Source organism: Phacochoerus africanus, chromosome 13 (assembly GCF_016906955.1).
Source record: "Phacochoerus africanus isolate WHEZ1 chromosome 13, ROS_Pafr_v1, whole genome shotgun sequence".
NCBI lineage: Eukaryota > Metazoa > Chordata > Mammalia > Artiodactyla > Suidae > Phacochoerus > Phacochoerus africanus.
In genome coordinates this window covers 15,655,968-15,766,115 of record NC_062556.1, presented here as the reverse complement: position 1 = coordinate 15,766,115, position 110,148 = coordinate 15,655,968, and the positions used below count along the sequence as shown (strand labels likewise).

General features: G+C 44.0%; 2 protein-coding genes and 1 long non-coding RNA gene across 8 annotated transcripts; all 3 read left to right on the top strand.

Annotated features, from left to right (window-relative positions):
• The first annotated feature begins 734 nt into the window (after positions 1-734).
• Positions 735-34,633, top strand: VPS36 (vacuolar protein sorting 36 homolog). The gene is made up of 14 exons (XM_047755908.1): positions 735-911; positions 9,469-9,537; positions 11,662-11,732; positions 14,966-15,080; positions 15,958-16,047; positions 16,804-16,890; positions 23,922-23,954; positions 24,075-24,152; positions 24,763-24,897; positions 26,988-27,053; positions 29,268-29,332; positions 29,911-29,995; positions 31,114-31,190; positions 31,276-34,633. Exons 1-14 carry the CDS (start codon positions 816-818, stop codon positions 31,367-31,369), a joined length of 1,161 nt encoding a protein of 386 aa, XP_047611864.1. The 5' UTR covers positions 735-815; the 3' UTR covers positions 31,370-34,633.
• A 3,320-nt stretch (positions 34,634-37,953) lies between these two features.
• On the top strand, positions 37,954-67,224 carry THSD1 (thrombospondin type 1 domain containing 1). 6 transcript variants are annotated; one of them, XM_047756215.1, is made up of 5 exons: positions 37,954-38,517; positions 41,058-41,195; positions 46,178-47,143; positions 59,106-59,264; positions 65,575-67,224. In XM_047756215.1, exons 2-5 carry the CDS (start codon positions 41,138-41,140, stop codon positions 66,969-66,971), a joined length of 2,580 nt encoding a protein of 859 aa, XP_047612171.1. In that variant the 5' UTR covers positions 37,954-38,517; positions 41,058-41,137; the 3' UTR covers positions 66,972-67,224. The 6 variants fall into 6 exon arrangements, with proteins under 6 accessions (XP_047612171.1, XP_047612168.1, XP_047612170.1 ...); XM_047756212.1 differs by having other exon boundaries at positions 41,046-41,195; XM_047756214.1 differs by having other exon boundaries at positions 38,089-38,206.
• A 21,198-nt stretch (positions 67,225-88,422) lies between these two features.
• On the top strand, positions 88,423-101,646 carry LOC125113428 (uncharacterized). Its single transcript, XR_007131449.1, has 4 exons — positions 88,423-88,457; positions 94,278-94,430; positions 96,600-96,784; positions 101,325-101,646. It is a non-coding gene; the product is annotated as an uncharacterized LOC125113428 (long non-coding RNA).
• The last annotated feature ends 8,502 nt before the right edge of the window (positions 101,647-110,148 follow it).

Genomic DNA, 110,148 nt, shown 5'->3' with positions numbered 1-110,148 from the left:
GTAGCAGGGTCTCTTTAAAGCAGTAATTCTACTTTGGGAAGACACTTTAAGAAAATAATCCTAAAGGGGAAAATGCATTTCAGTTGCAGAAGTACAAATATAGGTGCTTCATTTATAATGTAAACTATCTAAAGAAATGAAAGGAACAGCAGCAAGAGGCCCAGTAGATGGGAGTGGCACTCAGGGACCAGTTTGTGGGGACCAACCCACAGGTAAATTTTAAGACATCTACACACTGAATATTATCTGGAGTAAATTCATGAGGTCTATGTTAATGCAAGTGTTTAAATAAAGATGATTTTAATGGGAAAAAAGAGGAGAGCACAAAATAAGTACTTATATACTGACTGAAGCTATGTGAAAAGAATTCAGGTCATAAATATTCATTAGGGAAAAAAAGTCATCATTTACAGCTTTGAATGAACATGACAGCATGCTGGGCACTGAGAAGGAAATGGCACAAATATGCAGGAATAATGCACAATAAGGAGGTCCAGGCTGCAATCTGGGCTCCCTCAAAGTCCTTTGTAAACTCTGGGTTTGTGCCCCATCTGGACAAAGGATGGGGTGGAAGTTCTCCCCGGGCCATTGGCGGGTGTACCACCAGAGGGCGCGCCAAGCTTGTCTCCAGGTCTCCGGGCGCCCTCCCGCCCCCCGGCGGCGCGCGCTCCCCAGGGCGGCCGGGCTGGACCGCTCCCTCCCTGCCGGCCTCCTCCCCGCCTGCCGCCAGAGGGCGCCGCAGGCTGCCCGGCGCTCGGCTGGCCGCCCCGGAGCGCCAGCGCGGGAGTGAGGCGGGGGCCGGCCAGGCGGCGGCCATGGACCGCTTCGTGTGGACCAGCGGCCTCCTGGAGATCAACGAGACCCTGGTGATCCAGCAGCGCGGGGTGCGCATCTACGACGGCGAGGAGAAGGTAGGGAGGCGGCCCGGGCTAGCTCCCCAGCCCCCGGCTCGACTCTCGGCGCCGCCCCCGCCCGCCGGAGCCCGTCCGGCGCTCGGCTCCCGCCCGACTTTGGAACGGCTCCCGGGGACGCGGTGGGTGGCGGCCGCTCCGGCCCGGGAGAGACTCTTTCGGGCCGCTCGGAGGGCGCGGGCCGAGCGCGGCGCGGTCTGGGAACCCGGATTCAGCGCCCCGATCGCGGCGGACGGGCGGCGGGCAGGCCGGTTCCGCCCTCGTCGGGAGGCCCCGGGTCCTGCGCTCGCGAACCGGGCGTGGCTTCGGCGCTGGAACCTGGGGGCGCCCGGGGGACTCCCGGCTGTCGCGGCCGGAGCGGCTGGGGGACGGCTTTGGAAGGACCTCGAAAGGAGGTGTCAGCCTCTCCTTGGGACGCCTCGGCCAAAGGCTCTGCGGGTTTTCTGGGGGGGAGGGGGTGACCTAAGAAAAGGGTTTTGATGATTTGCTTTGTAGAGCGATGTAGTAGGCCATGCCTGGTCACCCGAGCTTAAACCTTAGGAGATCTGTTTGCAAACTGAGAGGGAAAAATACTGTGTAAGACATTCCATGGAGACTTCTCTCAAACTGCAAACTATCATCCTGTTCTGGGGAAATGTATAAGCTGGAATTAGGAAAAAAAATTTAAAAACCCGTTTCCTCCCCAGCGTTTTTAGTTTGCACAAGTTTTCCCTTGCACCCTCTACTTCCTTGCAGTTTCGTTAGAGGAACTTCCTGTTGTACTTTTGCATAGGTTCCTGGACTCAGCTTTTCCTGATCATGCTTTGCAGAAGCTGGAGGCCTCCTGCCTTGAAGGTAGCAGAGGGCCTGGGTCACAACCTTCCTTCGGAGGCACGGCTGACGGGACCGAGGGCCCAGGTTCTCTGCCTCTTGGAGGGCATTGTTTCATGTTTCCATTTTGGAGTCAAAGTCTTTTCCTTAAATCATTTCGTTGGCCTCAACTCTGTTTACTGCTTCAGTCCTTTCATTAATTTGATCTTGTATTGGGCTCGCATCTTTTGGTTGGAGCAACAAGCTAAAGGTTTTTGGGTTTTCAAACCGAGGTTACACCTTTGGAACTCTTGTAAATGGGAAACAAATCAACCCCCCTCCCCCACCCTGGCCCTCGGGGAGCTGGAGGTTGCCCCCACCCGCCCAACTGTAATTCTGGACATTGGCAGGTTGGTCTTCAGAGACTCCCCAAGCCTCTCCCTGCTGGCAATTCAGGCTTTTGCAGAGCCACAGGCTCTGCCCTTTTCTGGAATTCCAGTATGCAAATTAGAACACCTTGGCTGGCACAGAATTTAACTGTGGTATCTTCAAAACCAATAAAAAACCAAAATCATTTGTACCTTTGTATGAAAAACCATTGTTGAACCAGCACATTCTATTTTTTCTTTTACATTTTTTTTTTGCTTCTTGTTTTAGCAGACAAGTAGATATACGTATCAGAGGATTAAGAAAATGTCATGGGGAAAACAGTTGATCTAGTTAAGAATTTTTTTTTATAACCATTTTTTAAACTTGAAGTATAGGTAGTTTACAACGTTGTGTTAGTTTCAGGTGTACAGCAAAGTGATTCAGTTATACATACACATGTGTAAAGATAGATGTGTATTCTTTTTCAGATTCTTTTCCATTATAGGTTATTATAAGATATCGAATATAGTTCCCTGTGCTATATTGTAGGACCTGGTTGTCAGTCAGAAATTCCTAACTGTTCCGGAAGCTGGGGCTGGTGAGGGAGGGCCTAGGTGTCTTGAAATCAGGCAGGCTGCCCAGCACTGTGGTCCCCGGGCTGGATCTGCTCAGTCATCTGCAGAGCTGCTCCCAGTGGGACTGAGGGCCAGACTGATTCCCGTGGAAAGTCTTGTGTCCTGGCTTCCTCCCTCTGCTGGAGGGCAGCCAGACCTCACGTGGTCTGAGGACTCTCTCTCGGAAGCTGAGCTGGTTCCCTTTCAGCATCTTTCATTGGCTCCCTTCTCTAACTTCTCAACTTTGCACCCAGTACGTTCCCCAGGCCCGTGTGCACAGGGCTGTCTAAGAGGCCATTGGATGCTGCCTGCTCACCCTTGTATCTTTCTGGCTCATCCTGGGTGTGAAATACATTAAAAGAGAACAAAACCAGAGTATGTACTCTGTGCCAGGAGCTTACGTAATTTATCCCCTCCATGGCATTTGAGGTGAGTATTTTCCTGAATGAGAAAAGAATTCTCTGAGAAGACATGACTTGCCTAAAAGCCGCTGAGTTAGTTATCAGGACAGCCTGGAGTTAACTACTGATCAGACTCCCAAAGCCTGTGCTTTATTCCCATGCTGCAGCGCTTCAAAAATACAGCAGTCACCAGTGCCAGGTCCTTTATGTGTGTTCTACATACGCTTATGTAATAGTGTAGCCGCCAAGGATGAGAACACTGAAACGCCCAGTAGGGGGTTGAGAACACTGCGACCTGTCCAAGGTCACACGATTAGTAATGGGTGGAGCGAGACTGGACCCGGCTTTTCCCACCACCCGAGTGCCTCTTGCTTGTTTATACAGGCACGGTTTTCACGGGCCCCTCTTATAACCAGATAATGTGTTGTTTTCCTAAGCGGTGTAGACAGGTCATTTGTTTCAATTCCCAGTAGCCTCGGCTAATTTAAAAGCTAATTTGAGAAGGTTAGTAGTGTGTAATGTGGCAGGTTGGTAGCTTACACTAGAAGATTTAGAAAACATGTATTTTTCTTTCAGCTGGCTATTTATTTTACTTTTAGGAATTTGCCCTTGGGAAGCATTCAGAGATACATAAAAATATCATGAATGCGGCGGTGCATCACAGCAGGTTTATACAGATGACTGGTTATTATGTCCTATAGGGAAAAACCGGGAGCTGTCCGAGTGTCCACCGTCGGGATTGCTTGACTAAATCTGCCATGCCCTGATCCGCGTGAGGAACAGGCTGCGAAATGAAATGAGCAAGTTATAAAACTGTAAATATCGTGGCCTCATTTGAAAGAATTATAGACTCACACCCTGGCTGGTCTGATGAGGAATGATTTCGTTTTCTTTCTTAAAACATGGTTTCCAGATTTTCAACTTTTATATGACTTTTATAACAGAAAAATGTGAAAGAAAAACAAGAAGGAGTAAACTCCTTTGGCGGAATCCTAAGTCGTGTGAACGACTAACTTTGAAGGCGTTGCCGTCGCTCTGAGAGCTCGAGGCGGACCAGCCTGAGCTTGTCGGGAGGTTTAGCTCGCAATCCTTTGGACGCCCTGAAGGGGCTATTACAGCACGTCTTCACCGAGAGCAGCCGTTTTTCGGGTGCACATAGTTCAGGGACCCGGTAATGGGCCGTCGTCTGGCTTCAGCTTTCCACTCCCATCCTCGTGTTTGGCTTTCCCACGGGTACCGCGCAGCGTCCTCCTCAGCGCTGTTACGCCACTAAGTTACGTCATTACGTTACGTCGCCTGCTCCTGAGGTGATAACATTCGCTTCTGGGAAGGGGGACTCCTACTCACTGGCAGAAGAGGTGTTTAAAACAGTTTGAACTCACTTGTTTGGTTTTGCACATACAGCATTAAGCAACACATGTGAAGGCAGACAGAATTAAGTGCCGGGAGTGAGGATGTGTTGCTTCTGATGCGGAGGAGCGCGTGGAAAGCCGGTCTTTTCTCTGAGGAGCTGAGGTGCTTGCTGAGCTAGCGCCTCACAGGGTGTATTCAGCTGCGTGGTTCTGCATGTCTCTCCCCATGAAGGCTTATTAGCTGTGTTATGTAAGACCTACTAATATTAAGATATTAATACTATAGTCCTATGTTACTCTTAGAAAGTAACTTTCTTTTCTTTCTTTTTTTTTAAATAACAATATGCTTTATTAAAATACAGGATCTCATACTAGTGAGGGAAATATGAGACAGGTACACACATACCCAGCTAGTGACCATCCACATTCAACTGGCTCTTCTAGAAAGCGGGATCTGCCTTGATACGAGTCAAAAGCCATAGAAGAGTTTAAACATTTCATGCTGGGAGCTCACTACTGGGAATGCACTTTAAGAACCAAACAAACTCAAAACACGAAATTAACAAAAATGCTCATTACATTTTTTTGCATGTTCTTATTTTATTTTATTTTTTAGTTGTATAATGATCATAACAATCTAATTTCACAGGATTTCCATCCCACAGCCCAAGCACAACTTTTAAAAATTCATGTTGGTAGTTGTGGCTCAGCAGGTTAAGAACCCGACCAGTCTCCATGCAGACATGGGTTCCATCCAGGCCTCCATCACTGCGTTAAGGATCTCATGCTGTGGCCAAGGAAGGTCACGCACAGATGCGGCTCGGATCTGGCATTGCTGTGGCTGTGGCCTGGGCCACAGCTGCAGCTCCTAGACACAGCTGCAGCTCCTATGACCCGAAGACTGGGAACCTCCAGATGTTGCGGGTGGGGCCCTAAAGAGAAAAAAAATTCACTTTAAAAAGTGTGTTGGAGTTTCCGCTGTGGCTCAGTGGGAGCTGTGGTGTCTTGGGAGCTCTGGGTTGCAGATTGGATCCCCAGCCCTGCACAGTGGGTTAGGGATCTGGGGTTACCGCAGCTGCAGCTTAGGTTGTGACAGCAGCTTGGATCTGATCCCTGCCCTGGGAACTACATCTATCTTGGGGCAGCCCAAAATGGGGGGGGGGGGAAAGTGTTTTGTCGTATATTATATCTAGACTTTTTTTTTTTTTTTTTCTTTTTAGGCTGCACCCATGGCATATGGAGGTTCCCAGGCTAGGGGTCAAGTCAGAGCTGTAGCCACTGACCTACATCACAGCTCACAACAACGCTGGATCCTTAACCCACTGAGCGAGGCCAGGGATCGAACCTGCAACCTCACAGATACTAGTCGGATTGGTTTCTGCTGCACCACAAGGGGAACTCTGATACCAGGACTTTCTTGACAGAAAAATTCCTTTATGTGTTTGAGTTAACAAAAAATAGTTTACAGAAGTTTCTGAGTTACATGAAGTTATATATGCTTGTAGCAAATTTACCTTTTCTTTATTAGACAAATAATAAAGTTGTTAAATATAGGTAAACCAAAAGAAGAAACTTGAAATAATCAATAATCCTGCTACCTATAAACAGTTAATTAGGACATATTGTATATGTGTGTGTAATCAAGCTGTGTATACTATTTTGAAACCTTTTCCCTGTATTAATGTCATGAATGTATTGTAATAGGACAAACAAGGGCCTACTCTCTAGCACAGGAAACTACTTTCAATGTCCTGTGATAAACCACAATGGTAAAGAATATGAAAAAGAGGAGTTCCCGTCATGGCTCAGTGGTTAACGAATCTGACTAGGAACCATGAGGTTGCGGGTTCGATCCCTGGCCTTGCTCAGTGGGTTAAGGATCTGGCATTGCTGTGGCTCTGGTGTAGGCCAGACAGCTACGGCTTCAATTAGACCCATGGCCTGGGAACCTCCATATGCCTCAGCAGCGGCCCAAGAAATGCAAAAAGACCAAACAAACAAACAAACAAACAGAATATGAAAAAGAATGTATGTATCTATCTGAATCGCTTGCTGTATATCAGAAACTAACACAACATTATAAATCAACTATACTTCAATAAAAAAGTGAGGGGTTTGTAATATAAGTCTCAACTGCCTACATAATTACATTTTTGATGATTTTTACTTAGAAATGGTATATAATAACATTCTAATTGGTTGTTTACTTGACAGTTTTTTTAAACCACACTATTTTAAACTCAAAAGGATTATTATTTGTAACAAATTGGATCCTCGCTTAAATGCCTTCCTTTGAGTTTGTGTTGTGCAGTGGCCCTGTGAATGGGAACAACCTTGTAACTTTTGAAATAACTAATTACTCCTCAAAGGATACAAGCAAGTCCTACCTTATGATAAATTCTACTTTCTGGTAATTAGTTAATAAAGTTTCCAATATATTTCTTGCTTTTAACAGAAATGAAAGGGTTTGATTTATTAATCTTTTGGGTTCCAACGCTGAAATGACCTTGTTTATATAATTTTCCATGCATAATAACAAATTAAGGGGATTAAAGATTTGATCCTACAGATCTAGTTGGCATTTTTTGTGGTTGTATTATAGTTTTATTCATTTATTTTTTTTTTTAATGGCTGCACCCGTGGTATATGGAAGTTCCTGGGCCAGGGATCAAATCTGAGCCACAGCCGCGACTTATGCCACAGCCACAGCAACTCGGGATCCTTAACCCACTGTGCTACAGCAGAAACTCGATTGTATTCTACTTAAAAAACTTTTTTTACATTTACGTTTTGAGTAGGTGACACAATCTTATGATAAAACTTCAAAAACCCACACAAAGTTAAAAGTTTCCCATGCTAGTCTCCTTGTCACCCAGCGCTGCCAAGAAGCCACCAGTGCGTCATTCTAGAGAGCCATGTGTATGTCACACACAGGTATTGCCATAAAAGATATTGTTTTTTTCTTTTTAAAGTATGACTTCCTAATATACTAGTCATACAAAGTTCTGAAACTTGCTTTTATCATTCACTTTGTGAGGTGAATTTACCATATTTCATTAACCGAAAATGCACAATTCCCCCCCACCCCATATTTTAACTCCAGAATCAGGATGCGTCTTATAATCCATGGCATCTTAGACTTTATCAAATACAATAAACACAGTCTTTTTAATGACTGAGTAGACATTCCTTGTGTGGCTGTGTATTTCCCTTTTGATGGACATTTAAATTGTTTCCTATCTTTCGCTTTTAAAAAACAACGATGAGGAGTTCCTGTTGTGGCTTAGCGGAAATGAACCTGACTAGTATCCGTGACAATGCGGATTTGATCCCTGGCCTTGCTCAGTGGGTTAAGGATCCTGAGCTGCCATGAGCTGTAGTGTAGGTCGCAGACGGGGCTTGGATCCAGCATTGCTGTGGCTGTGGTGTAGGCCGGCAACTGTGGCCCCAGTTTGACTCCTAGCCTGGGAACTTCCATAGGCCACACCTGCAGCCCTTAAATAAAATAAAATAACAACAATGAATAATCTGGTAGCATATCGTTGTGCACATGTGTGAATTCATCTGTGGGATAAATTCCTAGAAGTGCATTTATTGGATCAAAGGATTTGTGTATTTATATTTTTTATAGATGATAACACATTGCCCTTTATTGCACTTGTCCGTCCATCCATGTGCGCAAATGCTTATTTCTTCAACACGTCACCAGCACAGTTAGCAAACTTTTGGACCTCTGCCAATCTCATGGATAAAAGGGGTATCTTGACATTCTCTTAATTTGCCTTTTTCTTATTATATATGCGGTTGGGCATCAATTAATGTGTTTGAGTCATTCGTATTCCTTTTCTGTGAACTTTCTATTAACAGTCTTTGCTCATTTCTCTAATGGAATGTGGGCTATTTTCTTATTGATTTGTAAGGGTATTATGTCTATTAAGGACTTTAACCCTTTGTCTCTGATGTGGGTTAGAATTATTTTTCCCAGTCTGCCATCTTTGCCTTTGGTGGTTTTTGCCGTGAAGAATTTGTGTGCTTGCCTGTGTGTGGAGTTGAATTGGTCAGTCTTTTCCTCTAATGATGATGGGGTTAATATTTTTTCTTAGAAAGACTTTCTCCACTCTGAAGTGATTTTAAAAATTCTCTTATGATTTTTTTCCTAGTGCTTTTATAAAATCTTAACTCAGATATTTGATCTATCCAGAATTTATTCTGTCACACTGCTAGGTATAAATCCTACCTTTTTTTTTTTTTTTTCCTACCGGGCATCCCTGATGTCTCAGTGCCATTGATTGAATCTCCATTCAGAGTTAATTTGCATGTGTTGTGTCTTTTTCTGGATTTTCTTGTTACTTAAAAATCATTAGAAAAATTTTTACAAGTGTTATTCACAAATTCAATCTCACAGTAAAAATTCACTCAATAATGATGTATATAGTTTTGAAAAAGGGTCCTTTGCTTCTTTCTTCCATTCCCTCATCGTTTTTCTGAGATAACCATTGTTAACAGAGCAATGAGTATCCCATTTAGACCTTTTTCTACTACTTATATGTGTACGTATATGTGTGTACACACATCTGTCTATCTCTCTGTAGGTAAATCTCGTATGTAGTTTGGGGGATATAGTGTTAATCTCTATCTTTCTACCTGATTATATTATAAGCAATACGCTGTCCGTTGCTTTCTTCCCTACTAACCTGTCGCCATGTCGTAGAATTAGATAACACATGTGGCTCTACTCAAGATTCTTTCTAACCTCTGCATGGATTCCCTAGTATGAATGTATCACACTTGACTTAACCACTCTGCTATTAGTTATCTGCGTATTTAGGTATTTAGGTTGTTCGCAGTTTTTTCCTCATTTTAGCAAGGCTTACAAAGTGTGTAGCATTGCTTCTCTTTAACTTGTGATAAAGCTAATTCTAAAATGTTTATTTATGAGATTGACTTACTGTCGTGCAATTCTGGGGGAAGAAAACCTGGACCACCTTGAGTGAAATGTTACTAATATTTTGTGATGATCTTGTTTTTCTAGATTAAATTTGATGCCGGGACCCTCCTTCTTAGTACACACCGACTGATTTGGAGAGATCAGAAAAATCATGTGAGATACAGTACTTTTGCATTTGTTCTAGGTTTTAAATCACAGAAGTTGGTTTTTCCCCTTTGTGGTAAAACTGTAAATAGATGCAACACATTTTTATTTCCGGATGTCAGAAGAGTCTGTCCCATGTGGTTTCTCCGAATGCGGAGCAGAGAGAGGAGTTAGGATCCGGTCCTCATTCAGCCCCAGAGCAGTCAGCAGCGACTCTGCAGAGAATCTTGGTGACTCCTGGTTTTTAAACACTAATCAGATCCCACCCCACACCCGAATGACCCGGTCAATTGTCAGGGGTCCTTAAACTAACACGTCCTTAAAGCACCTGGTTCTCCCTGACAATTGTCGAGAGTCAGGAGGCGAGGTCTGCCGAGAAGTGCGTGCTTTTACCTAGACATTGAGAGGAACTGCCGTACATGGCTCAGCAAGAGGAGGAATCCCCCATGTTTTCATTTCGAGGAAGAAAGAACAAGTTATGTATGTAGACCTGGTATCTTTATTCCAATGATCTTTATCTTAAAAGTAAGGGAGTATATCAATTTTAGTGTTGCCAGCAAAGTAAGCAGTCTCTTCTGTTATTTTCATAATTGCTGACCCTACGTGAAATTTTCATTCCATGGATAAACTGTATACTGTACTGAGGCTCTTTGCCGCTAGAACCAAATTGTGCCCCCTTCTGGAGTTCCCATCGTGGCTCAGTGGTTAACAAATCCGACTAGGAACCATGAGGTTGCAGGTTCGATCCCTGGCCTTAGTCAGCAGGTTAAGGATCCGATGTTGCTGTGAGCTGTGGTGTAGGACGCAGATGTGCCTCGGATCTCGAGTTGCTGTGTCTCTGGCGTAAGCCGGTGGCTACAGCTCCACTTAGACCCCTAGCCTGGGAACCTCCATATGCCGCTGGCGCGGCCCTAAAAGGACAAAATAAAATAAAATAACAAATTGTGCCCCCTTCATGGTGCTCTTGTCCTTGTTGATAATGCATGCCTTAGAACTGTTAATATTGTCTAATTCTTTTAAAAGAAATACACTTTCAAGAAAGGAATCTTTTTTTGGAGGGATAGGTAGCCTTAAACCATAGCTTACGAATTCAATTAATTTTAGTATAATTTTTTTATTATCATATAAAGAGGCTCATTTAGACATCCTTAGACCTATTAAATGCCAACAATTTGTAATAATTTGAAAATTATATGTACCAATAAAGGGAAGCCACATTAGTATTTTCTGTTAAAAATTAGTAGGTGAGTGAAGTATGGAAAATTACAAAGGGACAAAATCAGGTGTAAAACGCACTCCTTAAGGTTGTTTTGACTTGCTTGTTCTATTTTGTTTTCCATATAAGAATATATTATATGTACAAAATTTTCATATAAATACTTTTTACAGGATGTACCTCCTATAAAAATAGGTAGTTATAGGAGTTCCCATTGTGGCTCAGTGGTTAACGATCCGACCAAGAACCATGAGGTTGCGGGTTCGATCCCTGGCCTTGTTCAGTGGGTTGGGGATCTCGGATGCCACATTGCTGTGGCTGTGGTGTAGGCCAGCAGCTACAGCTCTGATTCAACCCCTACCCTAGGAACCTCCATATGCCGCGGGAGCGGCCCAAGAAATGGCAAAAAGACAAAACAACAACAACAACAAAAAAACAGGTAGTTATAGCTGTTTTTAAACTTATTCCATGCAGAAAAATCCTACCACTATCTTGTTTTCATTCAGTTTTCCCTAAATTTATTTAAGAAATAGAATAACATTGTCATTTAAAAAAATTTTTAATTTTTTTTTTAGGGCCTCATCCACGGCATGTGAAAGTTCCTGGGCCAGGGGTCAAATTGGGGCTGTAGCTGCCGGCCTTCCCCAAAGCCATGGCAATGCAGGACCTGAGCTGTGTCTGTGACCTCCATCACAGCTCATGGCAATGCTGGATCCTTAACCCACTGATTGAGGCCAGGGATTGAACCCACATCCTCATGGGTTCATTCCTGCTGAGGCACAACAGGAACTCCCATGTTATTTTTTATTGTTTTAATTATTAGGTACCTTAAAGGTACGTGGCACTCTGGGAAAATCTATGAAACAAGGATTTCTAATGCGTTTTATGGACCACGTTTTCTCCTGATTCCCTCCCAGGAGTGCTGCATGGCCATTCCTCTTTCCCAAATCGTGTTCATTGAAGAACAGGCAGCTGGAATTGGGAAAAGGTAAGGTCTGTATATCACAGTCTTTATTCACTGCAGCATGTCCAGTCAGGCTGTCACCATTAACTTGGGTGATGCATTGCTCGGTCGGTCATTGCCACGACTGCTAACGTGGGAGTGAGTCTAACGACTGTGTTTGGGGCTTTGGGAATGACGGTCATTGGTCAGAGCTCCCCTGGGAAGGTGTTATCCTGGGGGAGGAGAGACATGGGTGAGGGAGATTAAGAGACACAGACTTTCAGTTATGAAATGAATGAACCATGGGCATGAAGGGTACCGTGTGGGCAATACAGTCACTAAGCGTATCATAGCTCTGTGGGGTGACATCACTAGACCTCTCGTGGGGATCATTTTGAAATAGACAGACGTATCGAATCACTCTGTTGTGTAAGAGAAATAGTGTTCGTGGGTCAATTATACTTCAAAACTCATGGAAAAAGAAATCAGATTTTGTGGTTGTCAGGGGCAGGGTGTCGGGGGAGGGGGACTTGGATGCGGGAGTCGGACGGCACAGACTTCCACCAAGAATGTGATGTACCCGTGATGAGTATAATTAACACGGCTGTATGTTACGCATGAAAGGTGTCGAGAGTACCCATCACAAGGAAAAAAATTTTCTGTTTCTTTCATTTTGTATTAGGTGTTCACTAAACTTCCTGTGGTAGTCATTTCTTGATGAATATAAGTCAAGTCATTATGCTCTGGGCCTCAAACTCATGCAGTGCTGTGTGTCGATTATATCAAAAACTGGAGAAAAAATACGTATGTTAAAAAAAGGAAGGTGTTATCCTCCTTCCAACTCATTGATTAAATGGAAGTCATCCTTTTTCTTTTCTTTTTCCTTTTATTTTTAATGGCTGCACTCGTGGTACATGGAAGTTCCCAGGCTAGGGACTGAATCTGAGCCACAGCTGGGACCCACACCTCAGCTGCAGTGCTGTGGGATCCCTCAACCCACTGCGCCCGGCTGTGGGTAGAGCCTGAGCCTCCCCAGTGACCTGAGCCACTGCACTTGGATTTTTTTGTTTGTTTTTTTGGTCTTTTTAGGTCTGCATCCTTGGCACATGGAAGTTCCCGGGCTGGGGGTCGAATCAGAGCAGTAGCTGCCAGTCTACACCACAGCCACAGCAATGCAGGATCCCAGCCGAGTCTGGGACGTACACCACAGCTCATGGCAACACCGGATCAATAAACCAATGTGCAAGGTCAGGGATCGAACCCGCCTCCTCATGGATACTAGTCGGGTTCATTACTGCGAAGCCATGATGGGAGCTCTGCAGTTGGATTCTTAACCCAGTATGCCACAGTGGGAACTCCTGAATGAGTGTATTTTAAACTTGGTAAAATATGGCAGTTGAATCATCCAAGAAGTGAATATATGAAAAATGACCATGGATTTTTTTTCTGCTGACTTTGGGATTTTTAAACTTCATTTTGTATCATCGTTTAGCCTTTCGTTGGGTTTCCTTTGACAAAGTCTGATAGGCAGGGCTCGGGTGTTTGCATTTTAAAGATTGTATAATGCTTTTGCTCAGTCCCCTGGTCCTAGGTATTTTGTTGTTCTGACAGTTCAGTTCAAACAGTCCTGTGATCCTGCCTTTATTCCAGTCTTATTTGCTCACCTCACTTAAAGGTGTTCGTCACAAAGGAATAGATGAAGAGTTCATGCAAGTCTGGCCCCAGTTCACCAAAGCATTGTTACATCAAGGAGGCCCCACACATGGTGTTTCAATTTTAGAGTGACATGCAGGCAAGCCAGTGGGCCCAGACAAAGTAACATCGAGTCATCGATGCATCTATACCGTGGTCATAAAGAAAAAGCTCTAATATAGGCATGCATGATGCGTTGAATATTTTGGTTTTGCTCATATTTATAGAAGATTATTTATTGAGCTGGTAGGGAAAAAAGAGACATAAAACTGAGCAAATATAGTGGTGTTTTAATAGCGGAGAAGAGAACAGAAGCCATAAAGCTCATGGTAGTTTGTGTTCCTAGAGCAGCAGCCTTTTGAGAATTGTTTTTGGTATTGGCTATCTCTCTGGAGCATGTTGTTGACTGAACGGCATTTTCCAAAAATGACACTCTAGATTGTTAGTTTTGGATGGAGTTTTAATAAAGTGTCAGCTGGCCAGTTTTACACAGCTGAGTTTTCACATTTTGTTTTCAAATGAATAAGGTAGTATGCTTTGGCAGAAGTCATAGGCCCCCTGGTAACCTTTGGGGATGATTCTGTAGATGGAAAATCCTAATCATAAACCAGTATCACAAACCTCCTTCAATTTCGCAAATTTATTTTGAACTTATCCCCTAAAACCACATTTTTATTTACTCTGAGTTAGTAAGTTGATTTTTTTTGAGGGGTTCACAGCTTATAAATTGTAAGTAGATAGAGTTCCTGTCATGGCTCAGCAGTAACGAACTCAACTAGGATCCATGGGGATGTGGGTTCGATTGTGGCCTTGCTCAGTGGATTAAGGATCCAGTGAGCTGTGAGCTGTGGTGTAGGCTGGCAACTGCGGCTCCGGCTTGACCCCTAGCCTGGGAACCTCCATATGCCACAGGTACGGCCCTAAAAAAAGACAATAATAAATTTTAAGTAGAGATATTGTTGAAAGGTTCATTAATACTGAATTGATCCAGACTTTAAAAGGATTCCGTTCAGGATATTCTTTGTTTCTACATGAACTTTATTTTTTTTTATTTATGTTTTAAATTTTTTTCCCTTTTTTTTTTAGGGCCACACCTGCAGCATGTGGAGGTTCCCAGGCTAGGAGTCGAATGAGAGCTTCAGCTGCCAGCCTACACCACAGCCACAGCAATGCAGGATCTGAGCCACGTCTGTGACCTGCACCACAGCTCACGGCAATGCTGGATCCTTAACCTACTGAGTGGGGCCAGGGATCGAACTTGCATCCTCATGGATATGAGTTGGGTTCGTTATTGTGAAGCCATGATGGGAACTGCTCTACATGAACTTTAAAAGTTAGCTGAAATATATTGAAAGTTATAAAGGTGGAATTAATGATTTTTAGGAGTTCCGGCTGTGGCACAGTGGGCTAAAGGATCTGGTGTTGTCTTTGTGGCCGCTGGAGTTGCAGTCTCCAGCCTGGTGCAGTGGGTTAAGGATCTAGTCAGTGTTTCTGCAGATGCAGCTCAGAATTGATCCCATGGGTAAAGAAAAAAAAAAAGTGATCTTACAAAGGCAATTAAATACATCACGTTTGCCCTTTCTTAGTGCCAAAATAGTGGTTCATCTGCACCCAGCTCCTTCTAACAAAGAACCTGGCCCATTCCAGAGCAGTAAGAACTCCTACATCAAGCTCTCCTTCAAAGAACATGGCCAGATTGAGGTGAGTTTCTTTATGAATACTATCCGATTAGAAACGTGCTTGTATGTATTTTGGTTGTTGTTTGTCAGTAGGATGTAAGGCAATATTGTTCAGCATACCAGGCTTCAGCATATTTTTTCAATAACATTTTTATGCTATCTTGAGCATTATCGGTGGAGAATATGAAGTCTGCGTTTCAGTGATCACAGGAAAAAGCAGAGCCTGGAAATAGGCTGAAGTCATGGCACTAGACTCCCAGTAAAATGCTCAGTGGTCCGGTTTGGTTAAAGGGACAGGATGAGTGTGTATCGCCCCTTGGAGATCATGCATTTCTTGTTCTTTTTCTCTATAGCACCTGACCCAGTGTTCTTTGCACAGGAGGCACTAAGCACATTTAAGTGACTAACTGAAGTTAATCTCAGTTACAGTTAACTAACTGTAGTTAAAAAATGCAGTTGATTTTTTAAGAGCATAGGCATGTTTTGGCCCTAATATCTGGCCTTACATTTTTAACCTGACAAATTATTCTCGGCTTCCTTCATGGATAATGGCTGTGTGTTTTTCTTGGCACTGTGTCTGTTTTGCTATAGATTGAAAACAATCCGCATATGCAGAATTGTTTAAAGTTAAGTCCATTTATTTCATTGTCACTCATGTCTTTGTTGAGAATAGTTCACTTTATATAGGTCAGTTCCTTTTTTTTTTTTTTCTCCTTTGTGCTTTCTGAAGTTGATCCAAGAAAAGAACTTCCTTTGATTTCCTTTGATGTGTCTGAGAATTCTAGGCTTGTTGCAAATGACTGAACAGACCTTTCAACTAAAGAAGTGTTAAGTAGTGATTTGTACAAAGATGGCACAGCCTGACTGACTCATCTAAAGTGTGTGTGTGTGCGTAACAGTTTTACAGGCGTTTATCAGAGGAAATGACACAGAGAAGATGGGAGAATATGCCGGTTTCCCAGTCATTACAATCAAATCGGGGACCTCAGGTATTTTTTTCAGCTGTTTCCCTAATCTAGTATTTTTAGCTCTGTACTTGCAGCTTCATTAAGGGAAAAGAGTTCTGTGATTATTGAACTTATCAGGAAAAAAAATGATATTCTAATTAAAAACTTATTTTCACAGAACCTAATTTAGTGCTCTATAGACATTAGTCACTTAGTAATAATACAGGACTACTTATCAGGGTAATTTGGGGGCGATAGAAGTTAGTGTCCACTTTCTATACTCTATTATTTAAAATACTAATATATTAATTAATATCTTAATCTCTCTGCATCTGAGAGAACAGACAGTAACTCTGGGTGACATTTTCCAGGCCAATCTGAAGAACCGCCAACTACGGACAGACACTCAAATGTGTAAAAGTAGCTTGTATAATAATGGTCAGGAACCAAAATTTTAACTACAGCACTTGTGCACACTTGAGACCCTGATTAAATATCTGATACATACATAAGCACTCGCCGAAGAACCAAAATGAAGAGGAAGTCTAATTCATGTCGAAAATACAGAGTAAACTATGCCATCTGTTGTTATGTTCCTTCTTTCTTTGTAATGATTTGACGGTCATTGTGATGGCAAGACACTGACAACTGTTTTGAAAGGAAACTAGATGCGATTGTGTGCTGTTTTCCGTGGTTCTTTGTGGGTCCTCTCCCGCCACTGAAAACACAATGTGGTGGGTTACAAAAGATCGTGTCCTTCCTATTTTGCACATTTAATTTTCTGCTTTTGTTTTTCAGCCAGGAAGAATAAGGGCTGTAGGAATTGTAGGTATTGAAAGGAAACTGGAAGAAAAAAGAAAAGAAACCGACAAAAACATTTCTGAGGTAACTGCTCAAGTTCCCATCAGCTGCTTTTTCAGTCATCTTGTTGATTCTCCTGGATTCAGCTGAGACAGACTCCTTTCTGTGAACTGGGATGTGTTTCGTTTGCCTAAAGCCACGCAGTCTCTTACGCTGTTTAACAGGCCATTTCAGGTTGGCATGATTTAGCCCAAACGTGTTTTTTAAGAAAACTTTTCCAAAAAGGAACCAAAAAGAAACACAGATTTGTCTTCTGTGATGTTTGAAAACCTCATGGTTTATTGTGCGTAAGTTTTAAAGTCTAGATGGAGTTCCTGGGAGGATACTCCTGAGGAATTCAGGGTGCTCTGTGTAAGTAGCTGTTGGTGGATGTTTGGGTAACTTCGCTGATAGACAGTGCTGTTCTGGGACCCTTGCCTCTGGCCGGACACCACACGATTTTATGCTGCCGTCCACTCAAGGGCCAGCCAGTAAGAATGGCTCAACCCAGCTTTTCTCTTCCCGGAGAGCCACCCTGAAGCACGTGTGTTGCCGTTTTCCTGAAACTCATCAGATCTGAGGAAATTCAAGTGAAGGGGAAAGAACTCTAGTGAAGAAAGTTTAGCATTAGATTTTGGCAATTCATTAGCCCATCTAAACATATCGTTGGTTTATATGGTCTTGGACTTTGATGAAATGATTCTGTGAAGTAATTTTTTAGTTTTCGTAATAGTTTGAAAGTAAAATTCCTTAATTAGTGCTGTTCATAGAATTTCAGAGATGTATCTCAGTCAAATGAAGTCTTAACTGGAAATAATTACTGATTACCTGTATTAGTCAAGGTTCTCCAGAGAGACAGAACCCATAACAGATTTCGATTTCGATACGTAGGAATAGATGTGCTTATACCTATATAGCTCTATAGATAGAGGTATCTGTGTATCTATGTTTTCCTATCTTTTATATATGCAGTGAGATTTATTATAAAGAATTGGCTCACGTGATTGTGGGGACCTGCCAGCTGGTGCCCCAGGAAAGCTGGTGATAGAAATGTTGGCCAGAGTCTGAAGGGCTGAGAACGGGGAGTGGTCGTGATACTGAGTCCTGGTCCAAGGTCAGGGTGATTCTGATGTCTCAGCTTAGCAGTCAGGCAGAGAAAGAGCCAGTTCTCCTTTCTGCCAGCTTTTTTGTTCTGTCAGACCCTCAGCAGGCTGGAAGATGCCCTCCCAGGTTCAGGAGAGCCACCTGCTTAACTCAGTCTGTAGATTCAAATGCTCACCTCACGTGGAAACTCCCTCGCACACACACAGAGTAATACTTGATCAGATGCCTGGGCACCCCACCATCTAGGCAGGTTGGCACATGAAATCGATCACTGTAGCCCTAATCTGGGCCTACTCATTGACTGTGGATTCTCGTTCAGGGACCAGGGCATTTGACCTGTTGAGAGCTGTGGTCTGGGTTTTGCCGATGGCTTTTTGAACTTGTGTGTGTTCATCAGCTCTTTGTATTTCCTGCACGTTAGCAGTGGATCCAGAGGCCTGATCAGACTTGTGTGTGATCCCTTGGTGAGACCGGAGGTGACACCGTGTTCCTTCATCACACTCTTTTTATGGGGTTAGCAGCTGTCAGTATTCAGTGCATAGACCTTTGGTTCATTGGTGGTTGCAGATGGTGATATTCTGTGATTTATTTGTAATTTATTAGTCGGAATACTTTTTAAAGATTTGCTTCCCTGCATTACTGTTTGCTACTCAGTGATGCACTTCATAGAAGGAAGGCAGCCTAAGTGCCCTTTCTTTTATCATCTGGATGATCAGTTGGTCCCTATCCTCCTCCCAAGGCAACTACTTAGTTTTTTTTTCACATATTATTATGAATTTATACATTTTAACATGTTTGATGGTTTCAACCAATTGCAATTATTATTCCTATTTAAAGCGCAAATTGTCCCATCTTTGGCCAGTGGGAGCCTCTTTAGGTTGGCTGCCGAGTGGTCTTTATGTGACCTGATGGACTTTGCTTCCTTACTGTCAAATGTGACAAAAATTCCAGGACTGTCTTGCATATTTCTGCTCTGGATCTGGAATCAACCAGTTATCTGAGAAACTTTGGTTTCTCTTAGTGGGAAATGGTGTTTCAGAAGCACAGTCTGCCTGCTAGGAATTTGCAGCCCTGTTGGGTAGATCTTTATTTCTAGGCCTTTTCAGTGGAAAGAGCAAAGATTTTTTTCTTTTTTCTTTTTTTTTTTTTAAATAAAGGTGCCTCATGAGGTCATACTGATGCTTCCTCTTCAATTTCAGGACCACCCTAGCGAATAATTACTGAGACAATTAGAATGATTTTTGTGTGTATGTTCTCCCCTTTCTTCCCACGGGTAAAATGTAAGTGTGCCATGTCTACACTGAGGGTTCAGCCTCCACACCTCTCTCCCCTCACAAGTGACTGTGTGGGTACCACCACCGGTCCTTAGTCCGTCTCCCTCTGGTCATTTGGGTTGTCCGGAGCGCATCCTCTAGGAGATTTTTCACAAAGTGCTCATGGGAACCACATTCCCTGAGTTCTGGCTTCTTCGTATTCCTTCTACATGGAGGTCAGTTTTTTCTGGATTTGTAACCCTTGGCTCGCATTTTCCTTCCTGAAGTGACTTCTGTATGTGACTTTCATTTTTTTTTGTCTGACATGAAGTGTTGCTGCCAAAAAGTGATGATAACCTAATTTTTCCCTTCTTTAAAGTCACTTGCTGCTTTTCCTAGTTGCCCAGAGGACTTTTTTTTTTAAATAAAACTTTGTAAAATTTTAGTAGAATGTCTAGTCTGTCTATTGGTCATTCTGGATTGTTAGTCTCAGGTACACAATATGCTTTCAATATTTGGTTTCAGAAATGTTTTCTTTTAATTTCAGGGAAGTTTTTCTACAATTTTCAATAATTCCTTTTTTTTTCTTCTTCTGAGACTCCTACTGACTGTGTGTTGCAGCTTTACTGCCGTCTTCACCCTTTCTTTTTTCCCAGACCCTTTTTATCTTTTTCATTTCTTTTTTACTTTAGAAAAACTTCCCCCCTTTCACCTGCTGTTTCCCTGAGGATTTTATCTGTGGTGTTTATTCCTCTTGCGTTCTGTCTGGTACAGTCCTTATTTCAAAAACCTTAAAATATTCATTCTTGAGTCTTGTCACCTCATTTCTGATTTATATTGTCCTTTCATAGCTTGTGTCCTTTTATTAACATCTATTAGCTCATTCTGAAAGAAAAGGTAAACTTTTGATCTGATCTCTGTGTGTATCTTTCTAGCATGCTTTCAGTGGCTGTAGAGTTTTTCTGCACCTGATTTTCTTTTTCCTTAAATAATAGCCTTGTGTGGGATTTGGCTTTGATTAGCTCTTGCTAATTTTTTGGGTGACCTTAGTTTTCCTGAACTTTTACGGGAAGGAAGACATAGTTCAGGGAGGCTTTTCTTACTGCTCAGAGCGCTCCCTTCCGTGTGTCCACGTGGCGTTGCAGGAGGGGGCAGCCCGCTCCTGGGATTCCCTGCTGCATCCCCTGTTTTTAGCTGGACCTTCTCCCCTGCAACTGTTATCCCTCTTTTGCTCGGTTTTTGGTTCCTCTCTCAGGAGTTTGTCCCCAGTGTGGGTCCCTGTGTGGGAAGGTGAGCCTGGAAGGTCACTTTCATGCGTTTCCAGGTGGCTTCAGCCCTTCCCGAGGAGCTCTTGCACCCGCCCACTCCTGAAGAGGGCAGAGCCCTCCCCGTTTGAGTCTCTGTCCTCTAGGCAGCCCGTCTGCTTTGCAGTGAGTCCTGTTGGCTCCTTGGGGTCTTATTCTCAGATCCTTCAGATGCCCTGTGCTTCCCTTTTCTTTCTCCTGCCTTGATGCCGATGTCATGCAGGTCATGTGGCTCTTGGGGGTTTGTCCCCGCTTTCTTGTCTCTTGGGTGTTTTTGTGGATATCTTGTCACTTAGTTTTGTAGTATGTGCTGCCTGTGGAGTTTTGGTTTTGAGGTCTACTTGCCTGTTTGTTTTGTTTTTTTTTTTTTTAATTTAAAAAAAAATGTATGGCCTATTTTTTGAACTTGTATGGCCGCACAACCTGTGGCATATGAATGTTCCTGGGCCCAGCGATTGAATCCTATGCCACAGCTGTGGCAATGCCAGGTCCTTTAGCCCATCATGCCAGGCCAGAGATTGACCTGAGCTGCTGCAGTCAGAATCTTAACCCACTGTGCCATGGTAGGAACTCCTCATTGCCCCGTTTTAATGTTGGGATTTAGAGAGATTCAGAAACTATGCTACCACAGCCACCATCTTCCTAGAATCTCCTATTCCCATAAAATTCCAGCGTCTTAGCATTAGTAGGGTTCGTACTATCCAGAGAGGGAAGCATCTCAGGGCTAGTGAGTAGCTTTGGAACTAGAACTCTGAGAACTCAGGCCTCCTGGTTAGTAGCGAGTGTGGTCTGCCACATCATGGCCCCTCTCTGCCACCCAGAAGGTGCTCTCACTGTCCTTTTCCAGGGGCTTTTGTAGTCATCCTTTTGTGTGACACTTTTGGAGCTGGCCTGGAGCAGTGAGCTAATTTTGTATTATAAGTATCCCTTTTTCTGAATGCAACCATAGGAACTTGGTGTTCAAAATAATGTTTTTCTTAATTTAGGAAAAGTTATTGTGTTGTAGTGTACTTTTCGTGGAGTTGCAGAGCTCAGTGGATTCTGCACAAACACGGGGCTCTCGTGCAGGTCACTGACTTACTCTGCTCTCTGCTCAGTGCAAGCCCCACATCAGATGTTTTAGGCTTGTCCTGGCGTGCCGGCAGACAGGCAGGCTGGCTTCCTCCCCAGTGTGAGAAATGCCGTGTGAGGAGGAAAGAGTGGCTGCAACAGGAACACAAACCTAGCCCCTAACTTCTAATGGGGTCGGGGGGCCTCGTTAGTAGAAGTAATGGAAGTCAAGGCTTGCAAGTCAAGTGGGCGCCCGCAGATGACCTGTAGGGATAAGAGGACCCAGGTAGAGGGAACAGAATATGCAAAATTCAGAATAAAGGATATCAAAACAGAAAATTCAGGTATGTATTAATAGTTCCCAAGGCTGACCACCAAAGTAATGACTGAAAATCGGTAAGGAAAAAATGCTGTAAAATGGCTTGAGAGTACCCCGTGGTTTTAAAACAGATGCCTTTTTTTCAAACTTGGAGTGAAAGTTCAACTTTGGACCAGTTAGAGGAATAGAAAGTTCTATAAACTGGCAGATAAAATAACACGATGGGCATGTGCATCTATTTTGTATTTGTACATATATTCCTTTAGCTTTTTTGTAGGTGGTTTTTCCACCCATTTTTTTTGGATAGTTGGCTAATACCAAATTTTAGAATAACACTAGATGTGAGGAGGCTTTTGTTTATGCTTTATAATTACTTAAAATATTTTGTAGGTAATTCTTCCAAGGCACTCAAATGTTTGTATTTATTTTTGTATGGACTCTAAGCGATAAGGGCTAGTTTATGTATTCTGTGTAGGCTCACTATTACCTTTAGCAAATTTTTTCTGTGAAACTATAATACAGTACATCAAATGACTTACCACATACACATTTTAAACTCTTGCTTTTACACATAGGTATTAGTAGTTCGTCTGTGCAAACTAAACATCTAAGTATGTAAAGTGTTGGCGTTTTAACTTTGAAAACAAGGGTGGCGTGTGATTTGCCCTCCATTTAAATGTTGGAATTGCCTTAGTTTCAGAGCTGGTGCCCCGAGTTTCCCACAAAAGGCTTCCTGCATCTGCTGGCTGTTGCTGATAAGAATCCAGCGTTTAAGCCTTTTGTTTATCTGAGGAAATTCCTGTTAGGTGTGTGCACATTTGTTCCCCTTTGTTTGCAGGAGCAGCCTGGTGAGTCGGCCGTAAGAATTGTGCACAGCATTCTATTCTTTTAGCAAAATCCTTTTGCAGATGGGGGATACTTCCCTGCATGTAATTCCAATGGGCACCAGCCCGTCAGAACCTGCTGACCACTGTTCTATGTGGATTGAAAGAGTTTTCAATTAGGGACAGGTTGCTTAATCGGTTTTACAAAATAACATCTGTGCACATCAGTTGGAGGATGTTCTAACACTGGAAGTATATTTTTAGTGATTTGAAACAAATGTATTATAAATAGGTGTGATTATGTTTGAAGAGGACTTTGAAGTAGGTACTTACTGTAGTGAATTCAGCTGTTGATGGGTTTGGTTGAGATATGTTTTGGTGGCATTCACATTGCTTTACTTTTGTGATATCCACTCTATTCAAAGCTACAAGTGGAATCTGTTTAATATTCAGAGGCTGAGGGTGCCAGTTCAAGCTAAATCACACTTGCTATTAAAGCTAAAATTGTTGGACCCAAAGAACTATTTCCACAGCTGCCTGTTGCCATTTCCAGCCAGGAAAGCCTCACAGAGCCTTTGAGTCTTGACCCCCTACCTGGAAATGGTTTTGGGGGAAACCAATGACACGTTTTATTACTCGTGTCAAAAAAACAGTAAATAATATTTTCTGAACTATTACTCATGTCACCTTTTGTTTGTTTATTTAGTTTTTTTGGCTTTTTAGGGCCAAACCCGCGGCATATGGAGGTTCCTAGGCTAGGGGTACAGTCGGAACTGTAGCCACCGGTCCACGCCACAGCCACAGCAGCGCAGGATCCAAGCCACATCTGCGACCTACACCACAGCTCATGGCAACGCCGGATCCTTAACGCACTGAGCGAGGCCAGGGATTGAATCCGAAACCTCATGGTTCCTAGTTGGATTCATTTCCACTGCGCCACGACGGGAACGCCACCTTTTGTTTGTTTAATCAATAACTATTTCACTTTGAAAAATGAAAAGGTTTTGTTTGCAATTTGTTTTGGCAAATTTATGGTTTAGCTAAACTGAATTCTTACAATAAGGTAGGTTAATTCCTTGCATAAATATTTATATAAATAAATTGGTGTTCTAAAGAAAATTTCATAAATTTTTATCATAGGGAAGGAAATAGAGTGTTTCATTGCTTTCAAACATTTTAATTCTTTAGACAGATTCTAACAAAAATTTATTTCTCATTTCAGGCCTTTGAAGACCTGAGCAAGCTAATGGTCAAGGTATATGTCATTTGTACCTATTAAATTCCTTCCAATTATGATACGCTTTTGAAACTATATTTTGTTAGCAGACACTTGGGGACACTATTTCTTTTCAGTCTTTCACTGTTCTCTTGACAGGCTAAGGAAATGGTAGAGCTGTCAAAATCAATTGCTAATAAGATTAAAGACAAGCAAGGCGACATCACAGAAGATGAGGTAAATAAGTTGCTTTTTGAAAGCATTAGAAACTAGATTACACAAATCATGCAGTGATGTTTTCCTGGTTTACCAGCTTGCTTCCTTAATGTCGTGTTTGATTTCCTTGAGGACTTGAGGACGCATGAAAGTGCTCAAGAAAAAGTCAACTGGGAAAACTTTGTTAGTTCTAGCAAATTACAGGATATTTCAGTACCTTTTTTGGAGGGTAGAAAACAGAGATATTAAAAGATGTCAGAAGTGGTTGTTTTCGACATCTCCAAAGTTTGATATGTTTCATTGAATTTGTCTACAATCTGGTCACAGCCCTTTTCCTAAGTTGGCGGTTATATCCCTTGGCTGGCATTAAACAGAGCCTAGTTATTTTCTAAGTCTCCTCTGCCGCCACACTTGTGGGGTAGATGGAATATGAGGTACTGAGACAGGAGAAGGAAGAATAATAATCAGATTTATACAGAGAAGAACGAGAAACCCACTCTTCTGTAGTTCACAGCATAGAAACGCAGAAGGAGAGCTGGCTAGAACGGAATGTGTGAAGGAAGGATTTCAGATGTTTGGGTGGAGAAACTCATTCTGCAAAGTCATTTTGTGCCTTTTCTCCTCATTACAGACCATCAGGTTTAAATCCTATTTGCTGAGCATGGGAATAGCTAACCCAGTTACCAGGGAAACCTACGGCTCGGGCACCCAGTACCACATGCAGCTGGCCAAACAGCTGGCTGGAATATTGCAGGCGCCTTTAGAGGTAAAAACACAACCTAAATGGTTTTATATTCTGTTAAGTTATTTCCATGTCATTAGAAATCTTAACAAGAGTGTAACTCCCTTCATGATGTGGTCACTGTTCAATCAACATGTTATTTTTTCCTTTTGGTAACATTTAACCAGTTCAGTGTACTTACTAATGGATTCTTTGCCAATTATCTTCTAAATTTTTAATTTCCATTTCAGATTTCTACATCTATTTGATAGGAAGTCTTTCTTATCTCTTATTTTCAAAAGGAAATAATATGTTCTGTATATATTTAGAGATTTTCATATATCTAGTCTTAATATATAGTGCACTATTCATACTTTGATAATACAGATTCCTCTTCTAGTCTAACATTATTCAGGTGATCAAAGCTTTATTAAAGCACTTGCATGAAGAGATATTTAAAACACATGACAAGATAGTGCAATGAATCCCAGAGTGCCCAGCATTCGGCTTCATCTGTAAGCCAACCTCCCCTCACATATACTTTTAAGCAAATCCCAGACATCAGTCACATTGCTTTACCTATATATATTTCAGTATGTAATTATAGTGATAAAGACGCCTTTAAATGTAAGTATCATTCCATTTCACACCTAAAAAGTTAAAAGTAGTTTTTTTCTTTTTTGGCCGCCCCATCGTATATGACGTTTCTGGGCCAAGGATCAGATCTGAGCAGCTGTAGCAACACCAGATCCTTTAACCCACTGTGCCAGGCTGGGGATTGAACCTGGATCCTGGCATTGCAGAGATGCTGCTGCCTATCCCATTGCACTACAGGGGAAACTCCAAAAATAATTTTCTCTTTTTTTTTTTTTTGTCTTTTTGCCATTTCTTGGGCCGCTCCTGCGGCATATGGAGGTTCCCAGGCTAGGGGTCGAATCGGAGCTGTAGCTGCCGGCCTACGCCAAAGCCACAGCAACGCGGGATCCAAGCCGCGTCTGTGACCTATACCGCAGCTCACGGCAACGCCGGATCCTTAACCCACTGAGCAAGGGCAGGGACCGAACCCGAAACCTCATGGTTCCTAGTCGGCTTCGTTAACCACTGCGCCACGACGGGAACTCCCAATAATTTCTTAATATTACCAAATACCTGCTTAGTGTTCACACTTTTTCTTACAGTTGGTTTGTTCAAACCAGGATACATGGCAATTGTTTGATTTCTTAAAGTTTTTTGTTTTTTAAATTGTATGGGTTTTCCCTTTTCCCATCTGTTTTTTTCCACCGTACAATTTATTGAAGAAACTAGTAGTTTATCTTACAGTGTCTCAGAGTCTGAATTTTGTTAACTTGTAGGTTGCCATGCTTCCCTGACCTGTGTATTTCCTGTAAACTGGCAGTTATAGCTACAGGTTCTTTTTTTTTTAGGGCTGCACCTGTGGCATATGGAAGTTCCCAGGCTAGGGGGTCAAATAAGAGTTGTAGCTGCCGGTCTATACTACAGCCACAGCAACGCCAGATCCAAGCCGCATCTGCAACCTACACCACAGCTCACAGAAACGCTGGATCCTTAACCCACTGAGGGAGTCCAGGGATCAAACCTGCATCCTTGTGGATACTAGTCAGGTTTGTTACTGCTGAGCCACAACAGGAACTTCCAAGAATTTCTTTTTTTTTTTTTTTTTTCTAACAAGAATATTTCGTAGAGGGTGTTAGGCATTTCCATTAGGAGGTACATAATATCTGATTTATTTTTGGTGACGTTATCAGCCATTGAGAGTCATCTAGGTCTGTTTCTTCATTAGGGGTTGCAAATGGTGACATTCTTATTTAATTCTCTAATTTCATTTAGTAGCTGGATTAACAGACCTCTTAGATGTGCTTTTTGAAACATGACATACAACCCCACTTTTCATTTAAGTAAATATTTAAACAGTAATCATGACATTAAAGTCCAGGTATGGAATTTGAAGTGCCTTCGTGGTGTCTGAATAGGGTTCTCCTGTGTGTAAATACAGTTTTCAGAACCTTTTAAAGAAGTTTTATGCTTTCTGATTTCTGCTTATGATTTCTGATTTCTGTTAAGAAATGCTAGCTGGTGCTAAAAATAATGCTTCTTTTTATTTCACATTTTAACAGGAACGAGGGGGAATAATGTCCCTCACGGAGGTGTACTGTTTAGTAAACCGAGCTCGAGGAATGGAAGTAAGAATAGAATATTTAGATATTCTTTTACCTAAATATAGACTTTCTTGATATAATACCACTTCCCCTACAATGAATACAATTTGAGGAAGGGTTATGAATATCAAAACTATGTTAAGCAGCAGAGGGGTACAGTGAAAAGAATGCTACCTTGGGATCTAGGAGGTGGCTTCTCTTCCTGGTTTTGCTGAGTGACCTTGAGTCACTGCCTTAACCTCTCTGGGACTTAGGTTTTTACCTTTAAAATAAGGATTTGGGAGTTCCCGTCGTGGTGCAGTGGAAGTGAATCCAACTAGGAAGCATGAGGTTGCAGGTTTGATCCCTGGCCTTGCTCCGTGGGTTAAGGATCCGGCGTTGCCGTGAGCTGTGGTGTGGGTCTCAGACACGGCTTGGATCTGGCGTTGCTGTGGCTGTGGTGTGGCTACAGCTCTGATTGGACCCCTAGCCTAGGAACTTCCATGTGCCATGGGTGCGGGCCTGAAAAGACAAATAATAATAATAATAATAAGGATTTGGGAGTTGCTGTTGTAGCTCACCGGAAACAAATCTGAGTAGTATCCATGAGAACACAGGTTTGATCCCTGGCCTCGCTCAGTGGGTTAAGGATCTGGCATTGCTGTGGCTGTGGTGTAGGTGGGCAGCTGTAGCTCCAATTGGACCCCTAGCCTGGGAACCTCCACATGCCGTGGGTGTGGCCCTAAAAAGACAAAATAAATAAATAAAATAAGGGTTTGGACTGAATGGTACCTTAAAGCTCTAGTATGCTGTGTTTGTATTATGGCGGGTAAGGCTGGGCCCGATGCTGTCTCTGAAAGCACACTGTTCTGAGTGAACCACCCTGGGCACAGATTGCCTGCAGGCAACACAGAGGGGAAGCTGCCCGGCTCCTCTGGCTCCCAGTCAGCAGCTGTACTTCACCTCTCTCGGCCCCTTCACACCCAGATGTTCTTGGCCTCCGAGGCTCTTGTCCCTACACTCTTTGTGCCCTTGAAGTAGGACACGGTTTTGTGGTGTCAGCAGTTACCTCCATGCAAACAGCTGACAGGTACCTCCCCAGTGCTCATCCCAGTCCCCTGAGTTAAGCCTCTGCTGTGTGTTTTTATTTGAACGGTCACCCTAACTACCCCCAGGGGGTACTCACTCCCCCGCAGGCGTTATCCCTCTGATGACTCAGGAGGCAGCCACCTCCACATCCCCTTTGGGGGCAATTAGGGCCTGAGGGAACTGAGGCTTAGAAAGACTAAATACTTTGACCACAGCCGCACCTGGAGATGGGGTTTGCCCGGGATTGGGACCCCAGCGGGGCTGGTTCCGCAGCCCTTCTGTGTGACTCACACCTGAGTTGGTCCCCACCACACTGGGCTGACTCTTCGAGGCCGCATGGTCCAGAAGGGCAGCTGCTAGCTGGCTACGTGTGACAGCTGTGAACTTGAAATGTAGTTAGTCCAAGTTGAGGTGTGCTGTAAGTATAAATTACACACTGGATTCAGTACTGAGTGAAGAAATGTTAACTAGTTCATTAATAACTTTTTATATCAATTATATGTGGACTTTTCAGATCTATAGGGTTGAGTAAATATGTGTTAAAATTAATTTCACCTGTTTTTTGTTTTAAATGTGGCTACTAGACGTTTTTTGGGCTTTTCATTTGTTTGTTTTAGGGCTGCACCTACAGCATATGGAAATTCCCAGGCTAGGGGTCGAATCAGAGCTGCAGTGGCAGGCCTATGCCACAGCCACACCAGATCCGCTAAATCCAACGCCGGATCCTTAACCCACTGAGAGGCCAGGTATGGAACCCACATTCTTATAATAGTCAGGTTCTTAAAGCTGAGCCACGATGGGAACTCCTAGAAGATTTTAAATTATATACATGACTTGCATTATATTTCTGTGGATAGCATTGCTTTAATGAATAAAAGCCTTTGGAGTTCCCCTTGTGGCTCAGTGGGATACCAGTCAGATTCGTTTCTGCTGCTCCAGGATGGGAACTCCCCAAAATTTTTTACAAAATAAAATGAATAAATAAATAAATAAATAAAAGCAGCCTTTGCCTCTTTGTTAATCCCTTTCACCTTGTAGTGATTAAACCACCTAAAATCCTTGATCTATGGTAATTTTAAAATTTCCTCTTCTATTTTAGTGGTCATTATAATTGTATAATGTCGTTCTATTAATTGGCAGTGTAAACTGGATTTTCTTTCCCCCCATTAGTTGCTCTCCCCAGAAGATTTAGTGAATGCCTGCAAGATGCTGGAAGCACTGAAATTACCTCTCAGGTAAAAGAACCTCTGCACAAAGTCTGCTAACTGTAGCCATGATTCTGTCCTGAGGAGAGAGGAAAGCCCTGCCAGGCCTGCCAGCCTGCGTGGGAGAATGCCAGCATGTCGCCCCTCTTGAAATTCTATTACACATGGGTAGAATTCCCCTGGCATTGCCGCCCCCTGTGTCGGCGGCCTCCATCCTCGGCGGGGCAGTGAGGGGAGGGCGTGGGCTCCTCCCATGAGGCCACTTGGCCAGGCCACCTGCCCTTAGGCTTTGTCTTAGTCTCTGGAGACATGGCAGTACCAGTGTTCAGCTGTGAATTATAACCTCTTTATCCTCAGGTTAAAAAAAAAAAAGTAGCCAAGCATATTTTATTTAGCTCGTGGATGGTAGTTCAGGACTTCACTAACTGTTAATTCACGAGCTTGTTGGCTCTGCCCTAGCTACCCATGGTCATTGTAGTTTCAGTGTTGTTTCATGTTACTAGTGCCCTCATCGCTGGGCATCAAGGAGAATAAAGAATATCAGTGCCTCCTCAGGGGCCCGAGATCCCAGATAGTCATGGCTTTGTTCTCCCATCTGTGATTTTTAGGCTCCGGGTCTTTGACAGCGGCGTCATGGTCATTGAACTTCAGTCCCACAAGGAGGAGGAAATGGTGGCCTCAGCCTTGGAGACGGTACGGGAGCCCCGGCTTCCTCCGGTCCTTGGATCCGGCCACATGAAGACCTGGATGCTTAGCAACTCGAGAAACAGGATTTCCTTTTGCATTTAGCTTTACTAAAAAGCGACATGCACAGACCCAACTGTAAACGGTTTATCATTAACAATGAATAACTATTAATCACAATTATACTTTGAAAGCCCTTTGAAATGTGCCGACTCTCAAAACATCTTGTAAGGAAGGGAGTCCGGTGCACTGATATTTTTTGTTTGCTTTCTGTTTGAAATGCAAGTCTTGAGAACAAGTTTTTAACTTTGTAAATCAGAATGTTGCTGGTGATTCAGCCTTTTCTGTCCGTAAATACCCACCTAAGCTTCATTATAAAACTTCACACAGTGTTTTGTGAAATAATTGCTTCAAAATCATGGAAATCAGCTGTAGCCCAGATGGATTTTACGGGTCAAACTGCTGATCAAACTCATAAGGATCCTTGAAGTATTACCACCTCCTAGCCTCTGCGATGAGTGTGTATAATTTGAATAAATCACATGTATACTTCTTATTTTAAACTAGATGAAAGCCCCAAGGCTACAGATATTTCTACCACATAGTTAAAGCTAATCCCATGGGAATTCACAGCAGGTTAAGGATCTGACTGCAGTGGCTCGGGTCACTGTGGAGGTGCAGGTTCAGTTCCCGGCCCTGGCCTTGCTGCAGCTGCGGCTCAGATTCAATCTCTGGCCTAGGAACTTCCATAAGCTGCAGGTGTAGCCGTAAAAATAAATAAAATAAGATTAAAAAATAAAGTAAAACCAATCCTGTGTATAAGGGTCCTGGAGCATGTACTTTGCACTCAATTAGAATTTGTTATATGCTCCTTTTTGGACTATAGAATGGTTCTTTTTAGGAGTTAGTACAGTGCCTTTATTACATTATATAGGGATTCAAGATGTTTTAGCCTCTACTGTATTTGTTCTGGGTCCTTAAACATTAGGGAAGAAGATTTAGTTCTACTCTTTGGATTTTCATAGAAAATTCAGGAAATCATTTCCCGAGTATACTGGTAGATATTTTCCCCAGGTTAGTACCTGGCCTACAGGATCACATTTTTTTCCCTGCTGTGTTTCCGTTAGGTTTCAGAAAAGGGATCCCTGACATCAGAAGAGTTTGCCAAGCTCGTGGGCATGTCTGTCCTCCTGGCTAAAGAGAGGTAAGCGAGGCCTTTGTTCTTCACTCCAGCTGGCGTTTGTGTTTCTGAATGGGCGGGTGACGGTGGTTTTTCCCTTGCTTCCTAGGTTGCTTCTTGCCGAGAAGATGGGCCACCTTTGTCGAGACGATTCAGTGGAAGGCTTGCGGTTTTACCCAAATTTGTTTATGACACAGAGCTAAGAGTTCTGTGTTGGAAATCCTTGTCATCCGTATACTTGCATTATGTGGAGGTTGTATGACCTTGCGCTAAGGGTAAACCCTGATAAACTGAGAGTTACTGGAAGTTCACAGTATACGATAAAGCCCTTTGAATCTCTCCCTAAATATTATGATCCAGGAAGCTTCTTTAGGATAAATATAGGAAAATACAGGAAAATGAATGCCACTATGAATTCAAAATCTCACTACAGTTGTATAGAAACCCTCAGAATTGAACTTGAAAAAAAAAAGAATTCAACTTGAAATACGGTGGATTTTAACTTGATCTTCAAGTCCAACCATTTTTTAAAGAAGAGTATTTATTTCATTCATGGGGGTTGCATGTTTGGGCAGGTTGGATCATTATTTTGGTGTTGCTAAAATTCACTGAATTATAAATGAAGTTTTTCTCTGCATTTAATGCGCCCATTTGCGGGGGCGGGGGGTGGTGTCATGAAGCAATTTACACCTACAGCGTAGTTTAAGAACCTGAAACATTGGAGCAAAATACCCAACTGTAGGATGTCATATGAGGCTCCTCCAAGGGCTTTTAGAAGCAGCCATAGGCAGGCCTTCAACAACCAAATAAAGCACCTTTAAAAAGGAGAGAATTGTATTTGACTTACATACACATAACCTGACTAGTTTCTTTCTTTTTTTTTTAAAGCAATGATTTCATGGTTGGCATTTAAAGAATGCAACCATGTCATTTGATTTAAAAACTGCTGTGGCTTTTGAAAGTGAATTAAAGAGCTGTACAGACATGCCCAGAGATATGGTTGCAGATTTGGGAAGTGGACTGGTCCGGATTTCCCGAGGATTGCAGGGGGGAGAGGCCGGGAGAACCTTCAAGCAGCTTTACCAGAACCTTGGTGCTCTTACACCTCAAAGCCCAGGACAGGAAAGTAGACTGCGGTCTTCCTTTCCTTCCTTCAGAAGGCGCTTCAAGGCTGAACTTTTAAAAATCTTTCTCTCATATTCCAGCAATATTTCTTTCCTTGACCCCACACAGTAGCGGCTGTGTGGAGGAGCTCACTGGAGAGTGGTACTGAGAGAGCAACCCGGCTCATCTGGAGCTGGGATGGCGGAGTTTTGCGGACCTCCTGACTCTGTTCCTGCCACGCAGCGACCAGCACGCTGGCATCACCTCCAACTCAGGGACCCCACAGCGGTGGGAGGAGAGCCCCTTTCTCAGACTGAATTGGCACTGGGAGGTAGTCATGGGTTTCGGCCAAGCCTCTAGAAGCGATGGCATCTGTCCCGAGAGCCATTCAGACCCGGAGGACAGGAGACCGGGGCGCAGACTCTGGGACCCCTGAGGCGTCCTCATTAAGAGGCGGAGGGCCACCTCCGGGCCACCGCAAATGCCCTTTGGGGAAGCTCCAGGGACCCTCAGCTGCAGACCCGGGGAACCCATCCAAGTGCGGCCAGAGGCGGTCCCTCATCCCTGCCCCATCCCGCTTCACCTCCTCCAGCGTCATGGGCGTGGTGTGGCCGAGGCGTCCTGCCTCTGCCTTCATTTTCCAAACCTGTCACCGGTTCCCCGGCGTGACAGATCCCCTCATTCCCCCATCGCACAGCCTCAGGTTTGTTCTGGGGGTGATTCAGGGTCTGGCTGCCCGTGTCTTTCGGGCCATTGTGTGTGGTTGGTTGTGTATCACTCTCTGGGGGATGCGCTCTCTCTCACACTGCTCTGGCACACTTGGATGTGTGCATGTGTACACACACAGACACACACCCCTCATCTGACTAAGGTTTTTAAAAATTATAAAAATAATCTGTTTCACCAGTTGGACTGCGTTGCAGCTGAAATTGTTTTGAGCTACTGGGTCTAGCTCTAGTGGTTTGGATCTATGATAGCAAACTCTCATAATTCAGCATATTTATTTACACTGGTGTGACAACACATTAACAAAAACAGAGCCGTCTGAACTGTGTGAAGTGAACTAAAGTGGAAGAAAAGCGATGTGGGTAAATTTTGCAAATGTCACATTACTTAAAAAAGGAGTATGACTGATTTTATTGTTTTAAACTGGGCATTCTTCACTGTTTCCAGACCTCTGTATGTATAACTTTATCCATTTTGTTTTGTTTTTGCCAAATTAGGTGTCATTTTGGTCTTTTGTTGGTAGAGGTTATATTTAAATACAACCAATCAGGCCCTGAGTGCAAAAAAAGGTTTTGTCTTGGTGCTTATTGCCGTTACAATTATTATTTTTGCTTTTCTAACGTTGCTCGTAGGAGCATAAATCTGTTTGTAGCTTTATGGAAATGGAATATTTTCAGTCACATACTGTCAGATTTTTTACATTGCACAAGTGAAGAATGTTTTCAGGGTTAAATGACTGGTATTAATGTATATAAAGGTATTGCAAAATTTAAAAAATGATTTTTCTTAACTTGGTGTTCTTTTTAAATGCTCTTTTAAAAATATATGGAAATGATAAAACTTTTAGTCAGAAGCAGCCAGTATGTTAAGATTTTTTCTTTTAGATTTTATAATTGAGTTGATGAGAAATATTTATCACCTCAAACTCTTACTATTTTAGTTGTTTTTTAAGAATGGGAAATGGCTCACAAACTGTTTTCTTGTTTTGGGGCTTTTGTTTTTTAAATTCATGATGTGAATTCCACCGTGGACTGACCGTGTGTATTTATGTGAATGTTCTATCTCTTGTTCCCCATGCCCAGACTAAACCCATCCGATGTGGATTTATCTTGTCATCATTCTCATGCTCAAATATTTAAAATGTTCTCCTTTGCCCAACAACCCCAGAGTTTCCATTTGGTACAGTAGAGTGTTACATCTTCCAAGGCAGTTAGGTTTTAAAGGCTGTGACTAAGGCTGGAATCGAGCATGCTCAAAACGATCCTTGAAAATCTCTTAAATTGCCAATAAAGTTCTCTATGTGATCTTACGATTAGAATGCCTGCAGAGTGATACATGGGTGTGAATATTTTATGAATACAGTAAATGAAATATATAAAGAAACTACATATCAACAGTGGATTTTTTTTAGCACCAATAATTAACTATTTAAATGTGTGTCTTTTTTTTTTTTGGCTGATAGGTATGGTTGAATTTATGTAAATTTATTGCTAATCCCATCCCTTGTGATAGATCTTAAGTGTAAACTCCACAAGGGTAGAGATTTTTATCTGCTTTGTTCGTGGATGTGTCCGATTAGCCTAGAACGAGGCCTGGCACAGAGTAAGCATTAAATAAATGTCTACCGAATGGATGAATTCCAATGTGTATGCCTATTTATTGATTTATCGATTCATTTATTTTTGGCTGTGCCCTCAGGATGTGGAAGTTCCCAGGCCAGGGACAGCAGTGACAACGCCAAGTCCTTAACCACTAGGCTACAAGGGACCTCCTACATATGCCTATTTATAATTTGGCTTCACTTCACCCTGCTTTACCTCCCATTCAATTCAGGAATGTTTTTTGAATACCTACTGATTTTGTGTGAGGAACTGTGGGCCGCTCGGGGTTGTGAATAAGATCCAGCCCCTGCCTTTAAGAGTGTGGCCTCATCGGGAAGCAGACCTGTGAGCAACGGTAATAGAAGATGGGCTGAAGCATGTGCCGCGGGAAGGGCCCCAGGTCCCGTGCCTGGAGGACAGAGGAAGGAGCCTTGAGGTCTGACGGAGGAGGGTCGGGGAAGGCCTCACGGGAGAGGAAGAGCTGGTCCACTAACAAGGCTCACACAAGGACCAAGAGACGGTTCATAGGTGGAAGGCACTGGGCCAGGGAACAACAGGAGGTCTGCCCCTTCCTGCTTCCAGGCCGCGTTGTCCCTGTCTGCACTCCCCTTTGTTATTTCTTCCCATTCACCCACCCCCACCTCCAATAACCAAAACCATACTTTCTTCAGTCCCAACTGCTCTAGAAAAATCTGTTTCCAGTACCCAACGCTGATATTTCTAATCTCCATTAAGAGTTGTTATTGTCTCTCCCATATACGTAATGATCTTTTGTCTTGGTCTCTAATTGTTACCTTGATGCCTTAAGAAAATGGAGACATTGGGTTTAAGTTCAAGGACTGTCACATAACACTTCTTTTGAATTCCCACTGGCCTAGGTCAGTGATTGGACGTGGTCTGTTCGAAGTCAAGTATTAACTCAATTGAGTGGTTTTTGAATTATAATGTGTCACGAGTTGACTCTGAAACCTCAATCTTCCCCAAAGGCTCCTGACGAAGACCTGTCAGGACTCAGCCTGTTTGAGATACACTGTCTTATTCAAATTCCATACCAGGAGCCCTTATCCATGATGTGGGACGCCCTCCAGAAACGTCAGGTTAACAGGCATGTAAGATCTTGGTATCACACTGTGAAAACTGGGTCATTCGTGTTCTTCCTTGTGTCCTGATAATCTTGAGTCTGTTAAAGCTTGTCTCTCAGAGACTATTAGCGGGGAGAAGAAAGTCTCTCCATCTGTACAGAGGCTTTATTGAGACAGTAAATACACTCGACACAGTTTGCACAAGGTCCTTAGACCCGTTGCTGACTTAGACCTCCAGCTCTCTGCTCAGCCAGCTTGTTAGAGTTCACCTCAGCCAAGGCCATACCAGTTGTTCTTTTGAAAGCTTTGTTTTTTCTTCAATCTGTGTTGCCTTCTTTTAGAAACTATCTTAATTGTCCAATAAACAGTAATATAGTTTGGCAAGTATTCTAATTAAGGCAAAAATGACCAAGCACACGGATCCAGCCACTTACACCTGGATTTAGGCAGCATGGGTTTCTAGACGGAGTGTGTCTGCAAGATCACTACTGGACAAGTTGTTTTCTACATGTTTCACTCAATCACCACAGAACCTCAATATAACACTTATTTATTACAAGCCTTGTATCGTGGAGGATAGGTGGGCTTAAGCATTCCCAAGGTTAGAGAGGCAGGGCTGGAATGAATTACAGCTTTAACTCCAGAGCCCACTCTTCACTGAGCTTGCACTTTCAAAACCAAAAATGGCTGGGCCTAGGGCATGTAGTTTTAAAAGGAGTTCTCAACTTGAGTTGACGGAATAGATGTTGGACTAGACAATTCGGACAGCGAAACTCTGCCCACTAAAAGTTGTCATTTGCCATCTGCCTCTACAAGGAATAAGTCACCAGTCACTTCAGTCACTGACCTGCAACACGCCTGAAAGGAGTTCAGGGTGAAGATCAGGCCTGAGGCCCTCTCTGCTCTGGGAAAAACCCGCAGAACGGACCTTCAGATAGATATTTTCGGGTGAAGATTTTCTTTTTTCTTTTTCCACACTTCCACACCTGTGGCATGTGGAAATTCCTGGGCCAGGAATCAAATCCAAGCCGCAGCTGCGACCTACACCACAGCTGCTGCAACTCTGGATCCTTCCCTACTGCACTGAAGTGGGAACTCCAGATTTTCTGAGCCCAATTTTTTTGGCATCTTAGATCTAGAAAAGCACGGCAATCATTAACAGAGACATCTATCTGCTCCTTGTGACTAGCAGCAACCTTCTCTTGATAGCAGCAAGCCTCTGCCAAAATGTGTGTTTGGATGCACGTATCCCCCTGCACCAAAATTACGTATATACAGACCTACTCCTACCCTCCCCCCCACCTCTTCAGAGAAGTTCCTGGGCTATAGTTCTCATTTTGCTCCAGAGAAAACCCCACAGCTCTCACATTGTACATTTTTTTTTTAGCTAACACGTTAAAGCCTGTTTTGAAACTGGATGGATTTAATCAGTACTCCTAGCATTAATTATTTGATAAGACAGATGCTTTGCTGGTTTGGTACCTCTGATAACCTGATAGCTCTGATAATCAAATAATTGTGTTACCTTTTAAAAGACTGAGTGACAGATTTGAGGATGTGCAAATGGCGTATTGAGTTTTTTTTTTTTTTAATGCGGTAAATTTTACAGTGAAATGCAGTCTTTGAGTTGCATGTTTTGACAAATGCCTAATACAGCCACGTAATTCACACCCCAACCAATCGAAGGTATCTGTCATCCCCCAAAGTTTTCTGGTGCCTCTTTCCAATCACCAGCTCCCCGGGGGCCACGTCGGGGCACCGATTTCTGTTAGCACGCATTAGTATGTTAATGGTAAGCTGCATTGCACTTTACAGCCTATTCAAAAACAAGCCCGGCTGTTAAGGTGGAACTCTATCCTCTGGAATTCTTTTAAAAGCACAAATTTAACACTTCCGGATTAGAGTTTTTACAATGCTATTTTTAATTGAATAACCACTTCTGGCTCCTGAGAAAGAAGAAAGCAAGATATACACCTTACCTGAACTGTTCTCTTTTGAATCTCTTCAATGGCGTTTGGGAAACCAAATTTTGGGGGCAACCAAGTTGGCAGCCCACCAGTTACGCCACCTCAGTGACTGACTTGGGGGTCCCCCAGAAGCCTGTGACAAGGGGGCGGAGGAGAGAGAAGTGATTGGATAGGAAATGTGGGGAGCTCGCCCTTAAATCCGGCTCCCGCCGGCCGGCCCTGGATGTGTGTGCTTGGGGGCCCGCACTCCCTCCCCGCAGGCCCTGGCCGGCCGCGCGTTTCCTGCCTGGTTTCCTGATCAGCAGCGGGCCAGCCGGGCGCGGGCAGGAAAGGATGCGCTGCCCAGACCGGGCGGGGCGGCTCTCGCGGGCTCGCCAAGGCCCCCGCCCGCCGGGTGCCGCCCTTCCCGCGCCGTCGGGGGCGGACCCGGGCGGGGCTGCGGGAGCCGAGCTCGGCGGCGGGGGTGCAGTCCCGGAACGCGGGATGCTGGGCGCGCAGCCTCGCCGTCCGCCTCGCCACTCGCCCGCCGGCCCGCGCCGCTGCGCTCGCCCGTTTCAGAGGTAAGAGAAGCCTTCCAGAGGCGACCCGCGGGCTCCCTGCCGCTGGGTCCCCGGCGGCCCCGGGACCCTGCCGCCTCGTCCTCCCCGCCACCGAAAAGCACAGGTGGACGGTGGCACGTCCCTCGCCCTTGGTGATCAGCTCCCAGGACGCGCGTTGAAAAGTGTCTCCGCATCTCGGAATCCGGGACTTCACCTTGAACCCGGAGCTTCCGGGGCGCAGGTGTGGCCGAGGGACTGAGTAGACGGGTGTTGAGTCGCATAGTTGGGAACCTTGAAGAACAGCGTCTGGGATACTCAGCGTTTCAGAACAGGTTTGCTTCTTTCCATAAAGAAATCCTTTCTGGGATACAAACACTGTGAGATGTATGCATTTCGAAAGGGGTCCTCATTTTAAGAGAACTTGGGGCGGAGGACACCGGCCGCGCTGGATTGCCGAGCATGAACTTGACGTACTGGCCTTGGCAAAGCTGAGGAGACGCGGGGAGAGCGCAGCTGAGTAGTTGTGGGGAAGCTGCATCCAGCCCATGGGACCAGGCGCAGCCGACTTGGCCGAATGTTTGTGTAAAGCCAACCTCTTTACACCAATTTGGAATTAGGAATAGCGTCCTCAGAAACGTTATTAGAGCGTGAGCGTGTTTCTCAGAAGGGAAAAGATCACTTTGCTCCTTTTTGTTTTTCCTTTTATTCTTTCATGAAGCATTGGCCCCACGGACTTTAGCGTGTTTCTATGTATTTATTTATTTATGCAGTTCTGAAGACACTATAGGGGATACAGATTTCAGCAAAAATAGCTGAGTTTGGCGTGATGCTATTAACTATTGAGAATATTCACAGCTTCTCCCTACTCTCTGATACATTTAGAATTGTCTTTAAACGTTTATGTATGTGAATGCTATATAGATATTTTGGAAAATGTGTATAAAATATACCTAAGTTCTTACTTTCTCAAAACGGTTCTTAAGCCAAACATGGTAAGTAGCCAGTCCTGGTATTGGAAGCAAAATGTTGGAAGGAAATAAGCAAGCAAGGTTAAAAAAAAAAAAATTTAAAGAAGCATGCTATCTTCTTCTTTTTTAATGTAGTGCTTTTTTACTCAGCATTCCATTGTAGCCTGGTGGGGTCTGTTAACACCTTCAAAGTATTGGTTGAGCTAGTTAAAAAAAAAAAAAATCACTTATTTTCAAAAGCTTGAGAACATTAAAAAAAAAAGTCCGTGCTATGGAAACCATACTATGATTTATAAAATAAGCCATCCTATTTCCATGCAGCTATAACTATAGATTATCACGCTATTCTGTCCTGTTGGTCATTTTCATAAGAAGGAAGATGCGTTACACTCACAAAATCAGTTGTGATTAAGAACTTTGAAAAATGGTTGTCATGGGAAAGTACGCAATTTGAGAGAAACCTGTTCAACTTTTGGCGGCAAGAGATTGCTTGCTTCTTTGGTTACTAAGTATCAGTGACTTGAAGGAAGCATTTTAATTGCCCTCAGCGCCCACGCTTGCCTGGGAGATGCGATGATGCTCACCTGCTGTCTTTGGCCACGTTTCCCAGTTCATGTTCAAGGAGAGGATTGGGTGCAATCTGTGTCTCATTCCAGCCAAACTGAATTTCCTTTTTTCGTTGGGGAGGGTGGGAGCGCTAATCATCTGCATGATTACACTTCATAGCTCTGCTTCTCTTCGAGGAAGTACAGAATTTCCTTTGTTCAGCCAACTCCAACAGAGAGAAAGCTAATACAGACACACCACTTTCCTTCCCATTGGATTTTTGAATATTTAATCAGTCCTCTTAATTCCCTTTGTTTCTGTCTTATTCTGAAGGGAACTGGCATATGTATATTTGAAATATAATATACTTACTAAAAATAGATTAACCATGGATAATGGGGAAATGTAAACATTAAGTATCTATGTGTCTATGTAACCAATATATATATTTGGTTACGTTTAGTTCTCCAGTTTCCTAGACTCCAGTACGACAAAAATTATCTCTTAAATGCCCTGCATCTTTTGCTATTGTCTAATAGTCTGTTTATATCAAAGTATCTTCCTGTAAATCGTTCTGAACCACAGGCCATCAAGGCCTTTCCTGCCCTCGTAGGTGGTCTGGAAAGACTGCTGCATGAAGTCATCCATCTCCTGATGCACGCCGGCAGCAGCAGTAGCAAGTTTTGGAAGGCTGACAGAAGATGCTAACTGTTGTTTATCTGTTTTCTCTGTAGAATGTCCTAACCAAGGGAAGTCAGGCCTCCATGGAATTCATGTTTAATTGCAATACTTTGGGTACCTTTTTTTTTTTTTGGTAAAACGTTTGATAGTGTTGATATAGTCCCTAGGCATTAAGAAATGAAGCAGTCCAGATAACATGACAGTTGTGCAAAAAAGACAGTGTTAATAAACCCACTTGTGGAAGCAAGGCAGGTCTACACAGCATGATGAAAAAATGAAAGGTTGGCAACATTTTAGTAAATTGATCAACATGAAATGCCAAGCATGTAAATACGTGAGGATGGCATATCCAGATTGGCTATGAGCATTGATGAAATTAAACAAACAACCAACTCTGCACTTAAGGATTTGCTATGAAGATAAAAGACTTAGTGCTTTGCAGAGATAATCTTCCTGTTGGACAGACCTGAATGTTCTCAGCAGTTGAGCTAGAATGGAACAAAAGGGACATGAACAATTACAGATCACTTCCCTGGGGGAGCATTAATGGCCTTGCTATTTTCTTCTCAGTATTAACTAGTCACTTGGACCTCTTAGAATGGTTTTGCCATTTCAGGATTACTATTTAAGAAATCACATTGAACAGAGGCAACATTTTTTTGAAGTTCTAATTTCAGGTGTTTTTGGAAAAAAATCCACAATTTGGATGTGAGAAAGGACATGAGGAGACCAAAGACCTGGGATTTTGCTGATCAGAATGAAACAAACGTTGAAAGACTTTTCCAATCTACTGTTGGTGGTGCTCTGTGACTACGGTGAGTGTTGCGAATGTACTTAATGCTGTGGGTACCAGTGAAGAAACATAGCTGCGAGGTTTATAAATGCCTGGAGGTTCATGACCCTCAAGAGAAGGAGGCAGGGCAGGGCTATGGTGCAGTGCCTTTTAAACTGTGACTGTTGCAATACTGGGTTCTCTTAAGGTTCTGCATTATTATCATTATTTTTTTGTCTTTTGTCTATTTAGGGCTGCACCCACAGCCTATGGAGATTCCCAGGCTAGGGGGCGAATCGGAGCTACAGCTGTCAACCTACACCACAGCCACAGCCACGCTGGATCCGAGCCACGTCTGCAACCTACACCACAGCTCACAGCAACGCCAGATCCTTAACCCACTGAGCCAGGCCAGGGATTGAACCTACAACCTCATGGTTCCTAATTGGTTTCATTTCTGCTGCAGGAACTCTTGGTTCTGTGTTATTAATTCAAATTTCATTTAAAATATGTTTTTAAGTCTTAAAAAAAAAACCCTCAATTTCATTTTACAAATTGGAGAAAAGCATGTTGCCCTGAGTTCTCTTTGCCTGATTTCCTAGTGTTTTAATATTATGCATTTAAACCTCACACACAAGCAATGTTTTCTGTATTGGGGGTCTACATGAAATTTCACTTGACAAGAGTTTTGCTGCTGGAATAGCTTTAGAATAAATCTGAATTTCAGTCCTTACCAGTTGTGTACCTTAGGCTAGTTTCTAAATCTCTTTCAATAATACTGACTTCACAAGGTTGTTAAGATAAACTCGTCTGAGCACAGAGTAGGTACTTAATGTTAGTTTTTTTCATTCACTTTGACTCAACTAAAATTTTATTTCTCAGAGAGCTTTATGCAACTATTGAACCAATAGATTCTACCATATGATACAGTACGCACTGGTTTTCTTTTGATGATTTAAGTATTTCATAGACATGTAAGCATTTGATAGTAAAAGGGGGGACGTTGTTTTCAAATTGATGAAGAAATGACCATCCAAGAGACCGAGAATCCTGGTATCAGTTAAATGGACCAGAGTGTGTACTGTTCATTTTATCCGGTGAATCTCCTTCCTCCGTCTTTTATTTTTTTAAGAAGGTTATTTAAGCAAGAAGACATTTGATTGGCAGAAAACCAATCTGGGATTTATTTCTTTTAAAGTCTTTTATCCCTACCTAAAAACAGATTGCTCTCCATATAACAGCCTTATTCAAAAAATTATAAAAAGGTACTTTGTTTCATAATCATAAAGACATCACATTTTTCCACTTAAGCAGCCTGCAAGGATGCTTGTTATTGCGGAGAGCAAAACATTTTACTGGAATAAAAACAAGTTGATTGAGCATAAAATAGAGCATAGCAATTGAGTGCAAAGGCTACTACTGGAAAAGGCAGTATTTTCACAGATCTGGGTTTTTTCCCTCCTCCATTTGGTATTGATCAAAATATACCATTGCCAGTTAGTTGTTTGTTTGTTTGTTTAAACAACATACCTATGTATTGAAACACCAGTTCCTTGAAATGCAGTAAAGGAATGGGGAGAGAGGAAATGAAAGATTAGAGAAAACAATACTGTAGCAGTCAGGATGTGGTAAACTAAATTGTAGTTTTCTAAATGAGAAAGTGTTGTTGCCTGTAAAAAAAAAAAAAAAAAAAGGAAAAAAAAGCAAGTCTCGTCTTTAGTACACACCTTCTATCTTGGAACCCATCAGTGTCTTTTTTTTTTTTATTACTCAATGAATTTTATTACATTTATAGTTGTACAACAGTCATCCCCACCCAATTTTATAGCATTTCCATCCCAAACCCTCAGTGTATCCCCCACCCCCCAACCTCTCTTATTTAGAAACCGTAATTTCAAAGTCTGTGAATCAGTATCTGTTCTGAAAAGAAGTTCATTGTGCCCTTTTTTAAGATTCCACATGTAAATGATAGCATATGATGTTGTTGTCTCATTGTCTGACTGACTTCACTTAGCATGATAGTTTCTGGGTCCATCCATGTTGCTAAGAATGCCAGTATTTCGTTCTTTTTAATGGCTGAATAATATTCCATTGTATATATGTACCACATCTTCCTGATCCACTCCTCTGTTGATGGACATTTAGGTTGTTTCCATGTCTTGGCTATTGTATATGATGCTGTAATGAACATTGGAGTACATGAGTCTTTTCGAGTCATGGTTTTCTCTGGATAGATGCCCAGGAATGGGATTGCTGGATCAAATGGTAGTTCTATTTTCAGTTTTCTGAGGAATCTCCATACTGTTTTCCACAGTGGTTGCAGCAATTTACATTCCCACCAACAGTGTACTAGTGTTCCTTTTTCTCCACACCCTCTCCAGCACTTAGTGTTTGTAGACTTTTTGATGATGGCCCTTCTGGCCGGTGTAAGGTGGTACCTCAGAGTGGTTTTGATTTGCGTTTCTCTATTGGAATCCATCAATTGTATCTTTGGCCTCCATTTTCAAGGTGGCATGGGTGTCTCTTTCATTGACTGGCCGCACGTCAAATCAGAATCAGATCTGCCTCATTGACTATAGGTTTTCATTAGTTAACCAAGTGCTGTGTGCCTCTCAGTCTTAAAATGCATCAAGAACCATCCTGCCCCATCAGATGCAAATGAATTTGAGCTTTGTTCTCAGTCCTGACTCCCTCCTTGGGCTCAGGTGGGCGCTGGAGGTTCTTCAGCCACCTGGTAAAAGTACCTCGTCAGCCCCGAACCAGCGCACAGCCTGCACCAGAAGCAACAACGTTCCTCAACTTTGAGTCCTCTCCATCCAAAAGGGAGTGTCCTTCCATTTCTGTATTGACTAAATGAAAAGGAAAAAGAACTTTATCCTTTTATGGTTTTCAAGGAGGTGGTGACTAAACATTCAGGTCTGTCCAAGTTTTATATATTTTATTTCACCTCATCTTAAATAAGAAATGGTTGAAGGGGCGTTCCCAGTGTGGCTCAGTAGAAACAAACCTGACTGGTATCCATGAGGACGTGGGTTCGATCCCTGGCCTTGCTCAGTGAGTTAAGGATCTGGCATTGCGTGACATGTGGTGTAGGTCATAGGCATGGCTTGGATCCTGCATGGCTGTGGCTGCGGCTGTGGCTGTCAACTGCAGCTCAGATCTGACCCCTAGCCTGGGAAATTTCATATGCCACAGGCAGGCCCCTAAAAAGCAAAAAAGAAAAAAAAAAGAGAGAGAGAAATGGGTGAAGTGCTGAGCTAATTGAAACAAACCTTTATGTGCCAAAATTTTTTCTAATAATCATTGTCTGACCCACACAACACAGTGAGATCTTTTTGGATATAGATGATATGTATACATTATTATTATTATTACATTAATAGAAGGTTATATTGTCATGTATATATAAGAAGACTCATACATTCCTACTTATACATATTGTTTTTCAAACCAAAGGGCACTGCAGTTCCTTAAATCTAGAATGTTTCTTACCCTAGCCACAGGCCAGTCGATTGTTGCGTTGCCAAATTCTGTCTCCTTTGATATGTATTTGGATAGAGTTCAAAACAGAAACAAGGGTTCTTGTGTGTGTGTGTGTGCTGTTTCCACTTCACTTCAGCTTCTCTGATGGGTCTCTTTTTTTAAAAAAGATAGTGATTGCTCCTAACTGAGCGACACTTGTGGGAGAGACAGGATCATCGTCTATCTGCCCAGGCCAGGAGCAGTGGTTGTAGTGTCCTTGAAATTGCCAGGGACACTTAGCTTGTCCGTAGATGTTCACTCCATCCCCTAGAAAACCCATGCAGAAGAGAGTGTCCATGTTTCTTACTCATCCAAAAATTTCTGCCCGTACGAAAGGCACTGTTTCCTCTCCTGGTGAAAATGCTCACGCAGTTGGCTCGAATGTCAGAAAACAGTAACTTATAAGTTCACTTGATCTTGAACAGCATGGGCTTAAGAGCGCTGACCTTTTGCACAGATAGTCGGCCTGTGTGTCTGCTGTGCCTCCACGCCTGCGGTTTGCACCTGCACATGCATCCAACCGCAGATGGTCTAGGATTGTCATATTGGCTACAAATCCAGGCAGTTCAAACCATGTTCTTCAAGGGTCAGCTATATTTTTAGGGTGTTCCAAGTTAAGAAATCTAGAGCATTGCATATTGTATCATTTTAAAAAATCTTACTGGGGTATAATTGATTTACAATACTGTATTAGTTTTAGGTGTACAGCCAAGTGAATCAGTTATACACACACACACACACACACACACACACACATATCATTTTTTCCCATATAGGTTATGCAGAACCTGTGCAGTGAGTCCTTGCTGGTTATCTGTTTTTTATGTAGTAGTGTGCATTTGTTAATCCCATGCTCCCAATTTATCCCTCCCTCCAACAGTTTCCCCTTCAGTAACCGTAAGTTTGATTTTGAAATCTGTGAGTTTGTTTCTGTTTTACAAATAAGTTCTTTTGCATCATTTTTATTAGATTCCACATATAAGTGATATCATGATATTGGTCTTTCTCTGTCTGACTTACTTCACTCAGTATGATCTCCGGGTCCATCCATGCTGCTGCAGGTGGCGTTATTTCGTTCTGTCTCATTTAAATCCAGCTTTCTCTCTCTTCGTATAAACCCATTTCCCCCAGATTCCTAAACATTAGAAAAGGACTGAAGTGAGAAAAGTGAAGTCTTTTTTATCAGGAGAATTGTCAGTTGTACTCTCGCTTTATAAGTTTTCATCACTGATGTATCACATGGTTAATGATTGTGAATTCAGTGTAGTTATCACAACTTCATTAGTTAAAAGATGACCATGAAGGCTGAAGATAAAGGAACAGAGGCATTTTAGAATGGAAGCTGCTCAGGGCTCGCTGCCAGGCTTAGCCCTCAGCATCATTTCCTATCATCTTGGCTCGGTTCAAACCTCTCTGGTGTCTAAAACGCTGTTTTTGCTGATGTCACCAATAGTGCTGCTCAGATACACCTTTTTAAAGCCCACCCTGACCGTTTCCTTTCAGTTCTTGGAGAAGCTGAGTATCTCCTGTTGGGGGAGCCGGGCCATGTAGCGCTAAGCAACAGCACCGTGACTGTGGATTTCCAGTATTTCGACGGAACCAACGGGACGCTGAGGAATGTCTCTGTCCTGCTGTTGGAGGCCAACACCAATCAGACTCTTACCACCAAATACCTCCTGACCAACCAGTCCCAGGGGACGCTCGAGTTTGAGTGCTTCTACTTCAGGGAGGCTGGCGACTACTGGTTCACGATGTCTCCAGAAGCGACAAACAGCAGCGCTCCGGCCCCTCGCTGGGAGAGGAGCGCCTTTCTGAAGGTGGAATGGCCCGACTTCCACGTCCACCTCAACAGGACCTCCAGGGCTGCAGAAGGCACCTTTCAGGTGGGCCTGTTCACCAGTCAGCCACTGTGCCCGTTCCCTGTGGACAAGCCCGACATCGTGGTGGATGTCATCTTCACCAACAGCCTTCCCGAGGCCAGCACGAGCCAGGGCCAGCCCCTGGAGATACGAGCCAGCAAGAGGGCAGAGCTCTCGCAAGGCCAGTGGCTGGAGTTTGGCTGCGCGCCTGTGGGGCCGGAAGCCTATGTCACCGTGGTGCTGAAGCTGCTTGGCCGAGACTCGGTCATTAGCTCCACAGGCCCCATTGACCTGGCCCAGAAATTTGGATACAAACTGGTGATGGCGCCAGAACTCACGTGTGAGTCCAGGGTGGAGGTCATGGTGCTGCCCCCGCCCTGCATCTTCGTCCAGGGGGTCGTCGCCGTCTACAAGGAAGCCCCCAGACGCCCTGGGGAAGGGACCCCTCGCCTGGCTGAAAACAGCCTGAGCCTGGGAGAGAGGAGAACAGTATTCAACTGCACTTTGTTTGACGTGGGGAGGCACAAATACTGCTTTGACTTTGGCGTTTCAAGCAGAAGCCCGTTTTCTGCAAAGGAGAAGGAGTGCATGCTAATTCAGAGAACTATAGGTTGGTATGGAGATTTTAAAACATTTTTAAACATCAGATTGGTGCCTTCTTGCAATCAGAATTATTGTTTCGCATTTAGATAACTTGACTTTCTCTTTGAACTGTACTATCATTTCTATAGTTCACGCCTCATAATGGTCCAAATGGCATTAGCATCCTTATCTGAAAAATGAAAAAGTACTAGTGAGTGTGTCCAGTTCACGGCTAACTAACTTCTCCAGGTCTCAGTTTCCCCATCACTAACGTGGGGATAATAAGAATATCTGCCTCAGAGAGTTGTGAGAATCGAATGAGGTCAGTGGGTCGCATTCTTAGCATAGTGCCTGGCATGCAGGAAGCACTGATAAACATAAGCTGTTTTTACATTGTATTTTAAAAATTATATCGTTACAGCATGTGGCACGTCCTTGGCAGGTATGATCAGAATTAAAAACTGCATTCCCAATTGTATTTAGTAGCTTCCCACTTCCTCTGGCAAGTTCTCAAGCACGTCTCTTTCCTCTCACGTCCTTCTTTAGAAGAATGAAGCCTTAACTTGAGTGAGCGTTCAAAGCAAGATTTCTAAATACTTCTTCACATTCTGAATTCTTTGCATAATTCCCTCCCTAATCACAAAGAAGTAGGGTTATTACAATTCCATCCATGCTGCAGGGTCCTCTTTGCATTTCTTTTCCTTTGCCCCAGTTCAAGCCCGGACTTGGCAGGAGGTTAATCTGGCAGAGGTTGTCCAGTTCACTTCCACAGGTTCTCAATGATACCCACACGAAGCCCTGTGCTTCCTGACGGCCCAAGCCTCTGAGCATCTGTGGTGCCTCAAGTGCTTCTTGCTCCAAATTCACCCACTTCTTCTCCAAGTCCCTTTCCTTGGACTCTCTCCTCGCCCACTGGCCGCTTCCCTGCTGGCACTTGCCTCTCTCTCCAGCCCGGATTCCATGCCCATCCCTTTAATCCCTCTCCTCCCAATATTTTAAACTCCTCTGCCCTGTTCTTCCCTGGCACCCGCCAGGCCAGCCCAGCTCTGCGTCGGTCCAGCCATCTGCCAGCTGCCCACTGCCCTCCTCAGGCCTCGCCCCTGCCCTGGCTAACCCTTCTCAGAGCTGACTGGGCGCCTGCCATGCTCAGCAGCTGGAAGCCATCAGGTGCGGGCTCCCTCACCCTCCCACCCAAATATCCACCAGCCTGCGGGCGCCCGGCCTGTCCTCTCCCTCCCTCCTTTGCTGTCCCCTCCCTCCTGTGCTGTCCCCAGGGAAATAGGGTCATTCCCCCAGTGCAAGGTCAGCACCCCCCTCCACTGGATCCCAGCCCCTCTGCTCTCTCAGGAAGCTTCTGTTAACCATCATTCCCCCCTCTTCTTCATCCCAAACTGTCCCTTCTTTTCTGGCTCATTCCCATCAGCTTTAAAACACACTGAATTCTCTCATCTAAAAACAAAAACGATCCCCCCTCACCCCCTGGTTCTCCCCCAGAACACACCCTCTTTCTCCCGTCTTCCTTCTGTTGCCCTGGTTCTTAGAAAAGTCGCCTATACTCGGGGTCTGGTTTCCTCACCCACGTGCACTTTTCAGCCCAGACCCACCCCCTCCCGGAACATGTTGTTACCAAAGCAGCCAGGGAATGCCAGCCAGGTCCCCACATCCGGGGACGCTTTCCAGTCTATGTCTTCATTGACCTTGATTCTGTTGACATCGCACTCACCTGCGTACCTCCTGCCTCCCTGGCCAACCCTTCCGGGTCTCCTTTGCTGGCTGCTGCCACCGCCCAGGCTCATCCCTTTAACCTTGGATTTCAGCATCTTGCCCGGGAACCTCTGCCATTTCTCATCCCTCCCACACTCACCGGGTGACTGCTGTCCTGACGCTGATGACTGCAGGCTGCCACCTCTCCCCTGCATCCCAGCGTGAATTGCTGTCACCGCTCCGATGTCTCCCAGGCACCTCAAATGCAGCAGACCTCACCCCTTAAACCTGCCCCTCCATCCGGATGCCACCCATCTCGTTGTTCAAACCAAAAACCAGGAGCTTCCTCTTCTTCACCTCCTGTGAATAATAGGTCTTGTGGGTTTTGTCCCTTAAAAAAAATCTCTGACTGGAGTTCCTGTTGTGGCTCAGTAGTTAACGAACCTGACTAGGAACTGAGGTTGTGGGTTCAATCCCTGGCCTCGCTCAGTGGGTCAAGGATCCAGCGTTGCCGTGAGCGGTGGTGTAGGTTGCAGACACTGCTCGGATCCCACATTGCTGTGGCTCTGGCCTAGGCTGGTGGCTACAGCTCCGATTCGACCCCTAGCCTGGGCATCTCCACATGCCTTAGGCATGGCCCTCGAAAAAAACCAAACGACCAAAAGAAAAAAAAAAATCTCTGACCATGTGAGTCTCTCCATGCCTCCCCAGTTCCCTGAACACCAGCTAGTTTAAGCCTCCATCATCTCCCACCCAGGCTCTTGCAACAGCTTCCTAAGTGGTTGCCCCCCACCATCCGCTTCATTCTCTCACTGCAGCCAGGGGGGAACTGTTTAAAATTCAGGTCAGCTGAGGCTTATTCCTGTGCTTAAAACTTGTCACTCACCTCCCTTGACACCTCACTCACATGAGGATGAGCATCCACGTGGCTCTGCATGGCTGGGCTGCCCCACCACAGTCACCATCAAGGGACTGGAGACAGGGCACCTGTCTTCCCACCTTCCCTCGGTTAATGTTAAACTGTCCCCTACGTCTCCTCCTGGGTCACTCTTCCTCCACCCCAGGCTTAGGCGGACTCCCTGGCTGTGAGCCGACCAGCATCCTTTGTTCCTCCCTGCTGTCATTGCTTGTTCAGTGTCTTTCTCCCCGTGTCTCCTCCTCTCCCCCACCTGCCATATTGGAGAAGCTCATTTGGTGACAAAAGCTGCCGTGTGCTGCCGTGAAGCTATTTATGATCTTTCTTTGGCCCACGTGGTACACCTGCACATTAGAGGTGCTTCTTACATGTTTCTTTTCTTTTCTTTTTTTTAAATTATAGTTGATTTACAATATTATGCCAATTGCTGCTGTATAGCAAAGTAACCCCCGTTGCTTATCTATTCCAAATGTGATAGTTTGCATCTACTCACCCCAAACTCCTGGTCCCTTCCACTCTCTCCCAATACATGTTTATTAAAGTGAAAATTGGGAGTTCCCTTGTGGTGCAGCAGGTTAAGGATCCAGGGTTGTCCCTGCAGTGGCTGGGATCGCTGCTGTGGCACAGGTTTGATCCCTGGCCCGGGAACCTCCATATGCTGCGGCTGCGGCCAAAACAAAGTGAAAACTGAACTCGGATGTGGCTAGTCTCAGGTACCCGTAGAAAAACAGTTGTGTTAAATGACTCAGGATATGCTTGTCTTTTCAAAAGCCGTTATTGTTGGAAGGGGGAAAAATTCTAGTCGACTACATTTAATGGGAGCAAACCAACAGGAGCAAAGGGATTCAGGCCATTTGATGAAAGATCTCGTTGGCTCTCCCAGCTCTTGGGCTTCCCGCAGACTCCTCCAGTCTGTGTTTCAAGACCAGGTTCCCGGAAGCAGCTGGGGGAAGACCCTGGCCAGGGGCAGAACAGGGAGTGGTGCTCTGTGTCCCGGCTGAGGGGGTCAGGGCTCCTCGCTGTGGGGCTGTGGCGACTAGGCATGACTAGACAGGAGGGCGGGAAGTGGTACCTCGAGGAGCTAAACACTCCTGGAGACCCCAGATGCTCTGCGTGGCTGCCCAACAGGGGCTCTGGTTGGCGGATCTATGAAATTTATGCTGGGGTTAGGAACCTCAGTGCCTTTCAGTGTTTTAGTATAAAAGTTTATGACTGAATCGGATTCTTCTTTTTCATTTTCCATTTAAGTTGACAGCTCTGACCAGTAAGTCTATCTTTTTTTTTTTTTTTGCCAAGAGGCATCATTCGGGGAACCCACTGAACCCAGTGACTCACAATGAACTTCTCATTGGTTCTCTTTGAAAAGGGAATTAGGGGTTTGATAGGTGTGCCTCTTTTGCCAAACATGTCTTAGGACCTTAAACATATACATAATAATTTATAGCAAGAACAATGTTAAAAATGATTATTTCTGATCTTCATTTATCCTACTTCATGCGAATGTTTATGTGTTTCTCTGCAGAGAGGTTAATGTGTGTGGTTCTGGGGTGCTGCTGGGGGGTGGTGTTAGTGGTCTCTGGACAGGCAGTAATAATGTGCAAACATCTAAATTGAGAAATTCTCAATTCTGAACTCATCTGCCCCAAGAGTGTCAGATAAGGGATGATGAATCCTGTACCTCAAGGCAAAACATATATTTAGGTCAAAGTTGAGAATTAAGGATAGAGAGTATAAATTCCTATTCACATAGGGGTGACTTTATTTACTTAGTTTCTTTTGACAAGTAAAAATTATATGTGTTTAACACATAGTTTTCCTGAGATTTAAATTTGTTAACCATCTTATTTGTCTGACCAGATGTTCTGTTTTTCCTTCATAATGTGATTCAACAAGAGCTTTGTGCCAAGAGTAGGAGTGCTGTCGTCCTGTCATTTTCTCCTTATTTGCAGGTGCTTAATTATGGTATCATTTTGAGTTCTTGGCCAGAATCTTTTTTAAGCCATTTGTCCACTTAATTTACCTAAAACTAGAAGATATAATTTAAAGAATTAATATAAGCGGGTCCTTGGATGCTTAATACTCCACAGTTCTCTGAGAGGGAATGAGCCAGTAAACCTTCCCACCTGGTGGAACGCCTACTCTTCCTTTGGGATTTTTTTTTAAATTTTTATTTATTTATTTTGGGGGGGATTTTTTTTTTTTAGAATAGCTGACATATTATATATGACCTTCTGACATAATAAAGCCAATATTTATATAGGGATTCCTTTGCACCAAGAACTGGTCTAAGTGCTTTATAATCCTTATAATAACCCAAAGACTTAGGTTTACTTTACTGTCAGTTTTATAGGTGAAGAAATGGAGACACAGAAGGCTTAAGGAACTTCCCCAGGGTCGGTTGGGTGAAACGGCTTCACCACCACTGGTGGTTAGACTGGCTTGAGCGTTTGCTCTTCCCGCTGTTCTGTGCTGCCTCGCATACAAATCACCTGTCAATCTAGATGTTAAACAGTATGAAACTTGCAAATGGAAAAAAGTTCCAGTATTTTCCTCCTCACCTCACTGGTTCATCTTGTGCTGCTCACCTGTCTTGAAAGACAGGTAACCTACCCTGGAGCCCCCTGGCCCAGGCATAAGCATGATCAGTCTAATGTAAATGAGCTTGTGCCGGGCTCAGAAAATCCGAACTGTTTATCCAGGTGCCTTTGTTCCCATTGCTGCTTTTAGCTACTCACTTATATCTGTTTTTGTTTGTTTGTTTGTTTTGTGGTTGTTTTTGTGATTTCTTGGGCCGCTCCCGAGGCATATGGATTCCCAGGCTAGGGGTCCAATCAGAGCTGTAGCCACCAGCCTATGCCACAGCCACAGCAACGTGGGGTCCGAGCTGCATCTGCAACCTACACTACAGCTCACGGCAACGCCGGATCCTTAACCCACTGAGCAAGGCCCAGGGATCAAACCTGCAACCTCATGGTTCATAGTCGGATTCGTTAACCACTGAGCCACGACGGGAACTCCAATTCACTCCTATCTGTAGAGTTTCTTATGAGCATGTTTTGTTTCGTTACTTGTGTCCCCTGAGCAGAATGTCTTGCAGATGTGACTATTGCATAATCTGTACTCCTTCAAATAATCTTGAGAGTGGAACCAAGTCTCCCTTTTCCTAGTCCAGACACATTTTGCTCATTCAGAATTTATATCCTCTGGAGTGGCCTGAAAGGCATTTCTCCTGGCCAGACCGGTTTGTTACATGGTGTAAGTGCGTGTATGGACAGCTAAACAGGACAAAACAAAACAGCCTTCCATTCATGGAGGAAGACCATTTAGAATTTGGTCATCTGACTCTTCATTTCTAATACGTGAACCATAGCTACTCAGTGAGTTCCCGTTTTGGCAAGTATTTTCCTCATTGTAATTACAGAAATCTCCAGGGAATAAATCATTGCAGGCATTTTTAAAAACTTGCCCGATTAAATTTCTTCATTGTTGTGGGTGGTTTCCCCTTGTTTCCTGTTTGATTAATTTGGTTTGGAAATCAAACTTAGTTTAAGTGTTTGTTTTTTTAATCGTTGATGGTCCTGCCAGCCATGATTTTCCTTTCAAAGGAAAAAGACACTTTTCAAAATGTGATTTTTTGACATTAGGATTCATACTTTTATCAAAACTTTGATTTTTTTTTTTCCTGGCTCCCACTAATGGAGGTTTTGTTTTTAGTTTGACAAATGACTGTGTATTTAAATGAAAAATATCTATGTGAACTAAAAGAAGAGCTGGGAAAGAATAACAAGAGCATGCTTAGCTTTTGTAATTCTGCCTTTCGTGGTCTTAAATATCAGCACAAGAGAAGGATAAACTATATATTGACAATTTTCTTTTCTTTTCTTTTCTTTTTTTGCTTTTTAGGGCCACATCCACAGCATATGGAGGTTCCCAAGCTAGGGGTCGAATCAGAGCTACACTTGCCAGCCTACACCACAGCCACGGCAACCCCAGATCTGAGCTGCGTCTGTGACCTACACCACAGCTCATGGCAACGCTAGATCCTTAACCCACTGAGCGAGGCCAGGGATTGAACCCACATCCTCATGGATCCTAGTTGGGTTCGTTAACCGCTGAGCCATGACGGGAACTCCTTGACTTAATTTTCAATTTAGATTTCACGATAGTGGAATTCCCAATAGATTTTTGAAAACTAAATGGCCCTGCTTTAACTCAGAGAGACTTACTTAATCTGAGCTTGCCAAAGCTTTGCAAACACTGGGATCTTAGTGTCTGAACAGCTCTGAAGCTTGAGGACAAAGCTGGCTTGTTGTTCTGCTGTTTGAGGAGCTGTGCAGTGTGATCTGGGAGGCACAGAACCAATATTGTGTTCAGTTGGATCTCTGGATGGAACATAATTACCACACCTCAGTTGATGTTGGTCCAAGATACTGGTTTGTAATGCTCCCACTCTTAAGAAAATCCGAGACTTTTAATTGCTACGAAGAAGTCATATTCCATGACTCACTCCAGAGATTGCACCACTTGGCTCACCTGACAGTGTATCTGCCCTGCATGTTCTCCTTGTGTTTTTGTAGCGCTTTGTATACCCTTGACTGCATCATGAGGTTTTGTCCATGAGGATGAAGGGAGACTTTTATGCAGAGGGTATTTTGGTGCCCAGTGTGGGCATCACTTGATAGATCCTGGGATTGGATGGCTACTGATAGAGAAGGGAGAAGGGATAATTATTTGTAGGGGATTATTCAGTTATTCTCTCTGGCAGTCATTACATGAAAGAGAAGTTTGCATTTGTCAATCCATAATGACTTCTGGGAGTGTTTTGTATGTATTTTGTTTTGGCTTTTTTGGTCACGCACAAGGCATGTGGAAGTTTCCGGGCCAGGGGTTGAACCCACACCACAGCAGTGACTCAAGCTGCTGCAATGACAATGCCAGGTCCTTAACCCACTGTGCCACAAGGGAACTCCCTGTATATATTCTGAACCTCTGGTGTTAGATACATCCCCATTTAGGCTGGTGAAGGTTCCTTGCTGAATTGATCCTTTTATGATTATATAACATTTCTTTTATCCCTGGTAGTTCTTCTTGTTCTATAGTCTACTTTGTCTGGTGTTAATGTAGCCACTCAGTTTTCTTTTGATTAATGTTTACAAGGTATAACTTCTCCCATCCTTTTGCTTTTAACCTATTTATCTATTTATTTATTTATTTATTTATTTTGTTTTTTTATATAATTTTTTTTATTACTCAAATGAATTTATCACATCTGTAGTTGTATAATGATCATCACAATCTGATTTCACAGGATTTTCATCCCACAGCCCAAGCACATCCCTCCACCCCCGAAACCGTCTCATCCGGAGACCATAAGTTTTTCAATGTCTATGATATCTATTTATTTTTAAAGTGAGTTTCTTTTCTTTTCATCATGATTTTTATTTTTTCCATTATAACTGGTTTACAGAGTTCTGTCAATTTTCTACTGTGCAGCAAGGTGACCCAGTCACACATACACGTATACATCCTTTTTTCTCCCATTATCAGGCTCCATCCTAAGTGATGAGATATAGTTCCCAGTGCTACACAGCAGGATCTCATTGCTTATCCATTCCAAAGGCAATAGTTTGCATAAAGTGAGTTTCTTTTAAACAGCATATAGTTGGGTCATGCTTTTTTACCCAATCTCACAATCTCTGTCTTTTAATTGATGTTTAGATTATCTATATTTGATGTAATCATTATATGGTTAGATTAAGATCTACTACCTTGGTTTTATATTTTTTCCATCTGTTCCTTGTTTCTTTTCCCTCTTTTTTCTACCTTCTTTTGGATTGAGTTTTTTAAAAAGATTTACTTTAACTACACTATTGGTTTATTGTTTATAATTTAAAATAATTTGTAATGGTTGTCCCAGAATTCACAGTATACAGTTCTAAGCACTCAGTCTATTTTCAGGTAATATTTTGCTTCATGTGTAATATTAAAAATAGTCCAATTCATTCCTCTCATTCTTTGAATGATTGTTATACATGTTATTAAATATATGCTATAAACAATACATTGCTACTGTTTTGCTTTAGACTATCAATTATACTTTTTTTTTTTTTGTCTTTTTGCGATTTCTTGGGCAGCTCCCAGGGCATATGGAGGTTCCCAGGCTAGGGGTCGAATCAGAGCTGTAGCCGCCGGCCTACGCCAGAGCCACAGCAACGCGGGATCCGAGCCGCGTCTGCAACCTACACCACAGCTCATGGCAACGCCGGATCCTTAACCCACTGAGCAAGGCCGGGGACCAAACCCGCAACTTCATGGTTCCTAGTCGGAGTCGTTAACCACTGCTCCCTGACAGGAACTCCATAGACTATCAATTATACTTTAGAGCATTTAAAAATAAGAAGTAAATTTGGAGTTCCCATTGTTGCTCAGTGGGTTAAGGACCCAGCATTGTCTCTAAGAGGATCCAGATTCGATCCCTGTCTTAGCCCCACTCACTGGGCTAAGGATCCGGAGTTGTCAAAAGCTGTGGCACAGTTTGCAGATACAGCTCAGATTGAGTGTTGCCATGGCTGTGGCGTAGGCCTCAGCTGCAGCTCTGATTCAACCCCTGGCCCGGGAACTTTCATATGCTGCAGGAGCAGCCATAAACAGAAAAAAAAAGTAAATTTTATCTGTACCTCTATAAATATTGTTTATAGCACACTTCATTCCTTTATATAGATGCAAATCTTTGGTATCATATTACTTCTTCCTGGAGAGTTTTCTTTTAACATTTCTTATAGTGAAAGTCTGTTGGTAATTAATTCTATTAATTTTCATTGTCTGAAAGATCTTTACTTCTTTCTCAGGTTTGAAAGATACTATCACTGGCTGTGGAATTTTGGGTTGGTAATTTTTTTTCTTCAGTACTCTAGAGATGTCCTTCCATTATCTTTGGCTTACGTGATAAGTGTGCTGTAATTCTCGATTTTATTCTTCTGGATGTGATGGATTTCCACCTTGCCCCCTTTCGCTCACCATAGGCTTCAAAGTTTTCTGTTCAGTTTTTAGCATTTTGAACATAGTGTGTCTAACTTTTCGTTTGTTTGCTTTTCTGTATTTATACTGCTTTGTGTTCTCTGAGCATCTTAGATGTAGTTTGGTGTCTTGCGTTAATTTTGGAGAGTGCTTGGACATGATTCTCTGGTTTCCTCTGGGACTCTAGGTATATGAATGAGAGACTGCTTGATATTTGTCCCATAGCTCTTTTGAGTATTCTCTTTTATTCACAACTTTTCTTTCCTCTTTGTGTCTTAGTTTGGTTAATTTCTCTTGACCTGTATTCATATTCACTCTTTCTTTTTCCTCAACTGTGTCAGGTCTACTGATAAAGCCTCTAGAAGATATTCCTCAGCTCTGTTATCATGCTTTTCATTTCTAGAATTTCTTTTTAGTTCACAACTCTCTGATGAAAATTGCCATCTGTTCATGCATCTTATTCACCTTTTTCACCAAAGTCTTTAACATATTAATCATAGTTAACATTTCTCTGTAATAGTTCCAGTATTTGGGTCACGTCTCAGTCTGGTTATCTTAATTACTTTGATATTTTCTTCTTTTGCTTTTTAGGGCTGTACCCCCCCGGCATATGGAAGTTCCCAGGCTAGGGGTTGAGTTGGAGCTACAGCTGCTGGCCTACACCACAGCCACAGCAACGCTAGGTCTGAGCGGCATCTGCGACCTACATCACAGCTCACTGCAATGCCAACCCGTTGAGCGAGGTCAGGGATTGAACTCACATCCTCATGGTTACTAGTTGGTTCTTTACTGCTGAGCCACAGTAGGAACTCCATTTTCTTGTTTTTTCTTGCTTCTTTGTGTATCTCATAGTTTTGGTTAAAAGTTGGACGTTTTATTTAGAACTATAGACAGTGATAAATAGTATTTATGCCTGAAAATGTGCATATCATATTTTCACTATATCTTTATTGTGGAGATTGGGTCAATATAGTAAGGGATTGAGCTGTGTTTGAGTTTTTGCTCTTGCTGTGGCACCCTCATTGCATGATTATGTTCAAAAAAAATTTTTTTTAAAATACTGATTGATTGATTGATTGATTGTCTTTTTAGGGCTGCACCCATGGCACATGGCGGTTCCCAGGCTAGGGGTTGAATCAGAGCTATAGTCGCCAGCCTACGCCACAGCCACAGCAATGCCAGATCCGAGCTGCATCTGTGACCTACACCACAGCTCATGGCAACTCCGGATCCTTAACCCGCTGAGTGAGGCAAGGGATCAAACCTGTGTCCTCATGGATGCTAGTCAGATTTGTTTCCACTGAGCCACGATGGAAATGCCAAGTTAAAAATTTTCTAACGTTATGTTGTGTTTGGGGCAGGAAGTGGATTGCCAGAGGGTTTCTCTCCATACTTTCATTGTACCCTCAACTTTGGGCCTGAGCCTGAGCACCAGAGGGGCTTTCCTGTCCTTCTTGCCTTCCCCCAGCAGTAGACGCTTGGTATTTGACACTTGGTCACTGCTAGCCTGGAGCCCAGTGGGTGTTGGATGACGGGGGGTGGGAGAGCATCTTGTTCTGGTTCAACCTTAGTCCTAGGCAAGTGCTGTGCCCCTGAGTTTCATGGATGGGGCTTTTGGGATGATCCTGTCTCCTGCCAGTGGAAGAAGCTCTCTAATAATCTGGGCCCGGGTGGGGGGAAGGATTTTCTTCTTCTTCTCTTCCCTCCCAGCTCTGTGTCTCAGCCGGTGCTGTTAGAGTGACAGGGTTTTTCATCTTGTCCCCAGTGGTTGGGGCTTCTGTGGATAGAGGAGATGGGGACGAGGATCTGGGTGAGGCTGTGTCCTCCCCACAAGGCTGCTGCTCCGCTCTGCGGCCTCCACGTGAGGGGGACTCTCTGGTCCTCTGCCTGCCCCCCGTCCTCCTTGGGAACATCTGGTGAGGTCCGTGGAGAAGATCCCACCAGCGGATGCAAACTCCCCTTGGGTGATGTGGCTCCCAGGGGCTCTGGGGTCGCGTGCTGGCCCACCCGTGGCTTCCGGCAGCTCGTTCCCTGTTTGATGACGTCTCTCCAGCTCGCGTGAGGCTTGACATCTGTTCCGGGAGGCGTGTTTGCACCCTGGCTTTCCTTGGAGGAGCCTGTCTGTCTTTATACATCAGGCCATCTGGTCGTCCTGTGACCCCAGCTCTCTGAGGGGTTCTAGGAAGGCTGTAGAGGGTAGCAGCAACATCCCAGCTTCCCACATCTTGGGGCATCTTCCTACAGCCCGCCTATTTCAAGGCCTGAGATTGGAGTTTTGCTGCTTCATTTGGGTGCAGTTAAGTTCTGGGTCTCAGATGAACTAGCGTTAAAAGCGTGGCCAATGTCCTTGCAGAAACTTGGGGACTGTGGCAGCCGTGGAGCCAGTGTAGCGCCTCCTGTGGGGACGGTGTCAGAGAGCGTCGCCGCCTGTGCCTGAGCTCCTTCCCCTCCCGCCCTGGCTGCCCCGGAGTGTCCTCGGAGGCCTCCCCGTGTTCCCTGGAGGACTGCGCTGGTAGGTACCCTTCCTCCTTCAGGAGTCCCTCCCCGGAGGGGCTGTCGCACCCAGGCCCGCCTGGAAGTCGCCAGGCTGAGTCCGGGAGAGCCCTCAACACGCTGTCCTTGCCGCTGGCTGTGCTCCCCACCGTGCAGTGTGGCTACAGCTGGGGGTGGCTTGCCAGGGCGATGACAGGGGACTTGACGCTGTAGGAGATAGAGAAAGGACAAGGACGTTGGTCTCCGTGAAAGATTCAGACATAGGAAAATCTTTTCTTTTTTTTTTTTTTGCTTTTTAGGGCCGCACCTGTGGCATATGGAGCTTCCCAGGCTAGGGGTCGAATCGGAGCTATAGCTGCCAGCCCACACCACAGCCACAGCCACGCCAGTTCCAAGCCAAGTCTACAGCCTACACCAGGGCTCACGACAAGGCCAGATCCTTAATCCTCTGAGCGAGGCCAGGGATCAAACCCGAGTCCTCATGGGTACTAGTCGGGTTCATTTCCACTGAGCCACAATGGAAACTCCGAAAATCATTTTTTAAAAGACGAAAAACGGGAGGGATGAGCATTTCTTCCCAAGATTTGTTGTTTCTCCCTTCGTTACTTCTCCCCACCAAAATTGTGGAAAAAACATTAAGAAATTGTTTTTCTCCTCCTCATCTCTGAGGAGTCCCAGGGAACCGTGTGGACCATTATTTGCCAAAAATGGGGCAAGACTCCACACCTCATCCCCTGCAGGGCCCTCCGTTGATTCCTTACCACCCCTGCCCAGGAGGAGAAGGTGTGGGGGGTCTCTTGCTGTCACCTGGAGACTGGCCCTTGCTTCATCCCTGAGCATCCTGAAGGCCCCACTAGTAGGTGCTCAGTGCGTGTGTGATGCGGATGCTCAGCGAGGTGATGCTCAGGGGACAGGTTTGCTGCAGCTGATGGAGCAGAATCCCATTCCTTTGCCACAGGTTCCGGTGAAAAAGAACCTTGCTCCGCCCACAAACCATCTGCTTCTCATACACAGCCAGCTGCCCGTTTAGTCTTTGCTCTGGTCCTGAGCCTTCGGCGAAGTCCTTCTGTCCGGGCTGCCTTCTTCTGCTCTCCAGCTCCGGGTTGAAAACCATCCCCGGTTCCTTGTCCCTTTGGGATCGAGAAGGTCGATGTCTCTGTGTTTGGTCTCAGTGCACCTTGTAGCCAGAACTGCCAGCTCCTGGCAATACCTAGAGCAGCGTCCCCACCTGTGACCTTACACCATCCGTGCTGTCTCCTCTTTCCAGTCAGCTCCGCAGGCCTTGTTCCCTCCGTTCCAGCTGCCTTAGGACATTCTCTCTTCTGGGATTTTGCTATTAGAGCCTCAGACCCAGGCCCTTCTCCCAGCCCGAAGCCTGCCCCCTTCTTTCATCAGCCCTGGGCCGCATCCTGAGTCTGTTCTCCCTCCAGTTATATCTCATGCTGTCATCTGAAGCCCTCTCTCCTTGCCTCTCCTTTCTTTGCCCATTTTTGGCTGCACCCATGGCATGTGGGAGTTCCCGGGCCAGGGACCTAACCAGCCTCACAACGGCGACCTGAGCCACTGCAGTGACAACCCCAGATCCTTAATCCACTGCGTCACAGGACCTTCCTGTCTGCCCTGCTCTTTATAATCCCTTCACTCTCCACATCTCCTTCCTTCCGTGTAACTTCTTCCTCTCCATTCTGGGATGCGGTGTGTGAAGATTTTCCCTCTGGAGTGCCATGCTACTCAAAGGAATGGAAAACCAACTGCCCCGGCTTCTATTGCACCTTTAGAAGAGACAGCAATGTCGACCCTTTATTGACCATTTATGTGCCAGCACTTTAAACACATCATCTCGGAGTTCCCGTCGTGGTGCAGAGGAGACGAGTCTGACTAGGAACCATGTGGTTGCAGGTTCGATCCCTGGCCTTGCTCAGTGGGTTGAGGATCCAGCATTGTCATGAGCTGTGGTGTAGGTCGCAGCCGCAGCTCAGATCCTGCGTTGCTATGGCTGTGGTGGAGGCCAGCAGCTGTAGCTCTCATTCGACCCCTAGCCTGGGAACCTCCAGATGCAGTGGGTGTGGCCCTAAAAAGCAAAAAAAAAAAAAAAAAAAACCTCAAAGCTCACAATAACTCTGCAAGGTAAGCATGATTGTGCTGTGCTCTGATCTTAAGAGCTTTCTGCCTGCCAGGCACTTTCCCAAGTGCCTTGCGCTTAGGAAGACTGTACATCATTATATCCACGTATAGGTGAGGAGCTGCAGCCGAGAGAGGGTCAGTCACCTGCCCAAGGCCATAGAGCTGGAAAGCAGGGGCCTAGATCTGGCCTCTTCCTAAGCTACCTATTTGAAGGCTTTGCCTCTATAGACAGGCTAGTTTAGCTTTCCAGAAGCCTCCATAACCTGGAATTAGCAATCATTCTTCATGGCTGTCTGGTATTATTTCATGTTCTGGCATTTTAATCTCCTTAATCCTGGGTGGGAATTAGAAATTTGTACATTATAAATTAACAGGAAGGGTAAGAGCTACAGGCACCCCCTACTATAGCCCCTATTCTAATTATACATGATTCTCGGGTAAATGCTTATGTGGATAAAAATGATCATTTCTTCCCAAGTGTCCTCTGTTTCCCATTCAGCCTATTCTCCATTCCTTGGAAATGTAAAGATCTGTTCGCAGGCTGCTTAGCATCAGGAAATCTTCACTGCAGGGGAAAGAGCAAAGACTAGGTGAGAGAGACGGGCGAGCTCAACAGCTTCGGGGCTTTTCTCTGGCTTGGGTTCTGAAGAGTTCCAGCCAGGGTCAAAGCTAACAGCTGAGGGGTCCATCACATGCAGTTGCGACACTGCTACCCTCTGCCGTGTCAGCCACGGCCAATGACAGTTCGGAAACAAGTCTATTTTCATCCTTCGGCTCTGTCCACTTGGTTGAGTCTAGAGTTCAGTTTGGCTTTGAAAGAGGTTCTTAAGCCAAGTTGTGGGTGTGGTTCTACCTTAATTTGGTCCTTCTTGTTTAACACGAGAGTGGGAGAATCCAGCTGCTGTTGCACCCACGTTCCATCTAATGGGGTGCTGAGCAGTTTGCTGTGACCTTTAGAATAATGAGTCAGCTGATTACTATGAAATGAGTTGAGAACCAACTGTGTGCAAGTTATTGGGACTGGGGTTGGGAAACTATAGCTAAGGCACATCTCTGTCTGGGAGGGGCCTTTGATACTGTAGCCCAGCAGATACGTAAACAGGGGTAGCAGAGTACAACAGACAGGTATCCACAGCTCACTCTGGAAGCCTGTGCTCATCCATGGGAGCACCTCTGTTCTTGGAGGAGGTGACAATAAGCTGAAGTTTGAGAGCTGAGTAGGTGTCACCTGGTGAACGAGGTGAGGAAGGAAGTTTTAGCAAAGGGAACAGTGGATGACAGCTTGGAAGATGATGGCACATTGCAAAACCCAGACAACTGACAATAGCTTGAGTGGCTGGAGGATAGTGTGTCGGGAGGGAGTGAGAAAAACGAGGTGGGACAGGAAGGCACCAGATCCTCAGGGCCCTGGAAGGTGGGAGCCTGTCTTTTTAATTAGACATTTGCAAGGATGTAGAGGGAACTACATCTCTTGCGTGGAGTACAAGTCAGAAGGGGCAGTTGTGGCAGCAGTGAGGCCTGCTAAGATTTCCAGGAACCCAGTGAAAAGGAACCCTGGCGGTGGGGATGCAGAGGAGAGGATCCAGCGACTCTGGATGTGGCGAGTGTGGGGAGGGCAGCCTCACACTTGAAACCCCGGGTTCTAGTGCTGGCAGCTGCATGGACAGTGGTGCCAGTCCCTTGAGACCAGACACATCAGAGGAGGCGAAGGTTCTGGGGGGAAGAGGATGAGTCTTGAGTGTGTGGAGGTGGAGGTATTGGTGGGGCGTCCATGGAGACGTGAATTACAGCCGGTGGAGCCAAGGCAGGATCTAGAGCTCCCTTGCTCCAGAGTCCACGTTCCTCTCTCCGAGTTAGAGAATCATGGAAACCAAGCAGAGAGAGTCAGACAGCAGCCGACGCTGCAGAGCTCAAGGGTTATCGAGATAGAACTGCGCTTTGGCCATTTGGTCATTGATGACCTCGGCAGGAGCTGCTTCACCAGAATCCCGGGGGCAGGTCGCAGGAGCCAGAGGTGACTGTGGAAGCAGGTGGTCGGCACATGTGGACTCATCTTTCTGTAGGTTGGGCTGGGAAGAAAAAGAGCAAGGTAGGGCGGTAGCAGTAGTGGGAGGGTTCTAGAAGGGTCTTTTTAAAGTGAGAAGAGCTCGAGCGTGTTTCTGTGGAGCTGCACAGAGGAGAAGCTGGAGATGATTGGTACAGAGGGCAGGTCCCCCTGGAGAAGGGTGGCCTGGGGAGTCCTTGGTGGCCTTATCTTTATGGGCCACACTTCTCCCACTAACTCCCTAGAGGAAGGAGCAAATAGAGGTGTGGCTGCTGGTACGTTTATGGGAGAGGAGAGGCTGGCACAGGAAGCGGGGGTGGGGGTACTTGCTCGATATCTTCTCATTTTTCATGATCTAGCAGACAGCTGAGGAAGAGGATTCGTGGTAGAGCTTTGAAGCACTATTTTAGGGGACAGAAATGCGAGTTGCTTAGGAACCCATGGAAGGATTTATGGGCGGCCAAGTTCGGGGGCTCTCAGTAGGCAGAGGTCTGCCTGGGTATGGTGTCTCCGCCAGGGCTCATGGCCCAGATACGGCAGCTGATAACCCATGTCTTGATTTTCCTAGGAATAGACTTTTGCAGCAGAGCAGGGAAAGGGGTACAGCTCAGTATGAGAGGCCAAAGAGTTGAGAATATTGGCAGGAGAAGGGTTTAAGTAAGTGGTGGATCCTGGGGGTAGGGAGAGAAGTGAGGGTGGAAGGTGCCTGGCGGGGGGAAGAAGACGGAGGGGTGGAGAATTAGAAGTTGCAATGAGGTGGAATAACCAGCGTTGGAATAATGACTGAGAGGGGAGGGTCCAGCCAGAGAGTGGGCTGTGAAGTTTAAGACTTCAGAAGAGGAGCTGCTGCAGAAACTGGCAAGATAGGAGAAGCTATGGCAGGTTGGATGGACACTCAGTGGTCCTGGCCATGGGATGGCGAGGAAGGCTGGATCCAGGTGCAAGTGACTGGTGGCTGAGGCTGGGCAGTGACAGTGTTGAGATGGCAGTGTTAGAAGGAGTGATCTGAGTGGGTGGCATGGGCATGGAAAGAATAGACATTTTTTGCGGAGGTGGAAGAACTAGTTAAATGGGAGTCGGGAGCCAGGAGGCCGAGGAACACGCCCTGCCGCTGCCCCACTTGCTTCTAATAGATCTTCCACCCAAGAGGCTGGGGATAGGGTGGGGTGGGGGTGAGCAGGCAGCTGTCCTTCGGGATATCCAGTCCTCAGGGAAGGCAAGGAGGTAAAGAAGAGAGAGTGTTTTGTGGAAAGATCCCGAATCTTGGGGAATTTGATTATCACATGTCGCACGGAAAGGGGAGAGGGAAGCAGTGGGAGGATGGGGCTGGGGCCAGGAGATGAGGCACAGAGCAGGTGGTGCTAAGACTATGGGGAAAAGAAATAGGACAGGTGACTGGAAGGGTTCAAAAGATGGACAGTGACCAAGGAGGAAAGAGGTGAGGCCTGGTGACATGGGGTGGTCTTGGGTTCCCAGACACAGGCCCTGCATAAGGCCCAGGTGGCATCTGAGTCTTGGTGAAACGTTCTGCTCACTATGCGCCACACCAGTCTGAGAGAGCAGGAAAGAAAAAATCAACGCCACGTGGAAGGTAGGAGGGGGAGTAGACAGCTGAAATCACAAGAGTGAGAAACCAGAGGCTTCCCCACTTAGGAAAGACAGTGTCCAGATGTTGGAAGGGAAAAGCAAGTTGTAGTGTTTTGCCAAAAGACTTATTTTTCCTCTATTAATTTCTCTTCGGATGTGCAAATTTAGCTACAGCCTATTTGTCAGTTATTTTGCATTTCAAGTGTTACCCTTGGTAAGAATTTTCCAGTGTGTCTCTCAAAGGTCCATTTAACTCTAGGTACCCCATGTTTACCTTAAGCAAAGAATCTTGACTTACCTTGAAAATTTGGGTCAGGTGTCCGCAGGAGCCAGTGAACGCCGGCGTCACCTAGGTGGTGGCGCATCTAGTCGCCTCTCTTCTGTGGGGCCCTGTTTTTTAGTTTGGCACAAGCTGCCCGCAGAAACATATATGCGGGACCAGAATTCGTAGCCCTTGTTGAATGGACTTCTTTTTCTGTGACTGCTGGATCGTTAGAGCCAGTCCCTCAGAGATCCTGGACCTGGGCAGAGAAAACGATCCTGGAGCATACACTTATTTTTGCTTTTTTGGTAGCTTTCCAGACATCCAGCCCGTCTCCTCTCCAGCCCCAGGGTCCGGCGAAGTCCAACAACATCGTCACGGTCACTGGGATATCCCTGTGCCTGTTCATCATTGTGGCCACCGTGCTCATCACGCTGTGGCGGAAGCTGGGCCGCTCCCCAACGTGCAGCACCCCCGCCCGGCCCAACTCCCTCCACGGTCCCGGCTGCCGGAAGAACTCGGACGAGGAGAACATCTGCGAGCTGGGCGAGCCGCGCGGCAGCTTCTCGGACGCAGGGGACGGGCCGGCGGGGAGCCCCGGGAGCCCCGGGGACCTGGGCATCCCGCTGACCTACCGGCGGAGCGCGCCGGCGGCCCCGGACGAGGACGCCTCGGGCAGCGAGAGCTTCCAGTCCACCGCCCAGAAGATCATCCCGCCCCTGTTCAGCTACCGCCTGGCCCAGCAGCAGCTGAAGGAGATGAAGAAGAAAGGCCTGACGGAGACCACCAAGGTGTACCACGTGTCCCAGAGTCCCCTGACGGACACCGCCATCGACGCCGCCGCCGCCGCCGCGGCCGCCGCCCCCCGGGACCCGGAGGTCCCTGAGGACGCCGCGGCCGCCAAGTTCCGGATCAAGGCCCCGTTTCTGGAGCAGCCGCCCGCGCCGGGCGCCGGGGACCGGCCGCCCTCCCGGCTGGAGCTCCCGCTCGTGCAGGCGGCCGTCAGCCCCAGCCAGACCGTTATCCGCAAGTCGCAGGCGAGGCACGCGGGTGGCAGGGGGGCGCCGCCGGACAGGGGCCACCCCCGGGGATCCCACTTCCGGAGAACAGCGAGTTTCCACGAAGCCAAGCAGGCCCGGCCGTTCCGGGAGCGGAGCCTGTCCGCCTTGATCCCCCGGCAGGCCCCCGCCTACGCCTCCAGGACCCGGACCTGGGATCAGGCGGAAGACCGAGTCCGGCCGCAGAGTCGAGGCGCTGCCCCGTTTCCAGAGAAACCCGACCATTGCCAAGGGGCAGGTGGGAGCAGCGGTCTGCTGAGCCCTCTGCCCAAACCCCACGCCTCGGGGCAGCCGACCAGGAAACCAGACCTGGGGGATCGCCAGGTAGGATTCGTGGCAGGAGGTGAGAGAACAGAGCCCCACCGGGCTCGGAGGGGACCATCCCCCAGTCACAGAAGTGTCTCAAGGAAGCAGCCATCCCCCACGGCCCCCAAAGAGAGCTACCAGAGGGTCAGCCCCCTGAGCCCTTCCCAGAGTAGAAAAGACAAGTGTCAGAGCTTTCCCACCCACCCCGAGTTCGCCTTCTATGACAATACGTCATTTGGCCTCACTGAGTCCGAGCAGAGGATGCTGGACCTGCCAGGATATTTTGGGTCAAATGAAGAGGATGAAACCACAAGCACGCTGAGTGTGGAGAAGCTGGTCATCTAGAGACAGATCAGCCCGAGACTTCACACAACTGGGGTCCTTTGGCCAGCTCCGAGTATCAGCCGCTTCCACTGTTCCGTGGACTGTGAGTGTAACTGTACAGCAGGACAGAATGAGTGGTAACTCACTCGAGTGTGGGGTGTGGTTTTATTCATAAGGAAGAAATTATTTATCTTGAACTTTTCCCTGTGTTACCCCGTTTCTATTGGCTTATCTCTAATAACTATGATAATAAAATTTAAACAAGAGTAGAAAAGGGCTTGGACTCATGAATATGAAAAAATGACAAGGTGCAACTTGTGAGTGTGAAATGCTGTGAACTCTTCATTGGTGGTTTCCAACTTGAAACAGATCTGAGAGTTTCAGCTGTAAGAAGGGCTGGAACAAGGTAAACTTGCCAATGTAACCCTGAATTGTGATTTGGCAAATTATAAAGACTTAAGAATTTGACTCCTGCTTGGGCAGTAGGAACAGGTTTCACATTTGGCTGACTAAATCATTTATGGCTCTTCCTAGGCTACCTAGAAATGGTGGTACCACAAGATATTCTAGAAGAACTTTCAGGCCAGAGTTGGATGAGAGCTTAGTGGTTTTTATGCAAGAAAGAGTCCTGGGGACTTGACGCAAATTTATGTGCATTAATTCTGCTTTGGGGAAAGAACATAAGCTGATTGTTCAGGTAATGAGTCAAATGAAGACCTACGCATATACCTGTCATTGTTCTGAGCAAAAAGTAGACATTTTGGAAAGGAAGGTGTTATCTGGTTCTCAACCAGAACCTGAGCAGTGGATGCTGGTCAGGATGCTGCTTGGCATCAGGATGCTGACTGTGTGCTCCTGGACCAGGTTGGCAGCCAAGACCCCAGAAGTGTTATTCTGAAACTGGTGCATATCTCTAAAGATAACTTTATTATGTTACTCAGAAAGTACATGAATTAATCTCACGTATATGGAAAGCAGGTAGGCTGGATTATGATTTTATACTTTAAGCTTTTTTTGTCTTTTTTTTTTTTTTTTTTTTAGGGTTGCAGTTGTGACATATGGAGGTTCCCAGGCTAGGGGTTGAATCGGAGCTACAGCTGCTGGCCTACACCACAGCCACAGCAATGCCAGATCCGAACTGCATCTGCAACCTACGCCACAGCCCACAGCAACACCGGCTCCCCAACCCAGTGAACAAGGCCAGGGATCAAACCCGCGTCCTCATGGATACTAGTTGGGTTCATTAACCATTGAGGCACGACCATACCTCCCTACATCTTAAGCTTTTTAATTTCTTGGCTACACCTACAGCATGTAGAAGTTCCTGGGCCAGGGATTGAACCTGCGCCACAGCAGTGAAAATGTCAGATCTTTAACTGCTAGGTCACCAGGGCACTCCCACTTTAGTCATTTTTTAATTAGAGGAAGGACATAAACAGAGAAAAGTCTTTGAGACATTTAGAATCACTTATGCTTTCTTATTTACTTATTTATTTATTTGCTTTTTAGGGCTGCACCTGAGACATATGGGAGGTTCCTGGGCTAGGGGTCAAATTGGAGCTGCAGCTGCTGGCCCATACCACAGCCACAGCCATGCAGGATCCACGCCACATCTGCAACCTACCCTACAGCCCACGGCAACACCAGATCCTCAACCCACTGAGCAAGGCCAGGGATCAAATCCGTATCCTCATGGATACTAGTTGTGTTCGTTAACCACTGAGGCATGACGGGAATGCCCTACACCTTAAGCTTTTAATTTCTTGGCTACACTCACAGCATGCAGAAGTTCCTGGGCAGAGATTGAACCTGCGCTACAGCAGTGACAATTCCAGATCCTTAACTGCTAGGTCACCAGGGCACTCCTACCTGAGGCTTTTTTTAATTAGAGGAAAGAGATAAATAGAGAAAAGTCTTCAAGACATTTAGAATTACTTATGTTATTTTTAATTTATATTTTAATTAATTAATTAATTTGTTTTTTAGGGCCGCACCCGATACATATGGAGGTTCCCAGGCTAGGTTGTCAAATTGGAGCTGCAGCTGCTGGCCTACACCACAGCCACAGCCACAGCCATGCAGGATCCAAGCCACGTCTGCAACCTACACCACAGCTCACGGCAACTCAGGATCCTTAACCCACTGAGCGAGGCCAGGGATCAAATCCACACCTCATGGTTCCTAGTCGGATTCGTTCATTAACCACTGAGCCACGACGGGAACTCACTTAGGTTTTCTGATTTGGTCTGCCTTCCATGTTTGACAGGTGAAGAATCTGAGGCTCAGGACGGGGATTAACTCCTGCAGGATCGGGTGGACATGGACCCATATTTTTATTCTAATTGGCATCTTCTTTGCGCTCTCCTCTCACAGCCCTTGTGAGTCTTGTCCAACAGCAGAAAGTTCAGCAGAGAGCCAGCCCTTTGGCAGTAAGAGGGCACATGGAGAGACTTCACTAGCTTTTCCCAAAGGAAGGAAGCTTTCTGGTGCCCGCGCTGAGGACTGGTCTGCAGCTTTGCTTTGTTTGGAAGCCGCACAGAAGAACCTAAGGGTTGGGCTCGTCACTGGAGGTCTGTCCTCAGGTCCCACGTGGGTGCTCTGCAATCTGGTGTCTACTTCCCTTCAGACCTTGAACTTCATGCCTTATCTGCATACACTTGAGTTGCCGCACTTTCTTTTTTTGTTCCCGGTGACGTCTCTTAGCTGCCACACCCACCCTGCCTTTTGGCCCATTTTCCTTCTTCCTTTTAGAGTTTATCAGAATGTCAGCCTGCTGGCAGGGTTTCAGGAACCACTGGAGAGAGCGGAATTAGATGGGGGAAAGAATCCCAAATGCAAATACAGTCCTTTAAAAAGTTTCTCTTATATATGTTGTGTCATTGTTATTGAAAACTAAAATGTATTTCCTTTTAGAAACGTGTTAATAAGAGCTATCTGCCCTTCAGGCACAGAAGGAATCAGTTATTCAGTGGTGTCTGACAACTGGTTTGTACTGATGGAAAGAAGAGGAAATTCTACTTCTTCCTCTTTTTATTTATTTGTTTATTTTTGTCCTCCTAGAAAGCTCTGTTCTCTTTCCAGGTTCACAGGCTTGTGCGACAACCTATGAAGACAGAGGGTATGCTTGCTCTTTCCAGACTTCATGATGTATTTTCAAAAAATTTGTTTTTATCCACCTGAGGTAAAAACAGCTATGGGGAAAGTGAAAATTAGAGGAAAATGCTATATACAGAAAGGTTTTCTGTTGAATTATGGTCTTCGTCTCTTTATCATGCATCTAAATTAATACCACCGTGGATTAATGCCCGCATGTGATAGGTTCACCATCTCCCTAGCCCAGGTTTCCCTGGCTCTAACCAAAGGCCAGTCTCTGTATTTCAAAGTGAGGTAAACTTGGCCTCTGTCTCTGAGAAAGAGAAATGTAGATGCTTCAGTGTTGTCTTCGATGGGTAAGTGGTTCTCTTCCTCAAAAAGAGTCTGTTCTTCACCACTGTGTCCCTAGGTCCTAGCCCCAGTGGCCACTGTTAAGTAGAAACTCAATAAGCATTTGTTGAATCAATGACCAGATGTTCAAAAGCCCTCAAACTCTATTAATGACTGAACTAGAACCATTCTAGTATAACACTTTACATCTTAAACTGTTATGAATGACATGTGTTTCTGTGAGATACTGCGGGATTTTAATTTCTAGAAGTATCCGAAAACAAAGAAATCTGTATCTTTGGAGAATATTACTTGGCTGAAGGTGAGCTTAGTTCGGGAGCCTTTTGCAGTGTCTGTGCACAGCAGTCACTTAACCAGCATTGCATGTCTATCAGAGAGTGGCTTCCGAGTGGACGGGGTGCCCTGTCTTCCTAGCAGGTCTCTTCTATCCGCTGCCCAGGGTCTGTGCCACCCTGTTGGGTCACCTGCTTCCCGCTGTGACGTCTAAAGTGGCTTTATTTTGTAGTCAAGAGCATTCGGTGCGCCAAGCCCTACCCCAAGGACGCAAATAATGATCCAGCCTTTCTTTCCTCAAGCCCTGTTCCACCCCAACCTGACCCACAAAATAGAAAACGGCTGTTTTACAACTTTGATGATTTCTCGTTTTATTCTAGATAGGAAATTTGTAAAATGATTGTGCACAGTTTTCAGTCTGGGCAGTTTCTGCGTCCATTTTTTTATACAAACGACAGCATTTTTGAAAGCATTGTATTTTGTAAGGCCTTGTTCCTCCAGGTCATACCCGCTAAGTCATGGTTCGGATGAAAAGTTTGGCAGAGTCAAAGCATATGAGATTAATCCTGGCCCTTCCCTTTCTAGCCTTGTGATCCTAGGCGAGTCACTTCATCACTCGAGCCCCTTTTCCAAATGTACAATGGGAATAATCATCCCGACCCTTGCTACTGGTTCAGGATGGGCTTGAGCACACATGTATTTCCTTTCCTTCCTAGGGCTTGATTAAAATTATGGTAAAGGAATACTACAAAGTACAATACCAGGAGTTCCTGATGTGGCACAATGGGGTTGGCGGTATCTCAGCAGTGCCAGGATGCAGGTTCAGTCCCTGACTGGCACAGTGGGTTAAGGATCCATTGTTGCTGCAGCTGTGCCCTAGGTCGCAACTGCGGCTCAGATCTGATCCCTGGCCCGGGAACTCCATATGCCATGGCGTGGCCAAAAAAGAAAAAGAAAAAAAAAAAGCACAATACCAGAAGTAGTTCAGAGAACAAGAATCTAAGCAATTCAGTGAATTTCTGGAAGACATTTCAGAAATTTCCAGATTTTCCAGAAGACATTTCTCGAAGACATTTCAGTGTGTGAAAGAGCACTGAGTGGCAGAAGCCCAGGATATGCTTGAGGGGTCTTGCAGGAAACAGGGGAGCCTCCTCTGTGCTAGAAACTTTCTGAGGCTGTGGATTCAGAGAAGTGCCTGGAGTGAAGCAAAGATGAAGGCAGGGAAGATCAGTCCATGAAGGGGTCATCAAGATCCTCCAGCAATCAGATATTCAACCACAAACCTAAACAAAACCAACCAGCCAACCCATGACCAGAGGGGACTTTTCTAAGGACAGTGCAGGATCTTTCTGAGAAAACTCGGACAGCGGCAATTGTCATTAGCACCCTGGCACAAAGCCATCTAACTTCTGGCATTTGAGAAGCCTTGCCACAATGATGATTCACCCCAAATTGAAGCCTGCCAATCAGCAAATTCCACTCGTGCTAAGAGTCTCTCGTCAGCCTTTCGTCTCATTCTTAAGAATAGCCTGACAGTGGGTATCACCAAGCATTTGAGAAAAGCCTATGTATGACGAAGAAAGGTAAACGGAAAAAACAACCCCAGAAGAAACATACAGTTCAGGGAATACAAGAAGAGTCAAATAAAAACCTACAGAACGCATTACTCAAGGGATGTAACACGATCTGTTAAACAAGAACATGATGCTAGAAAGGAAGAATCAGAAAATGGGAAGGAACTCCTGGAAACTAAATACTCAATAGACCAGTAGATGAAGGAACAAGTCCAGCAAATGTTAACAGTTGTTGAAATCTGGTGGTGGATATACAGTGTTACCGTACTATTCTTCCAACTTTTCTGTACACTTGAAAGTTTCATTAATAAAATTTGGAAAAAAGCAAAATAAGAAGAGATAATAGTTTGACATAGAAACTCCCTAAAGAAGTGAATCCTGCCTTTGACAATTAGTGGCATTAAGACAGCAGTGATGCCAGGAGAGGGTTCTTGGGGAGGAAAGGGGACGTGGGGAGGGCTGCTTATATTCACATCCTCCGTGGATCCCCCACCTGTGCTGCCCCATAAGCGTAAGAACAGTGAGCTTATGACAAACCTGCTAAACACCAGATTTTGGCTTCTAAGGCTGTGTGAGCCGGGTGAAATACTTAATTTCTCTACGGACCTAGTGTTGAGTAGGTCTGAAGGACGAAGAGGAAAGCGGAGTTTAAGATGACTTCCAGATTTCTGGCTGGGGTGACACCTCAGGAAGAGAGGAGGTTTAAGCATCCCCGTGGGGAAGAGGGGGTGAGTGGGAGGTATTTCAGACCAAAGGACTCAAAGAGGAAAGAATGGCCTTCTCTGCAGTAGTGGTGTGGGGAGTCCGACTTCCCATCCCAAGCTGATGAAGAGGAACGAAGCAATGATGTCTGTTTTTCAAATGTTCTATAATGAACCTATATTGCTCTATTTGTAAAGAGAGAGAATTTTTAAAGCAACTCTAGGGTGTAAAGCTCAGATCCAGCAAAAATTGCTGCAAGGTTTGGTAAACTATGAGCTATATTTTTGAGTATTGGCAAGATTGTATGCTAAAATTAAGTTTGTAAGTGCATGCATTTGGACCGATAAAATAAATCTACATCAACTGAGACACAAAAATAAGATGCAACTTGATGTGTTTTGGCAACAGTTGCGAGAGGATCTGACTGGTTACAACTGTAACCACGGGACGATGCACCCACACTGGCCTTGGAGGCGGCATCCGGAGAAGGGGTGGGCAGTGAGAGACCATTCCGGCAGCTGGAGCACTGGGAGAAACAGTAGATGTGACAGGACAGCTGGGGACTGGAGCCATCTGGGATCCCTAAGGAAGGAAAAACTCTAGGGTGGGAGAAGTTGGAGCAAATCGTATTAATAGTAGCTATAAGATGGCTCACAGATTAAATTTCCAAGCATTAGTAATAGGTTTGTCCCTGACCTTCACCGTAGCCCTGTAACGTATGATTATTATATTTGGGTTTGCTTTGTCGGAGATTTTGTTTGTTATGGTTTTGTTGTCGTTTTTGGTTTTTTTTTTTTTTTTGCCATTTTTGCTTTTTAGGGCTGTACCTGCAGGATATGGAAGTTCCTGGGCTAGGGGTCAAATCGGAGCTGCAGCTGCTGGCCTACACCACAGCTACAGCAACACCAGATCCAAGCAGAGTCTGCATCCTACACTGCAGCTCACGGCAACGCCAGATCCCCAAGCCACTGAGCGAGGCCAGGGATCGAACCCTCATCCTCTGGGATACTAGTCAGGTTTGTAACCTGCTGATCCATAATTGGAACTCCCTGTCTGAGGGTTTTTGTCTGTTTGTTTCTTTGTTATTGGTTTTTGTTTGTTTGTTTGTTTTTGCTTTTTAGGGCCCCACCTGCAGCATATGGAAGTACTTGGGCTAGGGGTTGAATAGGAGCTGCAGCTGCCAGCCTACACCACAGTTCATAGCAATGCTGGATCCTTAACCCACTGAGTGAGGCCAGGGATTGAACCTCAGGCTTCCTGGATACTAGTTGGGTTCATAACCCGCTAAACCACAGTGGGTGGTTTTTTTGTTTGTTGGTTGGTTTGTTTTAAGGCAAATAGTCCAGGAGGATTTAAAACAAAAAGCAATGGTTACTTGGAGTTTTCCGGTAGCCTAGAGTTAAGGATTCCACGTTGTCACTGCTGTGGCTTGGGTTCATTCCCTAGCCCAGGAACTTCCACGTGCTGTGGGTGAGGCCATAGGCACAGTAAGGTGTATGGGATAACTGGCCAGCAGGGACCTGCTGTACAGCACAGGGCCCTCTCCCCAGCGGTCTGTGAGAATCTGTTCGGGAAAAGAATCTGAAGAAAAATGGAGGTGTGTACACGTATAACTGAATCACTTTATTATACAGGAGAAATCATTACAGCATTGTAAATTAACTATACTTCCATGAAACTTTAAAAAATGAAGGGGAAAAAAAAAAAAAAAAAGCAGTGGATCCTTGCATGTTGCTTCCCAGCCTCAGTCCCTCCTTGCACGTACAACCACTTTTACCTTCCCAGCTCCTGACTCTGCCGCTGCTGGTCTCCAGCTGAGTAAATATGATGGAGCTACTATTTTACGACGTTCCTCATTGAATCTTGCGATGACAGGTATTCATCTTAATATCACTCCTGCACACACCATCGTCACGTCACTATTTTCAGCTCTATGGTTCACTTTTGTAAGTTGAATTTCCTTAAACCTTGGTTTTTATTTCGCTCGAACACAGACAGCATCTCTCTTGGCTTTCCGTTTTAGGAGAGGAGAGTTTTGGCGCTCCTGCTTCTAAACTCTCCACCTCTGCTTCCACCTCCAAACTTTGCAGCAAACTCTGTACGAACGCTTAGGTGTCTGTGGCTGAGAAGATGCATGTTCCACTCTGTAACCACAGTTTAAGTCTTCGACAGTTTGGTCTTAGGCGACTCATTAGCATTAACACTAATTAGTTTATGAAAAATTTCCTTCACAACAGAGCCAGTAAGTGTGCTTTCTTCTCTGTAATCAGTCCCACAACTTCGTGCTGTTCAGTTGCTCAAAATCCTGTTAGTCTGACTTGTTTTTCTTTTCCTGACTTGTGTTTTCTTGTTGAAAGAGAAAACCTGCCATCCTGCCCATTCTACCTATTGCTTGGAATCTTTTTTTTTTTTTTTTTGCCCCTTTTTAAAGCCCATTGACATCCTGCTAGCTTGATTCATAGTTGTATTTGGCTTTTTTTTTTATAGAGTTGTTGTTTTTTTTTAAATTCTAGTTGCTTTTCTTCTTGCCATGCACTCTTTGCCAACAGTGTATCTTCAACTATGAAATTCCTTTCTTTCCTGGCACCCTGTTCTTGCACAAATATAAACTGGCTCTTTGGTCACCCAAACAGCAAGTGTTCTTGGTCACGCCTGCTGTTTCCTGCATCCTATGTCTTCTTCACATTATTTTGTTTTACTGATGGAACACAAGCTCGAATAACTTCTCAAGAAATATGGCAAGTAAGCTTTCTGAGTATTTGCATGTCTAACAAAGTCCTTCTTTTGCCTTCACAAGTAATTTGATGCGTATAGTTTCCTAGATTGAAAACCATCCCCCTGCTCCGAATTCTGAAGCTATTATACTGGTGTTTCTAGTGTAGATAATGAGAAATCTAATGCCACTGTGATACTGTTTCTTGTAGGAGTTGGCGTTCCACAATTTCAGGAAGGCTCTTAGGACTGTCTCTGTATAGCTTCTTCTGCATCTACCAAATGAAGTGTGGCTTTTTCCATTCCCCCTAATCAAAACTCAGGAGGCTGTTTTAAATTGAAAGCTCATGTCTTTAGTTCTGGAAACTTTCATTGTTTCTTTGGTATCTTTCTTTTTCTTTTTTTCTTTTCTTTCTTTTTTTTTTTTTTTTTTTTCACTTTAGAGCCACACCCACAGCATATGGAAGTTCCCAGGCTAGGGGTTGAATCGGAGCTGTGGCTGAGCCACAGCCACAGCAACATCAATGCAGGATCCAAGCCACGTCTGCAACCTACACCACAGCTCTTGGCAACGCTGGATCCCCGACCGACTGAGCGAGGCCAGGGATCAAACCCAGGTCCTCATGATTACTAGCCAGATTGGATTTTGCTGCACCACAACGGGAACTCCCTTTTTGGTATCTTTCTCCCCTCAGTCTTCACTGCTCTTTCTAGAGTTGCTATTTCTCTCTTATTGGACCCTCTCTGGACTGATCTTCTGTGTGCCTGTGTTTTATACTCTCATGTTTTTGTAGAGTTTTGCACCAGGTTTTGGGAGATTTCCTCTAATATGTTTATTAGGTTGAGCCATATGAAATTGTAGTAGAAAATGGTTGAATAGAAATAATTTCCTATAGTTCTATGTAATGCGTGTATGTGTTTGTGTTGTGTTGCTGAACAATTTGTTTTTTTAATTTAATTTTATTTTGGAGTATAGTTGATTCACTACGTCGTATTAGTGTCAGGTGTACAGCACAGTGAGTCTGTTACACATGTACATATATATCCATCCTTTTTCAGATTCTTTTCCCGTATAGATTATTACAGAATATTGAGTAGAATTCCCTGTGCTGTACAGTAGGGCCTTGTTGGTTATCTAGTTTATACATAGAAGTGTGTACATGTTAATTCCAAACTCCTAGTTTATCCTTCTTCCCTGCCTTTCTCCTTTGGTAACCATAAGTTTGTATTCAAAGTTGACGTTCCCCTTGTGGCTCAGCGGTAACAAACCCGACTAGTATCCATGAGGACGCAGGCTCAATCCCTGGCCTCGCTCAATGGGTTAAGGATCCGGTGTTGCTGTGGGCTGTGGTGTAGGTCACAGACGCGGCTCAAATCTGGCATTGCTGTGGCTGTGGGCTAGGCTGGCAGCTATAGTTCCAATTTGACCCCCAGCCTGGGAACCTCCATGTGCTGTGGATTCAGCCCTAAAAAGACAAAAAAACAAACGAATAAACAAACCTAAAAGTCTGTTTCTGTTTTGTAAATAAGTTCATTTGTATAATTCTTTTTTTTTTTTTTTTTAAGGGCCACACCTGTGGCATATGGAAATTTCCAAGCTAGGGGTCAAACCAGAGCTATAGCTGCCGCCCTACACCACAGCTCACAGCAACGCTGAATCCTTAACCAACCGACTGAGCGAGGCCAGGGATAGAACTCAAGTCCTCATGGATACTAGTGAGATTTGCTACCACTGAGCCACGATGGGAATTCCCATTTGTATAATTTTTTAAGAGTCCACATGTAAGTAATGTCATATGATATTTGTCTTTCTCTGTCTGACTTACTTCACTTAGTATGATAATGTCTAGATCCACCCATGTTGCTACAAATAGCATTATTCCATTCTTTTTTACGGTTGAGTAATATTCCCTCGTGTATATGTACCATATCTTCTTTATGAACAATTAGAAAATATGTTGCAGATATATATGACCCCTCAAAACATATCTTCTAACAATAAGGACATTCTTCTATAAAACCCATGTTATTATCAGACCTAAGAAAACAGTTCCTTAAGGTACTTCTAGTCTATGTCAAATTTCCCCAGTTGTCCCCTAAATGTCTTTTTCTAATTTGGAATCCAATCAAGATTCTTATATTACATTTGGTTATATCTTCTTTTGTCCTGGATTGTCTCTCCATATACCCTTAAAACAATGACATTGACTTTTAAAGCTGCCTGGGCTGCTTGTCTTGTTGAAGGTGGATTTGTCCAGCTGCTTCCCGGGATGGTGGTCATTTTTTCCTCTATCCCCGTATTTCTTATTACCTGGAATTTACCTCTAAAGACTTGCTTAGATTCAGTTTGATGACTCCTAGGGAGTTTGTATGTTTTGTGTTGCATCACATCGGGAGGCACAGGTGTCCCATTATTCTTTTGAGGGCCACACCCATGGCATTTGGAAGTACCCAGGCTAGGGGTCGAATAAGAGCCACAGCTGCTAGCCTGTACCACAGCCACAGCAATGCAGGATCCAAGCCTCAACTGTGACCTATACTACAGATCACAGCAATACTGGATTCTTAACCCACTGAGCAAGGCCAGGGATCGAACCCACATTGTCATGGATACTAGCCAGGTTTATTACTGTTGAGCCACAACAGGAGCTCCACAGATGTCCCATTATCAGTGATGCTGGGTTTAAACACTTGACAAAAGTGGCGATGGCCAGCTCTCTCACAGTACCTGTGTGTGAGAAGACAATCCTTCATGGGTCTCTCACTTTTCTGTGCAACTTGTGAGTGAGGCACTGAATGCCCCCTTCCTTTTTTTTCCCTGGGACTTTCTTTTCAAGGAAGTTTGGATAGCAAACAGCCTTGGGAAGTAGAGATACTGTTTCTCTCTGCAGTCAAAGGCAGGCATGCTTGTAGTCCAGTATAAAAGATTTGGGTTCCTTGAGCTCAGGGTTCTTTGACTGTTATACAGCCTCCCGTGTGCTGGTGTCCTCTGGCCCTCTTGACTTTGTTCTATGGATTTGAGGAACCCGCTCAAAAATGCTGATACACTGTGAGGAATCAACTCTCACAAAGGCATCCAAGAAAATTTCAGGCTAACTTGTCGGTCTGCAAATAGGGCTTCCTCAGCCCTTCATACTTCTTGATGATATTTCCCTTTGCAATTAGTAAGTAATCCATGGGTGATGAATTGGCACTGCGTGAATACCTTCTTCCCCCACGTTTAAACCAGTGGTTTTAGATACCGTTTATAATCCTTGCCCGAATCAACCAATTTATTGGAGGTAGCAAAGTAGTGATTTTCTGTTTCTACTCTTTTTTTTTTTTTTTGCTTTGTCTTTTTTGGGGCTGCACCTGCAGCATATGGAGGTTCCCAGGCTAGGGGTCGAATTGGAGCTACAGCTGCTGGCCTATGCCACAGTCACAGCAACTTGGGATCCAAGTCATGTCTGCAACCTATACCACAGCTCAAGGCAATGCCGGATCCTTAACCTACTGAGTGAAGCCAGGGACCGAACCCACGTCCTCATGGATACCCCTAGTCAGGTAAGTTAACCAGTGAGCCAAGATGGGAACTCCTATTTCTATAATTCTTTTCACATTTATCAAATGAGTTTTTCTGTAGAGCTTCCCCTCATACACTGGGAATAAACTATAGTTCCTTACAAAAACATGGGATAAATGCTTAATTCTTTCCCTTTATCAAATTTTGGAGTATGGCATTGGTATAAAAATTTGTCTCCATAAACTCATGCAATTTTTTAAAATGTACTATTTTATAATCAGTTACTCCTTTTCATGTCCAAATTGTTTGGGAGCATCTTCAAACTGGCTCCAGTGTCCTTTTGACACATCCCCAACCTTTCTAACTTAGAGCTTTCTTGCCTTTCACACTTCAAGATATTTGGGTTCAACTCGTGTTTCTTTGCCCAGGACTGAAATCAGTCATTTCTCTGAGGAGTTCTGGTTCCTTTTGGTGAGCAATAGTATTTAAATACCAAGATCAAGGGTTCCATTGCTTCTGGCCTTTTTTTTTTTTTTTTTTTTGCCTTTTTGCCTTTTCTAGGGCCGCTCCCATGGCATATGGAGGTTCCCAGGCTAACGGTCTAATCGGAGCTGTAGCTGCCGGCCTATACCACAGCCACAGCTACAGCAACACGGGATCCAAGCTGTGTCTGCGATCTACACCACAGCTCACGGCAACTCAGGATCCTTTAACCCACTGAGCAAGGCCAGGGACCAAACCCGCAACCTCATGGTTCGTAGTCAGATTCGTTAACCACTGCGCCCCAACGGGAACTCCACTTCTGGCCCTTTTAAAGGATGACACTAAAAATATGTATTTTTAAGACTCTTGAGCTCATAGTGCTATTTTGATTCAGATTTTCAAAAGTTGTGTTAAAATACCACGAACATAAAATTTACCATCTTAACCATTTCGAACTGTACATTTCAATTGTTTAAGTATATTCACTTTATTCTGCAACCAATCTCCAAAAATGTTTGATCTTGCAAAACTGAAACTCTGTTAAACACCATTCACTTGTTACTCCCAATCCCCACTCGCTGGCAACCACTATTTTGTTTTCTGTCTCTATGAATTTTCCGATTCTAGATACCTCATATAAATAGAATCGTACAGTATTTGTCCTTTTGGTGACTGGCTTAGTTCACTTAATAATAAATAATACTCTCAAGGTTCATCCATGTTATAGCATGTGTCAGAATTTCCTTCCTTTTTAAGGCTTCCATTGTATGCATACACCACATTTTGTCTAACTTCATCAGTTGATGGACATTTGGGTTGCTTCCACTCCTTGGCTGTTGTGAATAACATTGCTATAAACATGGGTGTGCAAATATCTCTTCAAACCCTCCTTTCAATTTTTTTGAGAATTGAAGTGGAATTTCTGACTGTATGGAATTGCTAGATTATACGGTATATGTTTAATTTTGGGGGGAACTGCCATACTATTTTCCATAAGAGTTGCACCGTTTTATATTTTAACCAACAATGTGCACAAGGATTCCAATTTTTCCACATCTTCACCAACTCTTGTTATTATTGTTTTCAAATAGTAGCCATTCTAATGGGTATGAGGTCATAGCTCAGTGTGGTTTGACGTGCATTTCCCTAATAATTAGTAATATTGACCATTCTCTCATAAGCTTGTTGGCCGCTTCTATGTGTTCTTTGGAGAAATGTCTATTCAAGTCCTCTGCCCATTTAAAATCAGGTTATCTTTGTTGTTGTTGTTGTTGAATTGTAGGAATTCTTTAAAAAAATTTCATTCACGTATAGTTGATTTACAATGTGTTAGTTTCTACTGTACAGCAAAGTGACTCAGTTATACATATACTTTTTTCCATTTTTTCCCATGATGGTTTATCACAGGGTATTGAATATAGTTCCCTGTGCTATACAGTAGGACCTTGTTGTGTATCCATCCTGTATATACTAGTTTGCTTTTGCTAATCCCAAACTCCCAATCCTTCCCTCTCCCACTGCCCCCTCCCCTTTGGCAACCATAAATCCATTCTCTATATATGAGTCTGTTTTCATTTTGTAGATAAGTTAATTTGCGTTTTAAATTCGATTCCACATGTAAGTGACATCATATAGTATTTGACTTTCTCTTTCTGACTGACTTTCTGACCTGATAATCTCTAAGATCCATCTGTGTTGCTGCAAATGGCATTACTTCATTCTTTTTTTTTTTTTTTTTGTCTTTTTGCTATTTCTTGGGCCGCTCCCGCGGCATATGGAGGTTCCCAGGCTAGGGTCTAATTGGAGCTGTGGCCGCCAGCCTATGCCAGAGCCACAGCAATGCAGGATCCGAGCCGCGTCTGCAACCTACACCACAGCTCACGGCAACGCCGGATCGTTAACCCACTGAGCAAGGGCAGGGACCGAACCCGCAACCTCATGGTTCCTAGTCAGATTCGTTAACCACTGCACCACGACGGGAACTCCTACTTCATTCTTTTTAATGGCTGAGTAACTTCCCATTGTATATATGTACTGTGTCTTCTTTATCCATTCATCTGTCACTGGACATTTGGATTGTTTCCATGTCTCGGCTGTTGTAAGTAGTGCTGCAATGAACATTGGGGTGCATGTATCTTTCTTTCTTTTTTTTTTTTTTCTTTTTAGAGCTGCAACTTTAGGGTATAGAGTTTCCAGCCTAGGGGTTGAATAGGAGCTGCAGCTGCTAGCCTATGCTGCAGACACAATGCTGGATCTGAGCTGTATCTTCGACCTATGGCTGTAGCAATGCTGGATTCTTAACCCACTGAGCAAGAGCAGGGATCGAACCCACATCCTGATGGTTACTAGCTGGGTTCATAATCCGCTGAGCCACAGTGGGAGCTCCTCACGTATCTCTTGGAATTATAGTTTTGTCTGGGTATATGCCCAAGAATGAGATTATTGGATCATATGGCAACTCTATTTTTAGTTTTTTGAGGCATCTCCATGCTGTTTTCCATAGCAGCTGCCCCAATTTACATTCCCACCAACAGTGTAGGAGGGTTCCCATTTTTCCAACCATCTCCAGCATTTATTATTTGTATTTTTTTAATGGTGGCTATTTTGACTGGTGTGAGATGATACCTCATTATAATTTTGATTTACATTTCTCTACTTATTAGCAATGCTGAGCATCTTTTCATATACCTCTTGGTCATCTGTATGTCCTCTTTGGAGAAATGTCTGTTTAGGTCTTATGCCCATATTTTGATTGGTTAATTTGTTTCTTTGTTATTGAATTGTATGAACTATTTATATATTTTGGAAATTAAGACGTTGTTGGCTAATATTTTCTCCCATTCTGTGTCTTGTCTTTTCATTCTGTTTATGGTTTCCTTTGCTGTGCAAAAGCTTACAAGCTTGATTAGGTCCCATTTGTTTATTTTTGCTTTTATTTCTATTGTCTTGGGGGACTGACCTAAGAAAACATTGCTATGATTGATGTCTGAGAATGTTTTGCCTATGTTCTCTTCTGGGAGTTTAATAGTGTCTTATATTTAAGTCTTTAAGCCATTTTGAGTTTATTTTTGTACATGATGTGAGGGTGTGTTCTAACTTCATTGATTTACATGCAGCTGTCCAATTTTCCCAATACCACTTGCTGAAGAGACTGTCTTTTCCCTATTGTATATTCTCACCTCTTTTGTCAAAGATTAATTGTCCTTAGCTGTGTAGGTTTATTTCTGGGCTTCTGTTCTGTTCCATTGATCCATATGTCTGGTTTTGTGCCAATACTGTATTGTTTTGATCACTATAGCTTTGTAGTATTGTTTGAAGTCTGGGAGGATTATGCCTCCTACTTGTTTTTTTTTCCCTTTAGGATTGCTTTGGCAATTCTGGGTCTTTTATGACCCCATATAAATTTTAGGATTCTAGTTCTATGAAAAATGTCACTGGTAATTTGATAGGGATCACATTAAACATGTAATTGCTTTGAGTAGTGTGGCCATTTTAACAATATTAATTCTTCCTGTTTAAGAGCAGGGGATATCTTTTAACTTCTTTGAATCATCTTTAATTTCCTTTATTAATGTTTTGTAGTTCTCAGCATATAAATCTTTTACCTCCTTGGTAGAGGTTTATGCCTAAGTATTGTATTTTATTTTTTGATGAAATTTTTAAATGGATTTTTTTATTACATAAGAATTCTTTTTATATACTGAATATTAATCCTTAACTGGTATATAACTTACAAATATTTTCTTCCATTCTATAAGCTGCCTTTTCACCTGTTGATTGTGTCCTTTGATGCACAGGTCAATCCTGATTTTTAAGATTACATTTTTCTTAACTCCTATAATTTGATACCTGTATCTCATTTTTCTTACCCTAAACCTCTTGATTCCTAAAAATATCAAAACATTGCTTTGTTCCATCCTGGAATATATGCAAAATATTCTCAAAATACTGCAATTGCAACTCAAAATGAAAGTACAGAACGAAGTATAAGATGACTTCAAAATTCTTTTTGTCCTTAGAATATATAGCAGTAAGATATATAATCAGAGCATTGTGGTAAAAAATTCATTCAAAATTCTTGTCTCTGTGTAGTTATGTTACCAGTTTGATACACAGTTTAGTTAATATGTTTTGGTATGTCTTTAATTTTAGATTTGCCTTTTTTTAAATATATAAAACATTTACATGGATCACTCCATATAAAAACTCTAAATCACTCTAAATAAAAACTCTATAAAAAGGTTTACTCTAGAAAAGGCTCACTTCACTCCCTATCCCTTCTAATCCTTTCCTCTCACCCTCACCCAAGAGGTGTCTGATTTGTCCTTCCAGTGTTCCTTTATGCAAAAATTATTTATTACACACTAACATTTGTATTTCCCTTATTCCTTACACAAATTATGAAACTTTTAGTATTTTAAAGCAGTGAAATTTAAATGTATGTCTTAAACTTTCTACTTTTAAAATCTGCCAATGAGGCGCATATAAACCACATATAAACTCCAGAAATTGCTGATTCTAAAAGACAAGTGTCGGATACATATTTTAAAATAAAGGGGCAGGGAAGAACACTCATTAGATCATCATGAGACGCTATTCCTGCTCTCCCTGCCCATCATAACTCTACGGGTGCCTGGGAGCATTTACAAGTCTGTATTCCCACAGTACTTTGCTCATAAACCAGTTTTGCATTTGTCTCCTTGTTTTATAGCTATTCATGTGCTTTTGTTCCCAATAGTGTGTGAGAGCTGAGAACAGGGATGGCATGTCCTAGTCCTCGCTGTGTCTTCAGCAGACCTGGGAGGAGAAGGTTCATCTCTGGAATCTTGGCTCTGCGTGATCTTGTGCGTGGTTCTTCAGTCCTGTGGACCTCAGTTTTCTCGTCTATAAAGTAAGAATAATCTCTCCTTGCTGGATGGTTGATGCTATTTTTTTTTTTTTTTGTCTTTTTGCCTTTTCTTGAACCACTCCCACGGCATATGGAGGTTCCCAGGCTAGGGGTTGAATCGGAGCTGTAAGCCACCCGTCTACCCCAGAGCCACAGCAACGCGGGATCTGAGCCACATCTGCGACCTATACCATAGCTCATGGCAATGCCGGATCCTAAACCCACTGAGCAAGGGCAGGGATGGAACCTGCAACCTCATGGTTCCTTGTTGGATTCGTTAACCACTGAGCCACAACAGGAACTCCAGTTGATGCCATTAAGGATGATGTGAGTGAAGGGCCCAGCCGTCCTCCAAATTCTCAGTGCCGCCTGGTTATCATCTTGCTTGTCCCTAGATTCAACTTCAGTTTCCACTTCTGACCTCAGCTCTTTTGATGGATTTTACATATTTATTTCTTCATTATCTTGTTCCAGGTAGTCAAAACCCTTCATGATATCCTTAGACTCTCTCTATTGAAAATAGGTGTTCTTGCTGCTTAAATGAGCAAAAGTGGAGTTAATGGCGGGAGTGAGATGGGACACCCAGTTTCACACCATGGGCAACACTCCCACCGTCAACATCGTGGACTCTGCAGTTGCACAACTTTGCAGCCCTGCTTGCTGGCCTTCAACCTACGAACGTGTTTCTAAGCCTTCTTAGTCTCCTTTCCCCGTCCCTTCTCCCTGTGCATCCCTTCTGTGATACATCAGGCTCTCAGAAGAATTATTTACTCCATTTCCTTCTTTTTCATAGCCCGCCCCGCATCTGCTCTGGCCCCTTTACTCTTCAGTTCTTTGCAATCTGGCTTTTACCTCCACTAGACTGAAACCGATTGCAGTACAAATCACTCTCATTTCAAGACCTTTGCCCTTGCTCACTACAACCTTTTAATAAGCAGTCTATTTTACGTCGTATCCCAATACCAACCCCTTACCTTTTTTATCCTTCTCCATAGTATTCATCCAGTATATGAAAATTTCACATATTTATTTGTCTATTGTCTGTGTCCATCACTGGAAGGTAAGCCCAGATGACAGGGATTTTTATTTTCTATTATGTTCTCTCATTCATCCTCAGTGCCTTGAGCAGTAAAGGCACTTCACAGGTACTCAATGCATATTCATTGACTTAAACAGTGTTCTGGTTTCCCAACACATCGCTGCCTTTTCAGAGTGTGTCCTGCTTGGCCTCTTGGTGACCGTGGGCACTTGCTTCCCTGGGCTTCTGTGACCATATCCTCCTATCTTCAAAGCACTTCTGGCTTCCCTGTGTTGGCTTCTTTTCTTTTTCCACTTAGAAGTTGGCCATCCGGGTGTGGTCCTTCTTGCATTGCAGTAATTGTTTTTCACGTATTTGTCTTCTAAAGAAAATCGCCTTTATCACTTGGGTAGTGCCTGCTACAGAGTTTTCACCCAACCAAGTTATTAAATTGAACAACCAAAAAATCCAGTGCTTCCTCATTTTCACTGTTACCATGATGTCACATTTAACATGATATTCTTATTTGATTTGTTTCTAGAACACTCTCTGGATGGCCCAGCATTGGGCAAGTGTTTGCAGAAAGGTGGAAGCCTCCATTTGCACTGCAGTGTGGCCTGTCAGGAGCCCGAGCTTCATCTCTCAGCCTCTTTGTGGATTTGCAGGGCACTTATAGTTTCCTCAACTATAAAAATGAGGAGAGGAGTAACCTGAGTTCTGAGAACAGACAAAAAATGTTAAGAGGCACTGAAGTAACACTTAGCTACATCCCTGCTGTGACAACCAATTTCTAAGCTTTACCATTCTGAAATCACCTCCATATTGCATCTGGTTTTGGAGGGCAGTTACGGTTCTGTTTATCCATTTGATATCTACTGGCACCCCAGGGGGTCGTCTTAGATTACAAACTCCACAAGGACAGAAGCCTTATAACCCTGAGTGTGTAGCTGGGCAGAGTATCTGGTTCATCATAGATAGGGACTGAGGCAACTTGAGCGGAGTTTAGAACAACTTTGGAGCAAGCTCAGAGATGGCCAGATTAGAAGCAGATTTGCTATGATTTTACCTAGGAGTAGCAACAACAAGTTTTGCTCCTGATGAATGGAAGATGCTAGTTTATTTAAAGGAATAAGAAAGGAAACTGACGACATGACTTGCAGAATCCCAAGCCTTTGCGCAAAATCAGGGCTGAGAAAACCTGCCTGGATGCCTATGGGATGTGTGGTTCTGCTCTGAGTAGGCGCGCTCTACAAATTCCTGTTCGATGCTTCCAGTTACTCCACTGGGTGCAGCTTTAATGAGCTCCCAGGAGCGGCTAGCCACCTCCCTTAAGAGTGTCTGACTGCTGACAGCTGCAAGCTGTGCGTGGAGTCAGCATCGTTGCGAGATGAAGGAGGAGGAGAAAGGGCAATTCTGAGTAAACATCTAGGAATTTATACGAGGAGATTAGCAGAGAACATAAAACTGTACATAAGATGAAATATCAGTTAATGCGAACTTCATTCTGGTAGGTATACCAGTTACAAAAAGCAAAAGCGAAAGCTGACATTTGCTTGCCTAAGGTTTGGTTTAACCTACACGTGAGTTTTGGACCAAATGCTTTAATTAGAATTTTTTTTTTTTTTTGATGAAGCCTATACAATCCAGTTTCCCACATTTCCTAACACTTGCTATTCTCTTGCTTCACTCCTTTTCACAATACTTCAGACTCCTGAAGGCAGAAACCCCAGGCTTGCAAGAAGCAGCAACCAGAGAGAGACCTTTGGGTGCCAAACTGGCCTAAAATTAGAAATTAGTCCTTACAATTGGTTTAACCATGCTTTCAGAACTTATGGGCATTGCTTCTTTAATGTGTCTTTGTTGACAGCTACAGCTCGTGGAAACACTTTCACAAGAAGGGCTTGTTGTGAGTAATTCCCCAGAGCATCTTACAGATACACATTTTTTCCAATAATCAAGAAGCACTTATTGTGTGTGTAGCCCAGGAGCATAGGCGTGTGATGTCTCATTGCATTTGCGTGGCTGTGGGAGCCTCAGAGAGTAAGGACTTTCTCAAGGCTACTCAACAGCCACCAGGACCATCAGCCATCTCCTGAGCCCAATACCATGGCCTTTCCACAGGTCCCTGAGGCAACACATGCTTTCCTATCATTTTGGGCACTGAAAAGAAGAACAGTGATTTCATAATTTATAAACGATCAGCCTGAAGGAAGATCTGCTGCGAGATTAGAGTGAAATAAAAATAGCTAACATGTTTCACCTGCCTACTTTGTGCTGGCAATGGTGTAAGTGCTTACACATATTGGTTAATTCATTTAATAGTCACATCAACCCTATAAGGTATTATTCTCTCTCTCTTTTTTTTTTAGGGTTGCACCCGAGACATTTGGAAGTTCCCAGGCGAAGAGTCGAATTGGAGCTGCAGCTGCCAGCCTACACCACAGCCACAGCAACGCCAGATCTGAGCCACATCTGCAACCTACACCATAGCTCACGGCAATGCTGGATTCTTAACCCACAGAGCAGGGCCAGGGATCGAACTTGCCTCCTCATGGATCTTGGTGGGGTTCATGACCACTGGGCCACAACGGGAACTCCCTATAAGGTATTATTCTCATTTCACAGATGAAGAAAGTGAGGTACAAAGAAGGTAAATAACTTGTTTGCCCAAGGGTACAGTTAGTGAACTGCTAAGCCAGCAGTCCAGCTCTAAAGTTCATATGTATATATATGAACATATATGTACATATATACGATAAACTACGTTGTAGCTATTTCTCATCTATTTATTTGTTTGTTTGTCTGTTTCAGCTGTGCCTGTGGCATGCCTAAGTTTCCCCGGCCAAAGATTGAACCTATACCCCAGCAGCGACAGCACCAGATCCTTAGCCACTAGGCCACCAGTGGCAGGGTAAGGATGCTGGGAGATGGCAACTTAGGTGCTAGTCTGTGAGGATGGTGGGAGACAGCAAACTGGTGCTAGTCTGTATTCAAAATCCAATGAAATATTTCTGCTATAAAGACAATCTTTTCTTTTTTGAGAGTTCCCCCCCCCCTTTTTTTTTGTCTTTTTCAGAGCCGCACCTGCAGCACATGGAGGTTCCCAGGCTAGGGGTCTAATCGGAGCTATTGCCACCGGCCTACGCTGGAGCCACAGCAATGCAGGATCTGAGCCGCGTCTGCAACCTACACCATAGCTCAGGGCAACGCCGGATCCTTAACTCACTGAGCAAGGCCAGGGATCGAACCCGAAACCTAATGGTTCCTAGTCAGATTCGCCTCTGCCGCGCCATGACGGGAACTCTGAGAGTTTCCTTCTTAATTCTCTTCCCAGGTTTCTGATTACTTAAGGAGAAAGTCTCAATTTGAATTTTCCGTGTTTTTAACTCCATCCATATATATTCTCATCTTCATTTTATTTAACTTATTTATTTATTTTTGGCCACCCTGTGCCATATGGAGTTCTCAGGCCAGGAATCAGATCTGAGCCACACTTCCAACCTATGCTGCAGCTATGGTGACACCAGATCCTTTAACCCTCGGTGCTGAGCTGGGAATGGAACCTACATCCTGGCGCTGCAGAGACACTGCTGCTCCTGTGGCACCACAGCGGGAACTCCTACATGCTCATCTTCGTTTTATAAAGGGAAGGTGGCCGCAGGCCTAGAGCCTGCAGCAGAAAATAATATTTAGGTAGATGTTAATAAAAGTTTAATTGTGGTTTACTGAGAAAAAATTTCAGTATGATTTTTATTGGCATTGCTCTTAAGGTTAACACCAGTTTGTGGTGATGCTGGTTTTCTACTTATGGTAACAATTTATTGTTTCCTCTTACGGTACATTTAGTGAAAACATAGGTTGAGTTAAAGAAAAATGTCACCTAATCTATATTTCGGATTTTGTGCAGATACGGCAAAGATCAGGAAGGCGTAGCCAATGACTAAAGTTTCTGTTTCTGCCTTCCTTGCCACAACGCTGTCAGGAAAATGCTACGCAAAACAAAATTGAGTTTCAAAAAGTTTAAGTGATTTGGTCAGGGTCACTCAGCTGGCAAGTGAGAGAAAGGTATTGAGCCTAGGCTTGTCTAATGCCGAATCCCATGTTGTTGTTTTGTGTGTGTGTGTGTGTGTGTGTGTGTGTGTGTGTGTGTGTGTGGTCTTGATTGATATTTTGATTGACAGCCAACATTTTATTACCATGGCATCCTGTGATCCAACCATACAGTTTCTTTGGGGAGTTCTAGAACTATAAACTATCATTTGAAGCTAATTAGATGGATACAGCTAAACATTTTTCTCATTTTCCTAATTGTTTGCTATTAGGAAAATAAGGGGGCGGGGGGGGGATGTGCGATGCACAGCCCTGAGCAGTGGAAAGGCTACGGCTCCTCCGTGAAGGCACCATCTGTTTCTGTCCCACCGTTGCTGAGTCCAGATGTTCCTAAGCTCCAAGCACAGTCCCCGCCGTGAATGTTTTCCAGTTGGAACTTCTTTGTTCAAGCAAATCAAGGCAGAGCAGTATTTTATGGAGGTTGGACTTGGGCTGTTTTGAGCCGTATATTATTGAAAAATAACTCTTCTGAGGCTTTTGTGCTGTGTTCTCAATCAGAAATGGGACCCCTCATTCAGGACATTAAACTTTGGTTTTGGCATGACAGGAAAAAAAAAAAAAAAAGCTTAGATTTTTAAGTCTGACATATTATAGGAAAAATTCCTTCTAAAATAAGAGATGTGGCAAGAATTTACCGTGGATTCCTTGTTCAGTTGTGAAAAAGTATTGTTATGACAAGGATGTGTGCTTGGCTTAACTTGAAAAACCAATTGATTCTGAGGATTCATAAGATGATGTTCATGAATAATGACTGCTAGAAAGTTATAGGAATCAAAAGAATATATGTGAAAGTCATTAATATAAAATATATTAATATATAAAATATATAAATATAGTAAAATAGATAAATAATATAGATAAATATATAACATATACATACATATAAATATATAATATATGAAAGTCATTGATGTGTAATTTTAGCTTCATTTCCATATATTTAAAATCTGGTTTAAGACTAAAGGAAGCTTTTGAAAAGAAAAATGATGTCCCAGATCCCTAAAACCACTTTTTGTTTTTGTTTTTTTCTTTTTTTTATTACTCAAATGAATTTATCACATCTGTAGTTGTATAATGATCATCACAATCCAGTTTCACAGGATTTCCATCCCACAGCCCAGGCACATCCCCCCCACACCCCAAACTGTCTCCTCCGGAGACCATAAGTTTTTCAATGTCTGTGAGTCAGCATCTGTTCTTCAAAGAAGTTCCGTCTGTCCTTTTTTCAGATTCCACGTCAGTGAAAGCATTGGATGTTGGTGTCTCATTGTATGGCTGACTTCACTTAGCATGATAGTTTCTAGGTGCATCCATGTTGCTAAAAATGCTGGTATTTCATTCTTTTTGATGGCTGAGTAATATTCCATTGTGTATATGTACCACATCTTCTGGATCCACTCCTCTGTCGATGGACATTTAGGTTGTTTCCATGTCTTGGCTATTGTAAATAGTGCTGCAATGAACATTGGAGGACATGTGTCTTTGCGAGTCGTGGTTTTCTCTGGATAGATGCCCAGGAGTGGGATTGCTGGATCAAATGGTAGTTCTATGTTTAGTTTTGTGAGGAATCTCCATACTGCTTTCCACAGTGGTTGCACCAATTTACAATCCCACCAACAGTGTACTAGTGTTCCTTTTTCTCCACACCCTCTCCAGCATTTATTGTTTGTAGACTTTTTGATGATGGCCATTCTGGCTGGTGTAAGGTGGTACCTCAGAGTGGACAAAAATGCTTTTTATTTTTAAATGTCCCTTTTCAGCCTATAACATCCTTGAGTAATAAGTGAATAGAATCCAGGATATTTTTGTGGTGCTGTCCAAAATTTCTAGCCAAAGTTCTTTTATTTAGTTTAAGTTTTATGACCCATCACATAAGACACAATTTAATTGAAAGAGAAGGCTCCCCCCCCCACCCCACACACACACTTGAAAACAATTTTTAAGTAATTTGCTTTCAGGGAATTTGACTGTTTCGAGAGTTTGAGCCAAGACTATAAAATAACTGCTTGTTGACTGTAGGTAGAAGTTATACAGGCTTAGCAAAGCAGGCTAGTAAGGAATGGTGGTTGTTGCTGCTTTTCAGAGGCATACGTTAACTGGGGCGATGCTTCTCAAAACTTCTGGGAGTTATACTCTTCCGGGGAACTAGCTTAAAATGCAAATCCCAACCCCTAGCCTCCTTGAGACTGAGATACAGTAGATCTAAGATGGACCCAGGAATCCACATTTAAAACAGTCACCCCCAAATGCTTTTGATACAAGTGGACAGGTGATCTACTTTGAAAAATATGAAACTAGCAGAAGCTTGGGGAAAGCACATTAATTTGGAGAGAGAGCTACAGAAATTATATCCACAGACTTTGAGAGATCCTTGGTTTTTGCAGAGGCACACGCGGGGACTTTGGAACTGGCCCAATGAATTTGAAGTTCCATGCTAAACACAGCCTTGTGAAGGAGTTGTAAACATATTTGTACCTTGTTTCCTTATGCTAGATGAAGCGAATAATACCTTTCGCCAAAGGGTGGTGTGAAGATTGAATGTGATAACGGAAATAAAGCATCTTATAGATTTTCTGGCTAAACGTAGCTTTTAACACATGCATTCATTTCTCCTCATGCTTGAAATCCCACCAAAAATGATAATAAAGGACTAGAAAAGGGCCTACACTCCTATGGGCAAGAGGAAGGGGAAAGAGACATAGTAAACAAGAAGTAGTTACCAGAGATTGGAGAAATGATTTGGACGGAGGCTGAGGAGATATTTAATTGGTACTCACCAGTGCATGCTGCTAGGGCCCTTGGTTATTTATAGGCACTGTCCTTTCAGTGCTTATGCCCTCCCAGTGGTTAAGTATTTGCATGATCGTCCCTGGATGGAGGAATAGTAATTGACCTGTAAGCTGAAAGCTGAACCTAAGTGCCCATGAAAAGGGATGTCAATATCAAGAAGCCAATTTGCTCCCGAGAACAACGGGAAAGCTCAGGATTTGATAGCCCAAACCCCATGGGTGAGGAATGAGGAAAACAGGGAGAGAGGCTAAAAAACTGTGTTGAGGAGAATGTAGACTCAGAATCAGCCTTCTTAGCTGCAACTCTACAGTTAATAAAACAATGAAACAACTCATCGAAAACAAAGGGAAAAGATTTTTCAAGGGAGAAAAGTTCGATACCAAGTTGTACTATCAATCAAGACATTTTTGGAGTTCTTGTCATGGCTCAGTGGAAAGGAATCTGACTAGTATCCATAAGAATGCAGGTTTGATCCCTAGCCTTGTTCAGTGGGTTAAGGATCCGGCATTGCCATGAGCTGTGGTGTAGGTTGCAGAGGCAGCTCAGATCTGTTGTTGCTGTGGCTGTGGTGTAGACCAGAAGCTACAGCTCTAATTTGACCCCTAAGCTGGGAACCTCCATACGCCACAGGTGCAGCCTTAAATAGAGACCAAAAAAAAAAAAAAAATTCAGACATGAAAATCTAAAAAATTTTACTTCCTATGTTTTCCTTCTCAAGAAATTACTGGATAATGTGCTATATGAAATGGGCAAGTAAACCAGGATAAAAGAACACACAAAGGACAGGGATTGAGGAGAGAAGAGAAACAAAAGGAATCCCCAGTGCACAAGGCCTGATTGGAGCAGGACAATGGACAGCTCTGGGGAAAAGCCCCCCACCTCTACCCCCACCCCCCAAGATTTGATAGATTATTTGATGCGTTTGAAAAGCCCCCCACCTCTACACCCACCCCCCAAGACTTGATAGATTATCTGATGCGTTTGACCATGACAGAAATAGTACTAAAAGAGACTTTACAGTGATTTTGAGAGTTTGGGAATGGCAAATGTAAATACATTGAAAACTAAAACAAGGCAATTAGTAATTCCAGGAAAAACAAAATTAGCACAAGAAAAAATATCTGATCGTAGGAGTCTGGCTCAGTAGTAAACAAAATTGTCATAGAACCTACTGGGAGAATGGGGGAAAGAAATGAAGGAGGTGAGACTAAGTTCTCATTGTCCATAATAGGAAGTCAGTAAATGCTGTCTGTAATGGAAAAATCAAGAAATAGTAGCATAAGGATTTAATTTAAAATCTGGGATGTAAATATTAGAAGAAAGTTAGGTGAACAGAAGGCAGTTTTCTTTGGGGAACAGGGTAGCATCAGAGGAGAGTGAGACAGGGGACTTCTGTTCTTCATTAGGCGGCTTGAACTATTTGCTTTTTAAAATTTATGTACCAATACGACTTTCATGACAATAAAAAATATAAATGCTATTTTCTCATCTAGATATACATATACAGTGCTTGTCGTTGGTAAATGGTCAGTAGTTGGTAGGTACTTTTATTGTTTGTGGTGAACTGTAGGTGAGAATTAGGAGGACACACTCAGAAACCTCTCTGGAATTTCTTTAGGAGAAGTTTAGAGGCAGCAATCAGATTAGAAGGTGGATGCAGTGGGTTGAGTTGTAGTTCCAAAAAGACAAACCCAGGTCCCAACCCCAGATCTGTGAACGTGACCTTAATTGGAAGTAGGGTCTTTGCAGATGTCATGAAATTAAGATCCCAAGATGGGCTCATCCTGGATTTAGGGGGCACCCTAAATCCAATGGTGAATGTCCTTTTAAGGACAGAAGAGGACACACAGAGACGTAGAAGGGACGGCTGTGGGACGATGAGGGCAGAGACTGGAGAGACGCGTGGGCCAGATTCTCCCTCGGCGACTCCAGAAGGAATCAGTCATCCCAACACCTTGACCTCAGACCTCTGGCCTCCAGAACTGTGAGAGAACAAATTCCTATTGCTTTAAGCCATTTGGTGGGACCTTATTACAGCAGCCCCAGAAACCTTACTCCCTGGGGTTCGCAGATAGGCCTGGGGACTTCATTTGTAGAGCATATATCTCATTCTTTATGATGTATATTTTGAAGGAACTTTGAAGGGAGGGGAGAAGGCACTTATGGGAGTGACTAATGTCTCTTTATAATATCCTTTGGGGAGTTCCCGTCGTGGCGCAGTGGTTAACGAATCCGACTAGGAACCATGAGGTGGCGGGTTCGGTCCCTGCCCTTGCTCGGTGGGTTAACGATCCGGCGTTGCCGTGAGCTGTGGTGTAGGTTGCAGACGTGGCTCGGATCCCGCGTTGCTGTGGCTCTGGCGTAGGCCGGTGGCTACAGCTCCGATTCGACCCCTAGCCTGGGAACCTCCATATGCCGCGGGAGCGGCCCAAGAAATAGCAACAACAACAACAACAACAATAACAAAAATATGCTTTGGCACTGCCACTGGTAGATCCCACATTGGATGAGTACAATGAAATGAATGTGTTTTATTATTTTTTCCAGTTTTATTGAGATACAATTGATGTATGACATTGTGTAAGTTTAAGGTGTACAAGTGTTGAGTTGATTTGAAACACTGCAAAGTGATTACCACCGGGGCATCAGCTACCACCTGCACCATGCCACATAATTACCTTTTCTCTTTTGCGGTGAGAACGTTTAAGATCTACTTCCTTTTTCCTTTTTTTTTTTTTTGACCTGAGCCACAGCAGTTGACAATGCCAGATCCTTAACCACTAGGCCACTAGGGAACTCCTAGGGTCTACTTTCTTAGCAATTGTCAAGTATATGACACAGTACTATTTACAATCGCCATGCTGTACGTGAGATTCCCAGGAATTATGCATCCTGTAACTGGTAGTTTGGACTCTTTGACCTGCCCATGCTTTAGCCCTGGGAATCGCCATTGTAGCCTATTTCTATGAGTTCAGCTTTTTAGATTCCATGCATATGTGATATCACAGAGTATTTGTCTTTGCCTGACCTCTTTCACTGTGTTTTAAAGTGGCTTCAGATGCACACGTTCACATTATGAAATACATTTTGGGGACAGTCTCATTTCTACACCATCGTGTAATACAGGGCTTGAATGTTTCCATATTCCATCAGAGAGGCAGGTGTGAAAGCAAGAGAAGAAATAAGTCTCTGAGCTTGTCCTCTTAGAAACTTAATGAGACGGGGCTGCAATGAGATACTGTTCTATAATACCCCACTTCTCCATTTTAGGACTGGCTTCTTAAAACTTGAAATTAAATGACGAATCTCTTTTCTATCCCCTCATTTCTTTGCTTTTTTATTTACCCTTTTCTTCTTAGTCTCATTTCTTTTAGCTGTCCTGGTAATATCTTTAATGACTCACAGAAAAATCAGCCCACCCCAAAAACAACGGTAAATTTCAGATCTCAAAAATAGGGCTTGGAATTTTTCTGGAAATTTCGCTCTATGTCTTTTACCTAGAAATTCATTTTGTAGATGCCATGAGCTCAAATTCTACTTCCAAAATATATGTCAAATAAGCCCATGTTTCTCCATCTCTAACCTAACTAAGGCCATGCCCATCTCTCCAGAACTTTGCTGCAGGACCTTTGCCTGCGTTTTCCTTTATCGTTCCATCTCCTCCACTGAAACAACGGACAATATCACTCATGTTCCGAAAATCATGGGTTGGTATGCACGTCAGATAAAATCTAGCATGCTTAAAGCAGCCTACTCAGGCCTGCATAAGCTGACTGCCGCCAGGCTCAGTAGCTTCATCTCACACTTTTGTTCTGTTCAAACATCATGCTCCAGCCACACGATTTTCACTCAGACCCTCAAACAATCAACTGTTTTCCTTCTTGGGGCCTTAGCTTGTGCTGTTCCTTTTACCCACCATGCTCTTCTCTCCATCCTTTTCTCTGTCCTGTAACTATAGCTACATTTCACTTGATTTGCTTATAGATTAATTCTAAAATTTAAAAGCCAATCGATAACATCTAAAACATGATTCTGTATTATTATAAAAACAAGTAATAGGGTTTGGGCCTATTAAAAAAAATCCACTAAGTATTTACCCAAGAGAAATAAAAACATAAGTGCACAAATGACCCATATGCTTAAATATTTACAGGGCTCTATTCATAGGAGCATCAAGCTGGAAACAAACCGAATTCCGCCAACAGAAGAATGGGTAAACTAATCATGCTGTAGTCTTTCAACAGACTACCATTCAACAATAAAAAGAATAAGCCACTAAAACATACAACAATTTGAACTTCCAAAACATATGAAACAAAGGAAGCCACACACAGACGCGTACGTATGGTGTACTTCCATTTATGTAAAGTTCAAGGGCAGGCGAAGAAGTCTATGGTAGCAGAAATCAGAGCAACCATTGTGCTTGGAGGGTGTGTGTGGTGGTGGGCGGAGGAGCACTGGCCTGAAAGAGCAGAAAGGAACTTCTGGGGGGACGGACCTGCTCTATGTCTTAAAAAAAATTTTTTTTAATTAAGTAGGGTTGATTTACAATGTTATGCCAATTTCTGCTGCACAGCAAAGTGACTCAGTTATACACAGATACACCTTCTTTTTTGCGTTCTTTTCCATCGAGGTCTATCCCGGGAGCCTGGAATTGCCTCCCACCGTAAGGGTGCTGAGTAACGATGCAAACATGTGCTTTCTGTGGGCCACATGGTTACGAAAACTCCCTTGGGTACCACCCATGAAAAGGTCTTGCTAGCTTTTCTGAAAGGAAATAATCCTGAGGGTGTTCTTAGAGGGTTTTCTGGCTCATTTCTCCTCTACAGAAATTTGAGTGCAGAAAAATTTCCAGTAAACTGAAACAAACCAAAATTCAACTTCCTATAATACTTAGAAAATGCATCAAGTGGGGAAAAGTATTTGAAAAAACAAAACAAAACCAAAAAACAACAACACTTGGTTTTGCTCCTTTGAGGGAGAACCTTGATGAAGGGAACTTGGAAATGTCAAAAGCAAAAAGTCCATAAAGAGGATGGAAATTTCTGATGGTCAGCGACTAAAGAAACCTTGCTGAACTTGGAAAGTGTGTTGAAAGAAGGATCCACGGAAGTCCTGGTTGTGGCTCAGTGGTTTACAAATCCAGCTGGTTTCCATGAGAATGCAGGTTCGATCTCTGGCCTCACTCAGTGGGTTAAGGATCTGGTGATGCTGTGAGCTGTGGTGTAGGTCGCAGATCCGGCTTGGATCCTATGTGGCTGTGGCATAAGCTGGCAGCTGCAGCTTGATTCAACCCCTAACCTGGGAACCTCGACATGCCCTAAAGAGGCAAAAAAAGGTGGGGGGATCCTTCTCTGGTTTGAGGTGCTGTATCCCTGAGTTGAGATTCATGCTTGAATTAGATACTGTGTATCCTCAGGGATGAAGGGCCCTCTGGGGAGGGAGAAAGGGAGGTGGTGCTGCTGGAAGGGGAGAACTTGGAATGTTCTAGTCGACAAGAGCAGTGCATGTGTGGTGTGTGGGAGGCTCTCAAGGGAAATGAACCCTGCCAAGCTCATTTGTGCTCATTTGTTTTTTAACTGCCAGAGCATTCTTCCTGGATGCCGGGATTAGAGAGGTGGCGCGTTTCAACAATAGGTTTATCCGTTACGAGTACAAACACTTAAAAAAAATTTTTTTTGGCAGATTATTTTTAATTCTAAAAAGACAATGGTGACATTAAGGAAACTTTGAAACAAAATGAGCCTTCTTAATTCTCTTCAACAGCTATTGTTCTATTTTTGTTTTCTGCTAGACAAAAACTCTCTTTAGCAATACTTTTGAGCAAGTAAGTTTCCTCTTGGCATGATCTCTTTTAAAACAGCTTCTGACCCCTAACAAGCTGGGAACAATTCTCCGGTCCTGTGTCAAAAAAAGCAATTCTATATTTCTCTAGAATGGACTTAGGGATCAGCCATCCGAACCTCCTGTTTTGTAAGAAAAATGAGGCCCAGAAAAGTCACAGAACTAATACCTGCTATAGTCAACATATGACCCATGCTTTTAAAAAATTAACAATTTTAGTAGTTATCTGGTGGCTCAGTGGATTGAGGATCTGGTGTTGTCGCTGCTGTGGCTCAGGTTGCTGCTGCAGCATGGGTTCAGTCCCTGGCCTGGGAACACAGACCCCCCCCCCCAAGAATAGTTTCTTTATGCTTCACCATTATGCAAATTTAAAAAAATACAAACTTTTCAAAAGGAAATTAGACATTTTAACGTTTTAACAGTTTTCTGGCAGTTGATCGACTCTGTCTGTAGGGAAGCTGCTCCCTGTGACTTGGGCTTCTCTCTCTCTCTCTCTCTCACGTTGCCTCCAGCAGCTGTGCGGGCTGAGCCACGGGGTCACGGCAAGGCGGCTTCTGGCTTAGTCTCACACACTCGTTGAGTGTGTATTGTTGTGCTCCCCGTGTCAGGGATGGGTGAAGTTAAACATAGCGATGTTAACTGAACACAGAGCTAAGTTCACAGTGGAAATTAAAAGGAAGACTGGAAACAGAAACTTTAAAATTCTAGATTTCTAATCTTTGCTGAAGATAACAGAACTCCAAAAAAGCAGCTTAGAAAATGATTCCAGGAGTTCCCGTCATGGCGCAGCAGAAACGAATCCAACTAGGAACCACGAAGTTGTGGGTTCGATCCCTGGCCTTGCTCACTGGGTTAAGGGTCCGGCGTTGCCGTGAGCTGTGGTGTGGGTCGCAGACATGGCTCGGATCCTGCATTGCTGTGGCTCTGGCATAGGCCGGCGGCTACAGCTCCCTTTGGAACCCCTAGCCTGGGAGCCTCCATGTGCCACAGGTGCGACCCTAAAAAGACAAAAAAAGACAAAAAAAGAAAAAAGAAAGAAAACGATTCCAAATACATGAAGATGTATGATGATTTAAATAACTGCAGTAAGGCCCATCTTCCATTCCACGATTCAAGAACACAAGGGTAACAACTGCAGTTCCTTGGGTTTGGTAAGAGCTGGGATTGTATGAATAGTTATTCTGTATCTTTTAATTTGTAGTCTTCTAGAAATGACAGGAAATAACACTACACTTTTTTCTGTGTACTTGTCCCTGACTCATGTGTGTGGGGTGGGGGGAGAGGGAGAGAGAGAGAGAGGGGGAGAGGAAGAAGAGGGAGAGAGAGATGACACACTAGTTTCTTAGTTTTACAGGAAATTTAATACATGTCAGCACAAATCAGAGGCTGACTCACTTGGCAGGAAGAGCAAATTCACAGGCCAGAGTCAATAGAGAATGGGGTGAGATCTCGAGTAGGGGAAGGGCGGGGAGGCAGTCTCCAATATAAGATAGGAATAGAGCTGTTATTAAATTTGTTTTCGGTTTCGCGTAATCATGTCGAATTTTCATCCTGGCCTCCACAGGGCTTGTCTTAAACCATCTAGGAAGTTTCCTCCTGCCTCTGATCCCCACTGTCAGTTGCCGTGAAGCCCAGCATGTTCTGCCTCCCGCACAGGGAGTCCACACCATCTCCTTTCCATGCCCACGAGTCCTCACTTGGCTCAGGCCGTCACCAAGTGTTGTCTGGACTGTCGCTAGAGGTTTCCTCCCGTCTTTGGCTGTGTCTGAAAAATTCATCCCTTAAGCCCATTCTAGGCATCTCTTCCTATTCAAGAAGGGTTAGCCATGTCTTTCTTGATGTCACCACTGGACCTTGTGTCACGCCAGTCTCTTGTGCTGCCCCAAATGTGTTGTTAGTAATAGTTTTACACTCATCTTCCCTACCTGACCAAGGCTGTCAGGAGATACAACCTGTGTCCTCATGGATACTAGTTGGATTCATTAACTGCTGAGCCACAAAGGGAACTCCTGGAATTATTTCTATATCTCCAGTGCCTTATAGTACTGGGCACACGCAGTGTTTAATAAAAGCTCAGTCAAAGAATGCAAAAAATAAACAAATGACTGGGTGAATAAATAAAGGAGTCCATTCAGTTCACGGATGAACTGTTACTAACTAGCAAATGCCTCCTTGTCAGTCCCCAGCAAATGTTTCTCCCTGGAGCTGACAATTCATAACAAATCATATGATGGAAGATTATCCTCTAAGATATCTACAAGGAGTTCCCTTGTGGCTCCATGGGTTAAGGATCTGGTGTGGTCACTACAGCAGCTGGGGTTGCTGCTGTGGGGCAGGTTTGATCCCTGGCCCTAGGAACTTCCACATGCCTGGGCGTGGCCAAAGGAAAAAAAAAGAAAAGACATCTGTGGGCAATAGTTTCTCCTCTACAAATAATTATCTTCTGAAGATATTAAGAGCTATTTTCACTTTTTGAAGGATTTTATTACCGGTTATGCCTCATATCTCCATCTAGTGAAGTAAACTGGTAATACAACAATTAAGGCATATCTTCATGAATATGAGAAACACAATTGTGAAAAATCATTTCTAGAGAATAACCCTTCCTTTTCCAGGTTCAGAAACCTTCAGCTGTGTCTACTTTGTACTTACTAGAGTTCAGCAACTTTTTTTTCTTGCCAAAATAACCTATTTCTAAATATCTGGACAGTGTCATACCACTGGAAAATAATGTGGGTTTATGAAAAACACTTAAAATTAGCCTGAATTTCACCACCCTTAAATTAAAGAGCCACTGATATTTATTAACATCGAGTATTATTTGGATATTTTATGGAATAACATTTTTGTATACAGTGCAGATAATCCCAGCAATTTAACTTAATATTTATTGAGTGGTTTTTAGTGATCAAAATATGCTCCAAGGTAAATATCATTTTATAATGATACCCATATTTGTGAAGCTTAAAAATAGACACCATAACAAAATACTATCTTGTTTAAATATCTACCTGTCTTTTACCTATCTGTCTAGACAATAAAGAAAAGCAAGCCGTCATGAACAGAAAAGCCTTCAGAAGAATGGTCACTTATGGAGAGACAGGAGAATGGATCAGAGAAAATCCTTCATTGCTTCTACAGAATTAGAAATGTTTCTGGGTGTGAGGCCTTCGATTTTTATTTCATTGCTATGCTTCAAAACTTGATGCACATATTTTTGATCCAGTACTCCCACTCACTTTTGAAAATATCTCCTGCAGAAACAAAGAACTAGTACATAAGAATACTGTATATTCTTTGGTGGGGCGGGAGGAGAAAGAAAAAGTAAAATGAAGAAATAAATCGTTACTACCTAAGTTCCATGTACGCTCTACTTTTGTGCTCTTACCTAAGTGTGATGCCTATTGATTTTTTTCATAAAGGTAAAATTTGATGGTAAATATTATGAGCATTATCACAGGATAGGCTTCAATAAAAACTATGTCTTAAAACTGAAAAAACTTTAATAAACGTATTGTTTGATATAACTAGATACATATGCATAATTATAGCAAGGTATATTATGCTAGTAAAAGAACATTGAATATGACAAAGTGGAGAAAGTCTGAGAGTATTAAAAAAGAGACAAATGAATTACAGTGTTTTCCTATGGGGATTTAAGGACCTTGAGAACGCAATGGTCTGTAGTATTATCTTCAGCCTCTAACTTGAACATGTTGTAGCGTGGTCGTTCTTCCCCCAACAATATCTTATCAGTGTTTTATTGATTTTAGGTTTTTATCTTTTATTTTATTTATTTACTTTCATTAACGTGTAGTTAATGTACAATATTATATGTTTTATGTGTTCAACACAGTGACTCAATTGTCATAGGTTATATTCCACTCATAGTTATTATAAAATATTGGCTATATTCCCTGTGCTGTGCAGTATATCCTTGTAGCTTATTCATTTTATACCTAGTGGTCTGAATCTCTTATCTCCCCACTCTCTCCTCCCCACTGGTAACTGGTTTGTTCTCTATAGCTGTGAGTCGTTTCTTTTGTGTTACCTTCCCTAGTTTGTTTTGCATTTTAGATTCCAGGAGTTCCCATTGTGGCTCAGTGGTAATGAACCTGATTAATATGAGGACATGGATTCCATTCCTGCCCCTGCTCAGTGGGGTGGGGATCTGGCGTTGCCGTGAGCTGTGGTGCAGGTCACAGATGCGGTTCAGATCCAGCATTGCTGTGGCTGTGGCACAGGCCAGCGGCTACAGCTCCGATTTCACCGACCCCTAGCCTGGGAACGTCCATATGTTGTGGGTGAGGACCTGAAGGAAGAAAAAAAAAGAAGAGGTAGATTTCACACGTAAGTAGTATCATAGGATATTTGTCTTTCTCTATTTGACTTACTTCACCTAGTGTAATGCCCTCTGAGTCCATCCATGTTGCTGCAAATGGCAAAATTCCATTTTTTCTTTTATGCCTCAGTAGTATCCCATTGCATAGATACACCACATCTTTATCCATTCACCAGTTTATGGGCACTTAGGTTGCGTCCATATCCTGCCTGTTATAAATAATGCTGCTCTGAACACGGGGATGCATGTATCTTTTTGAATTGGTGTTTTCCTTCTCTTTGAATATATCCCCAGGAGTGGAATTTCTGGATCATATGATAGTTCTGTTTTTGAGTATGGCATAAAGTCAAATCCAGCCTGAGAGTCAAGCTGGTTAGAAAACATTGGGGAAGGTTATCAGAATTAAAATTAGTAATGTTTTAAAATCCACTACCAGCAGAGACAGACTGATTTGCTCTGTGACAGGCACTTTGCCACCATATAGATCTTTCCAAGTTTATCTTTTCAACCAAAAATACATCCAGTCTGGGTGCCTGGATTTATGTGTAGGTCTCAGCTTCAGCTGCCTACTGGGTGGAATCCCATTGCTGGGTTAACCAACAAAACTCTTCATTCCCAGGAGAATGCCAGCTCTTCAAAGTCTCCTCTTGACATCTCATTTCACAGGGTTGGTTGGTTGGTTGGTTTACATTTTGGTTAGCCTAGTGTTTATCCCAACTCCTATCTACCACTTCAGGCAGCCACAACGATAACTAACAAAGCTCTAGATTTTTGGTCTTGGCACGCTTCCAGGGCATTCCTGGCCTCTGTGTTGGCTTACCACTTTAGTTGCAGTGCTAGAGTGCGTGTGTGTTTCTTTGTGTGTGTGATTATTTTGCACTTCCCCTTACTTTCTTGTGAATTTAGCAGTATGTTTTAAAGTATCTTTGAAAGTAATATCGGCGAAAACGGCAAAGCAGAGACCTCCAAAGACTCTTCCTTCGTAAAAGCAAAAGGATGGAGTTCCTCTTGCGTCTCAGCATTAACAAAGTCCACTAGTATCCACGAGGAGGCAGGTTGGATCCCTGGCCCCGCTCAGTGAGGTAAAGGATCCAGCGTGAGCTGCGGGGAAGGTCCCAGAGGCAATGCAGCTTGGATGTGGCGTTGCTGTGGCTGTGGTGTAGGCCAGCAGCTGCAGCTCTGATTTGATCCCTAGGCTGGGAACTTCCATATGCTATAGGTGCAGCCCTAAGAGAAAAAAAAAAGCAAAGAACACTGGCAAAAATGATCAGAATCAACTTTTTCAGAACTCTGGAAACTAATCAAAGGCTAGCAACGAGCTCGAGCATTTATTCCAAAACGTAGACTGAATTTTGGTGAAAACGATGAGTTTTGGGGTGTTCTGACTTGCCCTATTCCTGCTCACACCCTCCCCAGCTCCCTAGTAACCTTGAAAACCAACATCCTGCAAACATGGGCTTGACCTAAAACAAATAGGCTGCCAGCTATTTCTCCTGCAAAAATGAGTTTGTTTGGGATCAGCAGAAAGCTGCACTTCAAGGTCTGTAACCATGACGAGCTATGTGCAAGTCCCCACACAGAAAGGGAAAGAGAGTTTCTTTATAAAGTAGCAAAGGAAATTGGTAGGCTATGGTAAACAAGGAATCCATGGTTTTCACTGACTGAGTCCTTGCCAGGAAAGGGCGTCTTTCTGCTTGCTGGGCATGAGAACTCCCCCTTCTGCTCTGCTCATTCTATTTAATTGACGTTCCTGTTTCTTAATTATTATTATTATTATTATTATTATTATTATTATTTTGTCTTTTTGCCTTTTCTAGGGCAGTTCCTGTGGCATATGGAGGTTCCCAGGCTAGGGGTCTAATCAGAGCTGTGGCCACCAGCCTACGCCAGAGTCACAGCAACGTGTGATCCGAGCCGCGTCTGCGACCTACACCACAGCTCATGGCAACACCAGATCCTTAACCCACTGAGCAAGGCTGGGGATCGAACCCACAACCTCGTGGTTTCTAGTCAGATTCATTAACCACTGTGCCTGGATGGGAACTCCCTGTTTCTTAATTCTTTACATTTTCCTCTTTTGAGCAAGTTCTTTCTCTGAAAGTATCCCTGATCAAGAGTCAGGTTTTCCAGTTTCAGTGGCTTTTTGTCCCTCTGTGTCAGGAAGGACTTTTCTTGGGTGTGGCGTCTCATACGGGAGGGAAAGGGTAGAGATTGGAAACCTATTGAGGTTACATTTGAGTAATAAGGAGGAGTAGGAGAGAGTACTCTCAAGCACTTTTTTTTCTCTTTTTTTAGGGCTGCATCTGCAGCATATGGAAGCTCCCAGGCTAGGGATTGAATCAGAGCTGCAGCTGCTGGCCTACACCGCAGCCGCAGCAACACGGGACCCAAGCCATGTCTGTGACCTATACCACAGTTCATGGCAATGCCAGATCCTTAACCCACTAAAGGAGGCCAGAGATCGAACCCGCATCCTCATTGTTACTAGTCGGGCTTGTTACTGCTGAGCCACAACGGGTACTTCCTCAAGCGCTTTTTATCTAACGTGCATATGTTATCAAGACCATAGACAGTGGAGACCTCTGAAGCCTTAGATCATCATCAAAGTTTTGGTGACAAACTTGCAACAGGCCGGGTCTGGCTGTCTTGGGAGAGCTGTCTCATCAGGTCTTGGCGGCTTCGGTTCTGGTACATCTTCACTTGCGGGTCACCAGATGATGTGCGGGTCCAGCCGGGGTTTGGTGCTTTCTTTAGGTGTGTCCTGTGAATCTAAGAGTCTGTTCTGTGGAGTCTGGTGGCACAGAGGTTGGCTAGCAGTACCTGCTACGGGTCTTTTCAGTGAGGTTAAAGAGAGTCTTCCTGGAAGTATCTTTTCCAGCTGAAGAAATCTCCAGTTTGTGAGGTGTGATGCTCTCTCCTGAGAGCTCACTGCAAACAGATGGCTCTACCCAAGCATTTAGGTAGCAATTAGGCTTTTGTAAGGTGGGCGTCTCTCTCCCTTTGTCATTCGTGGGTCAAAAGAGGCAGGAGCCAGTGCATTGGCCATCCTATGGCTATTTCAAAGGGTGAGAACTTCTGAGTTCCCAAAGGGTTGAATCTAAGATTTACAGAGATCAACAGCAATGCCTGTGGCCAAGGTATTTGGAAGGTCTCTACAAGTTTTGCCAAGTGAATCTTCATAAGGTCATTTGTGCTTTTGACAAAACCAGAGGACTGAGGCGGGCAAGTGCCGGGAACGTGTTGTATACCTGGCCAAACAGTGCAGGTTCCTTGAAGTCCCTGACCAGTAAAATGTGCTCCTTGATCGCTATGAAGTTTGGGAGGAGTTCAAATAACCTTTTCCAGAAGGACTTTAGTCACAGAAGAGGCAGTGAGCAGCCCATGTGCCAGGGAAGGCTTCGGTCCAGTGTGACCATACGCAGATCATGACTAAAACGTATTTATATGCATGACACCGAGGCAATTGTGTGGAATCTATTTCCCAGACTTCAAGGGGCCCATTAGGCAGTTTTAAATGCCCAGGGGTGGTACAAACAGGCTTTCTCAAGTTATTTTTAGAACAAGAGGGACAAGGGATGTAGATACTTTTTGTGGTTTGTTAATGTTTTCCCACATATATTGCTTGATTTTAAGGCTCTCATTTTGTCAGCAGAGCAGTGGTTGAATGCAGGTACACTGGTGAGGAGTGGGCATTTTAGAGTCTCTGGTAGGACTGGGTTGTTATTTGGTCCAAACTAGAGCTTTCTCTTTTGTATCAAACCAACAGTTGTTGAATTTCCCATCTTGTTTTTCCTTTTCTAGGGCCAGTTATTCAACTTCTCCAGCCGATTTTTCCATTTTTCCATTTAGGAAAATATCCCTTTGGGCAATGACACTGGTTTGGCTGTAGTTGCTTCCTTAAGAAATGTCACCTTGCAGAAATGTCAGCAAGGTGATAACCCTTAGCTTCCAGAAAGCCAAGTTTAGAATGGCCCCCAGAATCTTAATAATATCTAAAACAGCAGGTTAAAGGATTACATCCAATAATTCCTGAAAGTTGGGAGTATTTCCGCTGGAAGTAAGCAAGTCCTATTGCTTATGCAACATTCCGAAATTATAAGCTGTTCTGAGAGCATATTTACCATCAGCATAAGTACTGGTAGTTTTGTCCTTGGCGCAAGGGCAGGCTTATGTAAGAGCATATAGTTCAACCTGTGGGGCCAAAGTAGCCGTAGGTAAAAACGCTGCCTCAACAACATCAAAAGGAGCTGCTGCAGCATACCTGGTGCAACATTCGCCATTGTCACCTGTTAAGTAAGAACCAAGAGTGGGCCATGAGAAGCCAGCGCTGCATACACGTGTTTCCTGTGATCACCCCCGGGATTCAGGAGGGGATCCATCAGCACTGGGCAGTCACGAAGGGACAGACAGAGGGGAGAAGAGCAGCAGGGTTAAGGTTATTACAACGTAAAAGCTATGCGAGGAGCAGCTAACAAAGGGCTTCCTAGGAGGTGAGGCGGCCGCCTGAGACATGTTGAGTGTCTTGAGAATTGAGGAGGGCTTCGACCCCAGGAAGTACACAAGGGGTTAAAGGGGGTCCCACAAGGATATTCTCCGCAGCCTTAACCAAAGGGGCAGTGGCTGCAGTGGCTCTAAGGCTTGGAGGGCAGCCCATGCCGCAGGGGCCAGCTGCTGGCTATCCTGGGCTATGGGTCAGTGGTGGTCCCTGTGCTCTTGAGTGAGGACCGCAAGGGCATTATGTTCCGTGTCATATACAAAAAGGAAAATGGGGGAGTTCCCACTGTGGGGCAGGGGGTCAAGAATCTGGCTTTGCCGCAGCTGTGGCTCGGATTCTATCCCTGGCCTGGCCACATCCATGTGCCACGTGTGCAGCCATTCAAAAAAATTCTGAAAGTGGTATATATATATATATATATATATATATACATAGTCTCAGCCTAGTAAATGATAGGGCCAGAGGAATTAAGGAAAGAGTGGGTCTCTGGCAGGTCCTACGTGAAAGGGAATAGGTTCGGAGACAGGAAGCTCTTGAGGTGCATCAGCGACGCCCACAGTTTAGACTGGGTCGCTTAGTGTTCCGAGGCAGGGGCTGCTTTGTGGTAGGGGGGCTGAGCACTGACGGAATGGCTCTGGTCCCCAATCTATGGAAACGTTTCTCTAAGCCAGTTAGAGGGAGGATGGGCAGAGGCCCTGTCCCAGGCTTCCTCAGAGCCTCATCATTGAGAACTGAGAGAACGCTGGAAAGGCTGGTTGGAGGGCTAAAAGGGCCAGAGATTGGTAACAATCTCTTTTCCCAAGTCCTGGCTCTACGGAAATAGCAGAAACTATGAGGGTGTTGCTTTTCATTTGCAGGGGTTGCAGATTAAGAATTTTGGTGGTCTGCCTTTCAGGTGACTCAACTAGAGTTCAGGAGAGCTGGTTTGCCAGACTAACTACATCTGGAGTGCATGGCGTTCCCCATTCCATCCTGGTTTAGCCTGTGAATGAACAGAGCTGCAGTGACTTGGGTGGAATCAACACCTAAAGGAAGATGAGAATTTTCTTTTAAAACAATCTCAAGTCGACTATAAGAGTTATAACCAGGCTCATCCGATTTTTGTGCGTGAGCCTGCGTTTTGTTCCAATCAGCAGGCTTTGGAAAAGCCCTAGGAATTGCCCTGTGAAGCCACCTAGTGATTGTTGAGCCTGATCATGCAGTAAATTAGCAGGCTGGTTTTGACACTGGAGATAATTATCGGATCCATTACACCTGTAACCTGTTTTCACTGATGAATCTTGCTTTATCTTCACAAAAGCTTGCCTGTCCTCCAAGAGTCTAAACAATAAGAGGTTTGCTGAGTTGTTGCTCGGGAGCTTAGAGTCAGCTGTGTCCAGTTTGAGTTCCAGCTGGTGAAGACTGGTTAAGACCACCCACCCTCTAACTGCGCGTGCTCATACCCTGAAGCGCCTTTGACTTGTGCCTGCGTAGAATGAAGATCGCCTCCCCTTTTTCTTGTCTCCAGTTGCTTTACTCATGATCCCCATACCCCAGCCCCCTCGCCTTTGGGGAGATGGCTTTGAGACTCATTCTTCTGTCTTCTTGCTTGGCTGCTGCGTGGGTAAGTCCTTTCTTTCTCTGTCGCAAACCCTGGCGTCTCAGCATTTGCAGTGCTGGGTGTGGGGCAAACGAACCTGGTTCGGTAAGAGTTTCCCAGTTGCATTTCTTTCAGGATTTCCCCAGTTGGCAGTTTTTTATTCAGTGTTAGGCCTGGCTTCCACGGACAACCGCGTAAATTAGCTGATGACACTCAGAGAAACCAGCTTGATAAGTTTGAGTCTGTGAGGCTCTTCCATTACTTTGGGAAAATCGCTGCCTGTGGCTCAAAGTGCAGCTCTCGTTCAGGGAACAGAAGAAATTAAATTTAGTCTCTGGATCCTCAGGAGGCTTTATTTTTTTATGTTTTACTTTTTCAGCAGCCTTAATTTTAAAGGGCTAGATTCCAAAAAGGTAGAGGAAAAGGGAGCGGGAAGAGTTTAAGAGAAAAAGGGAAGTTAGGAGTTTCCGTTGTGGCAGAGAGGAGACATATCTGACTAGGAACCATGAGGTTGCAGGTTTGATCCCTGGCCTTGCTCAGTGGGTTAAGGATCTGGCGTTGCCATGAGCTGTGGTGTAGGTCACGGATCCAGCTTGGCTGTGGCTGTGGTGTAGGCCTTCGGCTACAGCTCCGATTAGACCCCTAGCCTGGGCATCTCCATAAGCTGCGGGTGCAGCCCTAAAAAGCAAAAAAAAAAAAAAAAAGGGGGGGGGGAGTTAGGCAAGAGAGTTCGTAGGGGGGAAGTGAGGATAAAGAGGAGGTATAGACAACGTAGGGGGAAGGGTGACGATGCTATAGAGGCAGGGCCTGAGCACAGGAGGGGAGGAGAGAAACAAGTTAGCGCCAGACACCCCCTTTCTCTCGAATCTTAACCACTGAGTGACCTACTGGTTCCAGGCACCTGCGGGAGTCTCCGCCTAATTACGAGCTGACCATTCCGCTGCCCGAGCTGACGTCAGCAGTCTTACTGCACAAAGAAGAGAGAGCTTAGTTTCTTGATCCCTCAACAAAAATCAGTAACAAACTCTGGGAAAAGGGAATTAGCTGATTTCCAGTTGTTACATCATCTAAGAGGTCCGGTTTTCAACAAAGAATTAAAGCATAGAAACTAGGGCTGTGAGTTCAGAAGAGCTTATTAGTCTTTTTTTTCTGTCCTCTTATGTGACACAGCTGGGGGGGATAGGGTTGTCTTCCAGCCCTTCCCCAAGGCCATGCAGGCTCTGCTAAAGTGGTTCTCTTGAGGGCAGGATCCTCTGGGCCCGTTTCCAAATGGTCTGGCCTCGAGGTTGTTAACCTGACATCGAAGTCAGTGACTGTGTTTGACTCATTTCTTGTAACTTGCAAAGTTACGTCATACTAAACAGATGGGGCTTTGGCCTCTTTTTTCCGTATCATCAACTGACCATTTATCCCACATCAGAACATACAGCCACACAGAAGGT

What these genes read in the sequence shown, in the direction of transcription:
- VPS36 (XM_047755908.1), top strand. Translation starts at nt 816, where the DNA reads ATGGACCGCTTCGTGTGGACCAGCGGCCTCCTGGAGATCAACGAGACC. An exon ending in GGAGAGATCAGAAAAATCAT is followed by an intron (nt 9,538 to 11,661) that starts GTGAGATACAGT and finishes ATTCCCTCCCAG; the next exon opens with GAGTGCTGCATGGCCATTCC. An exon ending in GCGACATCACAGAAGATGAG is followed by an intron (nt 24,153 to 24,762) that starts GTAAATAAGTTG and finishes TCCTCATTACAG; the next exon opens with ACCATCAGGTTTAAATCCTA.
- THSD1 (XM_047756215.1), top strand. Translation starts at nt 41,138, where the DNA reads ATGAAACAAACGTTGAAAGACTTTTCCAATCTACTGTTGGTGGTGCTC. An exon ending in GGTGGTGCTCTGTGACTACG is followed by an intron (nt 41,196 to 46,177) that starts GTGAGTGTTGCG and finishes GTTTCCTTTCAG; the next exon opens with TTCTTGGAGAAGCTGAGTAT. An exon ending in GCTAATTCAGAGAACTATAG is followed by an intron (nt 47,144 to 59,105) that starts GTTGGTATGGAG and finishes ATGTCCTTGCAG; the next exon opens with AAACTTGGGGACTGTGGCAG.